This window comes from Lepidochelys olivacea (genome assembly GCF_965140295.1).
Source record: "Lepidochelys olivacea isolate rLepOli2 genome assembly, chromosome: 23".
In the NCBI taxonomy this organism is placed as follows: domain Eukaryota; kingdom Metazoa; phylum Chordata; order Testudines; family Cheloniidae; genus Lepidochelys; species Lepidochelys olivacea.
This window is the reverse complement of record NC_140433.1, coordinates 14,183,533-14,318,912: the sequence shown is the minus strand read 5'-3', so window position 1 is coordinate 14,318,912 and position 135,380 is coordinate 14,183,533. Positions and strand designations below refer to the sequence as shown.

The 135,380-nt window shown below is 61.2% G+C and overlaps 8 protein-coding genes across 14 annotated transcripts in view; 5 read left to right on the top strand and 3 right to left on the bottom strand.

Annotated features, from left to right (window-relative positions):
* HSD17B10 (hydroxysteroid 17-beta dehydrogenase 10) overlaps window positions 1–1,603 on the top strand; it is a 2,116-nt gene extending 513 nt beyond the window's left edge. The window contains exons 2-5 of the mRNA XM_084612201.1: window positions 1–30; window positions 201–329; window positions 868–976; window positions 1,164–1,603. The exon at window positions 1–30 is cut by the window's left edge and continues 135 nt beyond it. Of these exons, the coding sequence (XP_084468327.1) occupies window positions 1–30; window positions 201–329; window positions 868–976; window positions 1,164–1,354 (459 nt within the window). The 3' untranslated portion in view covers window positions 1,355–1,603. The remainder of the gene's footprint in view (window positions 31–200; window positions 330–867; window positions 977–1,163) is intronic.
* Window positions 1,604–2,269: 666 nt separating this feature from the next.
* RIBC1 (RIB43A domain with coiled-coils 1) lies at window positions 2,270–7,084 on the bottom strand (the record flags this gene model as incomplete). 2 transcript variants are annotated; one of them, XM_084612199.1, is made up of 8 exons in its annotated part: window positions 2,270–2,455; window positions 2,688–2,854; window positions 2,973–3,200; window positions 3,407–3,525; window positions 3,872–4,207; window positions 4,644–4,725; window positions 5,500–5,624; window positions 6,928–7,084. In XM_084612199.1, 8 exons carry the CDS (start codon window positions 7,082–7,084, stop codon window positions 2,374–2,376), a joined length of 1,296 nt encoding a protein of 431 aa, XP_084468325.1. In that variant the 3' UTR covers window positions 2,270–2,373. The 2 variants fall into 2 exon arrangements, with proteins under 2 accessions (XP_084468325.1, XP_084468326.1); XM_084612200.1 differs by lacking the exon at window positions 6,928–7,084 and adding an exon at window positions 6,577–6,612.
* Window positions 7,069–24,390, top strand: SMC1A (structural maintenance of chromosomes 1A). 2 transcript variants are annotated; one of them, XM_084612197.1, is made up of 25 exons: window positions 7,069–7,191; window positions 8,514–8,702; window positions 8,795–8,907; window positions 9,024–9,227; window positions 10,106–10,344; window positions 12,688–12,946; window positions 13,326–13,466; window positions 13,729–13,811; window positions 14,267–14,474; window positions 15,176–15,361; window positions 16,383–16,562; window positions 17,827–17,973; window positions 18,231–18,368; window positions 18,749–18,865; window positions 19,513–19,619; window positions 19,793–19,934; window positions 20,189–20,334; window positions 20,721–20,874; window positions 21,067–21,177; window positions 21,734–21,890; window positions 22,294–22,448; window positions 22,739–22,890; window positions 23,147–23,216; window positions 23,454–23,564; window positions 23,841–24,390. In XM_084612197.1, exons 1-25 carry the CDS (start codon window positions 7,083–7,085, stop codon window positions 23,922–23,924), a joined length of 3,702 nt encoding a protein of 1,233 aa, XP_084468323.1. In that variant the 5' UTR covers window positions 7,069–7,082; the 3' UTR covers window positions 23,925–24,390. The 2 variants fall into 2 exon arrangements, with proteins under 2 accessions (XP_084468323.1, XP_084468324.1); XM_084612198.1 differs by lacking the exon at window positions 7,069–7,191 and adding an exon at window positions 7,637–7,782.
* Window positions 24,391–27,380: 2,990 nt separating this feature from the next.
* IQSEC2 (IQ motif and Sec7 domain ArfGEF 2) lies at window positions 27,381–87,799 on the top strand. Of its 4 annotated transcripts, XM_084612922.1 has the most exons (16): window positions 27,381–28,145; window positions 34,309–34,338; window positions 52,813–52,908; window positions 68,993–69,287; window positions 69,740–70,144; window positions 70,760–71,604; window positions 73,123–73,284; window positions 73,611–73,733; window positions 76,056–76,222; window positions 82,768–82,907; window positions 83,263–83,388; window positions 83,628–83,727; window positions 83,828–83,989; window positions 84,215–84,388; window positions 84,770–84,819; window positions 85,352–87,799. In XM_084612922.1, the coding sequence occupies exons 1-16, from the start codon at window positions 27,445–27,447 to the stop codon at window positions 86,297–86,299; spliced, it is 4,524 nt and encodes a 1,507-aa protein (XP_084469048.1). In that variant the 5' UTR covers window positions 27,381–27,444; the 3' UTR covers window positions 86,300–87,799. The 4 variants fall into 4 exon arrangements, with proteins under 4 accessions (XP_084469048.1, XP_084469045.1, XP_084469047.1 ...); XM_084612919.1 differs by lacking the exon at window positions 52,813–52,908; XM_084612921.1 differs by lacking the exons at window positions 27,381–28,145; window positions 34,309–34,338; window positions 52,813–52,908 and adding an exon at window positions 49,469–49,661.
* A 1,942-nt stretch (window positions 87,800–89,741) lies between these two features.
* On the top strand, window positions 89,742–105,871 carry KDM5C (lysine demethylase 5C; the record flags this gene model as incomplete). Its single annotated transcript, XM_084612963.1, has 28 exons — window positions 89,742–90,323; window positions 92,617–92,694; window positions 93,027–93,149; window positions 93,493–93,663; window positions 93,903–94,037; window positions 94,620–94,688; window positions 94,934–95,057; window positions 95,142–95,326; window positions 95,891–96,049; window positions 96,246–96,365; window positions 96,650–96,808; window positions 97,144–97,325; window positions 97,660–97,822; window positions 98,261–98,380; window positions 98,530–98,724; window positions 98,918–99,099; window positions 99,708–99,832; window positions 100,178–100,325; window positions 100,459–100,555; window positions 100,861–101,219; window positions 101,490–101,628; window positions 101,794–101,973; window positions 102,269–102,409; window positions 102,893–103,408; window positions 103,597–103,654; window positions 103,897–104,096; window positions 105,114–105,302; window positions 105,491–105,871. 28 exons carry the CDS (start codon window positions 89,742–89,744, stop codon window positions 105,497–105,499), a joined length of 4,908 nt encoding a protein of 1,635 aa, XP_084469089.1. The 3' UTR covers window positions 105,500–105,871.
* Window positions 105,872–110,073: 4,202 nt separating this feature from the next.
* LOC311511637 (emerin-like) lies at window positions 110,074–116,042 on the bottom strand. The gene is made up of 7 exons (XM_084612390.1): window positions 115,924–116,042; window positions 115,191–115,283; window positions 115,022–115,102; window positions 114,745–114,825; window positions 114,396–114,496; window positions 111,219–111,268; window positions 110,074–111,016 (listed from the first exon to the last, which is right to left on the bottom strand). Exons 1-7 carry the CDS (start codon window positions 116,003–116,005, stop codon window positions 110,761–110,763), a joined length of 744 nt encoding a protein of 247 aa, XP_084468516.1. The 5' UTR covers window positions 116,006–116,042; the 3' UTR covers window positions 110,074–110,760.
* Window positions 116,043–116,640: 598 nt separating this feature from the next.
* Window positions 116,641–118,739, top strand: TREX2 (three prime repair exonuclease 2). Of its 2 annotated transcripts, none has more exons than XM_084612827.1 (2): window positions 116,641–117,051; window positions 117,849–118,739. In XM_084612827.1, the coding sequence occupies exon 2, from the start codon at window positions 117,851–117,853 to the stop codon at window positions 118,526–118,528; it is 678 nt and encodes a 225-aa protein (XP_084468953.1). In that variant the 5' UTR covers window positions 116,641–117,051; window positions 117,849–117,850; the 3' UTR covers window positions 118,529–118,739. The 2 variants fall into 2 exon arrangements, with proteins under 2 accessions (XP_084468953.1, XP_084468952.1); XM_084612826.1 differs by having other exon boundaries at window positions 116,641–117,047; window positions 117,849–118,738.
* A 523-nt stretch (window positions 118,740–119,262) lies between these two features.
* On the bottom strand, window positions 119,263–132,416 carry SYP (synaptophysin). The gene is made up of 7 exons (XM_084612195.1): window positions 132,372–132,416; window positions 130,651–130,716; window positions 129,262–129,386; window positions 127,550–127,748; window positions 127,246–127,437; window positions 126,651–126,954; window positions 119,263–120,626 (listed from the first exon to the last, which is right to left on the bottom strand). The coding sequence occupies exons 1-6, from the start codon at window positions 132,387–132,389 to the stop codon at window positions 126,655–126,657; spliced, it is 900 nt and encodes a 299-aa protein (XP_084468321.1). The 5' UTR covers window positions 132,390–132,416; the 3' UTR covers window positions 119,263–120,626; window positions 126,651–126,654.
* Window positions 132,417–135,380: the final 2,964 nt, after the last annotated feature.

The window sequence follows — 135,380 nt, the reverse complement described above, 5'->3', positions numbered from 1 at the left end:
AACCTGGAGGATTTCCAGAGGGTCCTCAATGTGAGTGGGGCTGGAGGGACCCGCTCCCTCCATCCCCTCCTTGATCCCCTTTGCCCTGCCAACACCATGGTGGTGAGAGGGGACCAAGGAGGGATAAGGGGCTGGATTTTGGGGGTGGGATATGGTGGTGGGTGGGCTCATTGGTTTGATCTGTCTGCCCTGCCCCCCAGGTCAATGTTGCTGGCACCTTTAACGTGATCCGACTGAGTGCTGGTGAGATGGGCAAGAATGCCCCTGACTCCGATGGGCACAGAGGAGTGATTGTCAACACAGCCAGCGTGGCTGCTTTCGAGGGCCAGGTGAGCCCTAGGAGGTGCTGTGCTACAAGGGGCTGGGCAGGGGGTGCTCTCCCCTGGCAGGCAGGGCCGGACGCTGAGGGGGTGCTGTGCTGTGGGCGGGGGCCTGGGCAGGGGGTGCTCTCCCCTGGCAGGCAGGGCCGGACGCTGAGGGGGTGCTGTGCTGTGGGCGGGGGCCTGGGCAGGGGGTGCTCTCCCCTGGCAGGCAGGGCCAGGCGCTGAGGGGGTGCTGTGCTGTGGGCGGGGGCCTGGGCAGGGGGTGCTCTCCCCTGGCAGGCAGGGCTGGGCGCTGAGGGGGTGCTGTGCTGTGGGCGGGGGCCTGGGCAGGGGGTGCTCTCCCCTGGCAGGCAGGGCCGGGCGCTGAGGGGGTGCTGTGCTGTGGGCAGGGGCCTGGGCAGGGAGTGCTCTCCCCTGGCAGGCAGGGCCGGACGCTGAGGGGGTGCTGTGCTGTGGGGAGCAGGCAGGAGGCTGGGAAGAGGTTGCTCTCCCCGGCAGTCCCCCATGTCCCTGCACCCCAGCTAATGCTTTGCTTGTCGTACAGGTGGGTCAAGCTGCGTACTCTGCCTCTAAAGGGGGCATCGTGGGCATGACCCTGCCCATCGCCAGGGATCTGGCCCCAATGGGGATCCGTGTCATCACCATCGCCCCAGGTACCAACCCCAGCGTGGCTCCTGTCCTGGTGTGGGGAGAGAAGGGGGCTACGGGTGGGGATTGAGGGGCACCGGCAGAGCTGGGGAGGTAGCGGGGGGCTCCTGGGGGCTGGGATTGAGGGGCACCGGCAGAGCTGGGAGGGTAGCAGAGAGCCAGCCCCCCCCCTCACTGTCTCTCTCCCCCTAGGTCTGTTCGCCACCCCCCTGCTGGCAGGGCTCCCCGAGAAAGTGCAAACGTTCCTGGCTCGCCAGGTGCCCTTCCCCAGCCGCCTGGGGCTACCCGGGGAATACGCCCACCTGGTCCAGTGCATCGTGGAGAACCCCATGCTGAATGGGGAGGTGATCCGCCTGGATGGGGCCATCCGCCTGCAGCCCTGAGCCGCTGCCCCACGCCTCAGGGGGGTGCTGATTTCCCCCTCCCCTGGCTGCCCCTGAAAGGGGGTGGGGTTGATTCCCCCCCTTCTGTGGCTCCGCCCTCTCTGGACTCTAATCATGGACTCCTGCAGTGATTCGTCCCCCCGCACAATGAGGACGGGGGGGGGGGGCAGGGGGCAGGGGGGTCTGAGCTGTTCTGACTCCTGCCCCCGGTCGGCGTCTGGGCCTTAATAAACGATTGTCTCAATGTGCTTTCAGGAGTGCTCGGGATTCTGTGCTAGCCACGAACCCTTACTCTCCTCCTGGAGCCAGGGAGAGAACCCAGGAGTCCTGGCTGCCAGCTCCCGGCTGTAACCACGAATTCCAACTCCTCTCCCATTCCTGACTGCTGCCCTTTCCTGGGGGCGGTGTGGGCAGGGCGGGGGCCGGGTTGCGAGGGACATGCGGGGAAGGGTGTGTAGCACTCTCCTGCCCTGCCCTACAGACTTGGGGGGGGCAGTATGCTTTGGGGCACGAGGGTTTATTGGATGCCGCTGTGGCTGAAGGAACAGTGCAGAGTGTCAGATCCCCTCTGCAAGGGGGGAGTGGGGGCGTCCCGCTCATAGGAGGGGAGAGCCTTGGGTGTGTCCCGGCAGCAGGGGTGTCCATGGGGGGATTGGGTGTCTCCTGGCAGGGTGGGCGTAGTGTTTGGGGCAGGGATTGGTTGTGTCCTGGGAGGGGGTGGGGACTGGGCATGTGCCAGAAGGGTGGGGATAGTGATTGGGGCAGGGGGCTGGGATTGGGGGTATCCCGGTGTGGAAGGGGGCTGGGATTAGGCGTGTCCCGTGGGGTAGGGAACTGGGGATTGGGTATGTTCCAGCAGGGTGGGGGTAGTGATTGGGGCAGGGGGTGGGGATTGGGTATATCTCGGTGGGGCAAGGAACGGGGCGTGTCCCGGCGGTGCAGGAGGCGGGGATGGGGCGTGTCCCTTTGGGGCGGGGGTGGTCCATGGGGTTTTCGAAGTTGGTGCGGCGGGGCTGGGCCTAGCGGCTGCTGGTGTTGAACTGCAGGTGGTACTGGGCGCTGGGCGGATTGGTGTACACCTCCCTCTGCAGGTACTGCTGCCTGCAAGACAAAGGGCGGGGCTTAGCCGCCAGCCTAACTCACCTGGCCCCACCCCTTCTGTAATCTGTACCTCCTAGCCCTGCCCCTTCAACTTCTGCCCCTGCCCCATCTCTCCCCCTCCTGCTTCCGCACCTCAGGTAGCCCCACCTCTTCCTGCACCCACTCCTGCCCTGCTCCTCAGGGATCCCTAGCCCAGCCCCCAGGGCCCAGCCCCCCCCAGGGGGGCACTCACTGTGCCCTCTGCTCCTGTGCCAGCTGCTGGTTGTAGGCATCCAGGCCTCTCCTCAGCTGTAGCCGGGACAAGCGCTCCTTCTCCTCCAGCGCCGTGGCCGCGCGGGCTGCCAGCTGCCGCTGCGCCTCCCACTCAGCCTCCCGCTGCCGCTCTGCCTCCCGCAGCCTCTGCGGTGGGGCAGAGAGAGGGGCAGGTGAAGGGGGGGAACGGTGCCCCATTTCGCACTGGGCTGCGCTCCCCACGTTCCCCACTGCTGGAATCCCTCCCTTCCCTTCCTCTGGAGACCTGGTTCTCCCGGCGTTGCTCCTCCTGGGCCTTCCACACGGCCTCCACTTGCTTCGGGCTCATGCCCTTCCAGCGGTCGGTGATGATGCGGTGAGGCCCCAGCAGGCTCTCGGCCATGGCTGGATCCTCTGTCAGCAGCTGCCCTGTCAGGTGGTTGTGGATCTCGGCTTGGTTGTCTGCCTGTTCCCGCTGACACGCCAGCCGGTGCTGCTCCGCCGCCTCCGCTGCCTGGGGGGAGAGGAGACCTGCCCCTGAGCCCCAGGCGTGGGGACCCCCTCAGCCCCAGAGTGGTCTTGCCTTGACATCCCACCAGGGCAAGGGAACAGGTGAGACCTGGTATCCCACAAATCCCTGGGGGCGGAGGAGCCAGCCCTATTGTCCAACCTATGCCAAGGTCTGCCAGCTCCACAGCCCCTGGGTGGCCAGGGCGTTACCTGGGCCCGGTTGTAGTCGGCCGTGGCAAGATCCTTGGCCCGGCGGCACTCCTCCTCCAGCTGGGCCAGCTGCTGTGCCCGCAGATCCAGCTCCACCCGCTTTTTATCCTCCAGCGTGTCTGCCAGGACAGTGCACAGAGCCCCTGAGTGGCTTTACTTGGGGAACCCAGGAGTCCTTCCTCCCTCCTGATCGAACGCACTCGACCCCGCTCCCCCCACTCTAACCAGCACTAGACCCCACTGTCCTTCCGTAGAACCCAGGAGTCCTGACTCCCAGCTCCCCCCACTCTAACCAGCACTAGACCCCACTGTCCTTCCGTAGAACCCAGGAGTCCTGACTCCCAGCCCCCTCCTCCTGCTCTAAATCCCTAGACTCCACTTTTCTCCCACAGAACCCAGGAGTTCTGGGTCCCAGCCACTGCACTCCCCCTGCTCTAACCACTAGATCTGTGCTCATGCTCCCACCTGCATACTGGGCGTCGGCTCGGGCCCGCTGCCGCTCGGCGCGCTGGTCCTCTAGGCTGCGGCACTGCTGCAGCCGACGGCGGGTGGGCAGCGCCAGGTCCTCGCCGGCGAAGCGCTGCAGGCTGGCAGGACCGCAGCGTGGGTCATAGTCGCTGAGCCGGGCTGGCCGGTCCAGGCGCAGGCCCTCGGGGTTGTACAGGTCCCACTCCCGCCGGGTGTGGGGTGGCTGCTCCTGCTCCCGGAACTCCTGCACGGCCTGGTGGAGGCGCCGCACCCTCTGACGTTCCTCCTCCTCCAGCATCTGCGCCACCCGGTCGCACAGCACCTGCTCGGCGCCTGTGGGGAAAGAGGGTCAGATCCCCTCTTCCCTCACCAGCCAGCACTCCTGCCCAGCTCCCCACCGGGCCCCTTCCTGGAGAGACCAGGGCTGGAGTAGCAAGGAGCCCCTCCTAGCAGCCAGTACTCCTGTCTCACTCCCCATAGCACCCCCTGCTAGAGAGGTCAGGGCTGGAGTAGTGGGCATCTCCCCCCATCTTGAGCCCGTTCTCCTGCCCCAACCCCCATGGCGCCCCCTGCTGGAGAGACCAGGGCTGGAATAGCTGGGATCTCCCTGCCACAGCCAGTCCTCATCTTGGTCAGAGACAGAGGACCCCCACTATCCTGCCATCTCACTCGCCTACTCCCCACGCATTGTTTTCTGATGCTGGGGTTCAGGGGCACCTCCCCCAGAGATCAAAGGGGTGGGCGAGGCAGGACTGTCCAGTGTTCTCACCATAGGTCTCATCCCGGCGTTTTTCCATTTCCACTCTCAGCTTCCACTCCTCCACTTGACTCCTCAGGGCTTCCATGTCCACCTTGGGGAGAAGGGCAGGGGAGAGCTACTGAGGAGGCAAAAATCCTCCCAGAGTTGCGGAAAGAATCCAGGAGTCCTGACTCCCCAGCTCGCCCCTCGAATCACTAGACCCCGCTCCCCTCCCAGAGCCCTGGAGTCCTGGCTCCCAGTCCCCGCTCTAACCACCAGACCCAACTCCCCTCCCAGTGCCGGGGACAGAACCCAGTCTAAACCAATCTAAACCAGGGGTTCTCAAACTCGGGGTCGGGACCCCTCAAGGGGTTGTGAGGTGATTACATGGGGGGGTTGTGAGCTGTCAACCTCCACCCCAAACCCTACTTTGCTGCCAGCATTTATAATGGTGTTACATTAAAAACACTTTTTTTATATATTTATGGGGGTGGGGGTCGCACTCAGAGGCTTGCTGTGTGAAAGGGGTCTCCAGTACAAGAGTGTGAGAACCATTGATCTAAAAACCATTCACTCCTGTCTGGTGTCCGCTAGGTGGCCGCTGAGTGAAATTAGGTGCTGGGTCTCAGCTTGTTCCACAGCAGATGGTGCCCAACTTTGTCAGGGCTCCCTGATACCCAGATGGGTGAGGCCAAGCACTGAGCAGGTGATGGGCGCCAAATGCCCCTTGGAGGGGGTAGCACACGGGAGCTGTGTAGGTGAGAGCCCTCCCTGCCGGTCAGCCGTTGCTCCTGCTCTGGGCTCCGGTTGGGGGAAGGGCTCAGATCCAGCCCCTCTCCCAGCATTGCACCCCCTGGGGGATGCAGCGGGTCCCCGCGGGGCTCACCCCCATGGTGCGGTGGCGTGAGTTGAAGATGCGGCTTAGCCGCTGCTTCTCTCGCTCCCTCCGCGCCTCGCGGGCAGCCGCCTCCTTGGTCTCCAGCAGTAGGTCCACTTTGTGCATCTTGGCGCCTACGTGGGAGGAAAGAAAGTTAGAACCCAGGAGTCCTGGCTCCCAGCTCCCGCCCACCAACCAACCCCCACTCCCCTCCCAGAGCCAGGGAGAGAACCCAGGAGTCCGGGCTCCCAGTGGAGGGGATCAGGGCATTGGTTCCTGTGGAGCTGTGAAAGATCTGGGGAGAACCTTTCTGCTCTGGCAGGAGGGGGGATTAAATCTGGGGTCCCCGAAGCTGAGGGTTGGACATGGGGAATCTGCCTCCTGACCTTTACCCTCTGCCCCCACCTCTGACTTTGACCCATCCTATCTGCAAGTTACCCTCTGACCCCCACACCCACCCCGTTAACCTTTGACCCCTCTCCCATTAATATCTGACATCCTCGATGTACCCTTTAAGCCCTGACCCCCCCCCCACCCTGCCCTCTTACCCCCGGGCCCCTCCCCCAGCCCTCTGGCCCCCCTCACACCACCTTTAGCCTCTGAACACCCTTGCCCTGACCCCCTCTCCCTACCCTTTAACCTCTGACCCCCTCACTCTACCCTTTGACCTCTGACCCCTCTCCCATTTATATCTGACCCACTTGCTGTAACCTTTAACCTTCTGGCCCCCCTTGCACTGACATTTGACCCCTGACCTCTTGCCTTTGGGGTGCTCCCCTGACCTTTGACCCCTCACCCCCTTAATATCTGACCTCCTCACTGTACCGTTTAACCCTCTGACCCCCCTTGCACTGACCTTTGACCCCTGACCCCCTCACACCACCCTTTAGCCTCTGAGCACCCTCGTCGTGACCCCTCTCCCTGCCTTTAACCTCTGACCCCCTCCCTGCCCTTTGACCCCCGACCCCTCGCCCTGCCCTTTGACCCCCGACCCCTCGCCCTGCCCTTTGACCTCTGACCCCGTCTCCCTACCCTTTGACCTCGGTCCCTGGCCCCTCGCCCTCTGGCTGCCGGGCTCCCACTCACCGAAGCCCCCACCCGTCTCTCTCTCTCTCTGTTTAGAGCCTGGTCTCCCTGGTAACGGGACAGCCCATTCCCTTTCCCCCTTCCCACTTGGTGCCATCCAACCGTCCCTTTATGGAAATGACGGAGTCGGGCCTATCAGCGGGGCGGGAGCGCAGAGGGCGGTCACGATATGCAAATCAGGCTCTGAGGCGCGGCCCTATCAGCGCGGAGAAAACGCCGGGAGCGGGACCCTATATGCAAATTGCCCCAGGAGGCGTGACGCTGCTATGCAAATCTCGTTCTGAATCGCGGCCTGGTGACGGAAAGGAGCCGCGCGCTCTCTGCAAACGGGCCCACCTTAGCCCCTCCTACCTGAACTCTCGCGAGATTTGCTCTGCTGGCGGCTCCGGGAGGAGGGGGGGTGGCTGTGGCCGAGCCGCGATTCCCGCCCGACCGCTCGCGGGCCCCGTGTCCGGCGCGGGCCGCCGTAGCCCTCCCTCCCCCCCCCCCCCCGCAGCCCCCCAGCCATGGGGTTCCTGAAGCTGATCGAGATCGAGAACTTCAAGTCTTACAAGGGGCGGCAAATCATCGGGCCCTTCCGGAGGTTCACGGCCATCATCGGGCCCAACGGCTCCGGTAAGTGGGGTGGTGCGGCCCGCGTCTCCCCCCGCCCCACGGGAGCCCCCTCCCCGCTGGGGTCTTTGGTATGGCCTACGGAACCCCCCTCTTCACGAAAAGTGGGACGGCCCGCGGAACCCCCCTCCCCACTGGCGGGGTGGTATGGCCCACGGAAGCCCCCCCCACGGGGTGTCTGTGGTACGGCCCGTGGAACCCCCGTCCCCACAGAACCCCCCCTCCCCACTGGCGGGGTGGTATGGTCCACGGAAGCCCCCCCCACGGGTGTCTGTGGTACGGCCCGTGGAACCCCCCTCCCCACTGGCCGGGTGGTACGGCCCACGGAAGCCCCCCCCCCAACGGGTGTGTGTGGTACGGTCCACGGAAATCTCCCCTCTTTACGAGAGGTGGCACGGCCCGCGGGACCCTCCTTCCCACCGTGGGGGATAGTTCAGTCCGTGGGACTGTTCCCGCCCCCCGCATGCGAGGGACAGAGGTGGGATGGGGCAGTCCACGGGCGCCATGTCCCTGTGGTGGAGGGGCTGCTAGTGGGGGGCATGGACACCCCCCATGGGGGGCAGCGCAATCCATGGGACTCCCCAGCGAGGAATGGTACAGTCCATGGAAACCACCCCCCGTGTGGGGGAGGGGGGATGGTGCGGGCCGTTGACCAACACCCCCCTTGGGAGGGGTCGCTTAGTCCTGAGGACAAACCCTCCCTGAAAGGCACGTGGTACAGTCCAGGTCCCCCCCAGCCCCGCCCCAGGGCGCTGAGACAGACCCCCCCGCCCAGCCAGCCCAGCCCCGCCCCAGGGCGCTGAGACAGACCCCCCCACCCAGCCCAGCCTCGGGGTGCTGAGACAGACACCCCCCCCGCCCAGCCAGCCCAGCTCCGCCCCGCCCCAGGGCGCTGAGACCCCAGCCCAGCCCCCCGCCCCGCCCCACACCAGGGCGCTGAGACCCCCCCAGCCCAGCCCCCCCAGTGCGCTGAGACCCCCGCCAGCCCCGCCCCAGGGCGCTGAGACACCCCCGCCAGCCCCGCCCCAGGGCGCTGAGACACCCCCGCCAGCCCCGCCCCAGGGCGCTGAGACACCCCCGCCAGCCCCGCCCCAGGGCGCTGAGACACCCCCGCCAGCCCCGCCCCAGGGCGCTGAGACACCCCCGCCAGCCCCGCCCCAGGGCGCTGAGACACCCCCGCCAGCCCCGCCCCAGGGCGCTGAGACACCCCCGCCAGCCCCGCCCCAGGGCGCTGAGACACCCCCGCCAGCCCCGCCCCAGGGCGCTGAGACACCCCCGCCAGCCCCGCCCCAGGGCGCTGAGACCCCCACCCCCTTTTCTCCCAGGCAAGTCAAACCTCATGGACGCCATCAGCTTTGTGCTGGGCGAGAAGACGAGCAACCTGCGGGTGAAGACGCTGCGGGACCTGATCCACGGGGCGCCCGTGGGCAAGCCGGCCGCCAACCGGGCCTTCGTCAGCATGGTGTACTCCGAGGACGGGGCCGAGGACCGCACCTTCGCCCGTGTCATCGTGGGTGAGACCCGGGGGGGGCGCTGGGGAGCAGGGGCTGGGCCGTGGGGGGCTCGCCCCTGGCGCTGCTGGGACTGACCCCGCCATCCCTTGCAGGGGGCTCGTCAGAATACAAGATCAATAACAAAGTGGTGCAGCTGAGCGAGTACAGCGAGGAGCTGGAGAAGCTGGGGATCCTCATCAAAGCCAGGAACTTTCTCGTCTTCCAGGTGAGGGGCAGGGGGTGCACGGCTTGTGGGGCCATCCAGGCTGGGGAGGAGGGGGGAAAGGATAGAGACCGGGCTGGGTCTGTGAGCTTGACCCAGCCCTGGCCCACTCTCCGCAGGGGGCGGTGGAGTCGATCGCCATGAAGAACCCCAAGGAGCGCACGGCGCTGTTCGAGGAGATCAGCCGCTCAGGGGAGCTGGCCCAGGAGTACGACAAGCGCAAGAAGGAGATGGTGAAAGCCGAGGAGGACACGCAGTTTAACTACCACCGCAAGAAGAACATCGCGGCTGAGCGCAAGGAGGCCAAACAGGAGAAGGAGGAGGTGGGGGGGGCTCACTGGGCCCGTGGGGCGGGGAAGAACGAGGTGGGGTGGAATCTCTGGGTGTGTGGGAGGCAGGAGGAGATAGTCTTTCTGAGCGGTTAGTGGGGGTAGGGGCTGTGGAACAGCGATATAGGGGCTGGGGTGGTGTCTCTAAGGGTTGTGACGTGTTTTCAGGGATGGCTGGGCTTTAGCAGGTGGGGCATCTGGGAGGTATTGGATGAGTCTTGGGGCGCAGGGGGGTTCTAGTGGACGGGAGTTTGGGGGCTGGGTGGGACTTGGGGGTCAGGTGGGAGCAGGGTGGGGAGTGGGGGTTGTGAGAGGGTTCTAATGGGCGGTGGATCTGTCTGGGATTTGGAGGGCATGGGGAGTAGGGGGCTGGACACAGTTTCTGGAGCCTGTGGGGAGCCCTAGTGTATGAGGGGGCGGGCGGATGAGGCTGTGCACACAAGAAGAAGGTGGGGCAGGGGCTGGGGTAGGGAGGGGAATCTAGAAGGGCAGGGGCAGCAGGAGGAGCGGGAGGTGGGATCTTCAGGTGGGGGTTGGAGCTGGAGTGGGGTTCCCTCAGCGGGACAGAGAAGGAGGAATGTCTTGGGAGGAAGGGGGGAGACAGGATTTCTGGAGGCAGTAAAGGGTGGGGCATTATCCCTAATGCGTGGGGCAGGATATCAGGGTGGGGGTAGAGGGTGGAGTGGGATCCCTTGACTGGCCTGCGTCAGAGGTATCTGCAGGGAGTAGGGTGGTATCTGCAGGGGTGGTTGGGGGGCAGAAGGAGGAGGAGGTATGGCGAGGTTTCCAATGGGCCAGGGCAGAAGAGGGAGGAGGTGGTGGGGTGGGAATCTCCCCTGACCTGGTGTTTACTGCACACATGACTTGGGCAGGCGGACCGGTACCAGCGGCTGAAGGACGAGGTGGTGCGGGCCCAGGTCCAGCTGCAGCTCTTCAAGCTGTACCACAACGAGGCCGAGATCGAGAAGCTCAACAAGGAGCTGGGATCCAAGAACAAGGAGATCGACAAGGACAAGAAGCGCATGGACAAGGTGGAGGATGAGCTCAAGGACAAGAAGAAGGAGCTGGGCAAAATGATGAGGGAGCAGCAGCAGATCGAGAAGGAGATCAAGTGAGGGCAGCATGCTGTAAAACTTGGGTGCTAGAACGGGAGGGGACCGTGCTCCAGAGTGGGGCTGGAAGACACTGGAGCAAGAGGGTGCTGTTATGACCTAGAACTGGAGTATGAAGACAATCTGGACCAGTGCACTGCAGAATAGGACTAAAGTTTCTAGATCAGGTCGCTGCGCACTCTAGAACAGGAGAAGGGCTCTAGCTCTTGTGAGCTCTAGAATGGCCCTCCCCCTTCTTGGTCTAGAGCATGGTCTAGCACATTAGGATGGGATGGAGGACACTGCAGCTGGGTCTTGTTCTAGAGCATGAGTGGGTACGCACAGCACTCTAGAACCTGGGGTTGTACTAGAAAGGGGTTTCAGAGTAGCAGCCGTGTTAGTCTGTATTCGCAAAAAGAAAAGGAGGACTTGTGGCACCTTAGAGACTAACCAATTTATTTGAGCGTAAGCTTTCGTGAGCTACAGCTCGCTTCATCGGGGGGCAGCTGTGCTGTAAAATTATGGGTTGCACTAGAACAGGTGAAGGCTTTGCTCTAGAATGGGACATTACACTACAGGCAGAGTCTTACTCTCGAATGGGAGCTAGATGGCAGAACATGAGCAGGTGTGGGCTATACTCTAGAACCGCTGTGGGGCACTAGAACCAGGAGCGGGGATAGGGCTGCACTGTAGAACTGGAGGTAAGATTCTAGAAAAGGAGTGGGGGGCAGGACCGATGCATGTGCTGTGGTTTGGTAAGGAGCCCAATCTAGAATGAGGGGATACTGATATAGTCTTGGGCTTCTTGGGTGCAGTCTAAAAGGAACTGGGTCTAGAGCTGAGAGCGGCTGTATAGTCTTTAAGAGGGATGGTTTGGAAGGATGGTCTAGAACTGAGTTAGGTCTTGAACCAAAGTACGGGGCAGCAGTATGGTTTGAGTAAGGTTGGCTGAAGCCAGCAGGGTCGCATTACATTCTAGAATGGAGTTAGGTTTAGAACATGTCCTGCGCTGGAAGGAGGTGATTAAATTTAGTAGAGTGGTGATTCTGATCTCAGTAGCGTGGTCTAGAACAAGGGGTGGTTGGTCGAGGTTAGGTCAGTCTAGCTCCACATTAGTATAGTTTAGAATGGGTGTGGTATATGGAGGTTTCTCTGGAATGGGACTGGTGGTGGAACAGTGTGGAATGGGGCTTGTTCTAGAATGACGGTGGGCGTGGTCCCCTCTAGAATCATGGCTGATCTAGAACAGGAGCCGATGGTGCAGGAATGTGGGTGAACTATAAATTGGGTGACTTGAAACAGTATGGTCATATGCTCTAGAACAAGGTAATGTATAATGTGGCAGGTAACACTGTCTGGAGTGGGTGGTCTACATCATTTTGGATGCGCACTCTAGAATCAGGTTGATGACGTTGTCTGCATTGCATGGCCTGGAATGCCACTCTGGTATCCTAGAAAATGGGGTGTAGAATAGGCCAGGTGATGCTGTCTAGGTTGGGTGGCTTAGAACGGGATGGATATAGATCCAAAAATGTTGATCTAGAACATCTCAGGTGATCTAGAGCATACTTGTCTGGGGAGGATGGTTTACAGTAGTATGAATATACTATCTAAAACAGTGGTTCTCAAGCTATTTACCATTGTGGGTCGCATATGCAGCTCTCTTTGTGTTATGTGGGCTGCATTCACACACTATATATACTATCTGTATGGCCCTGAGGATTTCACATGGGCCATGCAGCTGTGTGCTGATTGGGCTGGAAGCGAGCCACAGGTTGTGAACCACTGCTCCGGAATGAGGTGATCTAGAATGGAGCAGGTCACACTGTCTAGGTTGGGTGGCCTTGAATTATATGAATGTAAACTCTGGAAACAGTGATTTAGAATGAGGCAGGGTCATAGTGGCTAGGCTGGGTGGCCTATAACACTACAGGTGTATGGTCTAGAACACAGTGATACACAGGTCTGGCAGATGACAATGTCTAGGTTGGGTGGCCTAGAACATTATGTATGTATGGCGTAGACACAGGGTGATTCAGAGCAAAGAACGTGACGCTGTCTAGGTTGCCTGTTCTAGAACATCATGTATGAGCTAGAAATGTGGTGATTTAGCATGAGGTAGGTGACACTGACTAGGTTGGGTGTCCTAGAACATTACGTATGATCTAGAAACATGATTTAGCACAATCAAGCTGACGCTGTCTAGGTTGGGTTGTCTAGAATGGCATAGAAATGCACCTTAGAAGCGCTGTAATCTAGAATGGAGCAGGTGGGCTGTCCAAGTTGGATGTCCTAGGATCCTACAGGCACAGCCTAGAGCCGGGTGGGGATCTGTAACCCATGGTGCCCCCCCACTTCCCCAGGGAGAAGGACTCCGAGCTGAACCAGAAGCGGCCTCAGTACATCAAGGCCAAGGAGAACACCTCTCACAAGATCAAGAAGCTGGAGGCAGCCAAGAAGTCCCTGCAGAATGCCCAGAAGCAGTACAAGAAGCGCAAAGGCGACATGGACGAGCTGGAGAAGGAGATGCTGTCGGTGGAGAAGGCTCGGCAGGAGTTTGAGGAGCGCATGGAGGAGGAGAGCCAGAGCCAGGGGCGAGACCTCACCCTGGAAGAGAACCAGGTACAGGGTGGGGTGCTGGGCTGCAGGGAGCGGGGCGGGGGGCTAGGCTGCCAGAGATTGCCTAGGAATGATGCCCTGAACCATTGTATTTATTAAGATCCTTTTTTCTGAGGCGTTGGAGTGTGAACCCCGGCATCTGGGTCAATTCTGACCTTGGGGATCCTATTCTGCCCCCCCCAGAATGAGCCAGCTGCAGTTTCAGTTACAGACAGGATTTTCTTTCATTTCCTGTCCTAAATTGGTGTGTGGCATTGCAGCTCCCCAGTTCTCCCACCCCAGAGGTGGCTGCATCTCAGTGCCAAGCGACCCCTCCCCGTGCAGTGTCGTTCTGCAGCTGAGATTTGATGCTGTTGCTGTCCTGTTCTCTTCCCCCTTGCAGGTGAAGAAATATCACCGGCTAAAGGAAGAGGCCAGTAAAAGAGCTGCCACACTGGCCCAGGAGCTGGAGAAATTTAACCGGGACCAGAAAGCAGATCAGGACCGGCTGGACCTGGAGGAGAGGAAGAAAGTGGAGACCGAGGTGAGACCGGACCTAGGATCCTTCCCCAATTTTCTCTCCCCGCACTACCGGGATCCCCTGGGCATGCTCCCCACGCCGCCCGCCCCTGTCGCCCATTTCAGCTCCTCCCTCTCGGTGCAGCCCTCACGAGCCCAGAGGCTAATGAGCTCCTTCCTGATGTCTAAGCCCTGGGCTCGGAAGCAGGCCCTGCAACCCACCCTGCCCCCGTCTACGGCGCAGCCGTCTGTCTGTCCATCCACCTCACGCTGTGTCTCCTCCCCAGGCCAAGATCAAGCAGAAGCTGCGGGAGATAGAGGAGAATCAGAAGCGGATTGAGAAGCTGGAGGAGTACATCGCTACCAGCAAGTACGCCCCGCCCTGCTGGCACTAGGGGGCGCTATCTCCGGGGGCTGAGCAGGGGGCGCTCTCCCCTGGCAATCAGGACCAGGGGGCTCGGCGGGGGGGTGTTCCCATGGCAGTGGGTACTGGGGGGGCAGTGTGCTGCGGGGGCTGGGTTGGCAGGGGGTGCTGTCCCCTGGCAGTGGGTACTGGGGGGCACTTGCTGCATGGAGCAAGGTGGGTGGCTCAGCAGGGGGCGCGGTCCCCGGGCAATGAGTAATGGGTGGAGTGGGGGGCTTGGCAGGAGGTACTCTCCCAGGGCAATGGGTACTGGGGGCAACAGGGGGCGCTGTCCCCGTGCAGCAGGTACTTGGGGGAGATGGGGACACTCTTCCCAGGCAGGGGGTACTGGGGGGAGCAGGGGGCTTCCTCCCCGGGCAGGGAGGCGCGGTCCCCTGAGCAGTCGCCGGCGCCCCCCGCAGGCAGTCGCTGGAGGAGCAGAAGAAGCTGGAGGGGGAGCTGACTGAGGAGGTGGAGCTGGCCAAGCGGCGCATTGACGAAATCAACAAGGAGCTGAACCAGGTGATGGAGCAGCTGGGCGATGCCCGCATCGACCGCCAGGAGAACAGCCGCCAGCAGCGCAAGGCCGAGATCATGGAGAGCATCAAGCGCCTCTATCCCGGCTCCGTGGTGCGTGGCGGGGGGAGGCGATCTATGGGGGGCTGGCTCCCCTGGCGCATGGGGGGTGGGGCCAGGTGCCTGGGGGAGAGAGGTGGCGGGGGGGGGTCTCTGGCTCTGTAATTTTGGGGGGAGAGGGACAACTGGGAGGGGACTGTTGGCTTGCTGGGGTCTCCCATTGGTTGGGGAGCTCATGGGGGCGTTGGGGGTCTCTGGAACAGGAGGGGTTGGGGGGGCTCTGGGACAGGAGGGATTGCAGCAGTGTCTGGGAATGGGGGGGTGTCTCTGGCATGGGAGGGAGTTGGGGGAGAGTCTTGGGAATAGGAGGGACTTGGGGGCATGTCTGAAACAGGAGAGGTGGGGGACTCTTTGGGGTGAGTGATTTTTAGGAGGCTGGGAAGGGACTGAGATTTGGGGGGTCTCTGGCACAGGAGGGATTTTGGGGGTCTCTGAGAAGGAACTGGGAGATTGGAGGGGTCTGGAACAGGAGGGGTGGGGGATCTCTGGGACAGGAGAGATTTTGGGGGTTGCTGGAAAGAGGCTGTGAGATTTGGGGGTCTCGATCAGGAGGGGTGAGGGGGTCTCTGAAATGAGATGGATTTGGGGGGCGGGTCTCTGGGAAGGGGCTCTTGGATGGGGGGTCTCTGGACCAGCAGGGAGTGGGGGGTCCCTGCCCCGCTCACCCCCTGTCCCTCCCTCGTCCCCCCACACAGTACGGGCGGCTCATCGACCTCTGCCAGCCCACACAGAAGAAATACCAGATTGCTGTCACCAAGGTGCTGGGCAAGAACATGGACGCCATCATTGTGGACTCAGAGAAGACGGGCCGGGACTGCATCCAGTACATCAAGGAGCAGCGGGGCGAGCCGGAGACCTTTCTCCCCCTGGACTACCTGGAGGTGAGCCCCCCTTCCCCTCCCCACCTGCAGCTCCCCCGCCGCCTGCCCTCTCGGCCCCCGTCAGCGATAGGCACACGCTGACCCCCGAGTGCCTGGCCCCTCTGTGATATGCTCCCCGCAAAGCAACCCATGCCAGCCCCCCGACTCCCCTTCAGATCCACGCCCAGCCCGTGCCAGCTCCCCCCAGACCCCTCCAGCACTTGGGGCTCCCTTTCACGAGACCGCTCACGGCCTGGCTCTTCGCAGCCTGGGACGTACCCACCCGAGCCTTTGTCTTTCCTTCGTAAATAGGCTGCGGTTTTACTCCGTCGGCATCGATTTCGTCCTGGGTAGTTCTGGGCCGACACCTGCTCTGTGTGCGCGGCTGCCGTCCCAAAAGCCCCACGGCGCTTGGATATAGGATGGGGATGGGGAATAAGACCGAAAATATCACCGTGCCGCTGTGTAAATCCATGGTGCCTTGAATGCTGTGGGCAGATCTGGGCGCCCCGTCTCTCGAAACCTATATTAGAATTGGGGCAAAGTACAGAGAAAGGCAACGGAAACAATTGGGGGTCTGGAACCGTTCGCATCTGAGGAGCGATTACAGAGATCGGGACTGTTCAGCTTAGGAAAGAGACGACTGAGCGGGGATATGACAGGGCTCTAAACTCGTGACTGGCGTGGACAACGTGTCATTCACCCCTTCACGTAACACAAGGACCAGGGATCACCCGCTGAAATTAACAGGCAGCAGGTTTAAATCAAACGAGCTAACATATTCCTTCACTCAACGCACAGTCAACCTGGGGAACTCACTGCCAGGGGGTGCCTAATTTCCAGTGCTGATGGGTGACCCCGGGAGTGTTAGCTGGCCGCGTGTTTCCCAGGGGCTCTGCCAGTTGGTAGCAAGGGGTCCCTGGCTGGCGCTCCCCGCCCCTCCCCACGTGCTTGTCTCCTCCTCTCCCCACTGGCTCTGTGATCACCCCCCCCACACACTGCACCGGGGATCTCCTGCGATCTCTCCCCCTCCCCCCCGCAGGTGAAGCCCACGGACGAGAAGCTGCGGGAGCTGAAGGGGGCCAAACTGGTGATCGACGTGATCCGCTATGAGCCGCCCCACATCAAGAAGGCCCTGCAGTACGCCTGCGGGAATGCCCTGGTGTGTGACAATGTGGAGGACGCCCGGCGTATCGCCTTCGGGGGCCACCAGAGGCACAAGGTGAGCTGGGAACCCAGGCGTCCTGCCTCCCAACCGACTAAACACCCCCACTTCCCTCTCAGAGCTCGGGAGAGAACCCAGGTATCCTGGCTTCCAGCCCCGCCCCCAAACCACTAGGCCCCTTCTACTTGCTTCCCAGAGCTGGGGGGAGAATCCAGGAGTCTGGACTCCCAGCCCCTTATTCTAACCACTAGATACCACTCCCTCAGAGCCAGGGACAGAACCCAGGAGTCTGGGTTCCCAGCCCCCCTGGCTTTCTTCCCCACCCTGGTGCGTTGCAGGGGCCGGAGCCACATGGCAGAATACTAGAACTGAGCCTGGAGGGGATCTCGACAGGGTGTCCCGTCTGCCCCCCGGCACCGAGTCGGGCCCGAGTCAGCCTAGGCCACCCAAGCAGGGGTTTGCCCAACCCCCTCCCATGACAGGGCTTCCACATCCCCCTTGGGAACCGATTCCGGCGCTTGGCTCCCCGTCGAACGGGGAAGCTTTTCCTGCTTGCCAGCCTCAGTCTCCCCTGCTGCAGATAAAGCCCGTGGCTTCTCGTCCTGCCATCAGTGGGCGCAGCAAACCGCTGATCCTGGCCGCTTTCCTGCAGCCCTTCGCGGCTCTGAAGCCTGTTATCAGCCCCCAGGACCCCCCACGCTCTCCAGACTAACACGCCCCATGTCACAGCCTCTTCCCCCTAGGTCGGGTTTGCAAAACCTCGGATCATCTTTGTCGCCCTTCCCCGGACCCGCTCCCACGTGCGGTGCCCCGAGCTGGACCCAGGACACTGAACCCAGAAATCCTGATTCCCACCCCCACCCGCCAGACTCTAACCCACTAGACCCCCACTTCCTTCCCAGAGCTGGAGAGAGAATCCAGGCGTCCTGGCTCCCTGCCATCTTGCTGAATTCAGACCCCGGCTCTAATCCGCCCTCCGAAAGGCTGGCGACCCTCTTGGCTCAGCTGCAGATTTCATAAGCCCGCTCTCCGCACATTCGCTCGAATCGTCCGTGACAATGTCGAATCGCACCGGCCCCAGGACCAAGCCCCTCGGGAGCTGGATGCGCCCTCCCAGTTTGACAGCGACCCGTAGTCTTTGAGGACAGTTTTTTTCTGCCCACCTGATGGTCATTTCATCTAGCCCCGGTGTCCCTAGTTCGCTGCAGCCCCTTTCCAGGCCGTCTAGACGATATCCCTGAACCTCGCCCCGGCTGCGGCAGGCCGTGCCCGGTGCATCGCAGGAGCCGTGCCCTGACCTGCCGTGCTCTCACCCCTGCAGACGGTCGCCCTGGACGGCACCCTGTTCCAGAAGTCGGGGGTGATCTCCGGAGGCGCCAGCGACCTGAAGGCCAAGGCCCGGCGCTGGGACGAGAAGGCCGTGGATAAATTGAAGGAGAAAAAGGAGAGGCTGACAGAGGAGTTAAAGGTGAGGGAGGCTGGGGATTGGATCCAGTATGGGGGCTCTCTCCTGGCAGGCAGTGCTGGGAGCTAGGCAGCTCTGCGTTGCAGTATGTGCAGCTGTTCCCCAGCTGCCCCGCTCCAGAGGTGGCTGCATTTCAGTGCCGGGTGAGCCGTCTCCATGCGGCGTTATGTGCGGCTGTTCCCCAGCTGCTCTGCCCTAGAGGTGGCTGCATCTCAGCAGCGGGTGAGCCATCAGGCTGTTGTTAAAATCCTCTCTTTTAGGAGCAAATGAAGGCCAAGCGCAAAGAGGCTGAGCTGCGGCAGGTACAATCCCAAGCCCACGGGCTGCAGATGCGCCTGAAATACTCCCAGAGCGACTTGGAACAGACCAAGACCCGTCACCTCGCCCTGAACCTCCAGGTACGGCGGTAAAGCGACTGCCCCTGGGCTACTGCTATCGACTTGGCCGTTCTTTGGAGGGGGGCTGGCTAAATGGACTGTGGAGTCTCTGCCCCCAGACACCTGTTTCTGGGAGGTGGCATTGGCGGGGTCTCCAGGACAGATGTTCCCCAGGTGGGGATTGGGGCTGTAAAAAGTCTTGGGGGATTATGCGGGGCCTGCTGGGGTGTGGGGGGACAAGATTGGGGCTGCTGTGAGCCTGCTGCGGTCGGGTGGGGATAGGGTTGGGGGGCCTGCTAGGGTAAGGGGATCTGGAAATGGCCGATGCGGGGGAAGGTAGGCTGCTTCCCCAGCTGGGTATTCTGCCCCCCATCTCACACCCCCCACACCCTCCCACGCAGGAGAAGTCGAAGCTGGAGAGTGAACTGGCCAACTTTGGGCCCCGCATCAACGACATCAAGCGAATCATCCAGAGCCGGGAGCGGGAGATGAAGGACCTCAAGGAGAAGATGAACCAGGTAAGCCTGAGGCATGCTGGCCGTGGGGGGGCATAGTCTGCTGCATGCTGGAAGTGGTGCATTGTGGGGGATGTAGTCTGCATCGTGTCCTGGAAGCAGTGCGTTGTGGGGGACAGACATTGTGGCATTGCTTAGGCCTGTCCCCTGCTGCAATGCATTGTGGGGGTTACACTCTGCCAGGCGGCCTGGTGTGGTAATTATAGGGGGGCATGTAGTTTGAGGATAAGCTGTTGCAATGCATTGTGGGGGGTGTAGTCCATGTGGCATTGCTCTGCAGCAATGCATTGTGGAGGATGTAGTCGAAATAACATTGGTCCCTTGCTCTCTCTTGCTGCAGTGCATTGTGGGGGGTGTAGTCCCCGTGGCATTGCCCTGCTGCAGTGCATTGTGGGGGGTGTAGTCCCCGTGGCATTGCCCTGCTGCACTCCCATGCTGCATCCTGGGGGTTGTAGTCTGTGGCTCTGCTTCTGCCGGTGTTTTGCTGCTGAAAGGGAGGGGAGATCAGTTTGCTGTGCGGGGTGTTCGAAGTTCCTGGGTGATGCCAGGTTGGTAGCTCGGGACCCAGAATTGGGTCTGTCCAATGGGGCCAGGGAAGGGGCACCCCCCAGCCAGGGTCTAACAGCAACACCCCCCACCCCCGCCGGCAGGTGGAGGACGAGGTGTTCGAGGAGTTCTGCCGGGAGATCGGGGTGAGGAACATCCGGGAGTTCGAGGAGGAGAAAGTGAAGCGGCAGAACGAGATTGCCAAGAAAAGGTACCGGCCCGGATGGGAGCTGGCGGCCCCTAGAGGGGTCAGGCCCCAGGCCCCATTCCCTACCCCCTGAACCAGCCAGTCCCTGCCCTGTGGCCGGATGGGAGCCGGCGCCCCCTAGAGAGGACGGGGACAGGAGAACCCTGCACTCTGACTCTTCCCCCCCCCCCCCCCAGGCTGGAGTTTGAGAACCAGAAGACGCGGCTGGGGATCCAGCTGGATTTCGAGAAGAACCAGCTGAAGGAGGACCAGGAGAAGGTGCACATGTGGGAGCAGACCGTCAAGAAGGATGAGGCCGAGATCGAGAAGCTCAAGAAGGTACCGGGCAAGGGGGGGGCGGAGGTGGTGAGGGGGGGATGGGCATGGGGGTGCTGCGTTGAAGGGTGGGGCTCCCTCTCCAGCTACCCCGGAAGAGCAGTGTTGGGGTGTGGTGTGAAGGGGGGCTCTTTCCTCCTCCCCCTGTCCAAGAGGAGCCATATGGGCAGTGGTGGGTGGGGCTTGTTCCCCCAGGAGCATTGTGGGCGGGGCTCTGGTCCTGGTGGGCGGGGCTCACTCCGCCCTCCCCCGTGCAGGAGGAGCAGCGTCACATGAAGATCATCGACGAGACCATGGCCCAGCTGCAGGACCTGAAGAACCAGCACTTGGCCAAGAAATCCGAGGTCAACGACAAGAACCACGAGATGGAGGAGATCCGCAAGAAGTTGGGCGGGGCCAACAAGTGAGTGACAGCCGGGGGTGGGGCCAGGGAGCCAGTCTCCACTTGGCCCTGCCCCATGTGGGTGTGGTGGAGTGGGTGGGACCACTGCATTGGTAGTTCTCCATTGGAGGCAGGGCCAGTGAGTGACCTGGGCCCATTGTGGGGTGGGGCCTGTGTATGGTAGATGCCCACTGGAGGCGGGGCCAGTGAGTGATCTAGCTTCCTTGGGGTGGGGCCAGTCCATGGTAGCTCTCCATTGGAGGCGGGGCCACTGACTCAGGTGCAGTGGGGGTGGGGCTGGGAGAGTGGGCAGGGCCAGTGAATGATAGACCCCCAGTGGGGAAGGGGGCGGGGCCAGTGGAGGCGGGGCCAGCCAGTGACCCCGGGCCCGCTCCCCCTCCCCGCAGGGAAATGACCCACCTGCAGAAGGAGGTGACGGCCATCGAGACGAAGCTGGAGCAGAAGCGTAGCGACCGCCACAACCTGCTGCAGGCCTGCAAGATGCAGGACATCAAACTGCCCCTCTCCAAGGGCACCATGGACGACATCAGCCAGGAGGAGGTGGGGGAAGGGAGGGGGACTGGCTGTGATGCGGGGGGGCAGCGGGGGCACAAATGGGGGCTGGAGGAATGGGGGGGCGTGGCGCTGCGGGAAGCGGGGAGTGGAGTGGCATTATGGGGCAGTGAGGGGGAGGGCTCTGTGCTTCCCGTTCCCTCCTTCGCTCACGTTCCCCTCACCTCCGTCTCCCCCCAGGGTGGGGCGCACGGCGAGGAGCCCGTCAGCAGCTCCCAACGCACCTCCAACATGTACGCCCGGGAGGCCCTGATCGAGATCGACTACAGCGACCTGTCCGAGGACCTCAAGGTAGGCAGCAGCCTGCGGGACTCCCCGCCACTGGAGATCCCGGCGCACAGGGCCTGGGGGTGGGACTCCCGTGGGCAGCAGCCTGCGGGACTCCCCGCCACTAGGGATCCCGCCACAGCGACCTTGCCGGGATTCCCCTGCGGGACTCCCCGCCACTAGGGATCCCGCCACAGCGACCTTGCCGGGATTCCCCTGCGGGACTCCCCGCCACTAGGGATCCCGCCACAGCGACCTTGCCGGGATTCCCCTGCGGGACTCCCCGCCACTGGAGATCCCGCCACAGCGACCTTGCGGGACTCCCTGCCACTGGGCGGGGGGGAAGAGGGTTCCTCTGCCAGCAAGGGTTTCCATGGAGACAATCGCTTGATGGTAAAAATGGATGAGGGTTCTCAAGTCTCCTCCCTCCAGGCCACCCCACTGTCGATTTGCACCATCCTCTGAGGCCCGGGAGATGGATCCGGGGGAAGGCGAGATAAAGGGCTGGATGGGCCCATGGAGGGCGGTGGGCGGGGCATGAGTGTGGCTGGCTCCACCCCCCTTTCTGCCCCGCCCCCAGGATGCCCAGGCGGAAGACGAGATCAAGCAGGAGATGAACCAGCTGCAGCAGAAGCTGAATGAGCAGCAGAGCGTCCTCCAGCGCATCGCTGCCCCCAACATGAAGGCCATGGAGAAGCTGGAGAGCGTCCGGGACAAGTTCCAGGAGACCTCCGACGGTACCGGCCGCCTGGGTCCCAGGACTCCTGGGTTCTCGCCCTGGCTCTGGGAGGGGAGTGGGGTCTAGGGGGTTAGAGTGGGGGGGCTGGGAGCCAGGACTCCTGGGGGGAGGGATAGCTCAGTGGTTTGAGCATTGGCCTGCTAAACCCAGGGTTGTGAGTTCAATCCTTGAGGGGGCCATTTAGGGATCTGGGGCAAAAACTGGGGATTGGTCCTGCTTTGAGCAGGGGGTTGGACTAGATGACCTCCTGAGGTCCCTTCCAACCCTGATATTCTATGATTCTATGACTCCTGGGTTCTCTCCCCAGCTCTGGGAGGGGGACAGGATCTGGTAGGTTAGAGAAGGGGGGTGGGAGCCCGGACACCTGGGTTCCTGCTCACCACCCCCACCCCACCCCGCAGAGTTTGAGGCGGCCCGGAAGCGCGCCAAGAAGGCCAAGCAGGCATTTGAGCAGATCAAGAAGGAGCGATTTGACCGGTTCAACGCCTGCTTCGAGTCCGTGGCCACGAACATCGATGAGATCTACAAGGCTCTGTCGCGGAACAGCAGCGCCCAGGTGAGCTCTGTGCCCCCCGCCCCATCTGGTACCCTCTGTGACTCCGCCCACACCCCACATTGGGTTGGGAGTTAATCCCCATTGAGATGCATGTGGCAGCTCACACCTCTGCGAGCGATGGGCTCAGGCTCTCGGCAGACTCAGGCTCCGTTGCCTTTTGAGCTTTTCTCCCCAGTCATAAGGGCTAGAGACTTTAGTATGATTTTAATCTGAAAGTGGGGATGCTGGGGCTAGAGGCTGCCCCTCATTCGGGCCCCACCCCCTTACTGCCCTTCCCATCCCCTCTGTAGGCGTTCCTGGGCCCGGAGAACCCCGAAGAGCCGTACTTGGATGGAATTAATTACAACTGCGTGGCCCCTGGCAAGCGGTTCCGGCCCATGGACAACCTGTCCGGAGGGGAGAAAACTGTAGCAGCCTTAGCCCTTCTGTTTGCTATCCACAGGTAGGGACGCTGGGGCCCAGTGGTTTAGAGCACGGGGGCTGGGAGCCAGGACTCCTGGGTTCTCTCTCTGGCTCTGGGAGGGGAGTGGGATCTAGTGGTTAGAGCCGGGGGGGGGGAAGGGGGTGGGAGCCAGACTCCTGGGTTCTCTCTCCTGCTCTAGGAAGGGGAGTGGGGTACAGTGGTTGAGAGCAGGGGGCTGTTGGGCAGGGTCATTGGCAAACTCCCCGTCACCCCCTCATCTCTGCTCCCTGCCCAGCTACAAACCCGCCCCCTTCTTCGTGCTGGATGAAATCGACGCTGCGCTGGACAACACCAATATCGGGAAGGTGTGTGGGGCTGGCAGGGGGGCAACAGTGAGGGGCCTCCATGGGCCATGTGATGGGCGGGAAGCTGGGGGGAAGGCGGGTAGAGGAAAGGGAAGTGGTTTGGGGGAGGCGGTCATGAAGGGGGTGCCCCGTTGACCCGCCCCCATAGCTTAGAGGGTTTGGGGGGAAGGTCTGGGGGAGGGGGTGGGCTGGGGGTTTTAGGGGACCCCCCACTAACCCCCCCATTGCCCCCCACAGGTGGCCAACTACATCAAAGAGCAGTCCACCTGCAACTTCCAGGCTATCGTCATCTCGTTGAAGGAGGAATTCTACACCAAGGCCGAGAGCCTGATCGGGGTCTACCCCGAGGTACGGGGGGGATGCCTCCCACTTCTCTGCTGGGGGCTGGGGCCCTGTCCGATCCATCCAGCCCTCGGGGGTGAGGCCCAGGAGGCTTGGCTGTCGGGGTGCCTGTTTTCAGGGGCACAGGGATTGGGGGAGGGCAGGGCATTGGGGTGGGGCGGCACGGACCACAGGCCCTGCCTGAAGTGGGGGGGGCACAGATTCAGTAGGGAGGAGTGGGGGGAAGTGACCCCCCTTTGATCCATCTTTGACCCCCCCCCCTTTTCCTCCCTCTCTCCACAGCAAGGGGACTGCGTGATCAGCAAAGTGTTGACCTTTGACCTCACCAAGTACCCCGATGCCAACCCGAACCCCAATGAGCAATAAGACGGCCGGACGCTGCCATGGGGGGTGGGGGGATGTGATGGGTTAAACCCCCATCCCCATTTATTTTTAACCATTTCATTGCCTCTGCCAGTGCAGTCCGAGGGGGGCCTGTTAACCCCCCCGTCTCTAAGGTGGGGGCTACCTGTCTCCCACAATACTGGGGGTAGCGGTTTTATCCCGGGGGGGCCCCTCAATTCCCCGCACCCCTCCGATGCTCTTTTTAGAATCATGCTATTTAACTTGCTTTTTAAAACCAGCCCCCGGGGAATCAGGCTTGGAAGTTTTAGCCCCGGGAGGGCTGGAATTAGGGGAGAAGTTGGGGGGAGGGGGCAGGGCAGGGTGGCGGAGGGATCACCGGGCTGTTGCTTTTCGAGTCCTGTCTCTCTGTGTGTGTGTGTGTGTTTGTGTGTGTGTGTGTGTGTGGAATGTGTCTTTCTGCAACAAAATAAACCAGATTTTCCTCTTCCCTGGATGGCTAGTAGGTCAATCTTTGGGGTGGGGGTGGGGGGTTGTGTATACATGCGCCCCCTGCTGGAAGGGATCAGACCTGCTGCTGTGTGTGTGTATCCCCCTGCCGCTCCCTGCCAGGGCGGCACGTGCCCTGGGATGGGGCCCCAGATACGAGCCAGGGGCCTGTGAGGGGAGGTGGCCAAAATGGGGGGGCTGATCTGACGTGGAGGGATACTGGGGTCTGTTAGGAAGATGGGGGGGAGGCTGGGCCTGTGGGTCTGATTCCCCCCCCCCTTGGCTGAGACCAGAGCCATCAGCCCTCGGGGCCCGGAGCTGTGGGCCAGGCGTGGCACAGGGGTACCAGAAAGTGCCAACCCTGGCCTAGATCTGGGCAGTGGCAGGAAATCAGGTGAGACCGGCCAGGTGCTGCCAGCTCCCTGCTCCTCTGACCTTCCCCTACCGGTGCCCTGGAGCGGCTCAGAGCCCCCCGCCCGCTGTCCGGGTGCCAGGGCAGCCTGGGGGGGACACGGAGCAAATAACCTGCCTGACCCCTCCAGGCAACCGCCTGGCGCCCTGAAACAGGAGAGTGGATTGGAGTCAATTATCGTCATGCTGAGCTGCGAGGGGTAGGAGTATGTGGGGCAATCGGGGTGTCCCCCGAGAGAAGCCCCAGAAGTGCTCAGCAAGCCAGCCTCGGGTGGTGGTATGTGGGTCTCTTCCCCGGCTGCCCTGCCCCAGAGGTGGCTGCATCGGGCGAGCCCTCCCTCTGCAGGTAACTGTTAAAACCCTAATTAGCAGTAACATTATTTGCATTTTGTTTCTGTGGTAACGGGGCCCAAGCAGACGCTTATTGGCTGGGGGGCGGGGAGGGTATACGTGGGGGTGGGCATAACCTTTGAACTTATTTTTCCCATCAGCCACTCCCACCCTGATCCTGGGATGTGTGTGTGAGGGGCTGGGAGCCAGGACTCCTGGGTTCTCTCCCTGGCTCTGGGAGGGGAGGGGGGCCTGGTGGGTTAGAACTGGGGGGGCTTGGAGCCAGGACTCCTGGGTTCTCTCCCCAGTTCTGGGAGGGGAGGGGGGGCTGGTGGGTTAGAGCTGGGGGGGGGGGGGGGCTGGGAGCCAGGACTCTTCATTTTGCCTGCAATCCATAGGGGCACATTCACCTTCTGTGTTTGTGCCTCAGTTTCCTGTGCACTGTGCATGGGATGAGTCTGGGGTGGGGGAGGCTAGCCCTGGTGTCATATCCCCACCCCTCACATACCACCCCCTGCCGCTGGTGGTGATTATAGGCTACCAGGCCCTGATGCGTGTGGGGTGAGGGTGGGGGCTGAAAATGGCTGCCAACCCCCCCTCCCCTCCAACACACTCACTGGCAGGGAGCACTCTCCCCTGGAAACCAGAAGTGGCTGCATCTCCGTACCAGCAGAGCCATCCCTGTGGGGTGTTACGTGTGGCTGTTCCCCACCCCAGAAGTGGCTGCATCTCTGGGCCGGGTGAGCCTGCTCCGGGCCACGTTATGTGCAGCAGTTCCCCAGCTGTCCCGATTCAGAGGTGGCTGCATCTCGGCACCGGGCGAGCCCTTTCTGCAGGGTGTTGTGTAGGGCTGTTCCCCGGCGCTGAGGAAGGGACTCTGCTGAGCAGCTGTGGTATGTACATTAGAAATAGGAGACTGATGTATTAACCTGGGCTAATTAATTAAACAGTCCCCAGGGGCCTGGCTGCTCTTCCATCCGGCCTGGTCTTCACCTCTCTCCCCCTGGGGCCTGGGTCACCCCTCCGAGCCCCGCCAGGACCCAGGCCTGGGATGCCCAACATCTGTAAGAGAACAAACTGGAAGGAGTGTCAGGACTCCTGGGTTCTCTCCTGGGCTCGGGGAGGGGAGTGGGGGCCAGGGGTTTAGAGCAGGGGGGGCTGGGAGCTAGGACTACACCCTGCCTCTTGTTTTAGGGCCCATGCCTCAGTTTCCCCTCTCCAGCCTGCCCCGCACGCACGCTATGGCAGTGGGATTCACCCATTATCTAAGCAGGGAGAAGCCGGGTACGCCAGGGTGACCGATTTGATCCCTTCTCCCCGGCTCAGACCCCGAGGCCTGTCCCCTCTCTGGCCAGCCCTGATCCATGAGCCCTGTAGGGCTGGGCCGACGACTTATCCCGGGAGCAGGGGACACCCCACAGGCTGGGGCTCCACAGCCAGGGCAGCCCCCTGACCCCCAGCTGTAGGCCCAGGCTCCTCTCCTTGGGCTTTGCCCCACCAGGCTGGGTTTGGGGCTCCCCGCTTAGATCAGCCCCTGCCTGCCCCCAGGCTCAGCTAGGGATCCCCCCAGCTCAGCCCTCCTCCTGGCTCAGCTCCACCCCACCACCTCCCATCTCAACTTGGGGCTCCCCCCTGAATCAGCCCCCGCAAGCTCGGCTCAGTGTCCCCCCTCTCCCAGGCTTGTCTCAGTCTCCCCCCGCCCCTCCCAGGCAGGGCTCAGGGCTTCCCCCCAGGCTCGCTCGCCCACTGGCTCCCCTCCGGCTCCCCACCTCCCAGGCTCAGCTGGCTCGGGGCTTGCCCCCCAGGGCTGGTCTCAGGGACCCTCCCCCCCCCCACCAGGCTCGCCCCCCGGCTCGCCTCAGCCTCCCCACCCCCCTCAAGCTCAGCTGACTCGGGGCTTGCCCCCCAGGGGTGGTCTCAGCACTCTCAGGCTCGCCCCCCCACGGGCTCGGCCAGCTCGGGGCTTCCCCCCCCCCCCCCCGCGGGGCTCGGGCTCGCCGGGGCTCGCAGGGCGGCGCGCCGCGCCGGCAGTGCGCAGTGGGCTGAGCGCTGCGGCGGGCGGGCGGGCGGGCGCTCCGGTTGCCGGCGCTCGGCGGAGGCAGCAGCCGGGGCGGCCCCCCCCGCAAAAGGCCCCTCCCCCCGGGGCTCTCCGCAAGGCTCCGGCGGCGGCCGGGACCCTGCAGCCCCCTGCGGCCGGCCCGGGGGGAGAGGCAGAGCGGGGCGGGTCGAGGACCCCCCCGCCCCGTCCCTCTCCATCATTGCGGGGCGCAGGGCGCACGGCTCCGGGCGCAGCCTCCTGCGGGCGTCCCTCTCCATGGAGGGGGGACCGGGGGCGCCCGGGGCCGACAGCCCGAACCGGGCCGTGGAGTACCTGCTGGAGCTCAACAACATCATCGAGAGCCAGCAGAAGCTGCTGGAGACCCAGCGGCGCCGGATCGAGGAGCTGGAGGGACAGCTGGAGCAGCTGACCCAGGAGAACCGGGACCTGCGCGAGGAGAACCGGGAGCAGCCCAGTCGGGAGAGGGAGGGGCCGTACCACCAGCACCCGGGCCGGGAGTACCAGGGCCGGCCGGAGCGGGACGGGCAGTTCCAGAGCCGGCCGGAGCGGGACGGGCAGTTCCAGGGCCGGCCGGAGCGGGACGGGCAGTTCCAGAACTGGGAAGGGCAGTACCAGAACCGGTCCGATCGGGAAGGGCAGTACCAGAAGCGCGGGGACGGGCCGTTCCAGAACCGGGACAAGGAGCGAGAGCCGCACCCCGGGAACCGCGAGGGGCCCTACCAGAACCGGGACAGCCACTACCGAGACCAATGCCAGCTGCACCGGGACAGCGGCTCCGTCCGGGAGCGGAGCGGCCCCCACCAGAACCGAGACAAGGAGCGGGAGTACCCTCGCCCGCCCCGGGAGCGGGAGCGGGGCCCGCTGAGCCGGGGCGTGTCCCGGAGTTCCAGTCCCGGAGCCGGCGGGGGCCACAGCACCAGCCCCAGCACCAGCCCCGCCACCACCCTGCAGAGAAAGTAAGGAGCTGCGCCCCTGCTCTAGAACCTGCCCCAGTCTAGATCCCATGCGGTCCCCAGGCCTGGATCTCTGCTTTGCTCGGGATCCTTGGGCCTCTTTTCTCCTGTTTCTGCTGTAGATCCACCTCCCCCTGCTCTGGATCCTGCCCTAGATCTCTCTTCCCCCCTGTGCTAGGTCCTGGAGCCACCCTGCTCTAGACCACTCGGGATATCTGCTGTGGATCAGTCTCCCATGCTCTAGGAGTCCTGCTCTGGATCCCTCTCTTCCCTGTTGTAGATCCTGGATTCACACGGCTCTGGGTCCCTCTGGATCTCTGCTCTGACCCCTGTTCTAGAGCCCTCTGCCTGTGGCCTGGTTCCCTGTTCTGGCTAGGTTGCCCTGTCTAGATCCAGGCTCCCTGCTCTAGATCCCTGGATCCTTCTCCCTCTGCTCTAGATACCTCTACTTTCCCCACTATTGCAAGAGTCATCTGCCCCGTCTCTCCCTCCTCATCTCCTCCCAACCTACTCTAGATCCTCCTCTGCTTTCTTCTAGCCCCCTCTCCACCCTGCTCCAGAATAGATCCCTCCCCTTTCCCATAGATCCCCACCTCTCCCTCTCTATTTCCCTGGTACCTGTCCCGCTTCCCATCCAGTAGCTTTCTAGGGTCTTCCCTGAGCCTTGTAGCAGCAGGGGCTGTAGAGCTGCCCCTGGTGTGTCTAGAAGCAAGGGGTTCTCCCTGTCTAAAGGCAAGGGATTCTGGAGCCTGGCCTCCTGAAATCTAGAAGAAGGGGTTCCAGAGCTAGGATCCAGAAGCGCCAAGAAACAGTGCCTTCTAGAGCCTTCTCTCTAGGACCTCTGAAAGTAGGACGTTCTAGATCACACCCCAGACATGCCTAGAAGCAGCAGATCATAGAACCTGCCCCACTGTGCTCCTGGTGGTGGTGGGGTTCTTGGGCCTGCTCCCTGACACGTCTGGAAGCAGGGATGTTCTGGGCATCCCGTAGTGCATCTGGAAGTAACAGTCCTAGAGTCTGTTCCCAGCACTTCTAGCAGAAGGGGGCTCTAGAACCTGCTCCTCTGACCTGTCTAGCCTGGGGGGGTCATGGAGTCTTCCCTGATGTGACTAGAAGCAGGAGGGTCAGGAGCCATCCTGCTGCCTGGTAGCAGGAAGTTCTAGAGGGTGACACCCCAATGCATCAAGGAGTGGGGGGTTATGGAAGTTGGGGTTCTAGAGCCTGGTCCCCTTATATGGATGTTCTAGAGACACCCAGAGCGTGTCTACATTCATGAGGATTAGTAGCTGGTTTCTAGATCATGGTCCCAACCTACCTCGTACCACAAGGACTCTAGAGCAGGACGGGCCTTATAAAGCACAGACTCCGGCGCACCTAGCCGCTGGCAGTTCTAGAGCTGCTTTTGCCACTCCTGGTGGTTCTAGAGCACAGTCCTGCTATGTCCAGCAACAGGCGGGGTCTAGAGCCAGCCACAACACTCCTGGCAACACGGGGGTGGGGGGGAGATGAGACCTTGCACCAGGGACTCCAAGCCCCAGGGGGTTCTAGAGACACCCTGGCAAACAGGGGATCTAGAACCTGCTCCTGATGCGGCTGCTAGCAGGAGGGAGCTAGAACTTGCTCTGGACTCTCTTGGCAGCAGGGGGGTCTAGAACCTAACCCCGATGCATGTGGGGCGGTTTCCATCTGTAGATCTGCTTTATCCTGGTACCCCTGGTCCCTTCTGCCTCCCCCCTCCCAGGGGTACATGGCTATTGGGAGGGAACAAGGCTGGATGATGGGGTAATGCAGCATGGATCGGTTGGTGGCACATGGGGCGGGGGGACTGGGCAGGTACCCCCCCTTCCCCAGGGAGAGGGGAGCAAAGTGTCACGTGTAAGAGCACGGGGCTTGGGTCGTGGGAAGCTGGGGGATAGCAGGACCTTGCGTGGGTTCTCCTGAACTCCTGGGTTCTCTCCCCGGCTCTGGGAGGGGAGCGGGGGCTGGTGGGTTAGAGCAGGGGGGGCTGGGAGCCTGAACTCCTGGGTTCTCTCCCCAGCTCTAGGTGGGGAGTGGGGTCTAGTGTATGTGTAAGGGGGGGGGAGGGCTAGGAGCCAGGACTCCTGGGTTCCATTGCTTTAGTGTCCAATTAGGAGGGAATCTGATTCCAGTTGTAGTTTGGCTTCTGAAGGGATCCCAGCGGCGTTGGCTCTTCCCGGGCTCGGATCCTGCCACCCTGCTGCCTGCGCTTCTGTTTGTCTCTCCAAAACAACCCCCTGATAAAATCCAGCCCCCCACCCACCACTTCTCCGTTGTGGGCAATCTCCTCCTAGGCCGGGGACAGTGTGTGAGCCGGGGGTGATCTCGTGATCCCCGGGGGTGGGAAATCTGGGGAACTTAGCAAGCTTGGGAGAGGATCTGGTGATCTTGGGATGGATCTGGTGATGATTTGGGGATCTGGGGATCTGATGGGGGATCTGGCAATGTCACAGGGATCTGGGGCTCTCACAGGGGATCTGGGGATCTCAGGGAGGATTTGATGGCCTTGGAATAGATCTGGTGATCTTACAGGGGATCTGGTGATCTTAGGGAGGATTTGGCAAGCTTGAAATGGATTGGTGATCTTATGGGGGATCGGGTGGCTTTGGGATGGATCTGGTGATTGTATAGGGATCTGGTGACCTTGGGATGGATCTGGTGATCTCATGGGGGATCTGGGGATCCGGGCAAGCTTGCGTGAGGCTCTAACGTCCCTTGCAGGGATTGGATGTGCTTCACAAACTTTGGGGATGATCTCGTGAGCGTGGAGGCCACAGGGGAGGCCTTTGGGGAGCTCTGCAGGCTTTGGGGACCCTCCTCCAGCCCTGCAGGCTGGGCTGTGCCGGGCAGAGCCGTGTGGGGCGTGCGAGGTGGGAATTGATGGCTCCAGCCGCGTGTTCTCTTCTCTTCCCAGCACCACCCCCTCCCGCAGCTCAGAAATTAGCAACGTGGTTTGGATGCTGCTGCAAATGACTTAAAGCAGCACAAATCTGTCTTGCTTTTACCGCCCACTCTGCGCCGAGGTGTTCATCAGAACCCGGAGTGCGAGCGCTGAGGGGGCGGGCGGGGGAATGCAGGGGCCTGAGCTCCCCCCTCCCCGAGCCAGGGAGAGAACCCAGGCATCCAGGCTCCAAGCCCACCCCCGGCTCTAAACACTAGACCCCACTCCCCTCCCAGAGCTGGGGAGAGAACCCAGGCGTCCTGGCTCCCAGCCCCCCCTGCTGTAACCCACTAGATCCCACTCCCCTCCCAGAGCCAGGAAGATAACCCAGGTGTCCTGGCTCCCAGCCAAGGACTATTTCAGGTGAGATCATTTGCAACCGTGCGGTCAGGCTGCATCCGTGCTGGCCCCGGGGGAGCGAAGATCAGAATCTGGCCCAGGGGTTACGCTGTCCTTGGCTGTTGCCGACTTGATGTCACCTTCTCATTCCCAGCCAAGCCTGTCCTGTCTGGGCTTCTTCACTTCCTCTGCCTTTCCCCAGGAGTACGGGGTGAACCCAGGCGTCTGGGCCAAATCCCAGCTCAGGAGATCTCTGCTTCTTCCCCGGCATTTTTGTGGGAGGGAGGCAGGTTTCTTCTTCACTTCCTGTCCCAAACCACTATGGAGCTGTTCTCCAGCCGCCCTTCCCCAGAGGTGGCTGCATCTTAGTGGTGGGTGAGCCAACCCCATGCGATGTTATGTGCGACTGTTCCCCAGCTGCCCCAGCCTAGAGGTGGCTGCATCTCAGCTCTGGGAGAGCCGTCCCCGGGAGTCTGTTGCTATCCTACCATCCCACATGGCAGCCACTAATCTCCCAGCATGGAGGAGGTCTGTAAAATACCCTGACCCCACAGGACAGATCTGGAGGAGGGAGGAGTGGTGGGGTCTGCTGGGTAGTGCGAAACCACAGCCTGGCTCTCACCCGGCCCCGGGGCAGGGACTGGCTGGCTCAAGGGGGCAGGGAATGGGGCAGGGGCCTGTCCCCTCTAGGGGGCACCGGCTCCCATCCGCCCCAGGGCAGCGACTGGCTGGCTTGGGGAGCAGGGAATGGGGCCTGGGGCCTGTCCCCTGTATGGGGTGCCGGCTCCCACCCGGCCCTAGGGCAGGGACTGGCTGGCTCAGGGGGACGGGGAATGGGGCCTGGCGCCTGTCCCCTGTATGGGGTGCCGGCTCCCACCCGGCCCCAGGGCGGGGGCGGGAATGGGGCCTGTCCCCTCGGGGCGGGGGCGCTGGGTCCGAGGTTCAGATCTCAGGCTCACGGGGCCAGCTGGTCCCCCCGCCCTGCCAGAGGACGGGAAAGGGCAGCAGATGGGGCGGTCGGTGGGAACCGTGGGCTGATGACGCCTGGCCCCCGGCCCCTGCCGCCATGCCACCTGTTCCCGGGAAAAAGCCCCACTGGGCTCTGTGCGCTGGGGCAGGTGGCCAGAGCTGCTGGGCCAGACCCAGCTCGTCCCCTTCCCCCCCACAAGCCAGCCAGCCCCTGCCCCGGGGCCGCAGGGGAGCCTCTTGAGGGGCCAGGCCCCGGGCCCCCTTCCCTCCTCCCCCGACCCAGCCAGCCCCTGCCCCGGGCCGCAGGGGGGCCTCTCGAGGGGCCAGGCCCCGGGCCCCCTTCCCTGCTCCCCCAAGCCAGCCAGCCCCCGCCCTGGGGCCGGCACTCACTCGAGGGGAAAGGCCCCGGGTTGGGGGCACCCCTGCTCCGCAGGCCTGTCCGGGTGTCCCCCGTCCCCCCTCAGCTGCAAATGAGCCGCTCTCAGATCCCAGCTCCGGCTCTGCAGGCAAGTTAACGCCAGTGTCTGAGCCCAGCTCCCCCTCTGCGCGCCCTGGAGAGCCCTCATCCCTGCGCCTCGCCCTGGGCTGCGCCACTCGACCGGACTCCTGGGTTCTCCCCCTGGCGCTGGGAGGGGAGTGCGGGCTAGTGGTTAGAGAAGCGGGGGCTGGTAGCCAGGACTCCTGGGTTCTCCCCCCGGCACTGAGAGGGGAGTGCGGGCTAGTGGTTAGAGAAGCGGGGGCTGGTAGCCAGGACTCCTGGGTTCTCTACCCAGCTCTGGGAGGGGGCTGCGGTTTAGTCGTTGGCGCGGGGGGGGTGGTAGCCAGGACTCCTGGGTTCTCTCCTGACTCTGGGAGGGGAGTGGTGGCTAGTGGTTAGAGAAGGGGGGGCTGGAAGCCAGGACTCCTGGGTTCTCTATCCAGCTCTGGGAGGGGAGTGCGGGCTAGTGGTTGGCGCAGGTTGCACTGGCTTCCGGACACCTGGATACTATGAATCTTCCCCAGTGTATCCTGTCTGGGTCCATACTTTTCTCTCATTAGTTAATGAGCAGTTTAATTTGGCCTAGTGTCCCCCCCCCCGCCCCGTTACCCTCATATGAATTTTGTGTCTGCTAGATTCTGCCCAGCAGCCTCACTAGCATTGAAAGGCCCCGAGTGTCTGACATAGGTCAGGGGTTCTCAAACTGGGGGTCGGGACCCCTCAGGGGGTCACGAGGTTATAACTTGGGAGGTCATGAGCTGTCAGCCTCCACCCGAAACCGGGATCCGGGATATATAATGGTGTTTATGTGTTTTTAATTTATAAAGGGGGTCACACTCAGAAACTTGTCACCAGTACAAAAGTTTAAGAACCGCTGTGCTGGAGTGTGAGTGTGTGTGGGGGCGGGGGGGGAGGTAGGACACGGGGCCTGTCCCCGCAAGGGGGCGCCGGCTTCCATCCAGCCCCAGGGCAGGGAACGGGACACGGGGCCTGTCCCTAAACCACGGAGTCTCCAGGCAGGTGTTGGAGTTATGTGGGCTGGATGCCCACTCCCTTCCCATCCTCCCCCCGAAACAGAGTCTGGGGTCAGGGGGAGCCTGGGGCTGGGCTGGCAGGGGGCTGCAGGTCGGGAGCGAGGGGCACCGGCAGGGCTGGGGGGAGCTGGGGGCTGGGCTAGCCGGGGGCTGCGGGTCGGGACTCAGCTGTGATTCCCCCACTCCCTAACTTTTACCTCCCCCACCGCATCCAGGACGCCTGGGTTCCAGCTGCAAAGAATAGACCCAGCCACTTTTGTGATTCCCTTCTCCCCTTGCTCCCCAGCAGCAATGGGGCGGGGGGCGGGGGGGCTGGATCAAGGGGGGTCTGGGTCTGGGGGGGCCGCCTGTCACTTATCCCGGTCTCTCTCTCCCTCTCGTCCGCAGGTCCGACGGAGACAACTCCCGAACCGTCAGGTCAGTGCTCGCGTCCCTCCTCTGCTTCCCTGCTCGCTCCCCGCTTTCCATCCCATCGCGCCTCCCCCGGCCCCCCCAGGTGCTGCTTTAGTCCCCCTCCCCGGCTGATCCCAGCCCATTTCGGCCCGTGGATCCGTCCCGTCCGCCCCTGCCCGGCCCATCTCTGGTTGTTCCCGGGTGGGCGTCCGGATGGGGCCCGTCTCACTCCGGATCGGGCGGGGCTTAAGACAGGGTCCCCCACCCCCACCTTGGCTGTGAGGCTGGTGCATTTGTAGCATGCAGCACGGCCTCGGCCAGCAGGGGGCGCCGCGGGGAGTGGGGTAGGGGGCAGGCCTGTGAGCGGCGCTCCCGGCTCCTCCAGCCCCGGCCTCTCCCTGCAGGGGGCGCTGCGTCCGTGGCTTTGCCTGTGTCCAGGAGCGGTGTGTGTGGGGCAGGGGGCCGGGGGGCGTCCGGGAGTATCTCATGTCCAGTGTGGCTGCACTTTCGGGGGGCCGGCTCCGCTTGGCAAAGCGGGTCGCATGTTGGGGACCAGCGGTGTGGGGCTGAGTGGCTTCCCTGGTGCCAGGGGAGGGGGCTGTCAGGACGACCGGCACGGCGGGGGGCCCCGGTCTCGCTCGGGATCTGGACAGCACCCTGCACGGCGGGGGGCCCCGGTCTCGCTCGGGATCTGGACAGCACCCTGCACGGCGGGGGGCCCCGGTCTCGCTCGGGATCTGGGCAGCGCCGGGCACGGCGGGGGGCCCCGGTCTCGCTCGGGATCTGGGCAGCGCCCGGCACGGCGGGGGGCCCCGGTCTCGCTCGGGATCTGGGCAGCGCCCGGCACGGCGGGGGGCCCCGGTCTCGCTCGGGATCTGGGCAGCGCCGGGCACGGCGGGGGGCCCCGGTCTCGCTCGGGGTCTGGGCAGCGCCCTGCACGGCGGGGGGCCCCGGTCTCGCTCGGGATCTGGGCAGCGCCCTGCACGGCGGGGGGCCCCGGTCTCGCTCGGGGTCTGGGCAGCGCCCTGCACGACGGGGGGCCCCGGTCTCGCTCGGGGTCTGGGCAGCGCCCGGCACGGCGGGGGGCCCTGGTCTCGCTCGGGGTCTGGGCAGCGCCCGGCACGGCGGGGGGGCCCGGTCTCGCTCAGGGTCTGGGCAGCGCCCGGCACGGCGGGGGGCCCTGGTGTTGCTTGGGATCTGGGCAGCGCCCGGCGCGACGGGGGGCCCTGGTCTCGCTCGGGGTCTGGGCAGCGCCCGGCAGGATTGCAGGGCGGGGGGGGGTGGGTGTCCCTGGTCTCCATCCAGGCCTGTAGGTGCTGTTGCAGAGTAAACCCCGTTACTGATACATTTCCACACCTGAGCTGCCTGACCTGGACACAGGCAGCCCCCAGAATTTCTTCTGGAACGAACGCGTCGGCTTTGGGGCGCTTCGAACGAATCCTCTTGTTTCCCTGAGTCATATCGTGTCCTGTATGAATGGGAAACATCTAGAGAACCCAGGCGTCCGGGCTCCCAGCGCCCCTGCGCCAACCACTAGACCCCACTCCCCTCCCAGAGCTGGGGAGAGAACCCAGGCATCCGGGCTCCCAGCCCCCACCGCTCTCACCACTAGACTCTCCCGCCCCCTGGGCTGGGAATAGAATTATTTCCCTCCGCTAATTATGTAATTAGCAAAGCAATTATTTCCGATTTTCCCCTGTTCCTGTGCTGTACATAACACACACAACACACACAACCGCTGCTTATTGATCCTGTGTGTGCACTGTTCAAACAACACTACCAGGTCGGTGGATAGATACTGATGTAAATAACAGAGTGGTTAGAGTCGGGGGGACCAGGAGCCAGGACACCTGGGTTCTCTCCCCGGCTCCGGGCGCGGAGTGGGGTCTGGTGGGTTAGAGTCGGGGGGACCAGGAGCCAGGACGCCTGGGTTCTCTCCCCGGCTCCGGGCGCGGAGTGGGGTCTGGTGGGTTAGAGCGGAGGAGGCTGGGAGCCCGGACGCCTGGGTTCTCTCCCTGGCTCCGGGCGTGGAGTGGGGTCTGGTGGGTTAGAGTGGAGGAGGCTGGGAGCCCGGACGCCTGGGTTCTCTCCCTGGCTCCGGGCGTGGAGTGGGGTCTGGTGGGTTAGAGTGGAGGAGGCTGGGAGCCCGGACGCCTGGGTTCTCTCCCTGGCTCCGGGCGGGGAGCGGGGTCGGGTGGGTTCCAGCAGGGCCGGGGCTGGGAGCCAGGACTCCTGGGTTCTCTCCCCAGACAGTGGCTGGGAGCTGTGTTGCTAGGGGTGCGTGGTGGAACCTCGAGGCTAATGTGGCAGGACGTTGCTAGGAGACATGGGGGCGGGGGGGAGCTGACAGCTCGGAGGAGGAGTGACAATGTAGGGCTGCCAGGATACATTGCCATGGCGACCAGAAACATACACAGTGCCAGCCTCCCAACAGCTGTTTCTACGGCAGGCGAGATTCACGTGGTGCAGCCACCTCTGGGGCGGGACAGCTGGGGAACAGCCACACATAACGCCGGATGGGGGATGGCTCGCTCGGTGCTGAGATGCAGCTGCCTCTGGGGCTGGACAGCTGGGGAACAGCCGTACATAAAGCCGGACGGGGGACGGCTCGCTCGGTGCTGAGATGCAGCCGCCTCTGGGGCTGGACAGCTGGGGACCAGCCGCACATAACCCCGCACGGGGAGGGCTCCCCCGGCACTGGGGTGCAGCTGCCTCTTCCCTCCTTCATCTGCATTCTGTTTCATTTGCCTCTGCCTCAGTTTCCTCACGATCCCCTCCTGTGTCTGGCTTTGACATAGAATCATAGAATATCAGGGTTGGAAGGGACCTCAGGAGGTCATCTAGTCCAACCCCCTGCTCAAAGCAGGACCAATCCCCAATTAAATCATCCCAGCCAGGGCTTTGTCAAGCCTGACCTTAAAAACTTCTAAGGAAGGAGATTCCACCACCTCCCTAGGTAACGCATTCCAGTGTTTCACCACCCTCCTAGTGAAAAAGTTTTTCCTAATATCCAACCTAAACCTCCCCCTCTGCAACCTGAGACCATTACTCCTCGTTCTGTCATCTGCTACCATTGAGAACAGTCTAGAGCCATCCTCTTTGGAACCCCCTTTCAGGTAGTTGAAAGCAGCTATCAAATCCCCCCTCATTCTTCTCTTCTGCAGACTAAACAATCCCAGTTCCCTCAGCCTCTCCTCATAACTCATGTGTTCCAGACCCCTAACCATTTTTGTTGCCCTTCGCTGGACTCCAATTTTTCCACATCCTTCTTGCAGTGTGGGGCCCAAAACTGGACACAGTACTCCAGATGAGGCCTCACCAATGTCGAATAGAGGGGGACGATCACGTCCCTCGATCTGCTCGCTATGCCCCTACTTATACATCCCAAAATGCCATTGGCCTTCTTGGCAACAGGGGCACACTGCTGACTCATATCCAGCTTCTCGTCCACTGTCACCCCTAGGTCCTTTTCCGCAGAACTGCTGCCGAGCCATTCGGTCCCTAGTCTGTAGCTGTGCATTGGGTTCTTCCGTCCTAAGTGCAGGACCCTGCACTTATCCTTATTGAACCTCATCAGATTTCTTTTGGCCTAATCCTCCAATTGGTCTAGGTCCCTCTGTATCCTATCCCTGCCCTCCAGCATATCTACCACTCCTCCCAGTTTAGTATCGGGGACTTCCCCCGATTGCCATGAGTTTTCAAAGATAATGGCCAATGGCTCTGCAATCACATCCGCCAATTCCTTTAGCACTCTCGGATGCAACGCATCCGGCCCCATGGACTTGTGCTCGTCCAGCTTTTCTAAATAGTCCCGAACCACTTCTTTCTCCACAGAGGGATGGCCACCTCCTCCCCATGCTGTGCTGCCCAGTGCAGCAGTCTGGGAGCTGACCTTGTTCGTGAAGACAGAGGCAAAAAAAGCATTGAGTACATTAGCTTTTTCCACATCCCCTGTCACTAGGTTGCCTCCCTCATTCAGTAAGGGGCCCGCACTTTCCTTGGCTTTCTTCTTGTTGCCAACATATCTGAAGAAACCCTTCTTGTTACTCTTAACATCCCTCGCTAGCTGCAACTCCAGGTGCGATTTGGCCCCCTGATTTCATTCCTGCATGCCTGAGCAACATTTTTATACTCTTCCCTCGTCATTTGTCCAATCTTCCACTTCTTGTAAGCTTCTTTTTTATGTTTGGTTTCAGAGTAGCAGCCGTGTTGGGCTGTATTCGCAAAAAGAAAAGGAGGACTTGTGGCACCTTAGAGACTAACCAATTTATTTGAGCATGAGCTTCCGTGAGCTACAGCTCACTTCATCGGATGCATCCGGAGCTGTAGCTCACGGAAGCTCATGCTCAAATAAATTGGTTAGTCTCTAAGGTGCCACAAGTCCTCCTGTTCTTTTTTTATGCTTAAGATCTGCAAGGATTTCACTGTTAAGCCAAGCTGGTCGCCTGCCATATTTACTATTCTTTCGACACATCAGGATGGTTTGTCCCTGTAACCTCAGTAGGGATTCTTTGAAATACAGCCAGCTCTCCTGGATTCCTTTCCCCCTCATGTTATTCCCCCAGGGGATCCTACCCATCAGTTCCCTGAGGGAGTCGAAGTCTGCTTTCCTGAAGTCCAGGGTCCATATCCTGCTGCTTACCTTTCTTCCCTGTGTCAGGATCCTGATCTCGACCAACTCATGATCGCTGCCTCCCAGGTTCCCATCCACTTTTGCTTCCCCCACTAATTCTTCCCGGTTTGTGAGCAGCAGGTCAAGAAAAGCTCCCCCCCAGTTGGCTCCTCCAGCACTTGCACCAGGAAATTGTCCCCTACGCTCTCCAAAAACTTCCTGGATTGTCTGTGCACCGCTGTATTGCTCTCCCAGCAGATATCAGGATGATTAAAGTCGCCGATGAGAACCAGGGCCTGCGATCTAGTAGCTTCCGCGAGCTGCCGGAAGAAAGCCTCGTCCACCTCACCCCCCTGGTCCGGTGGTCTACAGCAGACTCCCACCAGGACATCACCCTGTTGCTCACACTTCTAAACTTAACCCAGAGACACTCAGGTTTTTCTGCAGTTTCGTACCAGAGCTCTGAGCAGTCATACTGCTCCCTTACATACAGTGCTACTCCCCCACCTTTTCTGCCCTGCCTGTCCTTCCTGAACAGTTTATCTCCATCCATGACAGTACTCCAGTCATGTGAGTTATCCCACCAAGTCTCTGTTATTCCGATCACGTCATAGTTCCTTGACATCACCAGGACCTCCAGTTCTCCCTGCTTGTTTCCCAGGCTTTGTGCATTTGTATATAGGCACTTGAGAGAACCTGCTGATCGCCCCTCATTCTCAGTATGAGGTAGGAGCCCTCCCCTCCCAGACGTTCCTGCCTGCACTTCCTCACAGTATCCTGCTTGCCCACGTACCTCAGGGCTTTGGTCTCCTTCCCCCGGTGAGCCTAGTTTAAAGCCCTCCTCACTAGGTTAGCCAGCCTGCTCGCAAAGATGCTCTTCCCTCTCTTCGTTAGGTGAAGTCCATCTGCCCAGCACTCCTCCCGCCTGCACCAGATGTGGGGTGGAGAACAGAGCCGGGAGTTGGGCGGGGGGAGTTGGAGCCTAGTACGTCATCAAGAAAGGGCACCCTACAATAACAAACCAGCGTATGCAAGGAGACGTGATCATAACTAGGGCCCTACCAAATTCCCGGCCATGAAAAACGAGTCACGGAGCGTGAAATCTGCCCCCCCCCCAAATCTGGCCTTTTGTGTGCGTTTACCATATACTACATTAGACCCTATACATACTCATGGAGAAGACAAAACTGGGGGTCCTGACCCAAAAGAGAGTTGCGGGGGGGCACAAGGTTATTTTAGGGGGGTCACGGTACTGCCCCCCTTACTTTTGCGCTGTCTTCAGAGCTGGGCGGCTGGAGAGTGGGGGCTGTTAGCCAGGCACCCAGCTCTGAAGGCAGCGCCCCCCCCCAGCAGCTGCGCAGGAATAAGGGTAACAGTACCGCAATCGCCCCCTACAATAACCTTGTGACCCCCCCCCACAACTCCTTTTTGGGTCAGGACCCAACAATTACAGCACCGTGAAATTTCAGATTTAAAGAGCCAAAATCATGAAAGTTACGATTTCTAAAACCCTGTGACCGAGAAATTGGCCAAAGTGGACCTTGAATTTGGCAGGGCCCTCAGGATAACCAATCCGAGAGACTCTAATAACAGACAGGGAGACACAGAGACCCTACAATAACAAACCGGAGAGACCGGCCTACAATAATCAACCACAGAGACCCTACAATAACAAACCAGAGAGACTGGCCTACAATAATAAACCAGAGACCCTATAATAATAAACCAGAGAGACCCTACAATAACAAAGCAGAGAGACCCTACAGTAACAAACCAGCATACCCAGAGAGACCCTACAGTAACAAATCAGAGAGATTCTATACTAACAAACAGGGACGCACACCAGAAACCCTACAATAATAAACCAGCGGGACTCTACGATAAACACACCCATGTCTGCAGGTACACCCTACAATAGCCGGATCAGAGAGACTCTAAATAACAAACAGGGGCACACAGAGAGACCCTACAGTAACACATTGGAAAGAGCCTACGATAAACAATCTGGTGTACACAGAGAGACCCTACAATAACAAACCAGAAAAACACCCCCCTCCCAATAGACTGGCCCATGTTCCTGGTGGGTGGGTGGCGAGTGCGGGCTGGGGGAGATCCATGGAGGGTGGTAGGTGAGGTCGGGTGAGTTTTCCGGGGGGAGGGGGAGGGTATGCAGGGAGTCCCTGGTTGCCATGACAGCTGGGGGGCCCCCCTCTGGAATCAGCGTTGTTCCTAAAATAATTTCCCCCCCACTCCCCCCCTCGTTTCCTGGATTAATTAATAGCTAGAGCTTGAGTCATCTCTGAGCAGCTGGAGGGATGTGGCTGTGTGTGAGAGAGAGACTCTGTGTGTGTGTGTGTGTGTGTGTGTGTCCCCCTGCCACCCCCCGTGCTGTGTGTGTGGGGGGGAACCTGGCCTTGAGCTGTTCCGAGGCTGTTCCCCCATCATGGCAGAGTTTTCCCCTTCCTCAGAGCAAGCTGGTGCCAGCCACCACCTCCAGAGACTGGATACCGGGATGGATGGGCCCGTGGGTCTGATCTAACCTAGAGGAGGAGGGATGCTGGGGTGGATGGGCCCATGGTCTGATCTGGGGTGGAGGAGGCGGGATACCGGGGTAGATGGGCCTGTGGTCTGGTCTGGGGTGGAGGAGGCGGGATACTGCGGTAGGTGGGCCCGTGGTCTGATCTGGGGTGGAGGAGGTGGGATACCGGGGTAGATGGACCCGTGGTCTGGCCTGGGGAGGAGGAGGCGAGATACCAGGGTAAATGAGCCCATGGTCTGATCTGGCGAGAAGGAGGCGGGATACCAGGGTAGATGGACCCCTGGGTCTCATCCAAGGCAGCCATTTCTGTGTTATCATTTGAAAAAAAAAATATCCAAGGTGGTTACGCCTGCTGGAAGAATTAATTATTTAGGGGGAAAAAAATAAAAGCCATGTTCTGTGTAGGTGTATTGTCTCGGAGACGGGTTGTGAGATGCGGTGTTACAATGGGAGCTCACCCGTGCGTCTGGTGGGGGAAAGACATATATCCAGGGGCTGAAGAATCAGCTGTAAATCTAATACACAGACACACAGCAGGGCTCAGCCACTGCGGCCAGGACACACGGACACACGCACCAAATTTAGCAATGGTTTCCGTGGACACCTGTGTGAATAGTGTGTATGTGAAAAGCTGTTGTGTTTCATTGTACCTGAGAGGTCGCTGTCTAATTAAGGGAAATCTCTAAAAATTATAAATCTGTAATAATTATTCTGCATAGTGAATAAAGGGTAGATAATCATTTGTCCGTACTGGGTTAATATTAGATGATGTGGGTTGTGTATAGAGAGATTTCTATATTCTCTTCTCTTCTATTTATATTTATTACTATAGGGTAGGTAATTATCTATACATGGAAATATTCACACATAACTAGGAATCTTATAAATTACTATCTGTAAGTGTATATATGAATTTAATATACATTCACCTTTGTACAGGCATATACACAAATAGCTGTGAGTACTGTATTACAATCAAAAATACATGTCTATATTTCCGTTGATAGCTATGAATAATGTCATCTTAATAGATATTAGCTATATGTGTATATGAATATCATATAATGTTCATAGGTATTATATGTAGAGAGAGACACAAAAATATACACCTCTATCTATCAGGGCTGTCAAACAATTACAAAAATTAATCGCGATTCACTGCAGTTTTAATCAATAAGAGAATACCATTTGAAATTGATTATAAATATTTTTGGATATTTTCCACATTTTCAAATACATTGATTTCAATTACAACACAGAATACAAAGTGTACCGGGCTCACTTTATAGGATTATTTTTTATTACAAATAGTTGCACTGTAATAAAGAAACAAACGAATTAGTGTTTTTCAGTTCACCCCATACAAGTACCCTCATGCAATCTCTTTATGGTGAAAGTGCAACTTACAAATGTCGATTTTTTTTTGTTACACAACTGCACTCAAAACCAAAACAATGCAAAACTTCGGAGCCTACAAGTCCACTCAGTCCTACTTCTCGTTCAGCCAGTCGCTCAGACAAACCAGAGATAATGCTGCCCGCTTCTTATTTACAACGTCACCTGAAAGTGAGAACAGGCGTTCGCATGGCACTTTCGTAGCCGGCATCGCAAGGTATTTACGTGCCAGATCTGCTAAACATTCGTGTGCCGCTTCACGCTTCGGCCACCGCTCCAGAGGACAAGCGTCCATGCTGGTGATAGGTTCTGCTCGATAATGATCCAAAGCAGAGCAGACCGACGCAAGTTCATTTTCATCATCTGAGTCACATGCCACCAGCAGAAGGTTGATTTTCTTTTTTGGTGGTTTGGTTCTGTAGTTTCCACAGCACAGCTTTGCCATTTTAAGACTTCTGAAAGTATGTGCCACACCTCGTCACTCTCAGATTTGGGATGGCACTTCAGATTCTTAAACCTTGGGTCATGTGCTGTATCTAGCTTTAGAAATCTCACACTGCTGCCTTCTTTGCATTTTGTCAGCTCTGCCGTGACAGTGTTCTTAAAACAAACAACATGTGCTGGGTCACCGCCCGAGACTGCTAGAACATGAAATATAGGGCAGAATGTGGGTAAAACAGAGCGGGAGACCTACAATTCTCCCCCAAGGAGGGCAGTCACACATTTAATAGATGCATTCTTTTTTTAAACAAGTGTCACCAGCATGGACGCTTGTCCTCTGGAACGGTGGCCGAAGCTTGAAGGGGCACACGAATGTTTAGCAGATCTGGCACGTAAATACCTTGCGATGCCGGCTACGAAAGTGCCATGCGAACGCCTGTTCTCACTTTCAGGTGACGTTGTAAATAAGAAGCGGGCAGCATTATCTCTGGTTTGTCTGAGCGACTGGCTGAACGAGAAGTAGGACTGAGTGGACTTGTAGGCTCCGAAGTTTTGCATTGTTTTGGTTTTGAGTGCAGTTGTGTCACAAAAAAAATCGACATTTGTAAGTTGCACTTTCACCATAAAGAGATTGCATGAGGGTACTTGTATGGGGTGAACTGAAAAACACTAATTCGTTTGTTTCTTTATTACAGTGCAACTATTTGTAATAAAAAATAATCCTATAAAGTGAGCCCGGTACACTTTGTATTCTGTGTTGTAATTGAAATCAATATATTTGAAAACATAGAAAACATCCAAAAATATTTATAATCAGTTTCAAGTGGTATTCTAGTGCTGTTTAACAGTGCGATTAAAACTGCGATTAATCGCAATTAATATTTTTTAAAGCGATTAATTTTTTTCAGTTAATCGCATGAATTAACTGCAATTAAATGACAGTCCTATCTATCTATCCTCATCCCCCCCATCCACCCCCTCTATCTATCTATCTATCTATCTATCTATCTATATCTATCTATCCATCCATCCCCGTCCACCACATCTATCTATCTATCTATCCCCATCCACTCTCTCTCTCTCTCTCTCTCTCTCTCTATCTATCCCCATCCACTCCATCTATCTATCCCCATCCACTCTATCTATCCCCATCCACTCTATCTATCTATCTATCTCCATCCACTCTATCTATCTATCTATCCCCATCCACTCCATCTCTCTCTCTCTCTCTCTCTCTCTCTATCCCCATCCACTCCATCTCTCTCTCTCTCTATCCCCATCCACTCCATCTCTCTATCCCCATCTATCCCCATCCACTCCATCTCTCTATCCCCATCCACTCCATCTCTCTATCCCCATCCACTCCATCTCTCTATCCCCATCCACTCCATCTCTCTCTCTCTCTATCTATCTATCTATCTATCCCCATCCACTCCATCTCTCTCTCTCTCTCTCTCTCTATCCCCATCCAATCTATCTATCTATCATAGAATCATAGGACTGGAAGGAACATCGAGAGGTGACCTGGTCCAGTCCCCTCACTCAAGGCAGGACTAGGTATTATCTAGACCATCCCTGACAAGTGTTTGTCGAACCTGCTCCTAAAAAGCTCCAGTGACGGAGATTCCACAACCTCCCTGGGCAATTTATTCCGGGACTTGACCACCCGGACAGGTAGGAAGTTTTTCCTAATGTCCAACCTAAACCCCCTGGCTGCAATTTAAGCCCATCGCTTCTTGTCCTGTCCTCAGAGGTTAAGAAGAACGATTCTTCTCCCTCCTCCTTGTAACTAAACAAACCCCAGTTTTTTCAATCTCCCCTCATAGCTCATGTTTTCTAGACCTTTCCTCATTTTTGTTGCTCATCTCTGGACTTTCTCCAGTTTGTCCACATCCTTCCTGAAATGTGGCACCCAAACTGAACACAATCCTCCAGTTGAGGCCTAACCAGCGCGGAGTAGAGCGGAAGAGTCCCTTCTCGTGTCTTGCTTACAACACTCCTGCTAATCCAGCCCAGAAGGAGGTTCGCTTTCTTTGCAACAGCGTCACACTGTTGACTCATATTTAGCTTGTGGATCCACTCTGACCCCCGGATCCCTTTCCGCGGTGCTCCTTCCTCGGCGGTCATTTCCCATTGTGTGTGTGCGGCTGATTGTTCCTTCCAAAGTGTTGTACTTTGCATTTGTCCTTATTGAATTTCATCCTATCTACTTCCGACCATTTCTCCAGTTTGTCCAGATCATTTTGAATTTTAATCCTCTGCTCCAAAGCACTTGCAACCCCTCCCAGCTTGGTATCGTCCGCAGACTTTATCAGTGTGCTCTCTATGCCATTATCTAAATCACTGATAAAGATATTGAACAGAACCGGATCCAGAACTGATCCCTGTGGGACCCCACTTGTTATGCCCTTCCAGCCTGACTGTGAACCACTGATAACTCTCGGGGAACCGTTTTCCAACTAGTTTTTCACCCTCCTTACAGGAGCTCCATCTAGGTTGTATTTCCCTCATTTGTTTATCTATCTATCCCCATACACGTCTTTCTTTCTTTCTTTCCTTCTTTCTTTCTTAAAACGTTAGCTGTGGGTGTATCTGAGTATAATATGATATAATATGAGTAGCTATATTCCCAACTTTATAATACGAGTTTACACACGAATATAAAAAGCTATTAATATAATATTAATTATTAATAACTTACTAGCTATATGGGTATCCATGAGTATCACTATATTATTAGATGTGTGTATATATATAAGAATATACATGTATCTATTAATATAATATGATATCATTAATATTAGCTGTAACAATATCGATGAGTATCATAATAATCTTAGGTATTTATAGATGTGTATACACACAATGCGTGATGTATGTCTGTACTGCAATATAGTAGCTATCAGTGTATATCTAGTCATATAATATTCATATATATTCTCATAATATAATAACATGTTAATATGACGTGTATTAGCCATATGTGGGTGTCTAGGAATATAATATTTTGAGATACACAAGAATAGACCCATATCTAGGCATAGAAGTTAATGATGTTACATTAATAACATTACTTGTTACTCAATTATATTTGATCTTTTATAATATATTCCTAGATATGGGTCTATTCTTGTGTGTATATCCCTATTAGATTATATTCATAGCTATACACGTATAGCTAATGTATAATATTATAGTACAATATAATTAGTATCCATGCTTGGATGTGTGGTATCTAGGAACATAATATGCTACAATATATATTGTAGTCTATAAATTCTGTGGTTCTTTCCCTTTTTTCATGTGCTTTGGGGTCTACAGGATCACCTGTATTGCTCTTAACCGGCTCCTGACACTTGCAGCTCTGTGTTAGGATAATCTACTCTAACCCAATCTCATGCTTCAGGGCTGAAGCCAGGCACCTGGAGGGGTCAGGAAGGATTTCTCCCCCCATTTCCCTCCTACCTGCCACCTTCCTCTGAAGTATTTGGGGTTGGTCAAAGCTGGAGCCAGGATACTGGCCAGTGGTGCTCTGAGCTAGCAAGGGGGTAGATCATCTGGTCACGTCTCAATTGAATACTTGTCGCCGCAGGGGCCATGGGCATGGGTGAGGTCTCGGTTTCCCCTGTTCTTAAGAGTTTAGTTTCCTGAGCACTGAAAAGCTTTACTCTAACTAAAGATACAAGGTGGGCAAGGAAATATCTTCTATTGGACCAACTTCTGTTGCGGAGAGAGACAAGCTTTCGAGTTTACACGATGGAGCTCTTCTTTAGGTTTTTAAGTGAAGTCTTTGGGCTCAGAACATGGGTGACTAGATGGAATTCTCTGGGCTGTGACTCAGGAAGTCAGACTAGATGATCTAAAGAGTTCTTAAACACTAGGAAACTATCATATTCATAAACACATGTAAATAAATAGCCTGTAATCATATATTTAGAAATAGACACATATAGCTCCTATATTACATTATATCCCTAGATATGTGTAGATCTAGGACTATAATATAATACGTAATATAATTAATATGAATTCCTAGTTGTATTTGTAGGTCTAGAAATGTAATAGTCACAGATTTCTGTATATAGCTGTGTCCACATTAGATTATATTCTTAGATCTACACATACCTACCAGGATTATATAATACGCACCAGTATTTTCGTAGATCTAGGAACTCAGTACAATAGATTTCTGTGTATATTTCTGTAGCTATTGAATCTGTAAAATGTACGTCTGTATGTCCGGCTGTGAAATCTATCTCTATACTGGAGAGATCTCTGAAATATATAATATAGAGCTATGAAATCTATGATGTTCCCAGCTATATGGGTATGTGTCTGTAAAGATTTCTGTATATTTCTTAGACAGTGATGAAATCTATAATTAACCTAGGAAGAATCAGATTGTTGGGCATAAATGTAGATTTCACCCTATACACATAAACCAATGGGGAAAAAATTCTGTTGGTGATCATCGAAATTGGCAGATAGGCGAAGTAAGAAACTTGCTTATGAGAGTTCCCCTTGTGGATATTTTGATGTTCGATATTGATGAGTTTTAATGGTTTCAAAGCTTTAACTGTTTGCATCTCAACACCTGCTGCCGTTCAATAATTATTTATCTGGCTCCTTCCTTGCCTGACCTTCCCTGCAACCATGAAATTTTAAATTGATACAAATTGGGGGGGGGGGAGATGCTTAAAAATAAACAAGATGATTCGTCAAATTTGGAAAAAAGACATCCTGCCACACCTAGCTATAATATTCTTGGCTATAAATATATATGTCCGCATGGAGCTATGGAATCTGATTTATTCCTGGCTACACGTGTACCTTTCTCTCTCCAGCGGTGACATCGGTATGTATGGCTGGACATGTATATTTGTGCTCACGGCTGTGAAATCCCTAAGATTCCCTGCTATAGGTGTCTATTTCTAGAGGGGGCTGTGCAAATAATGTGCAATCCTTGGGCAGATGTACACGTTCATTCCCCCTCACTTCTGTTGTGTATTAACACACTCACTCTTTAGCAATCCACAAACAATTCGCTCCCAAAAGCGGAGCAGGTTGCTAAGTAACTGCTGAGTTTCTATACCTATTACTTGTACAAACCTGAGGACTTCAATGCAAGAGAATTAATAGCTGTGGATATTACCGGTTATACGCTGTCTCCTGAACAAGCAGCCCACCCTCTGCTCTAACTGCTACATCCCACTCCTGTACCAGAGCCAGGAGAGAACCCAGGAGTCCGGGCTCCCAGGGCCCCAGCTCTAACCATTAGGCCCCACTCCCCTCCCAGAGCCAGGGAGAGAACACAGGAGTCCGGGCTCCCAGCCCCCGCCCCTGTAACCCACTAGACCCCACTCCCCTCAGGTACTCTTTGCAGGCTGGGCTGCGCAGGTTGGTTTGTTATTGTAGGGTCTCCAGCTAGGGGGAAAGAAGCTACAGGTGAGGAGAAAAACTTTAGTGAGTCAAACCCCCTCCAGGGAGTAGGGCATTTTCTGCGGCTAGCACTGCCCTCTAGTGGCCATTTTCATCTCTGCAGTTCACAGAGCAGGGGAGAGAACCCAGGAGTCCTGGCTCCCAGCCCTGCCTGCTCTAACCACTAGACCCAACTCCCCTCCCACAACCCGGGAGAGAACCCAGGAGTCCGGGAACCCTCCCCCGGCAGCAGGCTCAGAGGTCTGCAGAATGCATTATCCTTGCTAGTGGCCTCCCTTCCTGTTGACTCTAATGGTTAGGGAGAGGCTGGGAGCCAGGACTCCTGGGTTCTCTCCCTATAGCTCTGGGAGGGGAGCGGGGCTGGTGGTTAGAGCAGGGGGGGCGGCTGGGAGCCAGGACGCCTGGGTTCTCTCCCTATAGCTCTGGGAGGGGAGCGGGGCTGGTGGTTAGAGCAGGGGGGGCGGCTGGGAGCCAGGACGCCTGGGTTCTCTCCCTATAGCTCTGGGAGGGGAGCGGGGCTGGTGGTTATAGCAGGGGGGGCGGCTGGGAGCCAGGACGCCTGGGTTCTGTCCCCCGGCTCTGGGAGGGGAGCGGGGTCTGGCGGCCAGGGCAGGGTCCCTCCCCTTGCGCACAAGGAAGAAGGATTTTTCCCAGCCCTCACAGGGTTAACCCCCCCCCTCCCCGCCCCCTTTGGGTGCCCCACGGAGCTCGGGTTTCCGATCAGCTGATGGCAGCGCGGTGACACCCTTCCCCTTGGGCGCTGCTGGGGCCCCCTGCCCGGACCCACGGCCCAGCTCCCTCCCGCCGGGGGGCGGGGTGTCTGTGCGCCAGGGCAGGGGGAGCCCCCCAGGCCCCCCCCAACCCGGGGATCGGGGGCAGGAGAAGCCAGGAGGCGGCGATGGACTTTGCCCCCGGAAGCCCGTGAGTGGAGAAGGCGGCTGTGCTGGAGTCTGGCAGAGGGGGTGGCCTGGGGGGCGCAGGGTGACGGGCCATGGGGGGGCCAGCAGGGGGCGCTGTGCGGCGGGGGCGCTCTCCCCTGGCAGGCAGGACCGGGCACTCGGGGGGCAGTGGGGCAGGGGGCTGGGCAGGGGGTGCTCTCCCCTGGCAGGCGGGGCCGGGCACTCGGGGGGCGGTGGGGAGTGGGGCAGGGGGCTGGGCAGGGGGTGCTCTCCCCTAGCAGTCGGGGCCGGGCACTCGGGGGGCGGTGGGGAGTGGGGCAGGGGGCTGGGCAGGGGGTGCTCTCCCCTGGCAGGCGGGGCCGGGCACTCGGGGGGCGGTGAGGAGTGGGGCAGGGGGCTGGGCAGGGGGTGCTCTCCCCTGGCAGTCAGGGCCGGGCACTGGGGGGCGGTTTGGAGTGGGGCAGGGGGCTGTGCAGGGGGTGCTCTCTCCTGGGTGGGGAGCTTCTGTCTTTGGTGCCATGAATTATAGCAGTGACTCAGTTTCCCACTGGACTCTGAATTTATCTCCCCCCCCCAACCCGGAACTGATTCCTGTAGCTTCATGAGCAGAAACTTTCCGTAAATATTGACATGGATGTTTTTATAAAGAGGAAATAAATATGCACTTCATGTGTTTGCTTCCATTCCCAGCTGTGGGATCTAGTGGTTCGAGCAGGGGGCTGGGAGTCCGGACTCCTGGGTTCTCTCCCCGGCTCTGTGAGGGGAGTGGGGTCTAGTGGTTAGAGCAGCGGGGACCTGGGAGAAAGGGGGGTTGTCTCGGGTGCAGAGCTGGTTGCTGTCCCAGGCTGGGGTGTGGGGGCAAGGGCGCGGTGGGTGTCTCTGGGTCTCATGGCCTCGGTGGCTGGTCGTGGAGTCGGTCGTTGGCGTCTGGTGCCGCTCTTTGGGGTCCTGGTGGCAGCAGGGGGAAGTCGTCAGAGCCCTTTGCCAGTGGCCCCCCCTTTGTGACCGAATCTCCTGGCTTCCCACCTGCTGGCTCGCAGGGGATCCAGTTCTCTCCTGCTTGCTAGATTTCTCTGGATCCCTGTACCGCCGAGCCCTCTGCATCCTTCCCACCCGCCCCCTTGATCCCCTCTGGAAACCTCTCCAGATCCCAAAGGATCCCTCCACCCCCACCAGATCCCCCTCTTCTGTCCCGGCCACGAAGCTTTCTTCTCCGGCTCCCGCAACGGACGGCGGGCGGGGTGCTGGCCGGTGCCCCCTTCCCTGCGGCGTCCATGGTCCTGGCCTTCTCACGCAGGCCCCTCTCTCTCTCCGGGGCTCGCTGGCCCGGTGGGAGCCAAACCCAGCGCCCTGCACTGTCTGCCTGCCCGTCCCAGCCATCAGGTCTCTCTCCGTGCCCCTGTGACGCTGTGGGGGCCCCTGTGGGCCTTCTCCCCATGGCTCCGTGGCCCGGCGGGGCTTGCTCCATACGTGGCTCTGTGGCCCGGCTCCAGCTTCTCTCTCTCTGGACCTGTGATCTCCTTGCCGGTGACGCTGTGGCTCGTCCCAGGGAGCTCAGCCTGGTCCTCTCCGTGGCCTGTCCTGTGGCCTGGTCCAGCCTGTCTCTCTCCGTGGCCCCGTGTCTCTCCGTGCCGTGGTGTCCTGACAGGCCCTGCCCAAGCCCCTGGTTGTGTGTCTCTGCGTGGCTGCTCTCCGCGTCCGGCTCTGGCACGGGGGGCTCTGCTCCCCCTCTCGCTGGGCCGGGGTCTCTGTGTGGTCCGTGCTGTCCTGCTCCTCCTTGACTTGGTGTTTTTTCTTCTCTTCCCCCCTTTTGTCTGTCGTTCGCTCTCCCCCTCTGGCCCCCTCCTGCTCTGTCTCATTGCCTGTCCCCGCGTGCCCCCCCGGTGGTCTCTCGATCACTGTCTATCCACCCCATCCACCCCCTCTATCTATCCATCTATCTATCTATTCATCCCCATCCACCCCATCTATCTATCTATTCATCCCCATCCACCCCATCTATCTGTCTATGTATCTATCTATCTATCTATCCATCCCCATCCACCCCATCTATCTATCTATCTATCCATCCATCCATCCCCATCCACCCCATCTATCTATCTATCTATCTATCTATCCATCCCCATCCACCCTATCTATCTATCTATCTATCTATCCCCATCCACCCCCCATCTATCTATCTATCTATCTATCTATCTATCTATCTATCTATCTATCTATCCATCCCCATCCCCATCCACCCCATCTATCTATCTATCTATCTATCTATCTATCTATCTATCTATCTATCTATCTATCTATCCATCCCCATCCACCCCATCCATCTATCTATCTATCTATCTATCTATCTATCTATCTATCTATCTATCTATCTATCTATCTATCTATCTATTTATCTATCTATCCCCATCCACCCTATCTATCTATCTATCTATCTATCTATCTATCTATCTATCTATCTATCTATCTATCTATCCCCATCCACCCCCCATCTATCTATCTATCTATCTATCTATCTATCTATCTATCTATCCCCATCCACCCCCATCTATCTATCTATCTATCTATCTATCTATCTATCTATCTATCTATCTATCTATCTATCCCCATCCACCCCCCATCTATCTATCTATCTATCTATCTATCTATCTATCTATCTATCTATCTATCTATCTATCCCCATCCACCCCCCATCCACCCCCCATCTATCTATCTATCTATCTATCTATCTATCTATCTATCTATCCCCATCCACGCCCCATCTATCTATCTATCTATCTATCTATCTATCTATCTATCTATCCCCATCCACCCCCCATCTATCTATCTATCTATCTATCTATCTATCTATCTATCTATCTATCTATCTATCTATCCCCATCCACCCCCCATCTATCTATCTATCTATCTATCTATCTATCCCCATCCACCCCCCATCTATCTATCTATCTATCTATCTATCTATCTATCTATCTATCTATCTATCTATCTATCTATCTATCTATCCCCATCCACCCCATCTATCTATCTATCTATCTATGCTGTCCCCATCCAACTCTTGTGTGCCCCTCTCCCCCATTCACACCCCTCTCCCCCGATTCACACCCCTCCCCATTCACACCCCTCCCCCTAGCCTCCCCTCCCCGTTGCTGTCTCTCTGCTGCCCTCTATAGGTCCTCCGCGTCTCCCACTCTGCACCAGTACTGCTGTCCTGCTCAATCGCTCCTCCACTCGCAGCTAGCCCCCCCCGCCCGGCAGGCAGAGTGCAGGTAAGACAGCCAGCCCCCCCCACCCGCCCGCCCCGGCCCAGCACATCCACGTCAGCCCCCCCCACCCGCCCGCCCCGGCCCAGCACATCCACGTCGGCCCCCCCCACCCGCCCGCCCCGGCCCAGCACATCCACGTCAGCCCCCCCCCGCCCGCCCGCCCCGGCACCTGCAGCTCCACGGCTCCCTCTCGGCCATACACCCAGCCTCTGCCCGGACGCCTGGGTTCTCTCTCCAGCGCAGGGAAGGGACTGGGGACTAGTGGTTAGAGCAGGGAGGCTGGGAGCCCGGACGCCTGGGTTCTCTCCCTGGCTCTGGGAGGGGAGTGGGGTCTAGTGGTTAGAGAAGGAAGGCTGGGAGCCAGGACGCCTGGGTTCTCTCCCTGGCTCTGGGAGGGGAGTGGGGTCTAGTGGTTAGAGAAGGAAGGCTGGGAGCCCGGACGCCTGGGTTCTCTCCCTGGCTCTGGGAGGGGAGTGGGGTCTAGTGGTTAGAGAAGGAAGGCTGGGAGCCCGGACGCCTGGGTTCTCTCCCTGGCTCTGGGAGGGGAGTGGGGTCTAGTGGTTAGAGAAGGAAGGCTGGGAGCCCGGACGCCTGGGTTCTCTCCCTGGCTCTGGGAGGTGAGTGGGGACTAGTGTCTAGTTCCCCTCTCCCCTTGCACCTCTCCTCCCTCCAGTCGTGTCTCACACTCCTGCCATCCTGCGCCCCCACACTGCTCCCCTGGGGAAGGGGAGGGGTATGGTGCCCCTCCCCCAATGGGGGCGTGTTCTGTCGTGAGTGCTCTGGGTCTAACCTGTCTGTCTGTCCCTGTCTCTCTGTCTCCCCCCCCCGACCCCCCCAGGGATGATTTGGAGGGCGAGGACATCCATCAGTTCTGCTGCCCCGCCTCGGAGTGCAGCAGCCCGTCCTCTAGATAACCTGGAGGGGGCGCTGCTGAGACCTCCCCGCCATGCTCTCCTGCAGCCCCCACGGCTTCACCCTCCCCGCCCGCCCCAGCGCCCGGGGTAAGGAGGGCTGGGGCCATTCCAGAGACGCAAACGCCCCCCGCCTTCCACCTAGCTAGAGCCAGCCAACTACTCCCCCACTTCTGTTTGACTCTTCACCCCCCACATTGCCTTACACCTTTCACCTCCAGCTGCTCTGACGTGACCTTTAGCTCCAAGAGTTTGATTTGACCTTTAACCCCCCCAGACGTGGTCTTGGCCTTTGACCCTCCGTTTGTTGGCGCGACCTTTGGCCGTGAGACTTTTGTTTGACCCTCCTGCGTTGGGTTTGACCTTTAACTTCCTGATCTTGACCATTCCCGCTCGCAGCTAGGGTTGTGTTTGGGCGTGGCGAGCCGGTCACTTGACCAGGCAACAGACTCAATTGGGCGGTCGATTGTCCGGTCAAACCGTGTCAATCGACCACTCCAGCGGTGTCCTGTGGTTGATCAATTGACTGGCTCAGCAGTATCAGGTGGTTGGTCAATTGATGAGTCCAACAGCGTCAATTAATTGGTCAGGGGACTGGCCCAGCGATGTCAATTGGTCAAATACTGTCAGCTGGCCGGTCAAATAACGTGAACTGGTCGGTCAATTGTTCGGTCAAACGATGTCAGTTGGGCGGTCAGTTGACCACTTATTATTTGACCACGGTCAAATAGTGTCACGTGTTCCAGCCGGAGTGGCGGCCAACCTTTCTGAGCGCGCCACGGTGCGACTCTTTCATTTCGTAGCGCTTTCTTTCTTTGCGTTTTGCATTGTACTGAGTGACAATAACGCGTCTGAGGCCCGTGTGCGTGTGGAATTCGGCATTTTACGGCTACGCTCAGCCTGTGGAAGCCCATGAAGTCTGATGCTTTTTTGGTTACTCTTCTAATAAGTAAACACATCCAAATATTGGACCTTTTTTTGATGTTATTTGACTGGCCAATTGACTAATCGTTTTTTGAACGTTCAAAACCCCAAAGCTAGTTTTGTTTGATCTTTCACCCCAACATCGGCTTTGACCTTTAACCTCATGCTGCTTGGGCATGGCCATTGGCTGCAGCATGGGGTTGACCTCTAACTTCTACTACTTGGACTTGACCTTTACGCCCCCGGTGGCTTGATATGATCTTAAGAACCCTTCGCTTTTTGTGGCTTGACCTTGACCCCTATATTGAATTTGACCTTTAACCTCTTGCTGCTTTGACTTGAATGCTAGCACCAAGAGTTTTGCTTGACCTTTAGCCCCTTGTAGAATTAAACTTTGACCCTCGTTCAGTTGTGTTACCTTTAGCTCCTAGTTTACTTTGACCTTTAGCCCCCAAGTTGGGTTTGACCTTTAACCTTCTGTTGCTTTGACATGGGTTTTAACCCCATAGTGGCATTGACCTCTAACCCCGTTCCATTTGCTTACCCTTTGACCCCTTCATTGACCTTTAACGTCCTTCAGCTTTGTTGTGACCTACAACCCCAATGCTGAGGTGGATCTTTAACTGCTCACGCTTTTGACACGAGTAGCTTTGTTTGACTTTTAACCCCCACCATTGGGGTTTGACCTCTCACCTCCTGTATGGTTGGGCGGAGCTTTAACCCCATAAATTCTGTTAGCTCCTTATCACTGCACATTGCGGGTCAACCTTTGGCCTTCTGTGGCTTTGAGATGTCACAAAATCTCATGCATTTTTCCGACCTTCGGCCCCCATTCGGGTTTGACCTTTGACTTCCAGCAACCTTGTGATGACCTGCAACTCTGTGACAATTGTTTGACCTTCGGCCCATTTGGGTTTGACTCTTGACCCCTTTCCATTTCATGGCTGCTGATCTTTGGCCTCTTATCACTTGTGTTTGACCTTTGACCCTGTGAGGCTTGTTTTTGCCTGTGGGCCCCAGCAATTTGAGATTGACCTTCGACATCTTTAATATTGACCTTTAACCCCATAGGCTTGACTTTCAAGCTCTGACTTTCAAGCTCCGCCCCCTCCCTCCCTGTCTACTTGATTTGACCTTGAAATGCCAGCAGGCCCCAGTTTGGGATTGGACCTTTGACTTCTGTCTACATTAATGACTCAGAATCCAGCCCTGTCCCCGTTGCAGTCAGGGAGTGATTTGGGATTGACCCCAGCGGGCTGAGATTAGAACCCAGCCCCTTCCCCATTGCAGTCAGGGTTTGACTCCGGATTGACCCCAGCGGGCTGAGACTAGAATCCAGCCCTGACTCCGCTGCAGTCAGGGAGTGACTCCCGATTGACCCCAATGGGCTGAGATCAGAATCTGTCCCTGTCCCCATTGCAGTCAGGGGGTGACTCTGGATTGACCCCAGCAGGGTGAGATCAGAATCCAGCCCTGTCCCTGTTGCCGTCAGGGAATGACTCTGGATTGACCCCCGCGAGCTGGATCAGAATCCGGCTCTGTCCCCATTGCAGTCAGGAGTGACTCCAGATTTGCTCTGGATTGACCCTGGTGGGCTGAGATCAGAATCCAGCCTTGTCCCCGTTGCAGTTGGGGGAAGACTCCAGATTGGCTCCGGGGGGCTGAGACCCAACTCAGCAGCTGCTTTCGACTCCCTTGCGTCTCTGGAACGGACCCCGATGCCTCCGCCGCCCCCCCCCATCCCCACTCTCCCAATTGCAGTTTACACATTTTTCTATGCAGAAGCAGAAGCCTTAACTCCCAGCCCCCCCGCGACGCCCCCCTGCAGGAGGACAGCGATGGAGCTGCAGAAACCAGCCCGCCCGCCCCACCCCCAAAAATCTGGACAACCCCCCCTATGCTTCTACGGGTTTCCGCCCCCCCCCCCCATCATGGCCATGCCCTGAAACAAACGAACCTTTGAACCCTATAATGCTCCCGCCTGCCTCTCTGGATCTGTTTTCTGGATTTTGCTCCGCCCCCCGCCCTCCCCGTCTGGACTTGGTGCGGCCTCCTCTTTTGCTTCGTACCTGCCCGAGGGCACTGGGATCGCAGGCTCGGGGAGTGCGTGTGCGTGCAGAGGATGGGAAACCTGGATCCCGGACCTGCCCCCCAGCCCCGCTCTTCAGGGCCTTGGACTGTGCCTCCCACGGCGGGATTGGACGGGGCCGTGCTCATGCCGATGGGCGTCTGGAACTTTGGGGGGGGGGGCGGCGGGTGTGTATGGATCCGTGCGAAGCGGGTGTCTCTGGCACCTGTCCACCAAGCAGCCTGGATCCCCCCCTGGGACCTGCAAATTGGAGGGGGGGGGTTCCCCAGGGTGGGGGCGGGGGCATGTGCAAAATGGGTGGCTTGTGCTGACCTGCCTGGTGCTGGGCGTGCAAAATGAATGTGACTTGGCGTGCAAAAGGGGGGTGCCTGACACTGCTCCCTCCCCCCGGCAGTCGTGCACAAGCCCACGTGCCATTTGCATGGAATGGTTGAGCGATCGATGTGCAAAAGGCTGGATGCTAATTGCCCCTGTGTGGGTGGGTGGAACAAATGTGATTTGCACATAGCTGATGACCAAAATGGGTGTGGGGGGGAATTGGCACACACCTCCCAAGCAGCAGGTGTGCAAAGTGAGTGTGTCTTGGTCTAATCTGCTGCTTAGCCAGGGTGCTAAATTATTGAGGCTGGTGTGCAAAGCAGGGGGGATTTGTGCTAATCTCCCAGCGCAGAGGAGGTGCAAAATGGAGGTAACTTGCACAGATTCCCCCATTCTGGGTGTGCAAAACAAGTGTGCATTGCACCGATTGACCATGCAATGTGCAAAATGAGTGTGACTTGCACTGAATTCTCAGTCAGTCATCTTTCAAAATGGGTGTAATTTGCACTAATTTGTTGGGTCATCAGTTTGCAAAGCCGGGAAGGGGGAGAGGTGCATATGTCCCCCTGCCGCCAGTGGGCAGGCCAAGTGTGATTTGCACAAATCTGCCGTGGTGCAAAATTGCACTGGTTTCCCATGCGGGCAGTTGGGCGTACCAGGTGGGTGTGAGTTGTACTAATCTGGCGTGTCCCCGATGTGCTAAAGGAGTGCGGTTCACCCTGATTGCTAACGAGGCAGCAAAATGAGTGTCGTCCGCACGAATCAGCCGTGCAGCCACAGAGCCGGGGGGGGCGGGATTTGCACGGCTTTCCCCAGTGGTGGTCGTGCAAAATGAGTGTGCCTCACCCCGATGCGCCACCACGGCTGGCGTGCCAAACACGAGGGCTCACGGCCGAGCTTGTTCGCACCGTGGGTTCTCCAACCCGGGCACAAGTAATTTGGGGGGAGGGCAGAGGGGAATGCACAGGGATATGGACATGGGTGTCCCCCCACTGCGCCCCCTCCTCCCCATCTGCCCCATAACCCATCCCCCCTGTAAATATAACCCCAGGGGTCTTTCTACCAGCTGCTGTATGTACTGTACGAAAGGACGCCAGCTTTGTCTGGCAGAGAACCGTGTGGAATAAAAGGGACCATGCAACCTGTCGCAGATTCTGTACCCCCTCTGCGCCGGATACCCCCCGATCCTCCCACACGCCAGCCCGATGGATAACCCCAGCGTTCACCAGCTCAGCTGGACTTGGTCTGCTTTGGCTGGGAGAGCTGCAGTAGGGGGGTGCTCTCCCCTGGCAGGCGGGGCCGGGCGCTGGGGGATGCCAGGGGGCTGGGGGGCACCTGAGGAGGATGAGACTGTTTCTGCAAGAGCTGGGCGTGAACCCTGGTGTCCGGGTCAAAGCCCAGCTCCAGTGATTTCATTCGGCCTCCTAAATCCAGCTGCCCCCACCCCAGAGGTGGCTGCATCTCAGTGCCGGGCGAGCCATCCCCGGGCAGTGTTATATGAGGCTGTTCCCTGCTGCCCCCACCCCAGAGGTGGCTGCATCTCAGCGCCGGGTGAGCCGTCCTCGGGCAGTGTTATATGAGGCTGTTCCCTGCTGCCCCCACCCCAGAGGTGGCTGCATCTCAGCGCCGGGTGAGCCGTCCTCGGGCAGTGTTATATGAGGCTGTTCCTTGCTGCCCCCACCCCAGAGGTGGCTGCATCTCAGCGCCGGGCGAGCCGTCCTTGGGCAGTGTTATATGAGGCTGTTCCCTGCTGCCCCCACCCCAGAGGTGGCTGCATCTCAGCGCTGGGTGAGCCCTCCCACTGCGGCGTTCTGTGTGGCGGTTCCCCGGCTGCCCCGCCCCAGGGATCGGCTGGGGTTGAGCGGTGGATGAGGCCGACCCAGCTGGTTTGGCCAGGCCATGGGTGAAAAACACCCCTCTCTGGGGTGGGGACTGGGGGACAATTCTGGCCTCCGGCCCTGGGAAGAGCCGAGAGCAGCAGGAGGTGCAGTACTGAGCATGACCACCGGGTGGCAGCACCAGACCAGCTCGGCTATAGCGCGACTGTCCGCAATGGAACCAACCAGAGCCAGGACGCCTGGGTTCTCTCCCTGGCCCTGGGAGGGGAGTGGGGGCTGGTCGCCAGGACGCCTGGGTTCTCTCCCTGGCCCTGGGAGGGGAGTGGGGGCTGGTCACCAGGACGCCTGGGTTCTCTCCCTGGCCCTGGGAGGGGAGTGGGGGCTGGTCGCCAGGACGCCTGGGTTCTCTCCCCAGCTCGGCGGGGGGGCGGGGTGTCCTTTGCTGCTGAGATGCAGGCACTGGCTGCCTGGTTGCTCCTAGCATTTGCACACTCACATACTGCCCCCTCCCAGTCACACTTCCCCTTTGCATGGCCCTCTCACACTGATGCACAAGTGCGGGGGAGGGGTTCCGCACTGAGCCCCCCCCCTCGCCCACTGCTCCTGAGCATGGAGATGCCCCCAGCCCCTGCGCTGCCTCCCCCCACTGTCCTGGTCACCCCTCCCTTTGTCTCCCACTTCCCACTGCCTGGATATAAAAAGCACCTTGTTGTTGCCAGGCAACTCCACTCCCCATTGCTTGGCAACAGGTGGCACGGAAATGGGGGGGGGGAGACAGGCCCCTTTGCCTGCCCTGCGTGGGGTCGGGGGAGGATGGGGCATGGGATCTGTGCACTACCCCCCCCCCGTGCAAACTTGTGCCCAATCAGACAGCCACTTAGGTGCAATCCCTCCCCCAGGGGTGCATGGAAACTGAGCAGTGGCATGACCCCCCCACTCGGGTGTGCAAATCCCCCTTGCACACTTCTAGGAGTGCGTCAGGGGCACCCAGATGCCTCTGAGCTGCCCAGGCAGTGCCCAGCCAGTAGTGTTTGCATCCTGCCTTTGCACTTTTAGCACACCCACTCACAAGTATTTGCACACACCCATGCCCCTGCATTCACACTTTTTGCACACCCAGGCACAAGCATACACAGCCAATGGTATCAGCATGTGCGCGCACACACACTGGCCCGTGCACCTTTTGTACCTCCATGCACAGCCAATGGCATTTGCACACCTACACTTACACTTTTTGCACGCTCACAAGGGTGCCCAACCCATGCTATTTGCATGTCTACATTTACACTTGGTGCAGGCCCAGTATCCTTGCATGGGCATTTGCCTGCCGCCACATTGGCTCACACCTTGTCTGCCTTGGCACACCTGCTCACAAGCGTATTTCCTGGGCTGGCTGGGCCCAGGGGTCCGATCTCGGGGAGCGTGGCGGGGCTGGGACGTCTAGGCCTTCTTCTGTAGCGTGGTGGGGACGCTTGCACTCCTCATCAGCCAGAGGGGAGGGGGGTGAGCTTGTGGGGGGGTGCACAGCCCCCCCGGCCCCACACCTTCTGGGTCAGGTGCACTAGTGGAAGTAGGGGTGGCTGGAGGAGCGGCTTCGGGGTACAACCCCCCCCCCCGAAGACAGGGGCTTGAGAGGCAGGAGGCCTGGGTGCAGAGGATTCTGGGAGAGGCATGATGAGCAAAGGGTTCTGGGAGACAAGGGTGAACACAGAGGATTCTGGGAGAGGGACAGACACAGGATGATGGGAGACGCGAGGGTGCAAAGGATTGTGGGAGGCTGCTGTGAGCAGGGGATTCTGGGAGGCAGGGGAACACAAAGGATTCTGGGAGAGGCGCGGGAACAAAGGATGCTGGGAGACTGGGCTGAGCACAAAGGATTCTGGGACATGCCGGTGTGCAAAGGATTGTGGGAGAGGCAGGAGCGCAGGGGATTCTGGGTCTCAGGACACCTGCCTGACGAGGAACATAGGGGCGGGAACTAGGGAACACGACCTGCTCCCAGCTAGGGGACGGGGGGAGGGGAATGGATGGGTGCGGGGGGGGCATGAGGTAAAAAGTAAAAACTACTTCCAGCACGCCCCCCCATGAAAAGTGTTCCAGCACCGCTGACAGGGAGACAGCGTGACCCCTCCCTGGGCCGCCCCCGCCAGGCACAGGGAGTGGGGCAGGGGGCGCTCTCCCCTGGCAGCCGGGGCTGGGCACTGGGGGGTGCCAGGGCAGGGCTGGGTGCGGTCGCCCGGCCGGGCAGAGCTGGGAAGGGGAAGTGGCTGGTCCAGCCCAGAAGCTGCAGCTGTGGGGGTTGGGGGATCCCAGGCGGAAATAATGTCCCGCACAGCCCAGGGCGCAGACACAGCCGGCAGAGCGGGGTGAGCTCCTGGGGTGGGGCCGGGGGGCTGGGGGGGGCACTCAGGAAACAGGTGCTGGGGACGTTGTTACTGGCCACGGCTGTTGTGTCAGCGTTACAGGCAGCCAGGACGGCGACTGTCTGCCGCTATTTGGACCAGGGGTTACAGGTGGCTCGGACAGCGACTGTTCTTATGTGGTGGGAGTTACAGGCAGATGGGATGGCCATCGTTGCTGGTCGGGGGTTACAGGCGGCCAGGAGAAGACTGTCACTATGTGGCAGTGGGGTTACAGGCAGACAGGATGGCGAGTGTTGCTATGTGGTCAGTGGTTACAAGTGGCCAGGGCAGGGACTGTTGCTTTTTGGTTGGGGGTTACAGCCAGTCGGGATGGCGACTGTTGCTATGTGGTTGGGGTTACAGGTGGCTGGGATGGTGACTGCCGCTAGTCGGAGGTTACAGGTGGCCAAGATGGGGACTGTCAGTATTTGGTTGGGGGTTACAGGCAGCCAGGACAGGGACTGTTGCTATTTGATTGGGGGTAACAGGCGGCTGGGATGGCGACTGTTGTGACGTGGTCGGGGGTTACATGCGGCCAGGGTTGGGGCACATACACTCTGTGTTTTTCCATGAGATCTGCTCTAGTTCATACAGGGATGTATTTGGGCCCTGCCATGGCCCAGGTTAGACACGTCCTATGGGTCCCTTCTGGCCTGAGAGCCTGTGAAAACACACACACACGCACGCGCTTGTCCCCTCCAGCAGGGGGTGCAGGGACACACACACACGGGCAGTCCCAGCCCTGGTCATGGCGCCACCACCCGGTTGTGCCAGGCGCTGCATGTACCCAGATCAACTCTCAATCTGCCTTTCACTACAGATTTTGGGGGGAGGCCCTGGCGGCACCAGGGGGACCCAGGACCAACCCGGCTGACTCCCCGCTGGGAACCTCCCTGGGTGGCTACTGACTTCACAGGGCTGGGCTGGTAGCCTCAGGAGTGGAGTGGGGTCTGGTGGTTAGGGTGGGGGCTGGGAGCCAGGACTCCTGGGTTCTCCCCCCAACTCTGCGTTCCCCTCCCCAGGTCTGCTGGTGCCCCTCACTCCTGATCCGCAGCCCCCTGCTAGTCCCCACCCCACCCACTCCGCAAAGGTGCTGGAGTCCCAATATCTCTGTGATTGGAAGGTACCCCCCCCCAGTCATAGCCTGGACGGGGTGCAATGGGGGGGGGGGAGACTGGCAGCTGCTGTGGGAGGGGACTCTGGCTGGCTGTGCTATGTAGGGGCTGGCGGGGGGGGGGGGGGCGGTGCTGGAAGCTGTGGATTGGAGCCGCTGTGGAGTGGAGGAGACAGGGATGGGACCCAGGAGTCCTGGGTTCCAACCCCCACCCCCCCAGCTCTGCCCACTAGACCCCACTCCGTTCCCAGGGGACACAGGAGTCCTGGCTCCCAGAGTCCCCCTCTTCTCTACCCACTAGATCCCACTCCCTTCCAGGGGACCCAGGAGTCCTGGCTTTCCCATCCCCTGTTGTGCCTGAGTTTATGACCTGGCTTCTGGCTTGGGGGGAGGCGGGGGGGGCGGGGCGGATGCAGTAGGGGGAGGTCCCCCCCTGAGCTACCCTCCCCCAAGTCCCCGTCACTCCTTCAACCTCCCTGCCTTTGCGTCACCATGGCGATGGTACCCAGCCCTCCGTCCTCCAGGATCCATAGCAACCCGGCACCCCCCCCACCGCCTGTCCCCATAGCAACCGTATCCCTGGCCTGCTGGCCTCATCAATAATTCCCGAGCTGTATAGTTGTTGACCATTGTGTAGGGGTGGAGGGAGGCTGGTGAGCCAGCCGAGGGGCTGTTTGTGTGTCTCCAGGGGTGTTTGTGTAGACATGCGTGCGAGTGGGAGTAGTCGTGTGTGTCTGTGCATATGTGTGTGTTTGCGTATATGTCTGGGGAGGGTGCACGTGTGTTTGTGTGTACACGCGTGTGTATCCAGGTGTTGGTGTGTAGTCGTGTGTACACGCGTGTGTATCCAGTGTTGATGTGTAGTCGTGTGTACATGCGTGTGTATCCAGGTGTTGGCATGTAGTCGTGTGTACACGCGTGTGTATCCAGGTGTTGGCGTGTAGTCGTGTGTACACGCATGTGTATCCAGGTGTTGGCGTGTAGTCGTGTGTACACGCGTGTGTATCCAGGTGTTGCCATGTAGTCGTGTGTACACGCGTGTGTATCCAGTGTTGGCGTGTAGTCGTGTGTACACGCGTGTGTATCCAGGTGTTGGCGTGTAGTCGTGTGTATACGCGTGTGTATCCAGGTGTTGGCGTGTAGTCGTGTGTACACACGTGTGTATCCAGGTGTTGGTGTGTATGTGACTGTGGTTGTGTGGGTACACATCTGTGTGGTCATGTTGGTGTTTGTGTGTCTTTGTGTGTGCGTGTGTACACGGGTGTCTGTGTACACATTGGGGTTTGCGTGTACAACCTTGTGAGTGTGATTGTGTGAGCTGGTGTGTGTGTACGTGAGCGTGCACCAGTGGGGATGCCGTGTCTCTGTGGGCGTGGACGCGCGTGTGGGGGTGTGCGTGGTTGTGTCCAGCACTCTGGGTGTGTCCCTGTCTCTCACTCCCCACCCCCCACCCTGCTGGCTGTGGGGGGAGGGATGACCGCAGACCGTCTCGCAAGAAACACAGGGGGAGAGAACCCAGGCGTCCCAGCCCCCGCTGCTCTGACCCACCAGCCCCCCCGCCCTCGCAGAGCCGGGAGAGAACCCAGGCGTCCTGGCTCCCAGCCCCCCTGCTCTGACCCGCCCGCCCTCGCAGAGCCCGGAGAGAACCCAGGCGTCCTGGCTCCCAGCCCCCCTGCTCTGACCCGCCCGCCCTCGCAGAGCCCGGAGAGAACCCAGGAGTCCTGGCTCCCACCCCTCCCTGCTCTGACCCGCCAGGGCCCGGAGAGAACCCAGGCGTCCTGGCTCCCAGCCCCCGCGGCTCCCCTGCCGGGGGGATTCCCCGGCGGGGGGCTGCTGTCTGGGCTGGGGGCGGCCCCAAGTCCCGGCTCCGCCTCCCGGCTCCAGCCAGCGCCGGGGATGGAGGCGCCGCGCCGCGGGCCGAGCTGCTCCGTGCCCCGGAGCCGCCGCTGAGCCCCGGGGACCCCGCCCCGGCCGGGCCCCGCCATGTGGTGCCTGCGGGGCGCGTCCGAGCGGCGCCGGGGGCAGATCCAGCGCAAACTGCTGCACTGGTGAGTGCGGGCCCCGGGCCCCCCCGGCTGAACCCCGCCCCCCGGATCCCCCCCGGCTGAACCCCGCCCCCCGGATCCTCCCTGATCCCCCCGGCTGAACCCCCCAGCTCCCCCCCGGCTGAACCCCCCCGGATCCCCCCCGGCTGAACCCCGCCCCCCGGGCCCCCCCGGCTGAACCCCGCCCCCCGGATCCTCCCTGATCCCCCCGGCTGAACCCCCCAGCTCCCCCCCGGCTGAACCCCGCCCCCCGGGCCCCCCCGGCTGAACCCCCCCGGATCCCCCCCGGCTGAACCCCGCCCCCCGGATCCCCCCAGGCTGAACCCCGCCCCCCGGATCCTCCCTGATCCCCCCGGCTGAACCCCCCAGCTCCCCCCCGGCTGAACCCCGCCCCCCGGGCCCCCCCGGCTGAACCCCCCCGGATCCCCCCCGGCTGAACCCCGCCCCCCGGATCCTCCCTGATCCCCCCGGCTGAACCCCCCAGCTCCCCCCCGGCTGAACCCCGCCCCCCGGCTCCCCCCGGCTGAACCCCGCCCCCCGGATCCTCCCTGATCCCCCCGGCTGAACCCCCCTGGGACCCCCGGCTGAACCCCGCCCCCCAGCTCCCCCCTCGGCTGAACCCCGCCCCCGGATCCCCCCAGGCTGAACCCCGCCCCCCGGATCCTCCCTGATCCCCCCGGCTGAACCCCCCCGGATCCCCCCCGGCTGAACCCCGCCCCCCGGATCCTCCCTGATCCCCCCGGCTGAACCCCCCTGGGACCCCCGGCTGAACCCTGCCCCCCAGCTCCCCCCCGGCTGAACCCCGCCCCCGGGTCCCCCCGGCTGAACCCCGCCCCCTGGATCCTCCCTGATCCCCCCGGCTGAACCCCCCTGGGACCCCCGGCTGAACCCTGCCCCCCAGCTCCCCCCCGGCTGAACCCCCCCAGATCCCCCCCAGCTGAACCCCGCCCCCCGGATCCCCCCCGGCTGAACCCCGCCACAAGGATCCTCCCTGATCCCCCTGGCTGAACCCCCCTGGGACCCCCAGCTGAACCCTGCTCCCCAGCTCCCCCCGGGCCCCCCCGGCTGAACCCCGCCACCCGGATCCCCCCCGGCTGAACCCCGCCACCCGGATCCTCCCTGATCCCCCCGGCTGAACCCCCCTGGGACCCCCGGCTGAACCCTGCCCCCCAGCTGCCCCCCTGGCTGAACCCCGCCCCCCGGATCCCCCCCGGCTGAACCCCGCCACCCGGATCCTCCCTGATCCCCCCGGCTGAACCCCCCTGGGACCCCCGGCTGAACCCCGCCCCCCAGCTCCCCCCCGGCTGAACCCCGCCCCCCGGGTCCCCCCGGCTGAACCCCGCCCCCTGGATCCTCCCTGATCCCCCCGGCTGAACCCCCCTGGGACCCCCGGCTGAACCCCGCCCCCCAGCTCCCCCCCGGCTGAACCCCGCCCCCCGGGTCCCCCCGGCTGAACCCCGCCCCCCGGATCCTCCCTGATCCCCCCGGCTGAACCCCCCTGGGACCCCCGGCTGAACCCTGCCCCCCAGCTCCCCCCCGGCTGAACCCCCCCAGATCCCCCCCAGCTGAACCCCGCCCCCCGGGCCCCCCCAGCTGAACCCCGTCCCCCGGGTCCCCCCGGATCCCCCCCAGCTGAACCCCGCCACAAGGATCCTCCCTGATCCCCCTGGCTGAACCCCCCTGGGACCTCCAGCTGAACCCTGCTCCCCAGCTCCCCCCGGGCCCCCCCAGCTGAACCCCGCCCCCCCGGATCCCCCCCGGCTGAACCCCGCCACCCGGATCCTCCCTGATCCCCCCGGCTGAACCCCCCTGGGACCCCCAGCTGTACCCCGCCCCCAGGATCCCCCCGGATCCCCCCCGGCTGCACCCCCCTGGGCCCCCCGGGCCCCCCCGGCTGAACCTCCCTGTGCCTCCCTGGGGCCCCCCAGCTGAACCCCACCCCCCAGCTCCCCCTGGATCCCCCCCGGCTGAACCCCCCTGGGTCCCCCCGGCTCCCCCCCGGCTGAACCCCGCCCCCCAGCTCCCCCCCGACTGAACCCCGCACTCCACCGGCTCCCCCCCCGGCTGAACCCCCCCAGCTCCTCCCCAGCTGAACCCTGCCCCCCAGCTCCCCCCAGATCCCCCCTGGCTGAACCCCCCCCCGGACCCTCTGCCTGAAACCAGCCCCCGGGCTCTCCTGGATCCCCCCGGCTGAACCCTACTCCCCCGGTTCCCCCCAGATCCTCCCCGGCTGAAGCCCCCTCTGGACCCCCTACCTGAAACCCGGCCCCCCCGGATCCCCCTGCCGGAAACCCTGTCCCCCAGGCCCCCCCGGCTCCTCCCAGTTGAACCCTGCCCCCCCGGATTCACCCAGCTAAACCCCGTCCCCCCAGCTCCCCCTGGCTGAAATCCGGTCCCCCAATGAACCCCCACCCCCTGGATCCCCCCCAGCTGAACCCCACCTCCCGGCTCCCCCTGCCTGAAACCTGCAGCCCTGGATCCCCCCAGGCTGAACCCCGCCCCCCCGGACTCCCCTAACTAACCCTGGCCCCCCCAGCTGAACCTCGGCCCCCTAGATCCTCCCCAGATCCCCTGCCTGAATCCCACCCCCGATCCCCTGAATGAACCCTGTCCCCCGGTTCCCTCCCCCCAGCCTGAAACCCACCCTCTCCCACGGATCCCCCCAGCCCCCCCATCTGAAACCCACCCCCTGGGCCCCCCCGAATTCCCCGCTGCCCCTCAATTACTAACTGCCCCTGGCCCCCCGACTGCCCCCTGGCCCTGGCCATGTAGTGTCTGCCGTGTGCATGAGACTGGTACTGCCGGAAGGTAGGACAAGCCGCAACATTGGTGAATGAACCCAGCTGTCTCTGGGTCACCCCCCCAACTGCCCGCCAAGCCCCAGTCGGCCCCCAGACTCCCCTGGGTCCCCCGGTCTGCCCCCAGACCTGCCAACTGCCCCCTGGTCCTCCTGGCCTCCCTGTCTGCTCCTGAGTCCCCCATCTGCCGTCTGCTCCCGGACCCCCCACACTGAGCTCCCCAGGCCCCTGACTGCACCCCCCAGACCCGTCTGTCATTGGGTCCCTGCTGCCCCCTGCTGGAGGGAATGAACCCTGCTCTACCTTTGTGTGGGGTGGGGTTCCAGCTCTCCGTACCCTTCCCGTTCCCCGTCACCCAGGCCTCCTAGAAACATGGCCGGGCCTCAGGCGCAACACAGGGCCCCCTACCCCCAGTGCTGTCCATGGACGGCTCGCCCGGCGGTGCAATGCAGCCGTCTCTGAGGCGGGGCGGCTGGGGAACAGCTGCATATAACGCCGCACAGGGATTGCATTGGGCAAGAGAGCATGAGGGTCTAGAGCAGGAGGTGTCATCTGGGTAGAGGAGGGCACCTGCATGCTCTGGGTTCTAGCTCAGTGTGTGATCTGGATTTTCTAGGATGAACAGTGGGCCAAGTTGTCTGGGCTCTAAATCATGATGCACACTCGATACTCTAGTGTGAACAAGAGAATGGTTTGCTGTCGTTCTAGACCGGGTCGGGCTCTTGCTGTTCCAGAGTTGGTGACCCAACAGGCAGCCTGGGTTCTAGATCAGGATAGGCCTGGAGCCGACAATACAGGCTGCTGCCTGGGCTCTAGACCGGGGACAGGCTATCGATGTTCTAGAGTATGTCAAAGCGGCCAGCTGCTGGTGTTCTAGATCAGCTTGCACCATTGGTGTTTTAGAGACAAGCACACAGCAGAATGGCTGGGTTCTAGATCAGGATAGGCCTAGAGCTGGTAATACAGGCTGCTGTCGGGGCTCAAGACTGGGGCAGCGGCGAGCAATTGATGTTCTAGAGGGGGTGACACTGCAAGCAGCCAGTGTTCTAGGTCTGGTTTCGTTCTCAGTGTTCTACAGACAACCGGGCAGCGGATTGGCTGGGCTCCAGATCAAGACAGGCCACAGATGCCCTGGAACTGTCCGAACAAGATTCTAGACCAGGAGGGGGAACCCGGCTTCTAGAGCTAGCAGCTGCATGGGCTGTCTGGGTTCTAGACCAGACTGCCCTCTCCGTGCTCTAGAGTGGCCAGGACACTGGGGCTGTCTGGGTTCTAGACCAGCCTGTCCTCTCACTGTTCTAGAGTGGGCAGGTCACAGGGGTGTCCAGGTTCTAGACCAGCTGCCCTCTCCATGTCCTAGAGTGGGTAGGTCACTGGGGATTTTTGGGTTCTAGGCCAGGCTGCCCCCTTGCTGTTCTAGAGTGGGCAGGACATTGGGGGTTTCTGGGTTCTAGGCCAGACTGCCCCCTCGCTGTTCTAGAGTGGGCACGCCATTAGGGGGTTTCTGGGTTCTAGACCAGACTGCCCTCTCAGTGTTCTAGAGTGGGCAGGAAACAGGGGGTGTCGGGGTTCTAGACCGGCGTCCGGGCTCGGTTCCAAGGGGAAGGTGCCGGCCACTCACCCCCTGCCCCGTCTGCTCTCCCCGCAGCGTGGAGGGGGACCCACCAGGCAGCGAGGCTGGGGCGACGGTGGACAGCCCGGGCAGCCAGGCACCGTACTGCTGCGGGGCCGAGCTGCCCAAGGCTGGGGAGCCCTATGACCTGGGGCCCCTGACCTCCACCGTCTCCGCCTGCCACCCCCCGGCCCCCGGGCTGCCCTGGGCCCAGCGGGCGCGGCTCCAGCCAGCGAGTGTGGCGTTGCGCAAGCAGGAGGAGGAGGAGAACAAGCGATCGAAGGCCCTGTCAGACAGCTATGAGCTCTCCACCGACCTCCAGGACAAGAAGGTAGTGTGCCCCGCGCCCCGTGGTCCCCTTGGGATCCGCCCCTTCCAGACTGTGTCCCCACCGTGGCCCTCCTGGGATCCCCCCCTTCCGGCCTGTGTCCCCCAGGAGCCTCACAGTCTGTGTCCCCCCCATAACCATCACCTCCTGACCAGTGACACACCCCCAGGACTCCCCAGTCTGTGCCCCCCGGGACCTCCCCGGACGGTGATCCCTCCGCTCCCGGGACCATCATCTCCTAGCCGGTGACCCCCTGGAACCCCCTCTCCCAGGCTGCGATCCCCCCAGCACCGCATCCCAGGCTGTGGTTCCCCTTGGATCCCCTTGGCCTGTGCCCCCCCAGGACACCCCCTCCCTTCCTGTGGTCCCCCCAGCACCCACCTCTGGGCCTGTGCCCCCCCCGGGACTCCCCTGGCCTGCGCCCCCCCTGCCACCTGTCTCCCCCCCCCCCGCAGGTGGAGATGCTGGAGCGGAAATACGGGGGGTACTTCCTGAGCCGGCGGGCAGCCCGCACCATCCAGACGGCCTTCCGCCAGTACCGCATGAACAAGAACTTCCAGCGGCTCCGCAGCTCGGCCTCGGAGAGCCGCATGTCCCGGCGCATCGTCCTCTCCAACATGCGTATGCAGTTCTCCTTCGAGGAGTGCGACAAGGGGCCCGGCACCGCCCCCTACTTCGAAGGCAAGCCGGCCTCCCTGGACGAGGGCACCATGGCCAGCGCCCGCCCCCACCTGCTGGAGCGCGGGGGGCTGCCCTACGGGGGCTCCTGCCGGGCCGGCCTGGACAGCGGCTCGCTCCACGCCTCCTCCGGCGACTTCTGCAGCGAGATCACCGAGCTGGAGGACTCCTTCGCCAAGCAGGTGGGGTGGGGACCGGGCCCCCGTGGGGCGGGGAGCTCCCTGCCCCCCACCAGGGACTGGGGGATCCCCCGTCCCCCCCACCTTAGCTCCCCCCGCAGAGGGACTGGGGGAATTCCCCCCTCCCCCCAATCTTAGCTCTTCCCCGGGATCCCCCCTCCTCACAATCTTAGCTCCCCTTCCTGCTCCCCAGGGTTCCCCCCGACTGTGGGAGGGACTTATAGGGAGGAGAGGGGCTTGTATAGAGAAGAGGGACTAATAGGGCACTTGGCATAGGGGGAGGGGCTTATTAGGAGGGGAGGGGCTTCTGAGGAGGAGCTGGTGTAGAAAGGAGGGGCTTATAAGGAGGGGAGGCACTTAGGCAGTTCGTCTTAAGGGGTGGGGCTTATGGAGAATTTTGCATAGGGGCGTGGCTTGTTCGGAGGGGAGGGGTTAATGAGGCAGGTCTGGTTAGAGGGGGGCTTGTACAGAGGGGAGGGGCTTATAAGGAGGGGAGGGACTTAGTTCCCCTTAGGAGGTGGGGCTCATGAAGAATTGTGCATGGGGAGGGGCTTTGCGAGGAGGGGCGGGGCATAGGGGGCGTGGCCTCTCCTTTCACCCGCCCCGCTGCCCCGGCAGGTGAAGTCTCTGGCGGCGTCGATCGACGAGGCCCTGAACTGCCACCCGCTGCCGGCGCCGGAGGGGGGGGGCCCGGCCCCGCTGGAGAAGAGCGAGTCGAAGGAGCAGCAGGGGGACAGCGCGGCCACCTCCTTCAGCGACGTCACCCTGTACCTGGACGAGGGGGTGCCGGCCTCCCCCCTCTCCCTGGAGCGGCCCCCCAGCTCGGAGACCCCCGAGCCCGGCCCCCCACCGGCCCAGCCCCGGCCCGAGTTCTGGGGGGCCCCGCAGCGGGAGGAGAGCCGGGAGAACGGGGCCGGCCGGCGCGGCACCCCCTGCCTGGAGTGCCGGGACTTCCGCCTGCGGGGGGCCCACCTGCCCCTCCTCACCATCGAGCCCCCCAGCGACAGCTCGGTGGACCTGAGCGACCGCTCCGAGCGCAGCTCGGTCCACCGGGGCCTGGCCTACGAGCCGGACGGCTGCGGGGGCCCCAAGCACCCGCCCGCCCCCCCGCCCCCGGCCCCCTCCCCCCACCCCCTGCGCCACTACCGCCCCGAGCCGGCCCCGCCCCCGCCCCCGCCCCCCGGACGCCTGGGTCCCGAGCACTCGGACGGCGACAACGACAGCCTGCCGAGCAGCAGCAACTCCAACGAGACCATCAACTGCAGCTCGGGCTCCTCCTCCCGGGACAGCCTGCGGGGCCCCCCGCCCCCGCCCCCCCCGGCCCCCCCACCCGCCGGCCCCGGCCCGGGCCTGTGCAAGCAGACGTACCAGCGGGAGACCCGCCACAGCTGGGACTCGCCGGCCTTCAACCACGACCTCTTGCAACGGCGTCACTATCGCATCGGGCTCAACCTCTTCAACAAGTGGGTGCCCCGGGGCGGGGAGGGGCTTCCTCGGGGGAGGGGCTTCCTCAGGGGAGGGGCTTCCTCGGGGGAGGGGCTGAGGGCACTGTTTCCCAGAATTCCAGTTGGAGGGAGGGTTGCCCCTCCCCCCCGATAGCCCTGCCCCTCCCAGCCCCACACTCCCGCCCCGCAGCCCCCGCCGGGGCATCGGACGGGTGGGGCCGGAGGCCTCACTCTCCGGTGCGGTCACTGATTGAATTGCTACTGAAGGACACAGCAGCTGCTTCCCAGGCAGGGCCGTGTCTCCCCCGGCTGGGAGGCAGCCTTAGGGATCCAATTAGCCAGCTGGAGCCGTGACTCAGCCCGCGCCTCGGAGGCGGATCCTGCTCCGGCCGTTAGACCCTGAGAAGGGGCCCCTTCCTCCCGGTCCTGGAGTTCTAGAATTCTGCCCATGTTCCGGATCTAGAGCGCCCTGGAACCAATCCACCTGGGAGCTTTAGCGGGAGATTTTCCCGCTGCGGATTTGGGTGCTGCCTTGTGTTCTGGATCAGTTTATCTAGTCCGTTCTTGGCTGGCCACATCAATGAAAACATGATTGCATCTGTGATAGAGAGCCAAATTGGTCTCGAAGCCACTCTAGAACAGCAGTCGGTCTTCCTGGCTTAATGATTGGCTTAATCATTGGTCTAGAACCAGCATGTTCTAAAATGGCTCTCGAGTTGCACTGCTCTAGAACAGACAAATGCCCTACACTTTTGTTTTGCCTCAGGGCGACTGGCTTTCCTCTAGAGTGGCTGCGTTATGGAATAGCATTGAGGGCTCCAAAGAATCCAGAACCACAGAGCCAGGATTCTGGATTAACACAATATAAACTCTAGGTGGTGTCTAGATCGACTGTAATTTGTTCTGGAGTATCCCTTTTAGACTCATTGATGCTTCTACATAATCGGTCGCAATAGTACCTGGGTTCTAGGTTAACACTGGGCTGTGCTTGAATATGCATAGCAGATGTACTGTGTGTTCTAGGTAACCCACAGCTGGCCAGACATGTCTATCCCAGAACATAGTCTTGAACGTTTTCTCGAGCCCTGCAAAAGCCCCCCTGAGATCCAGGTGTCCGGCACTCTTAGCTAAGCCCTTTGCTCTCAGCGGGCAATGTTTTCTAGAATGAGCACATTCCCAACCTCTGATCTGGAACAGCAGAGTTATGCAGATGTTCTAGAACAACATCTTGTCTGCAGTGGTGCGGCTCTGGGAGGGCACTGTTCTAGATCAGTGAGCTCCTGTTGGAAGTGTCCAAGAACGGTGGTCTTGAATGACTTGCTTCTAGAACAGCGATGATCTGGAATGGCCATGTTCCTTCCAGAGGGGAACTGGCCTGTGTCTGGTCTGGTTCTAGAATGGCAGAGATCTAGCCATGTTCCTGCTTTCTCACCCCCCTCCCCTAGCGTCTCCTCTCCAGTTCCCATAGCCGTCTGCCCCAGGGAAGCAGTGTTCTAGAGGGTGGTGACTCTAGACCCTTTCTCTCCATGCCCACAGAAAGCCGGAGAAGGGGATCCAGTACCTCATTGAGAGAGGGTTCCTCTCGGACACGCCAGTCGGGGTCGCTCACTTCATCCTGGAGCGCAAGGGCCTGAGCCGGCAGATGATTGGCGAATTTCTCGGCAACCGGCAGAAGCAGTTCAACCGCGATGTTCTTGAGTAAGGGGCTGCCGGGGGGGAACGTCTCCAGCAGGGGATGTTCTGGAGCAAGGGGGGGCATGGAAGCCAGTACCCGGAGCAAAGACAGCAAGCACAAATTGATCTAGAGCATGTGATCTAGAGTAGGGTGTATGTGCTGTCTGGAGAGGAACAATTGTGGGCAGCCAGTGGGTTTCCGACCCACCTTCCTGGGGGCGGTGGAGCTCTGGCTTTGGGCGTCATCCCGCACATTCTCCCACGAGACTCTAGAGACCGCTGGAGCATGGGAGGGATCTCTGAGCAACTTCTGGAGGGGACCCAGCACTGACCTGCCCTCCCCTTTCCAGCTGTGTGGTGGATGAGATGGATTTTTCCAACATGGACCTGGACGATGCTCTGCGGAAGTTCCAGTCGCACATCCGGGTGCAGGGGGAAGCGCAGAAGGTTGAGAGACTCATCGAAGCCTTCAGGTCGGTTCGAGAACCTTCCCAAGGTGCTGAGGGGCGGTCAGCTCAATCGCTGTGAAGTCTGGCGTTCTAGACCTGGGGCAGGCGTCGTATAAAGCGGCTGGCGTTCTAGAGCACTGACGCCTTTAACAAGCTCGGTGAAAGCCTGACCCGTTCTGGAGCAGGATTGGCCTTCTTGCCACACCAGAACCCACGGGGTGTGTGTGTGTGTGTTGCAGTTTAAATACAAGACAGACAAGGCTTTAAGCAAGGAAGCAGGCTGGTCTGCCGACAGGCTTCTGCCTGTCAGCTTTTCCACCCTCTCTTTTATTTCTCTCCCCCCTGCTCCTACACAACACTCAGGGTGTGCCCTGAATGTTTCCAGGTGCATGAACTCTACATGAACCCTTCAGGGGGGTTTCAGAGTAACAGCCGTGTTAGTCTGTATTCGCAAAAAGAAAAGGAGTACTTGTGGCACCTTAGAGACTAACCAATTTATTTGAGCATGAGCTTTCGTGAGCTACAGCTCAGGGGGGGTCAGCTCAATCGCTGTGGAGTCTGGCGTTCTAGACCCGGGGCGGGCGTATAAAGCAGCTGGCGTTCTAGAGCACTGACGCCTTTAACAAGCTCGGTGAAATCCTGACCCATTCTGGAGCAGGATTGGCCTTGTTGCCACCCCAGAACCCACGCGGCCTTCTAGAATACAGCCCATCTTGGTGGTCTGCTGGGATGTCCTGTAGAAGGCTGCAGGCATTGGTAGGGGCCTAGGACGTGCCCACAGTCCATGTTCTAGATAGCCGCACCACATTCTAGAGCCTATTTTCTAGAACCCATGTTCTAGATGGATATTATTCCAGGATGTGCCTGTCCATCTAGAACAGGGTCTGTGTCGATCAGTGCCCCAGTGCCCTAGCAGGCCAGCTGCCCTGACATGCAGCCAGAGCTCTAGAGTGGGGCTGGCAGCGACTTAGCTGGAGAACACAGCCGGTGTTCTACACCGGGGGTGCTGGCAGACCGTGTTCTAGAGTGTGACATCACTGGCGGCGCTCTAGAACACGGCCTGCCTTCACCAGCGTCGCTGGAGATAACCACACAGCAGGCGTTCTAGACATGGCTCTCGCAGGGCGGTCGATGAATCGCATTTCACTCCAGCCATTCATTCCAAACAGATTAACTCGCTTAAAAAAACAAATCGCGAATCAGCTCCATTTTAATTGCACTGCTAAACAAGACCAGAATGCTGATTTCCATTGATTATAAATAGTTTTGGGATGTTTTTCTACATTTTCAAATACGCTGAAGTCAAATAAACACAGAAGACACATGGACAGGGCCAACTTTACGTTGTTGTTTTTGACTGGATGTTTTTCTCCATTTTCAAATATCTTGATTTTGGTTACAACACAGAACGCAAAGCGCACAGGGATCACTTTTTAGGGTTATTATTTTTGACTGCAAATATTTGCCCTCTACAAAAGAGAAACCAAATAACTGGTATTTTTCAATTCCCCTCGGTCCTGTCCTGTCATGCAATCTCGTAATGGTGCAAGGGCACTTTACAGATGTAGAATAATCTTTTTTTACACAACTGCACTCAAAACCAATGCAATGTAAAACTTTAGTGCCTACAAGTCCACTCAGTCCTACATCTCGCTCAGCCAGTCGCTCAGAGAAACCAGTTTATTTACATTCACGGGAGATCACGCCGCCCGCTACTTATTGACAGCGTGATCTGAAATTGAGACTAGGCATTCACCTGGTCTGGTTGTAGCCTGTGTGGCAAGGTATTTCCGTGCCAGATTTGCTAAACATTCGTATGCCCCTGCATGCTCCGACCTGTAGCTCGCGTTGTGATTGAAATCAATATATTTCAAAATGAAGAGAAATATCCCAAAATACTGGTAATCGGTGGAAATTGGTGTTCTGGTCTTGTTGAAACCGGCGAGGAATCACGAGTCATTCTTTTAATGGTCCGTCCGCCCTAGATTCTTGGCCGTTTGACTCGGTGGCAATCTCATATCTGCTCTAGAACAGGCAGGGATCTAGACCGGCTGGGATACACCACAGGAGCCAGAGACCCAGAGCCTGGATCATCCGCTCTAGAACAGGCCAGGATCTAGAATGCCAGGGTTCTGCAAACGCCGCATCAACAGGGCATGCTTTGTTCTGGAGCATGCGGTGGAGGGCGATCTAGAAGGCACTCAGGTTGGCGGTGATCTAGAACACAGGCATCACTCTGGAATGTGGATGATGTTCTAGAGTGGTCTAGAAGGCGGTTCTAGGCTGCACTGTGCTGTGGTGGGGGAAGGGGAAGGAGGATTATTCACTCTCTGCTTCCCGGCGCAGCCAGCGCTACTGCGTCTGCAACGCCCCGCTTGTGCGCCAGTTCCGGAACCCGGACACCATCTTCATCCTGGCCTTTGCCATCATCCTCCTCAACACCGACATGTACAGCCCCAGCGTCAAGCCTGAGAGGAAGATGAAGCTCGACGACTTCATCAAGAACCTCAGAGGTAAGCGGGGGAGGGGTGCTCGGGAACCCGTCGAATCCCCCGATGGTACCAGGATATAGCTGGGAAGGTACTTCGGAGGAAAGTAGCTAGATCCCTGGTCTAGAAAGAAACAGGATCCAGAATAGCTGGTTGACCGGGGGACTGTGAGAAGAGCTGCTCTAGAACCTGCCCCTAAACCCCATCGACATCCAGAACATGGGAGCCCAGGGCTTTGAGTGGCTGGGGCCTGTGCCAGATGAGATCTGTGCCTGGGATCTAGAACAGGTGGGGGGAATCCTCTGCTCTAGAATGAGCTGGGCTCTGGAACTGCCAGGAGTTGTGCAAGAGGTCCGAGAGGCCAAGACCTGGATCCTCCGCTCTACAACAGACTGGGATTTAGAACAGCTGTGATCCACACCTGGGGGCGGTGGGCTAGAGCCACCGGGCCTGGTTACCTGCTCTAGAACAGCTGAGAGCCACAGCGGGAGCCAGAGCCCCATCTGCTCTAGAACAGGCTGTGTGACGATGTGACTCAGCAGGGAGGGGGGAGTGTTGACCTGGGAATGTGCCCTGGGGATGGTAGACCTGAGAGCCTGTCACCTGAGCCAGGAGGGGGAGGTGACACCTCGGCCAGGAATGTGGACGGAGACTGCAGCAGGGAACCTGCTGGGTGGGTTTAGTTTCAGTTTGGGGCTGGGTGGAGGAACACAGGGAACCCCAGGGCTGGGGTCTAAGCTCCCTGCTCCCCCAGAAGGACTTGACTGAGGGGTCCTGGGTGTACCCACAAGCTCTGTTTTGGACTGTGTTCCTATTGTCCAATAAACCTTCTGTTTTACTGGCTGGCTGAGAGTCTCAGTGAATCCCAGGAAGAGGGGTGCAGGGCCTGGACTCCCCCACACTCTGTGACAACTGGTGGCAGCGGTGGGATTTACTGCACCCCGTGAACGGCGCTTCCTGCAGTAAGTGACTGGGGAGCAGTAAAATGAAGGGGAATTGACGGGGACCAGGCATGCTGAAGATTCAGAGAGAGATGGTTTCAAGGGGCAGTTAACCCCTGGGAGTGTGTGACCAGAGAGAAGGACTTTTGCAGTAACAGGGTCCCCCGAGGGATTGCAGCGAGCGGTCCCAGGGGCGGAGGAGTCTGCAGCTCGACCCTGGCAAAGAGGTGGTGACCTCAAGAAGGACTGGCATGCTAAGGGCTTTTCCTGGAAACCATGGAAAGCTGCCCGGCCTGCGAGTGGCCAGCAGGGAGATGTACGCTAAACGCCTTAAGAGCGACCTGGTGGAGCTGTGCAGGCAGAGGGGGCTGCACATCAGGAGGTCCACCAAGGAACAGCTGATTGCCCAGTTGGAGGAGAGGGATCGCTTGGATGACCCGATCCCTGTCCCTGAGGGAAGCCGCCCGGCAGACGCAGCGTGGGCCCTGGGGCCTGACCGGGCTGGGAGGGGTCAGACTGCTGCCGAGGACATCCCGAGACCCTTCCTACCTATGCCTGGGGGAGGGGTTGGGGGAAGCCCAGCGAATACCGAGGGCACCCTGACCCCGGCACCCAGCAGGGGATCCTCCCGGTGGAGCTCCCCATCCCTGGAGCGGAGGCGGCTGGAATGGGAGAGGGAGATGAAAATGAGGGAGCTGGAGGATCATGAAAAACAACGTCAACATGAGGAGAAACAACGTCAACATGAGCAGGAGGAGAAGGAGAGGGAGCGTCAGGAGAAGGAGAGGGAACGTCAGGAGAAGGAGAAACAAAGACAGCATGAACTGGAGCTGGCCAGGCTGAGGAGCAGTGGGACCCCGGCTGCGGTGAGTGCGGGGGGACCCAAGACTGCAAGGAGCTTTGATAAGTGCTTCCTGGCCCAGCGGAAGGAGGGGGAGGACATAGATAGCTTCCTGACGGCCTTTGAGAATGCCTGTGAGCTGCACAGGGTTGACCCTGCAGACAGGCTCCAGTTCCTCACCCCCTTACTGGACCCCAAAGCCGTGGAGGTGTACAGCCGGATGACAGGGGCGGAGGCAGGGGACTATGAACTGTTCAAACAGGCCCTGCTCCGTGAGTTTGGGCTGACCCCCGAGATGTACCGGAGAAGGTTCCGGAGTCAGCGTAAAACGCCTGAGGTCACCTACCTACAACTGGCCAACCGGATGCAGGGGTATGCCCGCAAGTGGACAGCTGGGGCCCGAGCTAAAGAGGACCTGCTGGACCTAATCGTACTGGAGCAACTGTATGATCAGTGCCCTTCCGACCTGAGGCTGTGGCTGGTGGACAAAAAGCTCGAGAACCCCCAGCACGCAGGGCAGCTGGCCGACGAGTTCGTGAACAGTCGGTCAGGGGGTAGCCGGGAGGAGTCCCAAAAGGACAGCCCCCCTCCCCCCCCCCGATGCAGAGAGAGAGTCACCATGGGGCCTCCCAGCGGGGAAATAGGGGGAACCCCCTCCCACGGGGAACGCCTGGCGTCGGGCCCCTCCGACCCGCTCGAGGGGACCAACGTGACCTGAGCTGCTATCACTGTGGCCAGAGAGGCCACGTACGGTCCCAGTGCCCCGGGCTCAGGGACAGACTGAGCAGACCCAACCTACCCAGGGTTAACTGGGTAGGGACTCAGCTGGACGAGGGGCAGACGACCCAGGCAAGGGGGGCTGCCAGTTTACCACCTGCTCAGGAGGGAAGAGTACCCCAGGCCAGCTCCGCCAGAGGGCTGGAAGCTCTGGACTCAGGGTGCTCGGTTTACAGGGTGGGCGCGGGGCTGTCCCTCCGGAGAGAGTGCCTTGTTCCCCTGGAGGTGGATGGGAGGAAGGTCAATGGATACTGGGATACGGGCGCGGAGGTGACGCTGGCCCGGCCCGAGGTGGTGGCCCCAGATCGGGTGGTGCCCAAGACCTACCTGACCCTGACAGGGGTGGGCGGGACCCCATTTAAGGTGCCCGTGGCAAGGGTACACCTGAAATGGGGGGCCAAGGAGGGCCCCGAGGATGTGGGGGTACACCACCATTTGCCCACTGAAGTTTTGATGGGGGGAGACCTAGAGGACTGGCTAAGCAAGCCCCAGACCGCCCTGGTTGTGACACGTAACCAGAGCCGGCGAGGGGCACTGCGCCCTGACCTCGGGGAGGGTACCGCACCGGAGGCGTAGGACCCTACCCTGGTGGGGAGGGAGGGCCGAGGGGCACGGCTCAGAGAGGCTGTGGCCTCAGACCCGGCCAATGAGGGGGGACCGGGCCCCATCCCTTCCCCAGCCGCTGAGTTCCAGGCCGAGTTGAGGAAAGATCCCTCCTTGCGCAAGCTCAGGGACCTGGCCGACCTCGGTGTGGGACGGACCATGAGGAGAGGCTGCCAGGAGAGGTTCCTGTGGGAGAAGGGGTTCCTGTACCGAGAATGGGCTCCCACAAGGGAAGTGGAGTCCTGTGGGATCAGGAGGCAGCTGGGGGTCCCCCAGAAGTATCGCCGCAGGCTCCTGTCCCTGGCCCACGACATCCCCCTCGCAGGGCACCAGGGAATCCGGCGCACCCGGCAGAGGTTGCTACAGAACTTTTACTGGCCCGGGGTCTTTACCACGGTCCGGCAGTATTGCCGATCCTGCGAGCCCTGTCAGAGGGTGGGGAAGGCCCGGGACAAGGGGAAAGCGGCTTTGAGGCCTTTGCCCATCACAGAGGAGCCTTTCCAGAAGGTGGCCATGGACATCGTGGGGCCTCTCAGCAGGACGACCCGGTCAGGGAAGAAATACATTCTGGGGGTGGTAGATTTTGCCACCCGCTACCCCGAGGCACTGCCCTTAGCTTCCATTGAAGCCGACACCGTGGCCGATGCTCCTGACCATTTTCAGCCGAGTGGGGTTCCCCGAGGAAGTCTTGACAGACCAAGGCTCCAACTTCATGTCGGCCCTGCTCCGGTGCTTGTGGGAGAAATGTGGGGTCCGGCACGACTGGGCCTCAGCTTATCACCCCCAGTCCAATGGGCTGGTGGAGAGGTTCAATGGGACGCTAAAGATGATGCTGAAAACCTTTATGAACCAGCACCCGCAGGATTGGGACAAGTACTTACCGCACCTGCTGTTCGCGTACAGGGAGGTGCCCCAGGAGTCGACCGGATTTTCGCTTTTCGAACTGTTATATGGCAGGAGGGTGAGGGGCCCCCTGGACCTGATGAGAGACGAATGGGAGGGGAAGGCCACTCCCGATGGAGAGTCAGTGGTGGAGTATGTCCTGATCTTCCGAGAGAGACTGGCTGAACTCATGGGCCTGGCCAGGGAGAACCTGGCCAGAGCCCAGAGGAAGCAGAAGGTCTGGTATGACCGCACGGCGCGGGCCCGTGCCTACGCCACCGGGGATCCGGTGATGGTTCTCATCCCCGTGAGAAAGAACAAACTACAGGCCGCCTGGGAGGGCCCTTTCAAGGTCGTCAAGCAGCTCAATGAGGTGAACTATGTGGTGAAGCTGTCGAACCGGGCGCACCACCGCCGGGTGTACCATGTGAATATGATGAAGCCATATTATGCCAGGGGGAATGTGGTGTTGGCCGTGTGTGGACAGTGGGAGGTGCAGGGAGATGACCCTTTAGTAGATCTATTCCCTGGGACCAGAGCTGGTTCCCCCCTGGAAACAATTCCCCTCTCGGATCAGCTAACCCTGCCCAGCAAGCTGAGGTCAGGGGGGTGCTGCATCCATCCCGACAGCTGTTTTCCAACCAGCCTGGACGCACTAATCTGACTGTCCACCGGGTGCAGACAGGGTCGCACCCGCCGATAAGATGCTCCCCCTTCCGAGTCACAGGGAAAACTGCTCAGGACCTGGAAAGAGAGGTCCGGGACATGCTGGCTTTGGGGGTGATCCAGCCATCTGCCAGCCCTTGGGCCTCGCCGGTGGTGCTGGTCCCCAAAAAGGACGGGTCGGTCCGGTTCTGTGTGGACTATCGGAAGCTCAATGCCATCACTGTATCTGATGCCTACCCCATGCCCAGACCAGACGAGCTCCTAGACAAGCTGGGAGGAGCTCAGTACCTTACCACCATGGACCTTACAAAGGGCTACTGGCAAGTGCCGCTGGATGCAGATGCCCGGCTGAAATCGGCCTTTATCACCCCTCTGGGGCTCTATGAGTTCCTGACCCTGCTGTTTGGCCTCAAGGGAGCGCCGGCCACCTTCCAGCGCCTGGTGGACCAGCTCCTGAGGGGGATGGAGAGTTTTGCCGTGGCGTATATTGATGACATCTGTGTCTTTAGCCAGACCTGGGAGGACCACGTGTCCCAGGTTGGACCGACTCCAGGGGGCTGGGCTGACTGTAAAAGCGGAGAAGTGCAAGGTGGGGATGGCGGAAGTATCTTACCTGGGCCATCGGGTGGGGAGCGGCCACCTAAAGCCGGAACCAGCCAAGGTGGAGGTGATCAGAGACTGGCCCGCTCCCCACACCAAAAAGCAGGTCCAAGCCTTTATTGGGATGGCAGGATACTACCGAAGATTTGTGCCCCACTTTAGCACCATAGCCACCCCCGTCACTGAGCTATGCAAGAAGGGGAAGCCAGACAAGGTGGTCTGGACCGAGCAGTGCCAGGAGGTTTTCCGGGCGCTGAAGGAGGCTCTGGTCAGTGGCCCAGTTCTGGCAAACCCAGACTTTGACAAGCCCTTTGTGGTGTTCACCGACGCCTCCGACACGGGACTGGGGGCGGTGTTAATGCAGGAGGATGAAAAGGCGGAGAGACACCCCATCGTGTACCTGAGCAAGAAGTTGCTACCCCGGGAGCAACACTACGCAGCCATCGAGAAGGAGTGCCTGGCCATGGTGTGGGCCCTCAAGAAACTAGAGCCCTATCTCTTCGGGCGACACTTCACCGTCTACACCGACCACTCCCCCCGACCTGGCTGCACCAGATGAAAGGAGCCAACGCCAAGCTCCTGAGATGGAGCCTGCTCCTGCAGGATTACGACATGGACGTGGTCCACGTGAAGGGAAGGGCCAACCTGATAGCGGATGCGCTGTCCTGGAGAGGGGGCCCCGAACTTCCCCAGGTCACTGGTCACAGTGACCCCGCTCCGTTCAGTCTCGAAGGGGGGAGAGATGTGACGATGTGACTCGGCAGGGAGGGGGGAGTGTTGACCTGGGGATGTGCCCTGGGGATGGGAGACCTGAGAGCCTGTCACCTGAGCCAGGAGGGGGAGGGGGAGGTGACACCTCGGCCAGGAATGTGGACGGAGACTGCAGCAGGGAACTGCTGGTGGGGGGGGGGTTAGTTTCAGTTTGGGGCTGGGTGGAGAAACACAGGGAACCCCAGGGCTGGGGTCTAAGCTCCCTGCTCCCCCAGAAGGACTTGACTGAGGGGTCCTGGGTGTTCCTGTTGTCCAATAAACCTTCTGTTTTACTGGCTGGCTGAGTCTCAGTGAATCCCAGGAAGAGGGGTGCAGGGCCTGGACTCCCCCACACTCCATGACAGGCTGGGATCTAGAATGACCGGGTTCAGCACCAGAGGCCGCAGCCTCTGTTCTAGACTTGCCAGGGCTCTGGGTTGAGGAGGGGGACTTGTATGGTGTTTGGCCCCACTCATCGCCGGGTCCGTCTGTGCATCTTCCCCCCCCAGGGGTGGATAACGGGCAGGACATCCCCCGCGACCTCCTGGTGGGGATCTACCAGCGCATCCAGAGCCGCGAGCTGCGAACCAGCGACGACCACGTCTCTCAGGTCCAGACCGTCGAGCGCATGATCGTGGGGAAGAAACCGGTGAGTGGGGCGGGGTTTCCCGGGAGGGAGGGGCCTCATAGGGAAGGGGTGGAGCCCTGGGAAGAGGGCTTGGAGGGTGGGGCTTCTTGGAGGGGGGCATGGCCTGTCAGGGGAGGGGCTTTTCAGAGAAGGAGGCGGGGCCTCAGGCGAGGGGCTTGGGTGGGTGGGGTCTCACAGATGGAGGCGGAGCCTGAGGGGTGGGAGGGACCACTGGGGATGTGTAGGGGAGGAGCTTGATGGAGAAGAGGTAGCGGCGGGGAGGAAGGGAAGGGCCTTTTGGTGGCTTCTGGGGGTGGGACTCTTGAGTAGACTCCACCCCCTCTGGCCCCACTGACCTTCCCCCGCCCCACGCCAGGTGCTGTCCCTGCCCCACCGTCGCCTGGTCTGCTGCTGCCAGCTCTATGAGGTGCCCGACCCCAACCGGCCCCAGCGCCTCGGCCTGCACCAGAGGGAGGTGTTCCTCTTCAACGACCTGCTGGTGGTGAGTGGGGGTGGCCCGGATACCTGGGTCCCATCCTCATCTAGTGGGCTGGGGCGGGGGGAGCTGGGAGACAGGACCCCTCGGTTCTCTCCCAGCTCTGGGAGGGCAGTGGGGGCTGGTGGGTTAGAGTGGGGTGGGGCTGGGAGCCAGGACTCCTGGGTTCTCTCCCAGCTCCGGGGCGGGGAGGGGGCTAGAGGGCAGAGCCGGGGACTCTCGCTGACCCGCCCCCCCCGCCCCAGGTGACGAAGATCTTCCAGAAGAAGAAGATCATGGTGACGTACAACTTCCGCCAGAGCTTCCCCCTGGTGGAAATGCACCTGCAGCTGTTCCAGAACTCCTGTGAGTGCCCCTCCCGCCTCGGACCCACAGCTCCCCGCTGCCCCCGCCCCCCGAGAGAGCCGGACCTGAGTCTCTGTGTCCCTGTCTCCCCCCACCGCAGATTACCAGTTCGGGATCAAGCTCCTGTCGGCCGTGCCGGGCGGGGAGCGGAAAGTGCTGATCGTCTTCAACGCCCCCAGCCTGCAGGACCGGCTCCGCTTCACCAGCGACCTGCGGGAGTCCATCGCCGAGGTGCAGGAGATGGAGAAATACCGTGTGGAGTGTGAGTGCCGAGCGGGCAGGGGGCTGCGGGGCGGGAGTGGGGGGCACCGGCAGGGCTGGGGGGGCAGGGGGCTGCGGGGCGGGAGTGGGGGGCACCGGCAGGGCTGGGGGGGCAGGGGGCTGCGGGGCGGGAGTGGGGGGCACCGGCAGGGCTGGGGGGGCAGGGGGCTGCGGGTCAGGAGTGAGGGGCCCCGCTGGCACCTGACCCCCCGCCGGCCCCCCACAGCGGAGCTGGAGAAGCAGAAGGGGGTGGTGCGCCCCAACGTCTCCCCGGCGGGGGGCCCCAAGGAGGCGGTGAACGGGACGCTGACCCGGAGCAGCCTGGAGGACACCTACGGCCTGGGCGACGGGCTGAAGCGAAGCGCCCTGAGCAGCTCCCTGCGCGACCTCTCCGACGCCGGTGAGCTGGGCCCGGACGCCTGGGTTCCTCCCCGGCGCTGGGAGGGGAGCGGGGTGTGGCTGGGAGCCCGGACGCCTGGGTTCTCGCCTGGTCCCCCTGGCTCCTGTTGGGGGCTTTGGCTCCCCCTGGTGGCAGAAAAGCCATGTGAGCGGCTCAGCCAATAGGAAGCTCCCTGGATGGGGGGGGCGGGACGGTGGGCGTGGCCTGGCTGGGTTAACCCCCGCCGTGCCGGGGGACGGTGCTCGCTCGCTCTGCTTTGTGCACTCTCTCGCTCTCTCTCGCTGGGGGGTTACCTGGAGGCAGTTTCGGGGGGGGGGGCCCTGTTGGGGGGGGCCAGCCTCGCTAATCCCTGCTGTTGCCCCCCTCCCCCCCCCCGTGCAGGCAAGCGGGGCCGCCGTAACAGCGTGGGATCCTTGGATAGCACCATTGAAGTAAGTGGGGGGGGGCTGCGGTGTCCCCTCCCCCCCTGCCGGGGTGCCCCCCTCTCCGCCTCCCTCTGCCTGTCGCTCCAGCTCCGATCCCCCATCGCGCCCAGGGGCCCCGCCAGGCGTCCCAGCATGCTCTGCTCCCGGCTGGCCCGCCGGACACCCCCCCCCTGCCCCCCCCGCATTCCGCTCAGTTCCCAGCATGCTTTGCTCCTCCTGTCACGCCAGCTCCACCGGCTCCTTACATACAGATCTGACCCCCCCCCCATTTCCGGTAGCCAGTGGGGGGAGGGGCTTGTACAAGTATGGTGTGCATAAAGGGGGTGGGGCTTGTAAAAGGGGTGGGGTTTATCACAGGGGGTGGGGCTTATAAAAGAAAGTGGGGGGAGGAGGAGGTGGGTCTTATGAGCGGGTGGGGGGGTGTCATAAAAGTGGGTGGGACTTATCCAAGGGTGGTTCATGAAGTGGGTGGGGCTTGTAGAAGGGCGGGGCTTCGCGGCCAGTGCTCTGATCTCTCTCTCTCTCTGTCTCCCCGCAGGGGTCTATCATTAGCAGCCCCCGCCCCCACCAGCGCATGCCCCCGCCCGCCCCGCTGGAGGACTACAAGGCCCAGGCCCGCCCCATCTCCAACTCCTCCTCCTTCCTGGGCTCCCTCTTCGGCAGCAAGCGGGGCCGGGCCCCCTTCCCGCTGCCCCCCGGCCAGGCCTCGGCCCCCTCCTCCCACCCCCCGCACCCGCTGTCCCCGCCCCCCGAGGGCCCCTCCAAGCTGCAGGCCCTCCACGCCCAGTACTGCCACGTGGCCCCGCCCCCGTACCCCCAGCAGCCCCCGCCCCCCCCGCAGCCGGCCCCGCCCCCCCCGCTGCCCCCCGTGGCTGCCGCCCTGCCCCCCCGCTTCCACATGTCCTCCCAGCCCCCGCTCTCGGCGCCTCCCCAGAAGCAGACGCCCCCGGCCTTCCCCCTGGTGCACCAGCATTATACCCTCCAGCGGCCCGGGCATCAGAGGCGGCTGCACCAGCTGCCCCCCTCTGCCGCCCCCTCCACCCACCCCCCCTTCCCCCTCCACGGCCGCCAGCCCACCTCACCTCTCCCCCTCTACAGCCCGGCCCCCCAGCCCTCCCACACCTACCCCCAGCACCTGCCCCAGGGGGGCGGGGGGCACCACACCCTCCACCGCCAGCCCCCCAAGCACTTTGTCTTCAGCCACCACCCCCAGCTGGGGCAGCGCGGGGGGGGTGCCCCGCCACCGGCCCCCCACCACGGCCCCACCCACCCCCACCACCACGGCCCCCCCCCCCACTCGCCCATCCCCCCCCACCCCTCCTACCCGCCTCTGCCCCCACCCTCGCCCCACACCCCCCTCAGCCCGCACTCCCCCGGGGCTCCCACCTCCCCGCTCCCCCAGCATGCCCCCCTGCACCCGGGAGGGGGACAGGGCAACCCCAACCCAAAATCCAAGCCGGTCAATAGAATTAGCACCATGGTCTGAGAGCCGTGCTGCAGGGGAGGGCCGGGGGGCAGAGGAAACCCAGACAGAGGGGAGCCCCGATCCCTGGCAATCATCCCCCTGCCCTCCCCCAGCTTCCCAGGACCGGCGAGGGAGGAGAGACCAGATCGCGGCAGAGAATGGCCCCAGCTCGTGACAGCGCTGGATGGAAGAGTCCCGGAAGCTGCAGCTCTGCACAGATTTGTGCAGGGCGGGGACTGTGGCCGGGGGTGGGGCCGGCCCCTTAAATGAGGGGGAAGGCCAGGGTAGTGGATGCCCTATCCCTGCCCTGTTTTCCCCACCCCCCCGGGGCCAATTCTGGGAAATGTACCCACCCCATTGCACTAACTTTCATTGCACAGCCCCAGGTGGTCCGCTGCGGGGGAAGAGGGCCCCCTTTTCATTTGCACATGGCTTGTGAGTTGCTGCTGCTTGGCCTGTTATTTTTTTTGGGGGGGGGAATCCCTGGGATATTGGGGAGCCAGATCTGGGGGGGCATCCCCCCCGTTCTTACCCGTGTCTGTAATAAGGGCTACTCCCGGCGGCAACCGTTTTCCCTCCCCCGAACACCTATTCTGTGATTTGCACTGACAGAGAACCCCTCCCTCCCCCGCAAGGCCCCCCAAACCTGCCCCACTCCCCGGTGCAGAAAGGGATCCCATGGGGGGAAACCCCATGAAACTCCACTAGCCCCCTCCCCATTTTCTGGGCCCCAGGGCTGTTTGTTTTGGGGGGCGGCAGAGCCCTGTATGGAAACAGTCCCTATGCAGCATTATGTGCGGCTGTTGCCCCGACCCAGAGGTGGCTGCACCTCTGCCCCAGTGAATCTTGTGCACTTTATCCCCCCCCTTGCAAATACAATCTGTCCCTCCCCGCACTTGAATATCCCTCTGTTTCTGATGGGTGTCCCCCCAAAACACACAGCTGCGGGAGGGGAGAGGGGGCTAGGAGCCAGGACTCCTGGGTTCTCTCCCTGGCTCAGGGAAGGGGGGTTTAGGGAGGGAGAGTAGAGAGAAACTGAGGCAGAACTCCAGAGTCCTCACTCCCAGCCCCTCCCTGGCTCTAATCACCAGACCTGCCCCCCCCATCCCCCTTCCCAGATTTGGGGCGAGAACCCAGGAGTCCTGAACTAAAGGATTTCTGAAGCACCATAGCCAACGCTGTCCCCTTTGCCCCTCCACCTCAGGGTTGTGCACCCCAGTTTCTCTTGGGGTCCCCCCAATGTCTGGTCGCCCCCCAGCATGCACCTCCCCTGCCCCGGTACCCACGTTTAATTGGTTTGTTGTACAGACCCCACTGTATATAGTATACATTATAAATAGCGGGCTGCGGAGCGGGGCCCCCCCGTGCACCCCACAGGCCGGGGCACCCCCGGAGTTCCTGGCTCGCCATTGACGAGATGACCGTATTTTTGTTCCCCTGCCCCCCCCAGTCCTCCTCCTTGTATATAAGAAACTGTACATTTGATGCTTCATAAATGACCGACTGTCCTTTCCGTGTTCAGCCTCTGGGGTACGTGTGTTCTTTACCCCGCCTCTGGGGGGCGCCGGGGGGCTGGGCAGGGGGCGCTCTCCCCTGGCAGGCAGGGCCAGGCGCTGGGGGGGCTGGGCAGGGCCAGGCACTGGGGGGCATGGTGAGGCAGGGGGCTGGGCAGGGGGTGCTCTCCCCTGGCAGGCAGGGCTGGGGGGTTCCAGGGGGCTGAGCAGGGCCAGGCACTGGGGGGCACCGTGAGGCAGGGGGCTGGGTAGGGGCGCTCTCCCCTGGCAGGCAGGGCTGGGGGGTGCCAGGAGGCTGGGCAGGGCGAGGCGCTGGGGGGCACGGTGAGGCAGGGGGTGCTCTCCCCTGGCAGGCAGGGCTGGGGGGTGCCAGGGGGCTGAGCGGGGCCAGGCACTGGGGGACACCGTGAGGCAGAGGGCTGGGCAGGGGGTGCTCTCCTCTGGCAGGCAGGGCTGGGTGCTGGGGGGCGCCATGGGGCAGGGAGGAGGGGTGGGGGGACACTGTGGGCAGGGGGTGAAGATGGCACTACAGAAGGCCTGTGGGTGTCGAGGCCCCAGGCTGTTGCTCCAATCCCCCTGGAGTTAGGGTGTGAACCCCGGTGTCCGGGCCCAAACCCAAGTCTGGCGAGGATCTTGTATTGCTGTATGGCCCCCCCACACCGTTTGCACGGGACATGAGAATCTCTTACACGTCCCATCCCAAACTGCGACATGGCCATTCCCTGCCGCCCCGCCCCAGAGCTGGCTGCATCTCAGCCCCAGGCCAGCTGTCCCCATGTGGCGTTATGTGTGGCTGTTCCCCACCGCGCCTCCCCTCCCCAGAGCTGGCTGCATCTCAGCCCCAGGCCAGCCGTCCCCATGTGACGTTACATGCAGCTCTTCCCCGCCGCCCCGCCCCAGAGCTGGCTGCATCTCGGCACTGGGACAAGGACGCCGGGAACAAGAACTTGTGACACCAGCTGGGCTGAGATCCCAACAGGCCTCGTTTCTCCCGTGTGTCCCCAACTGGCAGGGGAGGGACTGGGCTAGGACTGAGCTGCTGAGGGGTGGGGAGGGATTAAAGGGCTGGGGAAGGGGGAGGGGGACGAGCTAGGGGGCCGGTCTGGGGAAGGGGTACGTGTGGGGTGTGGTTGGGAGGGGTTGGGGGCTGGGGAAGGGGGAGGGGCAGGGGTTAGGGGGCTGGGAAAGGGGGCGGGATCTGGGTGTGGGAGGGGTTAGGGGGCTGAGGGGGAGGAGGGGGCGAGGCTGGGAGATGGAGGGGGGTGGGCGGGGCAGGAGCCAGGTAACAGGGGGCGTGGTCTCCTTGCGCCCCGCCCCCTCCTCCCCTTCCTGTTTTCCCTCCCTGGGCGCACGCGCACTGCGGCCCTTTAAACGTGCGCAAGAAGTCCCGGCTCCCCCCCTCCCCGGGCCGCTGGCTCCCCTCCCCGGCGGAGGCGACAGGAATATCCCTCCGCCGCGGACTATTTTCTCTCCCTCCCGCCGCCCCTGCCGCCTCGCCGGGGGCCCGACGCCCGTCCCGTCCTCTCAGCGTTGGGGGGTTCTCGGCCCCGCCCGACCCGCCGGAGCCGCTCCCGAGCCCCTCCGGCCGCACCTTGGGGGACCCCCCCCGCGGCGGAGGGAGACGTCGTGTGGCGGCAGCGGCGGGCAGGCGCAACGAGCCCCAAGATGGCGGCGGCGGGCAGGCCGGGGGGAGCCGGCGGGGCCTGAGCCGGGGCAGGGGGGGGCAGCAGGCACCGGGCCGAGGAACGGGGAGTAGGGGCGCAGGGGGGGCGGCGGAGGGATCGCGAGTGGGGGGCGGAGGGTGAAGCGGCGGCGGCGGAGGCATCCGCGCGGGGCCTAGGCCGGCCACAGGCCTCGGGCTCGAGTAGACGCGGGGGGGGCCGGGGCGGGCATGGCCCCCTGAGGGGCGGGGGGCAGCCACGGCGCGGCGGCGGCGGGGCGGGCAGGACATGGAGGATCGGGCCCCCCCCGCCCGGGGGGAGGAGCCGCCCCCACCCGCGGCGGCTGCGGATCGGGCCCCCCCGCCACAGGATCGGGGCCCCGGGCGGGCCCCCGTGGCGGAGGATCGGGCCCCCGTGGCGGAGGATCGGGCCCCATTGGCGGAGGATCGGGCCCCCAAGGGGGATCGGGCCCCCCCGGCGGAGGAGCGGGGCCCCCGGCGGGCGTGGGAGAATCGGGCCCCCCCGGCGGAGGATCAGGGCCCCAGGGGCGATCGGGCCCCCCCGGCTGAGGAGCGGGGCCCCCGGCGGGGGTGGGGGGAGCGGGGCCCCCCTGCAGAGGAGCGGGGCCCCAAGACGGAGCGGGGGCCCCGGGGGGGGGCGGGACCCCGGGCCGGGTGGGGGGAGGGGGCGGGCGAGTGGGGGGCCCCCTGGCCGGGGGCCGAGGCCGAGCCCCCCGAGGATTTCCTGCCGCCCCCCGAGTGCCCCGTCTTCGAGCCCAGCTGGGCCGAGTTCCGCGACCCCCTGGGCTACATCGCCAAGATCCGGCCCATCGCCGAGAAGAGCGGGATCTGCAAGATCCGGCCCCCCGCCGTGAGTAGGGGGGCCGGGGGTCAGCGCCCGCCGTGGGGCGTGTGGGGGGGAACTGGGGGGGGTCAGCGCCCGCCGTGGGGCATGGGGGGGAACTGGGGGGGTCAGCGCCCGCCATGGGGCGTGGGGGGGGAACTGGGGGGGTCAGCGCCCGCCATGGGGCGTAGGGGGGGATAGGGGGTCAGCGCCTGCCATGGGGCATGTGTGGGGAGATGGGGGGGTCACTGCCCACCACAGCAATGCCTGCCTTGGGGCGTGTGGGGGCATTTGAGGGGTCCAAGCTAGTTCCCGCTGGGCGGGCCGACAGGCTGCCATGAGGGGCATCGGGGGGCACCAGGGGGAAATGGGGGTAGTGCTGGGCATGGGGGGCATGTTCTGCACAGTGTCTGGTGTGGGGGGCAATGCTCCCCATGGTGGGCAGTCGGGCACTGGTACCTCCCGTGCAGAGGGGTGGTCGGGGTGCCTGTGTCCCACTTGGCCCATGCCTGGGGGCCATGGGGGGTAGGGGTGAAGGCTCTTCATGTGTAGGGGGCAGGGGTGCCATGGGGGGTGGCAGGGGGCCGCAGGGTCACGGCAGGGCCCACTGGAACAGGGGCTGCGGGGCACTGCATGGACACAGGGAGTGGGGGGCGGTGGGTGATGGTCCCCGCCAGCGGGGGGCGCTGAGGATCTGGCTGACGGGCCGGGCCAGCGCTGACTTGGCATCTGGTTGAAATGGGGTCATCCGGCTGGGCCTCTCCGCTCCTCAGGGGCCCCCGCTGGCCTCAAGACCCTCCTGATCTCCTGGGGCTCTGGGATCCGTGGGGTCTGATTCCCAAACCCTCCTGCCCCCCACTTCCTCTGCTGGTCCTGGGCCGCGAGGTCATCAGCTCAGTGCCTGGGGATCAGGAGGGTGCTGGGGGGGGGAGAATCTCAGATCCCCCCCCCCCCCGCCCAATATCAGTGACACGTTCAATATGGCTGCCTCGCTCCAGCCTTTGTCTGGTAAACAGTGTGTGGGGGCCTGACACCTAGAGTGGTCCTGCCCACGGGTAATCTGGGGAGCAGCCCCCCAACATGGGACCCACAAGCCCCCTTCCTCAACCCCCATCTCCCCCACATCGTTTCTTTTGTGGCTGCCTCTTCCATCCTCCTGGCTGGGCTATTGTAATGGCTCTGGCCTGGCCTCTTCTCCTCCCAGACAGCTGGACATGGCTGCAAGTGGGCTCGCTGGGTTGGGGGGAGGGGATCTGGGGCTTGGGGGGGCACATCCAAAAGTGGGGGCTTCCCTGGGGAGGATCTTTGGGGCAGCTTGCTTGTCCCATCTCTCCCTGGCCCTGTCTCAGTTGGATCTGGTGGGTGCAGGGCATTGGAAGGATAGGTTTGAGTTCGGCCTGTGTTAGTTTCAGTGGCCTGCATTTGTTTCGCTGGCCTGCGTAGGTGTGCATCAGGCATCAGATCCAGGGGCTGGGGTCCCCCCCTTTCAGAAATGGGGGTGAGGGGAGCGATTGCCTGGCTGGGCTAGTGAACGCTGTGCTGGACTCCTGATGGCATTGGCTGTCGTCCCCTCCCCTGCCCCACTAAAGACCCTTGATTTGGCCGTGGGAGTGGCAGGAGTGGCTCCCGCTGGTCACAGACCCAGGCAGCCTTGCTCTTAGATCTCGGGCGTCTGGAGAGAGACTTTAGGGTTATAAACTGGTATGTTTACCCCAGAGGTGGCTGCATCTCAGTGCCGGGCAAACTGTCCTTGTGCAGTGTTATGTGCGGCTGTTCCTCAGCCACCGCGCCGGGCAAGCCATCCCTGTGCAGTGTTATGTGCGGCTGTTACCAGCTGCCCTATCCCTACCCTAGAGGGAGCTGCATTCCCATGCTGGGTGAAATGCAGATATTTTGGGATACGGCTTTGTCTGGCCTTAAGAGTGCTAACCCTGGGGTCAGGGCAGGTGCCCCCTGGCACCAGATGGACTGGGATGCGAGAGGTGTCCAGTCTGCTCTCAACTGTCCGCCCCACTGAGCTCCCTTCCCTGCCCTGCTGGCGTGGAGGTGCGGGGTGGTCCTGGCAACAGAAGATCTCCTGCCCTCCACTGGAGGGGATGGACCCTGCTCTGTGTGAGCCCCAATCCTCTCCGTGGGGGCCCCCAGCCCAGCACCCCCAGGGCGATGAGCACATAAGTAGCTGGGCATGTCCCGTCAGAGGCGATACCCGGTTGGCAGAGGGCTGCCCCTGCGGACGGTACTTGGGAAGAATCTTGGGGGGTCTCAAGGCAGCGTTGTCTGCTCCAGCACTAAGTCTCCTCCATTTCCCGTCTCTCCCCAGGACTGGCAGCCCCCCTTTGCTGTGGAAGTGGATAACTTCAGGTTCACCCCACGCATCCAGAGGCTCAACGAATTGGAGGTGAGCTGGGAGGCAGTGCCCGTGGTGGCTGCGGGGTGGCTGGTCCCCTGCTGCCCCGCCCCAGAGGTGGCCGCATCTCAGTGCTGGATAAACTATCCCAGTGTGGCGTTGTGTGGCCGTTCCCAACTGACCCACCCCAGAGGTGGCTGCATCTCCACGCCAGGTGGTACTCTGATGCCTTAGCTCTTGGCCTGAAAGGTCCCCTGCGACGGCAGTGCTGTTTCCCGGCTCCCTGTCCTTGCTGGTGGGGGCTGGGCAGGGCTGAAGCGCGGCCGCGTGAGCTGGAGAGGCGACACCCAGGTGAACAGCTCTGCTCCCCTCCCCGCCCCCAGGCGCAGACGCGGGTGAAGCTGAACTACTTAGACCAGATTGCGAAGTTCTGGGAGATCCAGGGCTCCTCGCTCAAGATCCCCAACGTGGAGCGGCGCATCCTCGACCTCTACAGCCTGAGCAAGGTAGGGCTGGCAGCGCTGGGGGGGGGAGATGGCTGTGGGTCGGGGAGGGGTGCTGGCAGTGCCGGGGGAGGCACGGGTTGGGGGCCATGGGTGCCGGCAGCTCTGGGGGAGTGTCCATGAGCTGGGGGCGCTGGCAGGGCTGCGGGTCAGGGAGGGGAGGGGTGGGTTGGGGCCAGAGGTGCCAGCAGCCCCAGGGCTGGGGTCTGTATGTTGGCCTGGGGTGCTGCAGAGCTGGAGGTCAGAGGCCGGGTCGCAGTCAGGGGAGGGGGCCGGCAGCATTGGGGGGGAATCCATGGGTGGGGGGGGCGCTGAGGGCCGGCGGCTCAGGGCTCTCTCCCCACAGGTGGTGCTGGAGGAGGGGGGCTATGAGGCCATCTGCAGGGACCGGCGGTGGGCTCGTGTGGCCCAGCGCCTCGCCTACCCCTCTGGCAAGAACATCGGCTCCCTGCTGCGCTCCCACTACGAACGCATCATCTACCCCTACGAGATGTACCAGTCGGGGGCCAACCTGGTGGTAAGGGGGGCTGGGGCTGGCCACTGGGCGGGACGGGCAGGATAGTTGGGGTCTGGTGGTTAGAGCGGGGGCAGTGGCTGCGAGCCCGGACACCTGGGTTCTCTCCCAGGTCTGGGAGGGGATCGATGCCAGGCTCTGTGGTGCCAGGCCCCGGGGAAAGCGCCCCGGCCGTCCCCCCTGGGTTTGGGCCCCACCCGGGGCTGGGGTCCATTTGGGTGCTAACCCCCGTCTCTCCCCAGCAGTGTGACGCCCGCCCCTTCGACAGCGAGGAGAAGGACAAGGAGTACAAGCCCCACAGCATCCCCCTGCGCCAGTCCGTGCAGCCCTCCAAGTTCAACAGCTACGGGCGCCGGGCCAAGCGGCTGCAGCAGGAGGTGAGTGGCCCCCCGGCTGGCCCCCAGGCCCCTGCAGGCCTGGGACGGACAACCAGCAAGTCTGCAGCAGGAGCCAGGACGCCTGGGTTCTCTGGCAGGGCTGTGGGATCCAGTTGTTAGAGTGGGGCAGGGGGCTAGGACTCCTGGGTTCTCCTTTCCACCTTGCTGTGTGGTTGGACAGGGGCTCTCCCCTCCCTGTAGGTCAGTTTGGTGCCTGTAAACTTGCAGGTGGTGTTATGCCCCATCTTCTCCCAGAGGTGGGAGAGAACACAGGAGTCTTGGCTCCCAGGCCCCCCACTCTAATGACTAGATCCCACTCCCCTCCTAAAGCCAGGGAGAGAACCCAGGCGTCCTGGCTCCCAGCTCGCCCCAACCCTTTCTAACCAGTAGGCCCTCCCGAGAGAACCCAAGAGTCCTGGCTCCCTCCTCCACTTCTCTTTGTACCTGTTTGCCCGTAGCTGGGGGGGAACTTGAGGGGGACTTTGCCATCCTGCCCGCAAATCTGGAGCGGCCCATTGGTGCCACCCCCAGCCCATCGCTGACGCTGGTGCCCCCCACCCCCATTTTCTTGCCCTTTTGCAGGAGTCTGAGGCCTGCCCTGAACGTGCCAGCCCATCGCCTCTGGTAGCTGAGCGAGCGCCCGCGGCCTGGGTACATTCCTGGCATCTGTCCGGACCCCCTGCCTCGCTCTCTCTGTCCCCCCGGTCCGCACCTCCCAGTAGGCCCTGCTCCAGCCCAGTGCATTTTGGGATACCTCACGCCCCCCCCCCCCCCTTTCCCCGGCTGTCCCTGTTTTCCTGCGCTTTCCTGGCCCGTTCCGGGGGGGGGGGGAGCAGGTTGGGAGTGGGGGGCGCTGCAGCCCCGCCCCTGCACTGACTCTGCCCCTCCCCCCACAGCCGGAGCCCACGGAGGAGGACATCGAGAAGAACCCAGAGCTGAAGAAGCTGCAGATCTATGGGGCCGGCCCCAAGATGCTGGGCCTGGGGCTGGTGGCCAAGGACAAGACCCTGCGGAAGAAAGGTGAGGGGGGGGCCTTGCCTGGCTGTGAGTGCCGGCAGGGGCGGGGCGGGGCGGTCTGTGCTGACTCCTCTCCCTTCCCCCCAGACAAGGAGGGCCCCGAGTGCCCCCCCACGGTGGTGGTGAAGGAGGAACCCCCCGGGGTGGATTCCCGGCTGGAGCCGCCATCACCCCGACCTTTCCTGGAGGTGAAGGAGGAGCTGAGGCACAGCCCGGAGCCCTGCACCAAGATGACTATGCGCCTGCGTCGGAGCCACGGCAACACGCAGTTCGTAAGTGGGGGGCCGGGACCCCCGAGGTGATTGGGCCCCCCTTCCCCTGGGCTGGGACCCCTAAGCTGGCTGGGACCCCCTGAACCGACCGGGCCCCTGGATCGGGACCCCCTGAGGTGATCAGCCCCCCCCTTTCCTCCTGAGCTGGCCTGGCCCCTGGATCGGGACCTCCGAGCCGGCTGTGCCCCCCCTGAGCTGGCTGGTCCCCTGGGCTGGGACCCCTGAGGTGACCAGGCCCCTGTGAGCTGGCTGGGCTCCTGGATTAGGACCCCCAAACCGGCTGGGACTCTGGCATGAGACCACCAACTTGACTGGTCCGCACCCCAACCTCCTGAGCAGGCTGGGGCCCCTGAGCTGACCGGGCCCCCAAACCCCTGAGCTGGCTGCATCTCTGCATCAGTAACCCTGAACCCGCCCCCCTGAACCAGCCCGTGCCTGCCCCGGGGCAGGTGGGAGCTGGTGCCCCGTTCCCCACACCCCGAGGCACCAAGCTCAGTGTCCCGTTCCCCGACCCCAGGGGCGCCAGGCCTCGCCACCTGACGCTGGCGCCCCCCTGCCCCACAGATCGACTCCTACGTGTGCCGGATCTGCGCCCGCGGGGACGAGGACGACAAGCTGCTGCTGTGCGACGGCTGTGACGACAACTACCACATCTTCTGCCTGCTGCCCCCCCTGCCCGAGATCCCCAAGGGCGTCTGGCGCTGCCCCAAATGCGTCATGGCGGTGAGCGGGGCGGGGCTGGCTGGGCCCCTGGGGCTGATTGGGAGGAGGGCGGGGAACCAGCCTGGCTGGGACTTGTGGGACGGGGGACGGGCTGGCTGGGGGGAACTGCCTGGCTTCCCCAGATGCAGGCCCCGTGAGTCTCCGTGGGGGTCCCCACCCCTCCCTGGCCCTGACATTCCCCCCCGCCCCCCGGCAGGAATGCAAGCGCCCCCCGGAGGCGTTCGGCTTCGAGCAGGCCACACGGGAGTACACGCTGCAGAGCTTCGGAGAGATGGCCGACGCCTTCAAGGCTGACTACTTCAACATGCCTGTCCACGTGAGTGCCCCCGCGGGCCCTCGGATGCCAGGGTTCTCTGCCGGCTCTGGGAGGGGAGTGGGAGTTAGTGGTTAGAGCAGGAGGGGGTGTGGCTGGGAGCCAGGACTCCTGGGTTCTCTCTCCAGCTCTGAGAGGGCAGGGGGCTGGGAGCCCAGACACCTGGGTTCTCTCCCCGGCTCTAGGAGGGGAGTGGGGCACAGTGGTCAGTGCAGTGGGCTGGGAGCCCAGACACCTGGGCTCCGGGGTGTAGCTCTGTGCCCATGCCCACCCTTGCCCCCCGGCAGATGGTGCCCACAGAGCTGGTGGAGAAGGAGTTCTGGCGCCTGGTGAACAGCATCGAGGAGGACGTGACGGTGGAGTACGGCGCCGACATCCACTCCAAGGAGTTCGGCAGCGGCTTCCCCATCAGCGACAGCAAGCGGAGGCTGTGCCCCGAGGAGGAGGTGGGGACCCCCAGCTGGCCCTTTTGCCACCTTTCCTGCCCTCTGGAGCCCTCCAGTCCCTGCCCTGGGGCCGGATGGGGGCCAGCGCCCCATTCATTCACCCCCGCAGCCAGCTGGCACCCCATAGAGGGAACAGGCCTCACGCCCCATTCCCTGACCTCCTGAACCATCCAGCACGCCCTAGAGGGGACAGGCCCCATTCCCTGAACCGTCCGGTGCTCCCTAGGGGAACGGGCCCCGTGTCCCATTCCCCACCCCGCACAGCCAGTCTCTGCCCTGGAGCCAGCCGGGCCCCTGGTGGCGTCTGGGAGCTCTGAGCCCCCCTCTCCCGGCAGGAGTACGCGGCCAGCGGCTGGAACCTGAACGTGATGCCGGTCCTGCAGCAGTCGGTGTTGTGCCACATCAACGCCGACATCTCGGGCATGAAGGTGCCCTGGCTCTACGTGGGCATGGTCTTCTCCGCCTTCTGCTGGCACATTGAGGACCACTGGAGCTACTCCATCAACTACCTCCACTGGTGGGGCAGAATGGGGGACTGGAATTGGGGGTCACTTGGGCTGGTGGGGGAGGAAATGGGGGGACAGGTGCCTGGGGGGCCGGCCATGGTGTTGGCGGCTGTCCCCAGGGGCGAGCCCAAGATGTGGTACGGGGTCGGGGGGTTAGCAGCTGCCCCCCTGACCCTGCGCTGTCCCCAGGGGCGAGCCCAAGTCGTGGTACGGGGTCGGGGGAATGGGGGGTTAGCGGCTGCCCCCCTGACCCTGCGCTGTCCCCAGGGGCGAGCCCAAGACGTGGTACGGGGTCGGGGGGATGGGGGGTTAGCGGCTGCCCCCCTGACCCTGCGCTGTCCCCAGGGGCGAGCCCAAGACGTGGTACGGGGTGCCCTCGTTCGCGGCCGAGCACCTGGAGGACGTGATGAAGAAGCTCACCCCGGAGCTGTTCGAGAGCCAGCCGGACCTGCTGCACCAGCTCGTCACCCTCATGAACCCCAACACCCTCATGGCCCATGGTGTGCCGGTGAGTGCCCTGTGCTGTTCTGGCCCCGCCCCCTCTGCCTCAGCCCCGCCCTCTGTGCTGTCCTGGCCCCGCCCCCTCTGCTCCAGCCACGCCCCCCCCACTGCACCCACTCCTCACCCTCATGAACCCCAACACCCCCACGGCTCTCCGGTGAATGCCCTGGCCCCCGCCCCACCCCTTGTGCCACCCCCTCGCTGCCCTGGCCACTCCCACTGCCTGCCTGCCTGCCCCTCGCCACCTCCTCCCTTCCCTGGCCACACCCCATCCACGCCCTCTGCTGCCCCGCCCACTGGCCAGTGTTAACCCGGCCCTCACCAGGCCCCCCTGCTTGCCTGCTTTGGCCACGCCCCAGCCACACCCCCTCAGTGCTGCTCACCTCACCTTGGTCCCAGCCCCCCCCCTTCCCACTCACCTGGTCGCTCCCTCCTGCCCCCCCAGGTCGTCCGGACCAATCAGTGTGCGGGAGAGTTCGTCATCACTTTCCCCCGGGCCTATCACAGCGGCTTCAACCAGGGCTACAACTTCGCTGAAGCTGTGAACTTCTGCACTGCTGACTGGGTGAGTACGCCCGGACGCCTGGGTCCTCTGGCCAGCTCTGGGAGGGGAGTGGGGTCTCGTGGTTGGGAGGGGGGAGGGTCTGGGAGCCTGGACGCCTGGGTTACAATGATGACGAGCCCGGACGCCTGGGTCCCTCCCTCCTTCCCCAGCTGCCGGCTGGGCGCCAGTGCATCGAGCATTACCGCCGCCTGCGTCGCTACTGCGTCTTCTCGCACGAGGAGCTGATCTGCAAGATGGCCGCCTGCCCCGAGAAGCTCGACCTCAACCTAGCGGCCGCCGTGCACAAGGAGATGTTCATCCTGGTGCAGGAGGAGCGCAAGCTGCGCAAGGCCCTGCTGGACAAGGTGGGGGCGGGGCTGGGGGGGGGAGAACGTGGGGCTGGGGAGGGGGGGGACATGGGGCTGGGGAGGTGGGGGACATGGGACATTGGGGTGGGGCTGGGGACGGGGGGGACGTGGGGCTGGGGAGGGGGGGACGTGGTGGGGGAGCTCGGGGGTGGCGGGCATATGATCCGTGCTCACCCCTCTCCCCGCCCAGGGGGTGACGGAGGCGGAGCGCGAGGCCTTCGAGCTGCTCCCGGATGACGAGCGCCAGTGCGACAAGTGCAAGACGACGTGTTTCCTCTCGGCGCTGGCCTGCTACGACTGCCCCGCCCGCCTGGTCTGTCTCTACCACATCCACGACCTCTGCAAGTGTCCCAGTAGCCGCCAGTACCTCAGGTGGGCCACGGGGGACCCAGGAGGCCGGGGTCCCCGCCCCGGGCCCTCCTCCCTCCGGCCACGGGGGACCCAGGAGGCCGGGGTCCCCGCCCCGGGCCCTCCTCCCTCCGGCCACGGGGGACCCAGGAGGCCGGGGTCCCCGCCCCGGGCCCTCCTCCCTCCGGCCACGGGGGACCCAGGAGGCCGGGATGCCCGCCCCGGGCCCTCCTCCCTCCGGCCACGGGGGACCCAGGAGGCCGGGGTCCCCGCCCCGGGCCCTCCTCCCTCCGGCCACGGGGGACCCAGGAGGCCGGGGTCCCCGCCCCGGGCCCTCCTCCCTTCGGCCACGGGGGACCCAGGAGGCCGGGGTCCCCGCCCCGGGCCCTCCTCCCTCCGGCCACGGGGGACCCAGGAGGCCGGGATGCCCGCCCCGGGCCCTCCTCCCTCCGGCCACGGGGGACCCAGGAGGCCGGGATGCCCACCACGGGGGACCCAGGAGGCCGGGGTCCCCGCCCCGGGCCCTCCTCCCTCCGGCCACGGGGGACCCAGGAGGCCGGGGTCCCTGCCCCAGGCCCTCCCACAGCCGGTATATGGGGCTCCCTGCGGCCCAGCTGACCCTGTGCTCGCAGGTACCGCTACACGCTGGATGAGCTCCCGGCCATGCTGCACAAGCTGAAGGTTCGGGCCGAGTCCTTCGACACCTGGGCCAACAAGGTCCGAATCGCCCTGGAGGTGGAGGACGGGCGCAAGAGGAGTAAGCACCCGCCGGACGCTTGGGGTCCCTTGGGAGGGAGAGGGGGGTCTGAACCCACCCATGTGCCCCTTTCCCACCTCACCCCTCCTGAGTGCCGGCTTGCACCCCACTCAGACCGTTAGCCCCTGCTCCCCTCCCCAAGCTGGGGAGAGAACCCAGGAGTCCTGGCTCCCAGTCCATCCGTGCCCCCCCCCCCCGCTCTAACCACTAGGCCCCACACCCCTCCCAGCTCCTGGAAGAGAACCCAGGAGTCCAGGCATGTAGCCCCCCCCCCCCCCCCCCCCAGGCTGGGGGAGAACCCAGGAGTCCCGGCGGAGAGGGAGCCTGAGCCGTGTGTCATTGCAGCGCTGGAGGAGCTGCGGGCGCTGGAGTCGGAGGCTCGCGAGCGCAAGTTCCCCGACAACGAGCTGCTGCATCGGCTGAAGAGCTGCCTGGCTGAGGCCGAGCGCTGCGTCTCCGATGCCCTGGGGCTCATCAGCGGCCTGGAGACCGGGTGAGTGGGGACTGGACCTGTGCCCGCGCCCCTCCCGTGGGGGGCCGGCGGGCTTCCTGACCCCTCCCGTTCCCAGCCCCCCTGGTGGCGGGCGGGCAGGTCCCCAGGCTAACCCGGCACGCCTCTCGCCCAGGGTGCCCGCCGTGCCGCTGTCGCTGGAGGAGCTGCGTGCCTTCCTGGAGCGCATGAGCAGCGTGCCCTGCGTCATGCACCAGCTGGCCGACGTGCAGGTGAGCAGGCACGGGCCACGGGGGCAGGCCCGGCTCGGGCGCCATACAGGGGAGCTGGGTTGGGGTACCCAGAGCCAGGATTGAGTGACTACCGGGGGCTGCGTTTGGGGGGTACTCGGGACTGGCCCCGCCCCCAGGCAGGGGGGAAGATGGGGCTGTGGGGGCTGCTTTGGGAGTACCAGGGACCGGCCTTGCCTTGACTCCCCCCCCTGCCCCGCCAGGTGGTGCGGGGAGGGGGTTCCCCAGGGGCGGGGCTTGGGGGGTTCCCAGGCCCGGCCCTGCCCTGACTCCCCCTCCCCCCGCAGGCGGTGCTGGAGCGGGCGCTGGGCTTCCAGGAGGAGGCGCAGGAGGCCCTGCGGGGGCTGCCCGCCAGCGCAGCCCAGCTGCAGGGGCTGGTGGCGCGGGGGGCACGGCTGGGTGTGGCCGTGCCCGAGACACGCCAGCTGGAGCGCCAGGTGCAGCAGGCGGCCTGGCTGGAGGAGGTGAAGCGGGCGCTGCGCTCGCCCCGTGAGCAGGTGCCCCTGGCTCTGGTGCGGGGCCTGGCCCAGGCCGGCGCCACCGTGGCCCCCAGCCCAGCCGTGGAGAAGGCCCGGGCCGAGCTCCAGGAGCTGCTGACCATCGCCCAGCGCTGGGAGGAGAAGGCCCACCTCTGCCTCGAGGCCAGGTGAGGGGCCCGGATGCCTGGGTTCTGGGGGCAGCAGGACCCCTGGCATCTCTTCACGGTTTTGGGGAGGGTAGCGGTTAGAGCCTGGGGGAGGTTGGGGGCCCGGACACCTGGGTTCTCTCCCCAGCTCTGGGAGGGGAGAGGGCACTAGTGGTGAGAACATGAGGCAGGTTGGGAGTGCAGACACCTGGGTTCCTTCCCCAGCTCTGGGAGGGGAGGGGGCCTGGAGATTGGAGCCGGGGGGCCTGAGCCATCCCCTCCCCCCCCCAGGCAGAAGCACCCCCCGGCCACGCTGGAAGCCATCATCAAGGAGGCGGAGAACGTCCCCGTGCACCTGCCCAACATCCTGGCCCTGAAGGAAGCGCTGGCCAAAGCCCGGGCCTGGATCGCCGATGTGGAGGAGATCCAGGTGAGCGATGAGGGGCTTTCTGGGGGGGAGTGTGGCGTGAGGCTGGGGGGTGGGGCTCTGGGGGAACTTGGGAGACCTGGGGCTGTGGGCCGTGACCCGGCGGCTCTGGGAGGATCACAGGGTGAGTCTGTGGGGGGCGGCGCTGACCTTTTCCCCCCGCCCTAGAACGGGGATCACTACCCCTGCCTGGACGACCTGGAGGGGCTGGTGGCCGTGGGCCGGGACCTGCCCGTGCGGCTGGAGGAGCTGCGCCAGCTGGAGGTGCAGGTGGGCACGGCGCACTCCTGGCGCGAGAAGGCCTCCAAGACCTTCCTCAAGAAGAACTCATGCTACACCCTGCTGGAGGTGTGTGGGGGGCGGGGCTGGGGGGTGTCTATGGCTCCCGTGGGGCAGCGGCAGGGGGTGGTGTCTGTGCCTTCCATGGGACAGTGGGGGGGGGGGGGCGGTGGTGGATCCCTCAGGGTAGTGGGGGCCGTGGCTCCCATGGGGCGCAGGTGGGTCCCACGGGGGAGAGGGTGGTGTTTGGGGCTGTGCTGGCTGTGGGGAGGATGGTAGGTCTTGAGGGGGTTGGGGGGGGCATGGGCCCCATGGGACCGGAGGGGCACGGAAGGCAGAGCCCAACCCCCTCTGCCCCCCCCAGGTGCTGTGCCCCTGTGCGGACGCTGGCGCGGCCAGCCCCAAGCGCACCAAGTGGCGGCGGGAGCCGGAGCTCGGCCTCTACAAGTCGGACACCGAGAGCCTGGGGCTGTCGGCTCAGGACCTGCGGGACCCTGGCTCCGTGGTGAGTGGGCAGCAGTGGGGCCCGGCCCCTCCGGAGGGCGGGGAATGGGGCATGGGGCCTGTCTCCTCTAGGGGCACCAGGAGAGACACTGGGGGGGGGGGGGGGGGCAGGGAGAGAAAGGGGAGGCTGGGGTTGGCAGGGGGGACGGCAGCGGGCAGGGAAGGAAAGGGGGGAGGCTGGGGGTTGGCGGGGGGGCCCGGCAGAGGGCAGGGAAGGAAAGGGCGGGGAGGCTGGGGCGGGCTGTGGCGGGGGGGGAGCGGCAGGCTGGGGCTGGCGGGGGGAGCTGGCAGCGGGCAGGGAGGGAAAGGGGGGAGGGCTGGCAGAGGGCAGGGAAGGAAAGGGGAGGCTGGGGCTGGCGACAGAGGAGGCTGGGGTTGGCGGGGGGAGCTGGCAGCGGGCAGGGAGGGAAGGGGGGGAGGCTGGGGGCTGGCAGGCTGCCCGCCTCTCCCCCCCCCGCACTGAGCCCTCCCCGCCCCCCGGCAGATTGTGGCGTTCAAGGAGGGCGAGCGGAAGGAGAAGGAGGGCATCCTGCGGCTGCGCCGCGCCAACGCGCTGAAGCCCGGCCCCCCCGCGCCCGGCCCCCCCTCCTGCGTGTGCGGCCGGCCGCCCGGGCCCGGCATGCTGTGCTGCGAGCTCTGCCGCGACTGGTTCCACGCCCCCTGCGTGGCCTGGCCCCGCCTGGGCGCCCAGAAGCCCTCGCCCGCCTGGTGGGAGTGGGACGCCAAGTTCCTGTGCCCACTTTGCCAGCGCTCCCGCCGCCCGCGCCTCGAGACCATCCTGGCCCTGCTGGTGGCCTTGCAGAAGCTGCCGGTGCGGCTGCCCGAGGGCGAGGCCCTGCAGTGCCTGACGGAGCGTGCCATCACCTGGCAGGACCGCGCCCGCCAGCTGCTGGCCTCGCCCGAGCTGGCCGGGCCCCTGGAGCGCCTGGCGGCCCTGCGCCAACGGCTACACGGGGACGCCGGCGCCCTGCGGGAGACCAGCCGCAACGAGCAACCCAAGGTGAGGGGGGCTGGGCGGGGGGCGCTCGCCCCGGTCCGCTGGTGCCAGGCACGGGGGGAGGTAGGTCTGCCTTTGCCCCACCCCAGCGAGGGAGCCCCTGGGACCAGGCCCCCTAGATTTGGGTCCCCCGAGGTGGGGGTGGGGCCACATGCCTGTCTCACCACTCTGTCCCCTCTTGCCCCCCGCAGCTCTCCCTGGAGAACGGGGACGCCCCGTCGCCGGAGAAGATGGGACCCTTCACCTCTGGTAACGCCCCATATCTGCTCTGCACCGGGGTTGGGGCAGAGGGAGGGGAGGGTCCGGGGGGGCTGGAGCTGGTACCGAGGGGACGGTGTGTGGCATGGAGGGAGACAGAGGGAGGGATTTAGTGGGGGGCAGCAGCTGGCACTGAAGGCGCGGGGGGGGCAGGGCGGAGGGAGGGGGCGCTGAGGGTGCAGTGGGGATTGCAGGCTGGCCCCATCCCCCCTCACTGCCCCGTCGCCCCCCAGACCTGGAGGCGCTGGGCGCGGCGTTGGCACGGCTGCAGGGCCCGGTGCTGGAGCTGCCCGAGGGGCCGCGGCGGGCGCTGGAGGAGCTGCTCCTGGAGGGCGACCTGCTGGAGGTGACGCTGGACGAGGGGCAGAGCCTCTGGAGGCTGCTGCAGGCTGCCCGGGCGCCCCCCGTTGACACCTTCCGCCATCTGCTGGAGGTGAGGGGCACCGGCAGAGCTGGGCCAGCAGGGGCTGTGGGTCAGGCGTGAGAGGCACCGGCAGAGCTGGGGGGCAGGGCTGGGCTGGCAGGAGGCTGTGGGTCGGAAGTGAGGGGCACCGGCAGGGCCAGGGGAGGTTGTGGGTCAGGAGTGAGGAGTACGGCTGGGCTGGCAGGGGGCTGTGTGTCGGGAGTGAGGGGTACGGCTGGGCTGGGGGAGGTTGCGGGTCGGGATGAGGGGCACCGGCAGGGCCGGGGGAGGTTGTGGGTCAGGAGTGAGGGGTACGGCTGGGCTGGCAGGAGGCTGTGGGTCAGAAGTGAGGGGCACCGGCAGGGCCAGGGGAGGTTGTGGGTCAGGAGTGAGGAGTACGGCTGGGCTGGCAGGGGGCTGTGGGTCGGGAGTGAGGGGTACGGCTGGGCCGGGGGAGGTTGCGGGTCGGGATGAGGGGCACCGGCAGGGCCGGGGGAGGTTGTGGGTCAGGAGTGAGGAGTACGGCTGGGCTGGCAGGGGGCTGTGGGTCGGGAGTGAGGGGTATGGCTGGGCTGGGGGAGGTTGCGGGTCGGGATGAGGGGCACCGGCAGGGCCGGGGGAGGTTGTGGGTCAGGAGTGAGGGGTACGGCTGGGCTGGCAGGGGGCTGTGGGTCGGGAGTGAGGGGTACGGCTGGGCAGGGGGAGGTTGCGGGTCGGGATGAGGGGCACCGGCAGGGCCAGGGGAGGTTGTGGGTCAGGAGTGAGGAGTACGGCTGGGCTGGCAGGGGGCTGTGGGTCGGGAGTGAGGGGTACGGCTGGGCAGGGGGAGGTTGCGGGTCGGGAGTGAGGGGTACGGCTGGGCTGGCAGGGGGCTGTGGGTCGGGAGTGAGGGGCACGGGCACAGCTGGGGGAGGTTGTGGGTCGGGAGTGAGGGGTACGGCTGGGCCGGGGGAGGTTGCGGGTCGGGATGAGGGGCACCGGCAGGGCTGGGGGGAGCCCGGGGCTGCAGGGGGTCCATGTCCGGCTGACGTTCCCTGTCGCCCCCAGCTGGAGCAGGCAGAGCGGCGTGGGGCCCGGGGCCGGGATGCCGAGCGACGCCGGAAGCGCCGGGCTGAGCGGGGGGAGCTGCCCCCCCTACCGAAGGAGGAGTTAGAGCCAAAGAGGAGCCGGGAGAGCGAGCCCCCCGATGTGGCCCCCCCCGGGACCGGCACCGACCACAGCCAGAACGGTGTCGGGGTGAGATTTGGGCACTTGGGGGTGCGCCTGGGGCTGTGGGGGCGTGGGAGGGGGTTTTGGTTGCCATGGGGGCCCGTGGGGCTGGGGTCCCCCCCTGACCCTCTGGGCTGGAATCTCCTGATCCTACTGGGGGGGCTCCGTGGGGTCCCCCGACCCTCACTAACCCCCCTCCCCTGTTGTCCCCACAGCAGTTGTGACGCCGGCCCCCTCCTCCGGACCGGACGGCTGACTTGATGGCGCCCTGACTGGGGGGGGACCGGGGGGCGGAGCTGACCCCCCCAGGACGCTCCCCACCGGGGGACCCCGGGCCGGACTCTGCCCAGTGATGTAATTATTTTACGTTATCCTTCCTTTTGTATCATGGATACCTCGGTGCAGAGACGGGGAGTGGGGGGATCTCGCTGACACCCCCGCCGGAGCCAGGGGGCACCGCCCCCCAGAACTGTGCCCCTCCGGATTCACCATGGACGTCTCGGGGCACCCCCGAGATACCAGCACAGCCAGATCGGCCGGACCAGCGCCCTGCACTGGTTGGACTTACTCTGGGGGGGACAGATTCCCCCCCCACACACACACACACACTGCAGCCCTGCCCCCCTCTCCCCCGGAGCTGCACAGCTGCCTCTCCAGCCCGGGATGGGTTTTTTATAGGAATTGGGGGAACCACTTTGGGGTTTTTCGGGGGGGTGGTGAGGGGGGCAGCAGGGCTGGGGGGCGGAACCTGGTCTGTTTCCAGCCCGCCCCACAACACCCCTTAGGGGCCCAGCCCTGACACTAAACCTCTCTCTCTCTCTCTCTCTCTTTTTAGTGTTCCTATCACTGTCTATGGGGGGGTGGGGGGGGCGTTATTGTATTATGATTTTTTTATTATTATTAAACTTTGGAGGCTAATGGAGCTGTTTGGGGGGGTCCCGGGGGGCCCCCAGAGCTGGCTGCGTTTCGGCGCCTCATCCCTGTGCTGCGTTTTATGGGGCTGTTCCCCAGTAGCCCCAGAGCTGGTCAGCCGCCTCCCAATTCCGGGAATCTGTTTACTTGGTCCCCATTTCCCCTGGGCTCAGCCATGCTCAGCGCCCCCCTGATCTGATCGGGGGGGGCTGGGATTGGCCCCCAGAGCTCTGGCCTGTGGTGGGCACGGGGGAGAACAGCTCTGGAGCTGCAGGGACAGAGGTGAAAGCTGGGACAACAGTAATTCGGGGGGTGGGGAGAGGGCTCCTTGGCGCGTTGGCAAGTGGGGGGCACTGGCTGAGTTATGGGGAGTGCCCAGGACTGGGGCAGCGCCAGGGCTCCCACGGGTTCCCTCTCCATTCATGCATCATCAAACTCGGCCCATCTCCACGGGTCTTGGGGGAGCACCAGGGCGAGTTGGAGAGCGCCGGGTTCTTTAGTCCAGTCGAGCCCCTCGACTCGGGCTCAGTGGGGAGATGTGTTTGCGTCCGTGAGCGAGATGTCCTGCAGCGGAACATGGTCGTCCTCACGAGGGTGTCCAGCGCCGGCTCCACCTGCAGCCTGGCTCGTCGATGCTCTGTCTGCTACTCGTGCCCACCTGCGCCATCTGCATGATGCCAGGTCCCATTCGCCCCCTCTTGGGCTCATAACTGAATTCTAAAACTTCAGGGGGAAAATCATGAGGCAAGGAATTCCACAGGTGAACTTCAAAACTACTGCTTTCTTGTGGCTGTGACACATTCTCAGCTCAGAAGGGACTGGTGATCTAGTCTGCTCTCTTGCATCGTGCAGGCCTGAGACCTGCCCCAAAATAATCCCTAGAGCCGAGCTTCTAGAAATCCAGCCCCGCTGGAGTTTGAAATGGCAGGGGATGGCGAATCCGCCATGCCCCTTGGTCGGTTGTTCCCCTGCTTAATTCCCCTCAGCGTGAAACCTTATTTGCAGGTTGAATTTCTCTCGTTTCAGCTGCCAGCTGTTGGCTCGAGTGAGTTATGAAATACTCGGTTTCAGAGTAACAGCCGTGTTGGGCTGTATTCGCAAAAAGAACAGGAGGACTTGTCGCACCTTAGAGACGAACCAATTTATTTGAGCATGAGCTTTGGTGAGCTACAGCTCCGGATGCATCCGATGAAGTGAGCTGTAGCTCACGAAAGCTCATGCTCAAATAAATTGGTTCGTCTCTAAGGTGCGACAAGTCCTCCTTTTCTTCTTATGAAATATTCGGTCCCTGCGTCACCTCCTCTGCGCTCAGCTAGGGAGTGGGCGTCTCGCTCTCAAGCAGGTTTTCTAACCCGCGTGGCTCTTCTCCGACCCCTCCCCGATGTCCCACCGTGAGTTGTGGCTGTCCCGAACGACCTGCCGTATTCCAGGGGGGGCGAACCACGGCCTTAAATAGTGTGAGATTTTCCGTCTTACTGTCTCTCCCGCCCTTCATGGTTCCAGTAGCTTTTCCGGCTGCCGCTGCCCATTGGGTGGATGCTTTCGGAGAACTAGCCCCGGGGACTGCGGGGTCTTCCGGGAGCATTACCCACGTGCGTTCCTTCGTCACTCAGAGAGACGGGGGAGGCCTGATTTTCCCCTTCCCAGCACCGTGTTCATCCCTATGTCCGATGAGTCTGTTCTTCGCTGCAGTTTCAACCAGTGTGTCTGGTACTGAAGTTACCCAGCCAGGAATCACCTCTGGCGCCTCTTAAAAATCTGCATCGCTTGAGTTATCTGCTAGTCTGGTCCTGAGGCTGATTGGAGCAATTGGTCACATACCACAGTTAGCAGACTCCTCGACCCATAGGGGACCGCAAGGGGCACCTAGTCTGACCCCCAACCACACTGCAGGATTTAAACCATCCAAGACAGATGGTTCCGGCCTCCGCTCGAAACCCTCCTCGAAGGAGCTTCCACAACCTCCCGAGTCCTCGGTTCTGTCGTCCTGCTGCTCTTCCCTGAGATTCAATCTCAGTCTGCTGTGCTGTAGTTTGAACCCACGGCCTCTCGTCCTGCCCTCTGGGGCAAGAGAGAACAACCTGCCTCCATCTTTTCTATGGCAGCCTTTCGAGTATTCGAAGAGCGCTGTCAATCTCTTTTCCAAACTGAGCATACCCAGTTCCTTGGCTCACGTGGCTGGTGTCCCTCCCCTTTGATCGTCTTTGGCGCTTGCCTTTGGATCCTACCCAGTGTCTCCACGTCCTTTCTGGGCGTTGGTGACCGAAACCGGACACCGTCCTCCAGCTGAGGCCTAGCCAGGGCCCAGCCGAGTGGTCCTGTCCCCTCCTGCAACTTGCAACTACGCCTCTGCTAATGCAACCTAAAATTGCATGGTTTTTTTTTTTGCAACAGCATCACGTGGCCGGGGTTGTGATCCACCGCCACTCCCAGCAGTGCTGCTGCCCAGCCAGTTCTGCCCCGTTCGGTACTGGTACATTTGGTTTTTCTTCCCAAAGTGTAGCCCATCTTCCTTGATTTTCATTTTGTTGGCTCTAGCCCAGTTCTCCAATTTACCAAGATCCCGAGTGGTTCTGCAATTTCATAGCTGAACTCCTGTGGGACTCATGGGTGAATCCCACCTGTTCCTGGTGCCTTATTATGGTAAAATTTCTCAATTTCTTCCAAAACCTCCTCTCTGGCCTCCTCAGACCTGTCCCCTGAACAGAATGGCTCAGGTGGGGGGCTCTTCCTCCCACCCTCAGCGCTGATTTATGTATGTGGCTGTAGGTTTAGTTTGAGCCTTTCACGCAGTTTTGAAAGAGTTTCCATGCAGCTCGCAGGCGTCTCACTCCTGTGTCTAATTTGCATGTCCCAAGTTCCCTTTCTGAGCTGGCTGCTTGGGTAGCGTTACGTTTCATCACATAGCGAGCGCTTCCTCTGCGTTCACCTCTCGCCCGGCTCTGGAAACTTCCTCGCCGCATCCCCAGTCATTATGGGGACAGCTGGAATCCCCCCGTTATTGGGTTCCTGGTTTCGTCCCCTCTCTAAGCTGGAGTATTTCGCCCTGTGGTGCTGCTCTTACTGCTCAAGGGGGCGGCCTAGTCCAAGAGCTTGGATGGGTCAGTGTTTGATTCATTGAAGGTTTTTCCCTCTGCTTTTCTCATAGGGGCAGTCGCCCCCCGGCTCTACCCTGCCTGGCCAGCATGTCTCTGGGATTAGCGGCACTCCAGGGAGCTTTGGGGGGTCCCTGTTCCATCAATAACGAGAGCTGTGGCCGTCAGCACCGCAGACCAGCCCTGGAGGGGGACTTCTGCCCTGTGACTGGGTCAGGCCTGTCCATGCAGAGAGTCCCCTGGGGGGTGAGGTGGAGCCAGGTTCCCCAAAGTCACCTCCAGCCCTGGCCTGGCCTGGCTGCGAGGCTCTCTGCTGCCACCTGGTGGCTTTGACCCAACAGTGTTTCTAGTGCCTGGCTGCCCTGCGGGCGCGGGACCCAGGCAACTGTGTGGGGCCTGGGGGCTGCCACTCGGCTACCGTCCAACAGGCGGGCTCAAGGCCGGGCCACGGGCTGGCCCGTCAATGTTAAGTCTTGGCGTGCAGGGGAAGCCCCAGGAGGTGGGACATTGAGCCTGGGCAAGGAAATGGAAAAGCCAGTACAGGCCTCGATTAAGAAAGGGGGGCAATATAATCAACGCCAATCACCTGGTATGCAAATACTGCAGTCACTTCCCTGGGCAGCCTCTGTCCACCTGCCCCCCTGTGCCCCCACTCCCCTCCCAGAGCTGGGGAGGGGACCCAGGAGTTCTGGCTCTGTGGGGGGGGTGCTGACTGGTTTGGGGTGTGTGTGGAGGGGTGGCTGGCTCAGGGCCCTTCTCCCGCCGCCGCCAACTAACCAAACAAGCCCAAATTTTACAAAACAACCAAAAAAAGCCCCAATTTTATTGAGTGGCTCCCCCACGGCTGGTTTGTTTCAAAAGCAACCCCCTTGGCTAGGAAAATGCAGCGACACCCTTCCCCCCCCCGCCAAGCAGATTACAAAAGCTAAGCAGCACCACTTGGCAACTGTTTACCCCTTCGAGACTGATTCCCCCGGCAGGGGACAGGACATATTTGGGGGGAGGGGAAGTAGACTAGTTCCTCCCCCCCCCCCCCCCCAAAGAGTGGAACAACTCGTGGGGGGGGGGGGGGGGAGATGAGCCTGGATTAGGAAGTTAAAGGAGGGGCTGGAGTGTGTGTCCATCCCCACCCTGGTTACAGCCCCTCCCCCACCATAGTGTTAACCCCTGCGGGGGATGGGGTAGCAATCCCCCCCCCCCCCCCCCGCCAGGCTAGGCACAGGGCAGGGCGGAGCCAGGAGGCACTTAGCATAGGCCCTACATAAACACACCAGGCGCCAGCAGGGCCCCCAGCCTGCTGGCGGGCCCCTCCCCAATAACCATCCCTGAGCAGGAAGTGGGGGGAGAGCTGTCAGAATTGGGGGGCAGGGCCATGGATGCCAGGAGAAGACAGCGTTCCCTGGGGGAGTGGGAGAGGAGGACAGGAGAGGGGCTGGGAGACAGGACGGGCCGTGGGCCCTGGGGGGAGGGGGCCCCTCTCACTCGTCAAGGTGCTGCTTGAAGGGGTTGTCATCGGCGCCGCCCTGCAGGGCGCAGTAGACGTACACCAGGAAGGCTGCGAGCACGCCGAAGAGCAGCAGCTGCAGCCAGAGAGGCAGGTAGCGCCGGGAGCCTCCCCCTGGGCCCCCCCCAGGGCCTCCGCGGGGCAGGGGGTGGATGGCACGGCGTGGCTCCACCCGCATGGGGGGCGGGGCAGGGCGGGCCCGGCAGACCCGCTGGTAGGAGACGCCGTCCCTGCAGTGGGGGGGAACAAAGGGGGGGCAGTAGTTAGTGCTCACAGCCCCCCAGCACCCCCCATCCTGGCACTCTCCAGCCACACACACCACAGTATCCACTCATACGCCCTCAACTCACCCCCCAGGAGGGGGGGACCCCAAACAGGTACCCAACCCAGCCACAGCCCCCCTTCTGGCACACGTCCGTGACCCGGTCTCACCTCTCAGTCTCCTCCGTCCTGCTCGGGGTGTAGGATGCGGCCTCTCCGATCTGCAAGGAAAAGCACCATCAGCGAACACCAGGCGATGGGGGGCAGCAGGTGCTGTCCAGCTATGGGGCAGAACCCCCTGTTCAGGGGCAGCCAGGTAATACAGGCAATGCATGCCCTCATTTGCATACTCCAGCTGTGCCTAGGGAGTATTTTGCATATCCCCTCCACAGTGGTGGTGCTGAATATAAGCCCTAAACTGGCCACATCCTGCACCCCCAAACTGCCACCTACTGTTGTGGGAACAGCAGGTACTAGGAGAAGAAATGAGATACTTACTGTGAGAGGTCTGGGGGGTACAAATGGGGGAGGGGGCAGCTCACCCTAACTTAACAACAGTGGGCCAGGATTACTAGGTATGTAGGTGCCTTACGGTCCCTCCCTTTGATAACAGAGGAGAAAGATTTAAAGTGTCCTTAATTTAGTGTCATTTAAATCCCTTCAAAAGGGGAATAAAATAAACTGAATTAAGGGCACCTCTGTAGTTGGTGCATGGGAGGAAGTGTCTACACCACGCCAGCGGAAGGTGTTTTCCCCACCCTCTGCTGCGGGCGCCTCTCCAAGAAACGGCGGCGAAGAATTCTTCTGGGGCCTGAGCCGCGTCCGCACCCGCAGTGGGGTCAACCTCACTGCGGCACTGGGGTGCGCCGTTTCGCACAGCCCCCCTGTGACGCAACCAGCTTGCTGTAACTTTTAGGCGTAGACCGGCCTGGACTTCACACGTTTGAGACCTTGCTCGGAAATAAAAAGGGAGGAACTCGACTTGTGGGATTCAATTTTCATTTGCCACAGAGTCGTCCGCAAATCCAACGGGAAGGAGTCGATTTTTAGCAGTAGATCCCAGTGAGCCTCAAGTTCCCCAGACACACACAACCCAAAAATAGAATAAAATTGGATAATAGAAATATATAGCTGGGAGCGCGCCTTAGATAGAATTTATTTACGGGGACTTGTGTTCTATATTTGGATACGGGATGTTGACAATTGGTGTTTTAACGGTTATGAAGTTTACATTTTTCAATCTCCCTGTCTAGGGTCATCAAATAATTATAGTCTACCATCCCCTGACCCCTGCTCTTCCCCCCCACATAACTGCCTGCAACTGTGCAAATTTAAATAGACTAAAAAAAAAAATATTTTTTTAAATGCTCAAAACCCAGAATTTAGCCCAGCTGTGATGATGTAGCAGGCGAGTCTCTGGAGGTGGGGATTTGGCAGCTGTTTGGAGGGCAAACAGAGAAACACTGGCTGAGTCTTCGCAAGCCCAGCCAACCCCCCCGGGCCAAGCGACTTTCAAAAGCTGGCCTGAGCGTGCGTGGCCGGACTAGGAACGAGGGCAGCCAGGGCATCATGGGCCCGTCGATGCTGCCCTGGGCTCACTCTCAGGTTTGGGCCCACACCCCTCGACAGTCCACACGCAAATGGAGACTGTTAGAAAACCCTCAGACCCGGCTACGCAGGGTGGGGCCAAGCCCTGCCATGTGCCATGCGGACGCAGCTCAGCATCAGCCAGGAGCCCCGGGGCCGGCAATTGTAAACCCAGGGTCCCAATGCAGCGTGATCGCCCGCCTGGCAATTCCAGCCGGGCTTTGCAATGGGGACACCCAACCGGGTGAACTGCGTCTCTGGGGGAGAGCGCCAGGGCTGGGCACACCGCAGAATCTCTCCTCATGTGGACATGGGGGCGGGCAGTGTGCGTGTGTCTTTACTTGTTCCTAGTCAGTATTACATTATCTCACACCGGCGGGTCCTTTCTGTCCGGATCGCAGACATTGCCTGAGAACAACAAATCTCTCGAGAGGCTCTAAAACCAGCGGATCAAATTCAGAAATCGCTTCAGCTCATCCGAAACCGCAGTTTTCAGCCAACAGGCAACTGGTCTGGAAAACGTCACCCGGCTCGACTTTCAGTGGCTTCAGAACCCCATCAGCCGGGCAAGAAATCAATTGTCAGTTACCCCTAAAATGGACGTTCTCCAAACAATTATTTTTTTTGGTTAGAAAAGGGTCTTTTGGGGGGGAAATCTCGTCGTTTTCAGATGGTGACATCATCTCACGAGGCGGAATGGCGGGTCTTTTCTGTCTCAATCTCAAACGGCCGGTTAAAATAATGTGATCGCCGTGAGAGAATAGAAAATGACCCGAAACTGGCAGGGGAACCAAATTTCCAAGCAAAATTTCCCCCCAAAATAATTAAATTCAATTTTGAAATGAAGTTTCCTGAAACTCACTTTTGTGGGTTATATTTTACACCCCCCCCATTATCAACCCGTCTTATCACACCACGTACACGAAGAAAGTCCAGGGTTATATTTTACACCCCCCCCCATTATCAACCCGTCTTATCACACCACGTACACGAAGAAAGTCCACGCTATCACCAGACCAGTATCTCGTAGAGACATCTCTAGCAGTTCCCTGCCCTGAACCGGCCCCGTCTCCCGATCACCCTGTTCAAATACGTGACATCTTCCCGACGCTTTGCAGAGCTGAAGTCGGTTTTGCTCTTCGAAAAGGAGAAGTTTGTCCCAAGTACATGAACGTTCGGCCCCAGGTCAAGCTGGGGGGTATGTGGGAGGCCCGTGGACAGAGCCGGGATGGTTTTAGGGACGGGGAGAGGCTGGTAAATTGTCAATCCTAGAAACACGGGCGTCGTAACATCGCGGCACGAGGCATCCCGGACATGGGCAGCGTTTCTGTCCGCACTAAACTCTCTGGCTTTAAGCACGACCCCGAGGCCGGTTCTCTCTCTTTCCTACAGGGTCAAACTGCTGACGGGACAATTTATCCACCCGGCCAAAAATCATCCCCCCGGGAAGTTATATCGGTTTCTAATTGCGCCAAAATTCAGGTCCGGCTGCGCTGGGCCCAACATCACCCGGCAGCAAACAGTTTAAGGTTTGAGTTTTTCAGGCCAGGCCACCAGGATTGCCCCATGGTGCTGGGACGGGGGCAGAGTTGGGGGTCGGAGGTGATAGGATAGCGGGGAGTGCTAAAGGGGGGGTACACCTATTTCCACCCCCCCAGTGCCTTCTGCCTTTCCCAGGCCAGGCTGCCCCCACCCCTGGGAGGTTATCTGGGGAGCTTACGTCCCACCCACCCCGTCCTGCCCCCCCCGGGGCTGACTTACTGGCTGGCGGGTGGTGGCTTCCCCCAGGCGACTTGGGGCTGCACCAGAGAGCCAGGAGGAGGAAGAGGAGGAAGATTCTTCGTAGGACTCGGTGTCCACATCTGGGGGGGGGAGAGAGGAGTGGGGTGAGATGCGGTGCTGGGCACGGCTCTCCCCTTCCCCACTAGAGCTCCACCCCTGGAACTCCCTGATGCAGGAATGTCAACATGGCCCAGGGGTGGGGTGTCAAGCCCAGGCCAGGGGAATCATACCAGATTTCTCCCCCCACATCCTCGCTGCTCTGTATCCCCCCCCTTGCCACCCCCACCAGAGGAAATACTTCCCCGACGCCCCCCGGCTCCCCTCTCACCATCCCCCAGGTAGCCGGTGCGACCCTCACGACGAGGGAAATCATACAGCTCCCGCGTGTACATCCTGGTGGGGCTGGAGTCTGGGGGGCAGAGAGACACAGGAGGGGTCAGCGGGGGGCACCTCCACGCCCCACCCCCACAGCAGACAGGGACATTCAGACACCTCAGCCAAGGCACCCCAAGCCTGGGAAAACTCTGCCAGTGCCCCTCACTCCCGCCCCACAGCCCCCTGCTCACCCAGCTCTGTGCCCCCCCCGCCCCGCGGCCCCCTCTCACCGTCCGCCCCATAGCCGCGCCGCTCCTCCTGCCGGGGGTAGCTGTAGGATTCCCGGATGTAGGTCTCGGTGGTGCCAGGACCTGGGGAGGGGAGAGACACACAGGAAAGGGGGGGCTGTCAGTGGCTGTGACTGCTGGCCCCTCCACACACCCCCGGACCCCCACTCACCTGAGTAGCTCCCAGCCCCCACCAAGGGTGACAGCCTGGTGCGCTGGCTCTCGTATTCGCAGATCTTCCTCTCGTAGAGCTTCCGGGTCGATCCTGGGGGAACAGGAGGGGGAGACGGGGGGGGTCAGGTGGGCCCCCATGGTGCCCTGCCCCTCCCCCACAGACGGCATCTGCCCCCACCCCATAGTGCTCCCGGCCCCTCCCCAGAGACCCCCCTTCCCCCGCAGCCCCCCGACACCCCCTTCCCCCGCAACCCCCCGACTTCCCCCCTCCCCAGAGACCCCCCTTCCCCCGCAGCCCCCCGACTTCCCCCTCCCCAGAGACCCCCCTTCCCCCTGCAGCCCCCCGACTTCCCCCCTCCCCAGAGACCCCCCTTCCCCCACAGCCCCCCGACTTCCCCCTGCAGCCCCCCGACTTCCCCCCTCCCCAGAGACCCCCCTTCCCCCTGCAGCCCCCCGACTTCCCCCCTCCCCAGAGACCCCCCTTCCCCCTGCAGCCCCCCGACTTCCCCCCTCCCCAGAGACCCCCCTTCCCCCGCAGCCCCCCGAGACCCCCCTTCCTCCACAGCCCCCCGACTTCCCCCCTCCCCAGAGACCCTCCCTCCCCCCGCAGCCCCCCGACTTCCCCCCTCCCCCTACAGCCCCCCAACTTCCCCCCCTCCCCCGCCCAGCACCTCCCTCCCCCCGCAGCCCCCCCACTCCCCCGAGGCCCCTCCCCCCAGCGCCCCCCGTACCCACGACGGGCCCGTGCGGGATGCCGTAGCGCTGCAGCATGGCGATGAGCTCCGTGTCCGTCAGCCCCCGGTACCGCTCCATGGCCCGGCCGGGGGGGGGCGGGGGTCAGCGCGGGGGGGGCAGGGCCCGGGGGGGCCGCGGGGGGCTGTGGGGGGGGGCGGGAGCCGCGGTTCCGGCGCGCGGAGCAGGCCCAGGACGGGAGGCGCCAGCGGCGAGGGGAAGTGACACGGGGGGGGAGGGTCCGGGACTGGGCAACGCCCCGCCCCTCTCGCCCCTGGCAACGCCCCGCCCCTCTCGCCCCGCCCCTGGCAACGGACCGCCGTGGCTAGCAACGCCCCGTCCCGCGCGCCCCGCCCCTAGCAACGCCCCGCCCCTCTCGCCCCGCCCCTGGCAACGGACCGCCGAGGCTCGCGACGCCCCGTCCAGCGCGCCCCGCCCCTAGGAACGCCCCGCCCCTCTCGCCCCGCCCCTGGCAACGCCCCGCCCATATCCCAGCGCGCGGGAGCGGCCGGAGGCCCTTGTGCAAGCTTCTGCCCCTCCCCCCCGTCTGCCTCAGTTTCCCCACTTGGCTAGTAGCTACCGTGGGAGTCCCGGGGCTCCGTGAATTCCTGTTGCCCCAGAGCTGGGACCCAGCCCGGGACGCCTCGGTCCCATCTGTGCTGTGGGAGGGGAGTGGGTGGGGTCTCATGGGGGCGGGAAGGGAGCAGGGGGGAGCAGGGAGCCAGGACGCCTGGGTTCCCAGGAGCTGGCAGGGGGGCAGGGAGCCAGGACGCCTGGGTTCCCTGGGCGCTGGCAGGGGGGCAGGGAGCCAGGACGCCTGGGTTCCCAGGAGCTGGCAGGGCGTTCCCCCCACGCGCCCCGAGGGAAGCAGACTCAGAAAAGAGCCCTGGTGACTCATCGCTTTGCCTGGGGCGGTTTCGATTTCCCCAGGAGGGAGGCCCCGGCCCCGGCCCCCGCCCCGACCTGACAAGTGACCGGCCCTCAGCACCCCCTGGCGCCGCCCCAAGGAGCTCACACAGCACCAGGCAGCTGCTAAGGAGACACCTTTCAGCCGGGAGACGAGCTATCTGCTCACAACAGAGGGGAAACTGAGGCACACAGCCAGGGAAAGGCTTAACTGCAGGTGGGTGAGTGATGAAGAACCCAGAAGTCCTGGCTCCCAGCCCTCCTGCTCTAACCACTAGCCCCCACTCCCCTCCCAGGACCAAGGAGGGAACCCAGGAGTCCTGGCTCCCAGCCCCTCTACTCTAACCACTAGCCCCCACTCCCCTCCCAGAGCAGAGGGGAGAACCCAGGAGTCCTGTGTCCCAGCCCCCCTGCTCTAACCACTAGCCCCCACTCCCCTCCCAGGACCAGGGAGAGAACCCAGGAGTCCTGGCTCCCAGCCCCCCTGCTCTAACCACTAGCCCCCACTCCCCTCCCAGGACCAGGGAGAGAACCCAGGAGTCCTGGCTCCCAGCCCCCCTGCTCTAACCACTAGCTCCCACTCCCCTCCCAGGACCAGGGAGAGAACCCAGGAGTCCTGGCTCCCAGCCCCCCTGCTCTAACCACTAGCCCCCACTCCCTTCCCAGAGCCAGGGAGAGAACCCAGGAGTCCTGGCTCCCAGCCCCCCTGCTCTAACCACTAACCCCCACTCCCCTCCCAGGACCAAGGAGGGAACCCAGGAGTCCTGGCTCCCAGCCCCTCTACTCTAACCACTAGCCCCCACTCCCCTCCCAGAGCAGAGGGGAGAACCCAGGAGTCCTGGCTCCCAGGCCCCCTGCTCTAACCACTAGCCCCCACTCCCTTCCCAGAGCCAGGGAGAGAACCCAGGAATTCTCATTGCTCTACCCCTTCCAAGGGGTCCCTGTATAAACAGCCCCGCGCCCCGCCCCAGAGGCAGCCGCATCGCTGGCTTCCGCTCACATGCCTCTTCCTCCCCAGCCATGCTGGCCCCCCAGGATTTCCAAACCTTCGTCTTCTTCGACCTGGAGACCACCGGCCTGCCCCCAGACCACCCCCGCATCACCGAGCTGTGTCTCTTCGCCCTGCACCGCCGCTCCCTCCTGCAGCGCCCCCTGCAGGATGACGACACTGGTGCCCCCCAGCTGCCCCGCATCCTGGACCAGCTGACCCTGTGCATCGACCCCCAACAGCCCATCACCCCGGCAGCCGCCCGCATCACGGGGCTGAGCCAGCAGGGCCTGGAGGAGAACGGCAAGCAGGGCCTGGACCAGGCTGTGGCTCAGGCCCTGGGGGGGTTCCTAGCCCGCCAAGCCCCCCCGCTCTGCCTGGTGGCCCACAACGGCTATAGGTACGACTTCCCCCTGCTGCGGACGGAGCTGGGGCGCGTGGGGGCCGAGCTGCCCCCCGCCACCGGCTGCCTGGACACCCTGCAGGCCATGAAGGAGCTGGGCCTGGGGGGCGAAGGAGGGTACAGCTTGGGGGCGCTTTTCCAGACGCTCTTCGGGAGGGACCCCGACAGGGCACACTCGGCCGAGGGAGACGTCCGCACCCTCGTCGCCATCTTCCTCGCCAGGGCGCCACAGCTGATGGGCTGGGCGGCGGGGAAGGCCCGGGACTGGGGGGACGTGAGCCCCATGTACCTCCCCACCACGCAGTGAGCGCCAAGAACCCAGGCGTCCTGGGCTCTGGGAGGGGAGTGGGGTCGGAGCCAGGATGCAGCCCTGGCTCTCGGAAGGGAGTGGGGTCTGGTGGTTAGAGCAAGGTGGGCTGGGAACCAGGACACCTGGGTTCTCTCCCCAGCTTGGGGAGGGGAATGGGGTCTGGTGGGTTAGAGCAGGGGGGTGGGAACCAGGACACCGGGGTTCTCTCCCTGGCTCTGGGAGGGGAGTGGGGTTTGATGGTTAGAGTGGGGGGTGGGAACCAGGATGCTCGGGGAGGGGAGTGGGGTCTGGTGGGTTAGAGTGGGGACGTGGGGCTGGGAACCAGGACTCCTGGGTTCTCTGTGGACGACTCTCACGGTTCATTAGATCGTCAAAGGATCTGGAGTTGGGTAATGAAATGATTGTATTAAGCAGCTGCTTTTAATGGCAGGGGGGAAGCTCCCCCCGCGGTTTTACTGTTAATAAATACACTCCAGGCCCTGAGCCGCATGCTTTGCTGAGTTAAGACTTCATGTCTGGTTTGGGGCCCTGGGGGAAATCGGGGTGCAGGTGTCCAGCATGTGACCGTCACCCCAAAAGACTGCAGTTCCCAGGTCCACCAGCAGAGGGCAAAGGGTCCCAGTATTAACAGCCCCTGTGCCCCACCCCAGAGGCAGCTGCATCTCGGCGCTGGGCGAAGGGTCCCTGTATAAACAGCCCCCCCCAGCCCTGGAAATCAGACTGGAGAAGCGTTGAAAGGTTTTTCCCTCTTTCTCTTTTTATTTGGTTTTTATTACTTTTGTTCTCTATATTTTGGGGGGCACGCTGGGGGAATGATGGCGGGGGGCTTCGTTGTTTGATTAGTTTGTCCTTGTCTTTGTTTTGTCGACGTCAGTTTTCTTTTGGCGGAGATGGGAGGAAAAATAAATCTCACGACACCGAGCGAGGGGGGGGCCTGAACGAACGAACCAAAACTCACGAGCACTGCACGAATTGGAGCACAGACATGGCGTATAGAGATATATAGGGGTGCTTCTGGGGAGGGCCCCGGGGACGGGCGAGGGCTGGATGGGGGGGCTAAGAGGGGAACGGATAGGGAGAGGGATGTGTGGGGATGTGTGGGGATGTATGGGGGATGTATGGGGTAGATAGATAAATATGGGGGTGTACGGGGATAGACAGATAGGTGGGTTGGTAGGGAAGGGATCGATGTATTGATGGCTATATAGATAGGCTGTCCCCGGACACCTGGGTTCTACGTCACCTTCCCCACACCCCCTCCAGTGGAAATCGGGGTACCGTGGGAAGGCCCCAGTCTCTCCCCCCCCCCCCGGACTGGTCACTGCAGAAGGGGCATGGATTGGGGCTGACGGGTGCTGTCTGGGGATGGTGCCCCTCCCCCACTTCCTAGAATCCCCCCTCGCCATGTGACACCCCCCGGCGGGGAATGGGGTGGGGATGGAGGCCCTAAATTACCCCCCAGCGGCCTCCACATGCCCCTCCTCCATCCCCTGCCCTGTGTACCCCACTCAGTTCCAGTCCCCCCAAACATGCTGGAGCCCCCAAATATCCCCCAAGCTGCTGATACCCCTGAAACCCCAAATCTCCCCCACAGCCATCAAGAGAGATCTGAACCCCTGACCCCTCCTTAAAGTGGGGCACAGGGCACAGCTATCTACAGCCAGGATTGAGGGGGGTGAGGGGAGCACAGAGTTAGCGATACTCAGGGGATGGGGGCACTGCGGGTGTGTGCGGGGTAGTGGGGGGCAGGGAGGCGGGGGTCACACAACTGTCTAGAGTGGGGGGGTGAAAAGGCAGGAGTGGGGTGCTGGGGGCAGTGCAGGAGTTGGGGGCAGGGAGGCAGGGGGGCACAGCTGTCTGGAGTTGGGGTGCTGGGGGCAGTGGGGGAGGTGGAGGGCAGGAAAGTGGGGGGGTGCACAGCTATCTAGAGTTGTATTTTCTCATATATATATATATATATATAATATATATAAACAGCACAAACATCTACATTCATCCTGGGGTCCCCCCGCCAGCCCCCCACAGGAGGGGACATGGGGGGGGCAGGGCAGGACAGGCGTCTCCTCCTCACGACGCCCCCTGCTGGGGGAGAGACCTGGGGGGAGAGAGAAAGAGAAAGACAGAGGAGGGGTAATTAATAAGAGCACACCCAGCTAGCGCCCCCTGCTGGCCAGGCACCGACGTCATGGATTGCCCCCCGCCGCCCTTCACTCACCGGGGCTCTATCCTGGCTCTGGGAGGGCAGTGGGGTCTAGTGGTTAGAGCAGGGGGCTGGGAGCCAGGACTCCGGGGTCCTATCTCTTGGTCTGGGGCGGGGGGAGGGGGGTGCAGTGGGCAAGACCCAGTTCCCACTATGAAATACAACATGCTAAAACAATTATAAGGCAACCCCCACCTGGCGCGCCGTTCCCCTTCCTTGGGGGGTCCATCTGGGACCAGATCGACTCTGCCAAACCTTCCTGCACTCTGCAGCAGACACCCTCCAATTATAACAACCCAGCAGAGGGCGCGAGATCCCTGACTAAACAGCTCTCCCCAGAAGCAGCCGCATCTTAGTGCTGGGAGCCCTGTATAAACAGCCCCTGGGCCCCACCCCAGAGATGGCTGCATCTCAGCCTCTCCTGCCATTTTTATGCCCTTCCACTCTCCAAGTGGCCCCACTCTGCCCAGTGATCTCTACCCACACACCGCTGTTCTCGTGGGGGATGGCACGGCCTGCTGCCAGAGGAGAAGGGGGGGGCATGGATCAGGACAGAGGATCTGTGGGGTTTTTGGCACTTGGCCCTGAGAATCAGGCCGACGTGGGGTCAAGATACAAAGCAGTCATGGTCCCACCCCAGCGCAGTGGGTCTCCTAAATATCAACTCACGCCATGGCCCCTGAGGGCCCGAGATGGTAATTTATGGCTTGCCGCAGGCCACGAGCCATTGCTTTCCCACCGCCTGGCCGTTGAGACATTAACAAAATAGCTGATGGCTGTTACGAGACTCTTAATGTGACCCAGTACAGCAGGGAAAAGAGGGAAGTGAAGCAAACACGGTGAGCGGGGTGTAAGGGGAAAATATTGTAACCGGAGGGCTTAACCGCCGGGGAGAGTCTGTTGCGTTCAGACTGATTTCTTAAGGCTCAAGTGAAGAAAGATGGCTACGCCTTGCCATCAAACAAGCTTATGCTATCACCACAGCTAGGCCGGGAGAGCCGCTGAATAAAAGGGAGTGAAACCATTACAGGGACGCTCGATCAGAACAGTGTAATCAGCAGCGTCACCGACCCATCAGCACCCAGATCAGTCCCGAGCTCCTGCCGAGGTCAGGAGAAAAGAAGATTGGCAGGATGTATGGGAAACGGGGTGTCAAAGTTAGCCGTGGAGGGTGAGAGAGAAGGATTGGAAGGCCCCAGAGGAGATGGGCGGCTGGCGCACAGACAAAGCTGTGGCCTAACGTGTCTTACACCAGCACCTCTGGCAAGGCAGGTCGCACAAAGGGGCTGGAACACACCGGCTCCGGCTGCGAGGATGCCTCGTGCCCGGGCTGGATGGCCTCCCGCTTCGGCTGGCCATCTCTAATCTTCACAGGGCCTGGCCCAGACCAGCACCTCCAAGAAGAGGAACCAGCTTGGGGCACCCAGCCGGGCCCCTTCCTGAAAGCCTGAAAATGACCAGACCCTGTCCCTGACTCCCGCTGCGAACAGTAACCGAGCTAACGGTGGGTGGGTCCTCGTAGGGCCTATGACGAGTGCCGTGTCTTGTCTTCCCGCAGAAGCCGGGCCAATCAAAGACGTTTCCCGCCCCGTCTTGTCTGTCTAATATCCTGAGGCCGACATGGCTACACCACGGAGAGGAGCGAATGGGGGCTGGGGCCTTGGGGGGAAGAGGCGGGGCAGGGTCTTGGGGAAGGGGTGGGGGCGTGGCCTCAGGAGAAGGGGTGGGGTGGGGCATCAGAGAGAAGGGGCGGCGTGGGGCGGGGCCTCAGAGAGCAGGGCGGGGCCTTGGGGGCATGGTGGGAGGCAGGGCCACGGTTCGGGCACCTGTGGACCCTCCCACTTTCAGGGCGCTCCCTGGTATCAAACGGGTAGAGAAACACTGCTCTGCCCCCCAATATATAAAAATCGCTTTTGTCCACGCAGCCCACGGAGATCAAGGTGGATTTTGCCGAGGATGGTGCAGATAATGGGCAAGTGATAGAAATGTGGCTACAGACCAGGTACAAATGTCGGACGACCTCGGACAGCAGGGGCAGACAGCCTGGGGCTGAAATCTGAGGGTACGAACGACACGAAGCTGGGGGAGTTTTGCACCCTTAGGAACAGCCTAAGATTTACAGGTCTCTATCCGCAGAAGAGTCCACGCTCCTGGGTGTACGCCTGGATCGACGGCGCTCTGTCTGTCTGTATTTGTGCTCGTCTGATCTTTGACCGGCGTTTCTGGAGCGGAGAGTTTGCGGCTCAAAGCTGCAGGTGACGCCAGGCTGGCAGAGGTGGCCACGCCACTGGGGAACTGAAAACGACCAGGACAAATTAGAGAACGGGGCTGAGTGCGACAAGATGACATTCAAACTGAGCTGAGCGTCAGAAGGAAAAGTCCGATGCCAGGGGGCATCGCCGGCTAATGGGAGGGATGGCTGAAGAGGATCTGGAAGTTAGAGCAGCTCACAGGTTGAAGGAGAGCCTGCCACAGGATGCAGCCACGAAAATGGCTAAGATCGTTCTGGGCGTGTTAGCGGGAGCGTTGTACGTCAAGCACAGGGGGGCGTCGATCCCGCGATGTTCTTGGCGCCGGGGCACACTGGCCCCGCAGATGAGCGGCAATGATGGGGGTTCGATCCAAGGCGTTTTGGCCGCAGGGTCACCACCTGGCTCAGGGTAAAAGGACACTCGCAACACAGAGGTTGGACTTTGGCCCAGAACGGGTGCCACCCCCCCCTTTTTTCAGTAGCCAGATGCCTTGGGGAGCAATTTAACAAGACAACGGATCTATTCTATGGAGTGGAAAAAGCTAACGCAGGCAAAACTCCAGCACGCTAAGAAATATAAATCACATCCGCGGGCAAACACGGGGCATTCGCCTCCTTTGCAAGTATAATCTTTGTTATAGACGTGGCTTGGCTCCTGCGTGCTGCTGACCTGAAACTGGGCAGCAAATTAATCAGCCAGGAGATGTGCTGTAAAGATTGTCCCGGCGTCCCTGGGCAGGTGCCGCTCAAGATTGCAGGAAAGCTGCTCCGAAATGGAACAAGTTCCTCTTGACTGGGACACATCCCGCCAGGCTTAACGGTTTCCTGCAGCCTCACGAGCTCTAGGTGAGGACAATTCACCATGGAAACAATTTCCCATGGCTCGTGGGAGATTCTCCATCACGGGCAATTTTAAAATCAAGATCTAAGAGATCTGCTCTCGGAATTATTTGGAGGAAGTCCTGTGTGGTACAGGAGGTCAGACTAGATAATCCTGATGGTCCCTTCTGAGAATCTGGAACAGACCCGAAGAAGCACCCGTTTCTAATGTGATCCGTTGGAACTCCTCGCCTCATGAGTTTTTGGCCTGAGGTTTTAGGAGAAGTCAGTATAGAGCCAGGGAAGGAGGAGAAAGGCCACAGGTGCGACACAGGAGGACAGAGGAGATGAATCTATCAATATTTCATGGGGAAGTAGGTTAAAAGGTTGACTACCGATCCAATGGGAACAAGACCTTGGTGTCTTACGTTTAGATCTGGATTCTTTTTCCTCTATTGTGTTAGCAACACTACATTTGATAAGCAACTGGCACAAGCCAGGGACTATTCTGCGGGTCTCTTAGCCACAAAATTCGAAAGAAAGTCCCCTTCCCAAGATGAAAAGGAGGACTTGTGGCACCTTAGAGACTAACCAATTTATTAGAGCATAAGCTTTCGTGAGCTACAGCTCACTTCCTCAGATGCATATCTGTTATTTGTTCCTGTGCGTTATTTGAATCTGGGGTTTATCGACCTAGTGTCTGGTTTATGTTAGCCAACTCGCAGGGCAACCCGATTTTTGCATTCTTATGTCTTGCGCGATTAGTTGCTGTTGTTTTGCATAGCTAAGAAAGCTCCATAAAATTAAATCCAACGCTCCAGCCCGTTTTCTTTAGCGAAGCAGTCAAAATGGAAAGAACCTTGAGAAAGGTGATGCCGGTAATTAGTTAATATGGGATTTGGCAGAATTTGATTTGTTTTTAATATAATTTTGATGGACAATACTGATGGTTATTTTTAAGCTTTTTTTTTTTTTTAATTTTTACCTATTTATATTTTCACCACTGTGCAAAGTTTCGGGTTTTCAGCCATTTTTGAAACCAGTGTGAACCTTCACAGGTAAAATTATGGATTTTAAGCATTTGTATTTTTTCATGTTATTGACTGAAATTTTAACAGCCAGGCCCAAAGATAGGTGTCAAGCAATGTTTCCATTTTCACTGATTTAAATTTTCACGGCTGTGCACCATTCCAGGGTTTAAGCACTTTTTTGTATTTTTACCAATTTAAATTTTCACCATCAAAGCGACGGGTTTTCATCTTTTCTCCGATTTCAGGTTTCACAGCTGTGCACAATTCAAAGTGCTTAAAACCTATTTCCTTTTCACCAGTTTCAATTTTCACCCTCAGACTGACGGGTTTTGATCTTTTCACTGATTTAAATTTTCACAGCGGTGCACAATTACGGGTTTTAAGTCCATTTTTTATTTTTCCTAATTTCAATTTTCCCCGTTCTAATTACGGGGTTTAAAGGTTTTTTCAATTTTCATCCATTTAAATTTGCACAGTTGTGCAAAACTACGGGCTTTAAGCCCTTCCTTTTTTAAATTTTATTTTGTTGCCAATTTCAATTCTCGCAGATGGAAGTACTTTTTCCCATCTACGGTTTCACAGCTGTGTCAAATTACGGGCTTTAAGCATTTGATTTTTCCCTTTTTCAATTCTCACAGTTGCAGGAAATTCTGGGGACAGGTCAGACAATGAGAAGGGGCCAAACATTAATTATTTAATGACAACAGATGTTGCAACTGAAAACGGTAAAGCTTTATAACCGAGAAAACACCTATTTGTCCCCAGTGTATGTCAGAATATACAAAGTCAGCAGTAACCCAAACTCTCCTTCTCAAGCAGGATTTATCTTGCTTTGCCTGTGTGTCCATTTTGATTCTTGACGGACATATTTTGTTTGTTCCTTCGGTTTGTTCGTCTCCGGTGACGTTTACAGATACGAATAGATCCCTTCCCAGTTTGCCTACAGCTGGGGGGGAGGGATAGCTCAGTGGTTTGAGCATTGGCCTGCTAAACCCAGGGTTGTGAGTTCAGTCCTTGAAGGGGCCATTTAGGGATCTGGGGCAAAAATTGGGGATTGGTCCTGCTTTGAGCAGGGGGTTGGACTAGGTGACCTCCTGAGGTCCCTTCCAACCCTGATATTCTATGATCCTTGGATTTCAAGGCCAGAATTGTCCATTGCGAATATCGACCCTGAAGTCCTGTATCACCCAAAGTGCAGAACGGCCGCCAAATAATTCCTAGAATTGGTCTTTTAGAACATCCCAGCTTGACTGAAAAGTCGCCCGTGATGGGCAACCCACCGTGACCCTTGGTCAGATTGTTCCGGGGTGAATTACGCTCACCGTTAAAAGTGGACACCTGATTTCCAGGCTGAATTTGTCCAGCTTCAACGTCCAGCCACCGGATTGTGTTAACCCTTTGAGTGCTAGGGTGGAGAGCCCGTTACTAAATATCTGTTCCCCCTGGAGACACTTCGAGACAGGGATCAATTCACCCCTTCACCTTCCCTTTTTTCAGCCAAACAGCTGGTGCTCCTGCCGTCTCTCGCCGTCTGGCATTGAATCATTCTCGTGTGATTGATCCACATCCTCCCTGAATTGTGGGTACTGGAACCGGACGCGGGATCCCAGTAGCGGCCACACCAGGGCCAGATCCGGAGGCCAAATCACCTCTCTGCTCCCACTCGAGAGTCGCCTGTTTATACACCCCAGGGTCGCCCTAGTGCTGTGGGCCCCGCATCCCCCATGCTCCCCAAATCCTGCGTTCCCTGCTCCTGTCTCTCTCCCACGGCACACACAACGCAACACCCCCCCATCCCGGCACCCCAGTTTAACTCACCCGCCTACATCTGGTTGGAGAAGGAAGTGGGGGCGGCCTGGCCGTACCCCCCCTGCTGACTGTAGGGGTCGGGCTGCCCGTAGCCCTGCTGGTTATACTCCGGCTGGTAGCCGCCTTGCTGGCCGTACGAATCCTGCTGCACGTAGCCAGAGCCCTGGTTGTAGGAGTCGGCGTAGTTGTCCGGAGCCGGCTGCTTCTCCGGGGCGGCCGGCGGGTACTTGGCAAAGGGGGCGCTCCAGCCCGTCTCCTTAAACACGAACCAGAGATTTCCTGTCCACAGCACCAGGTTCAGGAAGCCAAAGACCTGGGTGGCAGGGGAGAAAGAGCACGGGAAGGAAGGGTTAATGCACAGAGGGCAGGAGGTCCCCTCTAGGGGGCGCTGGCTCCCATCTGGCCCCAGGGTGGGGACTAGCTGGCTCAGGGGGCTGGGGAATGGGGCACGGAGCCTGTCCCCTCTAGGGGGCGCCGGTTCCTATCCGGCCCCAGGTCAGGTCCTGGCTGGCTATGGGGGGCAGGGAATGGGGCACAAGGCCTGTCCCTTCTAGGGGGCGCCAGCTCCCCTCAGGGGGTCTGGCTGGCTGGGGAAGGGTCTCACCACGGAGGTGTTGAGTCCTGAGATGATGGGGTCCTTCAGCTCTTTGCACGTGTTCCCCTCTTTTTTGCAGACCTCCAGCCCCTCGATCACGTTGTCGGGGTCCGTTGCTAGCTTGACGTCGGAGAGACCCTTGGCCCAGGCACACGAGCTCACCAGCCACATGAAGGCAAAGACAGCGGTGACAACGAAATCCTGGGGAGAGAGCCGGGTTAGCCCCCTGCGTGGCCCCCCAATGCCTGGCCCTGCCTGCCGAGGGAGAGAGCCCCCTGCCCAACTCCCCGCTCCCTGTGCGCCCCAAACTCACGATCATGGGGCCCTTGTTATTCTCCCGGTACTTGTTCTCCATGAAGAGGTAGACGACCGTGGCAGCCAGCGAGTACAGGAAGGCGAAGACCGCGATGGTGACGAAGAATTCAGCCGAGGAGGAGTAATCCCCCATGAGGAACACCTTCTCCACCTCGTGCCCCTTGCAGGCTGGGACGTCGAAATAGACCTGGTGGAGTCTTGAGGAAGGGGGTTGGGGGGAACATGAGGCAGGGGGCTCAGTCATACAGGAGGTACTGGTCCGTATCCTGTATGTATAGCCCAGACCTCCCAGGAATAGAGCCCAGTGACAACCCTGACCGCTAATGCAAAGATAAGGCAGTCTGTAGACAGAATACAGCCCCGGTCTGTGTAGGAGGCGTCAGTTCATATACAACAAATATCGACCAGTTTTGTATAGCAGATGCCAGTCAATATACTGTATATACAGCCCAGACCTCCCAGGAATACCACCCAATGTCAATCATGACAACTAACAAAAGACAAAGATCTCTGTATACAGAATACTGCCCAGTCTGTGTAGGAGATGCCGGTCCATATACGGACCAGGTCTGTGTAGGAGGTGCTGGGCCATATATTTCTTATATCTAGCCCAGACCTCCAGGAATAGGGCCCAATGTGACCCTGATCACTAACACAAAGAGAAAGGCTGTCTGTTTACAGAATACAGCCCCATCTGTGTAGGAGGTCCCGGTCCATGTATAGTAAATATGGACCAGGGCTGTGAAGGAGATGCTGGCCAATTATATTGCGTATATATAGCCCAGTCCTCCTAGGAATAGCACACAATGTCAACCCTGACCATGAACACAAAGACAAGGTCAGTCTGTATACAGAATACTGCCTGGCCTGTGTAGGTGGTGCTGGTCCCTATACGGGATATACATACCAGATCTGTATAGAGATGCCAGTTCATACACTGTACAGCCCAGACTTCCCAGGAATAGCGACCCTCATAAGTCCTGACTGTAAATCAAAATTGAGAGCAGGCCGTGCAAAAAATGAAGCCCTGGTCTGTACAGAAGGAACCACATCATATACTCTACAAATATAGCCTGGGCTTCCCAGGGACAGAGCCCAGTGTGCATCCTGATTTCTACCTGAAAGTCAAGGGCAGGAGTCTGCACACAGAACACAGCTTCGCTCTGTGTAGGAGGCACCAGGCCATATACCATATATATAGCCCAGTCTGCCAAGGAGATGCTGGTCCATATACTATAAATACATCCCCAGCCGCCCAAGAACAGTGCCTACTCTAAATCCTAATGCCTATCTCAAAGACAGAGGTCATCTGTATACAGAACACAGGCCTGGGCTGTGTAGGTGGTGTCAGTCGATATACTGTATATACAGCCCAAGCTTCCCGGGAATAGTTCCTAGTATTAATCCTGACTGTGAAGTGAAAGTCAAGGGCAGTCTGTATATAGAATACAGCCTGGAAATAAGTTGTCAGTTTTTAATTGGAACAATTGACCAAGGCGATGCTGGTCCATATACTGTAAATAAAGCCCCAGCCTGTATAGGAGGTACCAGTCGATATGCTGAATTCACCGCCCAGGCCTCTATGAGGCAAAGTCAGTGTGAATCTCAGATGCTATCCCATCCCAGTCTTGAAACATCAAAAGTCTCCAGGTCCCTACGCAGCGTAGCAGCCCACCGGCCGGTCCCTATGCACCGTAACGCCCAGCTCACCTGAATGGGTAGCCAAACTCCACTTCGATGTTCAGGTTGCTCTCGCTTTTATTCACACACTCAATGCTGAGGCGAAATTCCCCACTGTAGGTCCCGCAGGTGGCGAACGCAAAGATAGCAAAGAGCTGTGGGGTGAGATGGGGGGGGTGAGACCACAGGGGTTCTGCAGGAAGCGCTGGCTGTGGGGGGGAGCTCCCAGCCTCTCCGGCCTCTCCCGGCGGGCGTCGCTGTGGGGAGCAGGGTGGGAGCGCTGGCTGGTGCTAGGATTAATAACCCTGCCTCCGGGACGGGGAGGCGGGTAGAGCAGAGAGGAATTGTGGGTAAGAAGGGTTAGCTGGGTCCCGCCCCCTCTAATCCTCCCAGAGAGCTGGGAAGAGATAAGAACCTGTCTGACCCAATTGTCCATCTGTCTACGTCAGCCACACTCCTCTGTTCTCATGGGTTCCTCCATCCTCCCCCCGACCCCGTGCTGGAAGAAGGGGGGGCGGATATCAGGCTGGACGGGCCCACAGGTCTGATCCGGGGGCAAATGACTCCAGAACCAGCAGGGTCCACGGGCACCTGGAATCGTTCCCCAACCAGTTGGGTCAATGGGTTCATAATACGGCAGAAATGTCAAGCGAGTGGGTCTGGAAACACTCCAGAACTGGCAGGGTTGGGAGGGCCAGGAGCCGCTCCAGAACCGGCAGGGGGACCGGGAGCTAATCCAGAACTGGCAGGGGTGGGGGATTTGGGAGCCGATCCAGAACCGGAGAGCGGGTGGGGAGGGCCAGGAGCTGCTCCAGAACCAGCAGGTGTGAGGGGTTTGGGGACTGGTCCAGAACCAGAGGGGGTGGGGGAGTCAGGGGCTACTCCAGAACCGGCAGGGGGAAGGAGCTGCTCTAGAACCAGAGGGGGATGAGGGGTGGGGTCAGGAGACGGCCTAGAACCGGCAGGGGGGTCGGGAGCCACTCCAGAACTGGTGGAGGGAGGAGCCGCTCTAGAACCAGAGGGGGGAAGTGTTGGGGTCGGGAGATGCTGCAGAACCGGTGGGGAGGGGGTCATGAGGTGCTCCAGAACTGTCAGGGCAGGGTATGGGGGGGTCTGGAACTGCTCCAGAACCAGCAGGATTAGGGGTCTGGAATCTCTCATTCTGTCTCTGAGTTTCTCCATCTCTGGTCTCCCCAAATCTGATGGGGTAACAGGATCTGATAACCGGGTTTTCCTGCACCTCCTTCCTCCAATCCTACAGCCCCTCCCACGCTGCCTGGCTCTGCAGGTTGGGGGGTGGGGAAACAGGGCCTGTCCCCTCTAGGGGGCGCTGGCTCCAAGCCCTAGGCCAGCTCAGAGGCAGTCCAGACAGGACCCCCCAACCTCAGGGTCCTGAGGAGCCAGTTCCGGGGGACTCACCCATTCCAGCAGTTTCAGAAACCCCAGCGGTTCCTTGAGCATCCGGAATTGTCCCCCAGCCACGACCTGTCGGTCAAGGTGGAGAGAAAGGGGGATGGGGCAGGAGGAGGGGGTGATATTAAAATATCTGACATCCCATCGTTTCCTGAACCCCTGCCCTCCCAGAGCCAGGGAGAGAACCCAGGAGTCCTGGCTCTCAGCCCCAGCCCCCGGCTCTAACCATTAGACCCCCACGCCTTTCCCAGAGCCAGGGAGAGAACCCAGGAGTCCTGGCTCCCAGCCCCCCCCCGCTCTAGTCATTAGACCCCACTCTCCTCCCAGAGCCGGGGAGAGAACCCAGGAGTCCTGACTATCAGTCCCCTCCCCCCGCTCTAACCACTGGACCCCACTCCCCTCCCAGAGTCAGGGAGAGACCCCAGCGCAAGACGGTTATTGAAGATCATAAGTTCCTACTAGGAAAGGCCTGCAGGAAATACCTCCCCCAAACACATACCCACAGCCTCCCAAACCTTTCCCCGCCCCCAAACTCACTGCCCCCCAATCAGCCGGAACCCCCCTACTCCTCCTGCTGTTGGTGGGGTAGATGTTAACCCCCAATTAATAAACAACCCTCCGATATCTGCACCCCCTCAACCCCCCCCAAACCTGATGCAAGGATTGCCTGCATCACCCTCACCAGCCCCCCAACCCCGATGCTGCTGGTGGCAGAAGATTCTGCCCCCCCCCGTTCATAAACAGCCCCCAAAAATTACCCTGAGTCCCCATTGATGGCATTACACTTGACATTTTGACTCCCTCGCCATCTTGCTGTCAGGGGTAAATATCCCTGAGCCAGACCCTCCCCATGGCAATCAGCCCCCCCCCCAATTATCTGCACCCCCATATTCCTCCAGCCAGCAGGCAACCGGTTGAATGCACCATCCCTGCCAGTCTCTACCGCAGCAGCGGGTGGGAGAATATTCTCGAGTGTCCCCCCCCATTCATAAAGAGCCCTCCCCACACGTGAGCCCCACATTCCCCCCCCCCCGCACCTGACCGTCATGGCAATGAACCCACTGCAGCAGAGCTCAGCCATCTTCCCTCCCCGCCCCCGCCCCTGCTGCAAATGGAGGGGGGGAATATTTGTAGTTCACCCCCCCACACACACATCCCCACACATCCCCCACTGCAAAATATCCGGTCACCTCCCGCCCCATCCCAGATGATCCCCCGCCTCAAGGCGTCCATCCAATCTGAACCCCCCTTGCATCAGTTTCAGACCCCCCCCCGCATTTGCAGCACGGAAATATCCTAGCTCCTGACCCCCCCTACACTCCCCACTGCAATCTGCCTGCAGCCAATCTGTGCCCCCCCCATGCATCAATTTCAGATCTCCCCCCTCTGCAGCTGGGAAATCTCCTAACCCCCCATTATAATCTCAGAGAATCGCGCCCATGTGTGCCCCCCAGCATCAATCTCAGATTCGCCCCCCCACAGTTGCAGCAGAGAAATACCCTAGCCTGCCCCATAGCCTGCCCCCCCCCCCTATATTTGCAGTGCGTTGCGTTTGAATGCAGCAGCAGCTGCAAAAAAAAAAAAAAAACCCGCTAGGCAGGGATTGGGGGTGCATGGAGGGAGCGGGGTGCATCTCGGGGGGAGCAGAGGGGGCCCCTTGCCCTGTGGGAAAAGCCCCCCCGTTCCCCTGATTGCTGTCTATGGTACTGAGCGAGCCAGGTGCGTACCTGATTGAGGACTTCCATCTTGGAGCTGTCTGGAGCAAGGCGGGTGGGGGGAAGGGCTAGATCCAGAACAGCCAGGAGGGGGGGTGCAGACGCAGGAGGGAAGAGCGGGGGGGGGTAGGGTGACGTCACGACGGGGGATGTCACTCCCTGGCAGAGGGAGCGGGAGAGATGGGGCGGGGGGGGGGGTTCAAATCCCAGAGCTGGGGACTTGGAGCCAGGACTCCTGGGTTCTCTCCCCAGCTCTGGGAGGGGAGTAGGGTCTAGTGATTAGAGCCAGGGGGCTGGGAGCCAGGACTCCTGGGTTCTCTTCCCGGCTCTGGGAGGAGAGTGGGGTCTAGTGATTAGAGCCGGGGGGCTGGGAGCCAGGACTCCTGGGTTCCATTTGAGGGCTGTAGGTCTGACAGTCCCCCAACTCTCCCCCCCAGCACAACTCACCTGGGGGGCTCCCCCTACTGGATGGGGGTGGGGCTTCAGCGAAGGGGGCGGGGCAGCTTGAGTAACCAGTGTCCCCTGACCAATGGGGGGGTGGGGTTTGGGGGCGAATCCCTCCCCCTGCTGGGTTCTTTTCTCCGGCCCCTCCCCAATGGGTCACCCCCCCCCGGCTCCTTTCCTCTAGGGGGAGGTCCAAACAGAGGGCCAGGAACCCACCCCAGCGGAGTCCTGAAGCCCTGGGGTCTCCCTGGTGTCTTCGCCCGCCCCCAAGGTCTCTCTCCTGCCCTGGGCTCAGATGGGAGCCGGCGCCCCCTAGGGGGCAAAGGCCCCAGGTCCCATTCCCCGACCCCCTGAGCCAGCCAGTTCCCCAGAGGCCCCATCACCACCACTCACAGTCCCCTGGCCCTGCCCCCAGCCCAGGGCCTGTTAAGGAAAAGTTAGCACATGTGACTCCATTTTGGTTTGGGGCCCAGCATTGTTTAAATGCCAGCACATCACACACCAGGAGGAGTGATCCTTAGATACTGAATCCCTGTGAAAATCCTCCTTGTCTCCAGCCCGCCTTGACTCCCAGTACCTGGTTTTTGTCAGTCTCTAACTCCCTGTCTCTTGGCCCTGATGTGAGGCCTCCCATCCTATTTACTGATGCATGGCTTTAGGACCATGCTGTGTAATTAACACACTGGTATAGCACGAGGAATGCACCAAGCAGGGATAGGTGGTAGATAAGACAAGGGTTTGTTTATTGGCTAAGGTTTCCGATGCACGAGGGCAACATGCTTTGCTAAAAGGTATATAACCTTTGTATAATCTGTATTCAGGGTCCCCTCCTGGCTAGCAGGGGGGCACCACGCTCCAGCGTAATAAACTTAGTGTCTTTTGGGAACTCTGCAGTTGTGGACTTTGTTTCTGCGCCTCAGCCTAGATTCGAACTGTGCGTGTCCTCCCAGGTGTAATTCGCAGCATTGGTGTGCGTGTCCTCCCAGGTGTAATTCGCAGCGTTGAGTGCGTGTCCTCCCAGGTGTAATTCGCAGCGTTGAGTGCGTGTCCTCCCAGGTGTAATTCGCAGCGTTGAGTGCGTGTCCTCCCAGGTGTAATTCACAGCGTTGAGTGCGTGTCCTCCCAGGTGTAATTCGCAGCGTTGGTGTGCGTGTCCTCCCAGGTGTAATTCGCAGCGTTGAGTGCGTGTCCTCCCAGGTGTAATTCGCAGCGTTGAGTGCGTGTCCTCCCAGGTGTAATTCGCAGCATTGGTGTGCGTGTCCTCCCAGGTGTAATTCGCAGCGTTGAGTGCGTGTCCTCCCAGGTGTAATTCGCAGCGTTGAGTGCGTGTCCTCCCAGGTGTAATTCGCAGCGTTGAGTGCGTGTCCTCCCAGGTGTAATTCGCAGCGTTGGTGTGCGTGTCCTCCCAGGTGTAATTCGCAGCGTTGAGTGCGTGTCCTCCCAGGTGTAATTCGCAGCGTTGAGTGCGTGTCCTCCCAGGTGTAATTCGCAGCGTTGGTGTGCGTGTCCTCCCAGGTGTAATTCGCAGCGTTGGTGTGCGTGTCCTCCCAGGTGTAATTCGCAGCGTTGAGTGCGTGTCCTCCCAGGTGTAATTCGCAGCGTTGGTGTGCGTGTCCTCCCAGGTGTAATTCGCAGCGTTGAGTGCGTGTCCTCCCAGGTGTAATTCGCAGCGTTGAGTGCGTGTCCTCCCAGGTGTAATTCGCAGCGTTGAGTGCGTGTCCTCCCAGGTGTAATTCGCAGCGTTGGTGTGCGTGTCCTCCCAGGTGTAATTCGCAGCGTTGAGTGCGTGTCCTCCCAGGTGTAATTCGCAGCGTTGAGTGCGTGTCCTCCCAGGTGTAATTCGCAGCGTTGGTGTGCGTGTCCTCCCAGGTGTAATTCGCAGCGTTGAGTGCGTGTCCTCCCAGGTGTAATTCGCAGCGTTGAGTGCGTGTCCTCCCAGGTGTAATTCGCAGCGTTGAGTGCGTGTCCTCCCAGGTGTAATTCGCAGCGTTGGTGTGCGTGTCCTCCCAGGTGTAATTCGCAGCGTTGAGTGCGTGTCCTCCCAGGTGTAATTCGCAGCGTTGGTGTGCGTGTCCTCCCAGGTGTAATTCGTAACAGGCCCCACCGCTTCCAGCCCCTCCCCTCCGCCTTGCCCCGGCCCTGCCCCTCCCCTAGACCCGCCCACATCCTTAGCCCCACCCCTTGCCCCCTCCCTGACCCGCCACTTAGCTCCGTCCCTTGGCTACTGCCAGCCCCTCCCCTAGCCCCACCCATACCCCTCGCCCTGGGGCCCTCACCTTCCCCCTGCTCCTCTCCCCCGCCAGCCCCACCCCCTGGGCCCAACCCCACCCCCTCACCCCAGCCCTTCCTCTGTTCCTGCCCCTGGCTCCACCCCCTCGCCCCAGCCCCACCCTTGCTCCTGCTCCCAGCCCCGCCACCTACCTGCAGGTGTGAGGGGCAGTAGGTAGGTCAGCGCTTGGCCTGGTGCCCTCCCAGCCCCCCATCGGGGTGGGGTTGGAGAGGGGTGGGGTGGGAGACAGAGCCAGGGACCTCCCACCGCCATTGTGCCAGCGGGGCTGGTGGAGCCAGGTGTCCCCC

Bases quoted from the DNA above. Each gene is read 5' to 3' on its own strand.
- SMC1A (XM_084612197.1), top strand. From the start codon at position 7,083: ATGGGGTTCCTGAAGCTGATCGAGATCGAGAACTTCAAGTCTTACAAG. The intron at 13,812-14,266 runs GTACGCCCCGCC...CGCCCCCCGCAG, and splicing joins GAGTACATCGCTACCAGCAA to GCAGTCGCTGGAGGAGCAGA. The intron at 15,362-16,382 runs GTGAGCCCCCCT...TCCCCCCCGCAG, and splicing joins TCCCCCTGGACTACCTGGAG to GTGAAGCCCACGGACGAGAA.
- IQSEC2 (XM_084612922.1), top strand. From the start codon at position 27,445: ATGGAGGGGGGACCGGGGGCGCCCGGGGCCGACAGCCCGAACCGGGCC. The intron at 70,145-70,759 runs GTGGGGTGGGGA...CTGCCCCGGCAG, and splicing joins AGGACTCCTTCGCCAAGCAG to GTGAAGTCTCTGGCGGCGTC. The intron at 83,728-83,827 runs GTGAGTGCCCCT...CCCCCACCGCAG, and splicing joins GCAGCTGTTCCAGAACTCCT to ATTACCAGTTCGGGATCAAG.
- LOC311511637 (XM_084612390.1), bottom strand. From the start codon at position 116,005: ATGGAGCGGTACCGGGGGCTGACGGACACGGAGCTCATCGCCATGCTG. The intron at 115,103-115,190 runs GTGAGTGGGGGT...TCCCCTCCCCAG, and splicing joins GGGGGCTGGGAGCTACTCAG to GTCCTGGCACCACCGAGACC. The intron at 114,497-114,744 runs GTGAGAGGGGAG...TCCCCCCCCCAG, and splicing joins CACCGGCTACCTGGGGGATG to ATGTGGACACCGAGTCCTAC.
- TREX2 (XM_084612827.1), top strand. From the start codon at position 117,851: ATGCTGGCCCCCCAGGATTTCCAAACCTTCGTCTTCTTCGACCTGGAG.
- SYP (XM_084612195.1), bottom strand. The intron at 127,749-129,261 runs GTGAGCTGGGCG...CCCTTCCTCAAG, and splicing joins GAGTTTGGCTACCCATTCAG to ACTCCACCAGGTCTATTTCG. The intron at 126,955-127,245 runs GTGAGACCCTTC...CCTGCCACCCAG, and splicing joins CAGGACTCAACACCTCCGTG to GTCTTTGGCTTCCTGAACCT.